The 144,179-nt window shown below is 47.2% G+C and overlaps 1 pseudogene; it reads left to right on the top strand.

The window, feature by feature from the left end:
• The first annotated feature begins 71,342 nt into the window (after nucleotides 1–71,342).
• On the top strand, nucleotides 71,343–121,677 carry LOC105069274 (uncharacterized; annotated as a pseudogene).
• Nucleotides 121,678–144,179: the final 22,502 nt, after the last annotated feature.

Raw genomic sequence — 144,179 nt, 5'->3', positions numbered from 1 at the left:
TACAAATCCAATAAAAAGAAATCCCTAGAAAAATGAAATTAAAAAATCCACACAAAATACAAGGCTAAATTTTTAAAGATTCCACAGGCATAAGTTTTTCTCGGTTTCTGTGTGTACTCGTCAAGAACCAGTAACAGACCGTTTGTGGCCAGGCATTGGCCCACAGACCACACTTCTCAGAGCACTGCTCTAAGTCAAGGGACCCTGGGTAGCGGCCACTCTTGCCTCTGTCTAAGGGCACCAGAAACCAGCAGGCTGAATCTGACCCCACAGGCTTTTTCAGTCTCTGTTTGAGCATCCCCTCCAGACACTACTGGGTGAGGGGGTCAGGCTGAAGGGGGCTTCTTTGCCCCCCAAACTCACGGAATGTGGCTACTTCTCTGGCAGGGCCACCTGCAGAGGGCAAGTGCATCTCTGGAACTGAGACGAAACCATTTTCCTGTCTTGACTCTTAGGGGCTGATGCAAAAGCCTGAGGCTGAATTGTTTCGGCTGTTGCGTCTGCTGGAGGAATTGGGACCCTACATCCAGGGCAAACGTGCTGTAGGAAGCAGGAGATGTTTGGATCTGAGGGGTTTACAGACCAGAAAGCCTGTAGTCAGTCCCCAGACAGGCAGCTGGTGAAAGGCGGCCAGGCAGAGCTGGTCAGAGCTGAAGTCCCCCTGTGATGAGGAGAGCAAACAAGAGGGAAAGGAGTTTCCCGGGATGCTTTGGGCTGTCTTAGTGGAGGTAGGAACTCCCATTTGGCCTGGGGTCAGCAGCAATTCCAGAGCTCACAATGTGCTTCCAGACATTCTACTTGGGACAGATACAGGCCTCTGAAATCATCCACATTTTTTTTTATCACCCCTATATTTTTTTATGACCCAATTTCAATTTTCTATGCTTGTCATTTCTTCTTCTCATAGTTATATTTGCAGTAGACTTAGCTTTATCCATTAGCAACTACTGGCAATTCATTTAAACTTTCTCCTTTAATGTTATAAAACGACAGAAGGAATTCAGAAGCATATAAAGTGGAAGCCTGTCTTCATTATTCCCACAGTCCCGCGCTCCTCAATCCCACTCATAAGAGTTAAGGATGTTTACCAACTGTTAACAGTGTGTCCTTCCCGATTCCTGCCTACACATTTACGGACACCTGTCTCTCTCACCACTCACCCTGGGGGAAGCAAGGTCACAAGCAACCCTGTGGAGAGATCCAAGAGGAGAGGAACTGAAACCTCCAGCCAGCGGCCATGTGAGTGAGCTCAGAAGCAGGTCCTCCAGCCCCAGACACGCCTTCAGATGAGAATGCAGCCCTGGCTGACATCTTGGCTGCAACCTCATGAGAGACTGTGAGCCAGGACCACCCTGAGGAACTCCTGATCCTAGGCAACTGAGTGAGTAATAAATGTCTGTTGTTTTAAGTTACCAAGTTTTGGAGTTATGGGTTATACAGCAATATAATTAACACAACTTTCATTTCTCTCCAGTTCCTGTATCTTTTTTTTTTTTAAGTCCCCCTGATAGCAAAGCTCTTCAAAAGAGTCGGCTACACTCATTGCCTTCTTTTCTCCTCTGCCCCTTTTACCCCACGTGATCCTATCTGTCCTAATATGTCAGCCAATATCTACTACCTGTGTGTCTGGGATGGGGTAGGGCAATGCCAAGTCCTGATTGGCTGAAATGTTCTCCTGTTTGGTACCTGTTGCGCACTCTGAGATGAGGGGTCACGTGCAAGAGACTTATTAAGGAAGTGCTCCTAAGAGGAATTGGGAAGGGAGTGGGGGGATCAGAACGGGGAAGAGGAGGAGGTGAAGTGGGACTGCAGTCTCAGACCCATCCTGGACAGCTCTGGAGAAATTACACCTGAAAGTTTGTTCTGCCTCGAGGACAGAGAGCCAGGCTTTTGTACCGCCATACTAGTAAGTCACTGTGTGGGCTGCCCCAGGGGACACGAACTCCCAGACACTTCTGGCTGCCTGCATGTACCGACAGAACAGCTCCAGTAACCCAAGGGCAATTAAGGATCCAAGGGGAGCTGGGCAGATTAGTCAATATTTGCTTCTTAAACTTTAATGCACACTTAGCTCATCAGGGGCTCTTGTTAAAGTGCAGACTCCAGCTTAGTAAGTTTGAGATGGAGATGCAATCCTGCATTTGTAACAAGCTTCCAGGTGGTCCTCAAGCTTTGAGCAGCAAGGAGCTACAGTACTATTCATGGGAACTTAATATTATGGGAACAGATCCTTCAGTGAAAGAACATCATGCGTGTTCTGGCACCCCCCAAACACGTCTCCCAAACAGTGGTTTCAGACACAATTCTTATTCTGGGGGTTGACTGGGCTCCGCTCAGTGGGGCTCACTGGGCACCCCTCAGGCACTGCAGTCAGCGGCTGGAGCTGGGGTTTTCTGTGCTGAGTGCCCGGGAGGGCTCACCCCGGTGGCTGGCAGCTGACACGGGGAGCTCAGGTGGGGCTATTGACTGCCATGCCTTTGCATGGCCTCTTCATGCGGCTTGGGCTCCTCACAGCATGGTGGCTGTTCTAAAATGTACCCAGGACTTATTTAAATCAGATATGGTGAGACATGCAGACGTGGAAAGGGTTGTCACGGTGGAAGATGTTCACACTCACAGACCCCCTAGAAACGGGAGGCAGTGCGCCCCGCACAGGGCCACACAAGGAAGCACTGGGGTCGGTCAGGAGGCAGAAATCAGGGCGAGGAGGGCATGGCCCAGAGCCTTCACTGGGGTTTTCGTGGGAAGGATGGGTGAGGCAGGGCAGGCGCAGTGACTGAGTTTCGGATTGGATATTTTGAATAATCTCCGTAGGCTCTGGCTACAGGGTGGTGCTCAGTTGTCTGGTCCTTGGCCCTGGAGTGGTTTAGGGCAGGGAGACTATTGGTTTAGTGTGTAAGAAGTTGATAACGGAGACGTTGGAAACGTAGGCTCTGGATTTGTTAGTTTAGTGGGGGGCGCATAGCTCAAGTGGCAGAGCCCATGCTTAGCACGCACGAGGTCCTAGGTTCAATCCCCAGCACCTCCTCTAAAACAAATACATGAATAACCTAATTACCCCCCCAAAACCCTAAATAAATAAATACATAGATCTGTTGGTTTGTACATTGAAGGAGCGCTCGTAAGGGACGGTCTGGAAATGAGCTACCCCTGAGAGAGGCTTTCTCTCCAGGATCAGGGCCTCAAACACCAGAGCATTAAGAATATAGAAAATAAAACATAGTCAGGACAGTAGCTGGGTTCTGAAAGTTATAATCCCAAGTGAGAGCACTCCCAGAGTTAGGAAGCAGAAGCCACGAGGCCAGTTCAAAGCTCTGCCCAGAACTGGCACAGTATCACCTCTGCTGAATTTTATTGGTTGAAGCAGGCATTGGATGACCCAGACACAAGAAGGGAAGAAACCCCACTTCTTGACAGGGGTGCGGCAGGTTTATATCACAGGAGAAGAATCTTTTTTAAAATTTTTGTGGGGGTGGGTAATTAGTTTTATTTATTTATTTATTTTCAGAGGAGGCGCTGGGGATTGAACCCAGGACCTTGTGCATGCTGAGCACGCGCTCTGCCACTGAGCTGTCCCCTCCCTGCATCACAGAAGGACATGTGGGTTGAGTGGTATTGCTGCGGTCGTCTTCGGAAAGCACAATCTGTCAGATGCATATCTTTATCATCAAAAATATCTGTAAATATCTGACAGTATCCAACTTGGTAAAATGCACCCAAACAAAAATATCTCAGTGTATGAAGACTCTGAATCCACCCCCCTCCCCCCCAATCTGAACAGCAGAGTCCAATCCTTCCGAGGGCTTCCCTCCTCGGTGTTTCCAGTCTCCAAGAACACAGAAGTCAGCCTACAAACTACTCCAGGTTCTTGCTCATCGCTGCCCCCTGCTGGTACATTAGAATTTCACACAGTCCCCACCAGCCAGGACTCCAAACCACAGCTCCCACCCTCATCCCAGCCCCCAGCGACTCCAAGTCACAGGCTTAGACTCGAGTGCCGTTAAGGCGAGCCCTTCCTAGGAGCTCTGAAATGAGACACCTCTCTGGGGCTGCCGCAGTCCATTAGATGTGTTTTTCTCTCCTCCTCTGTGGAGTCGGAGTGATAACTATTTTTCTCCAGGGCAACGTGTGGGGATAAGCAGATACTAAAGACTTGGCGGGGCTCTCCTGCCAGCAGCTTTCAGGCCCACCCCTGTGGAAAAAGCTACATTGGGTTACCTGACTTGACCGGCAGGGCAACCCCAGCTTTCCCAGGTGGAAATGGGTGGGCAAGGACTGAAGACGAGAGGAAGGATGTGGCTGCCTCCTTTCCCCAAGGCCTGAGTGAATCCAGCAACCACCCAGCTGGAATGTCCTGTGACTTTAGATTTTATGGTTCCCAGAACCTGCCCTCAGGCAGCTACAGCATGGGCATCTTTTCCTGTAAAGAGCCCTTGCTCCACTGTCTCACTTTAGTCTGTGTCTCTTTCTCCCATGGTCTGGTGAGGTCTCTGCGCATCCGGGGCCTGAGCCCACTTCTGGGTGGAACAGCCCTGGCGAGGTCTTCAGAGGGACCTCAGGGCAGCCTGGACAGGAAGGCCAGGTGGCCTCGGGAAGGTCCTGCGGTCAGAGTGACCACTAAAGCTGCCCCCTCATCCTCAGCCAGGCCCCAAACTGCGCTCCCCACAGAGTTCTGGCACTCGTTAACAAGGGCAAACGATGTCACGCAGAAAAATATCATTTATCATTCTCAGCTCCCCACTGCCTTCTAAAGAAGACGGAGCTCAAAAACTGTTGAGGGGGGTCATGGAGGGAGACTCCAAAATTGGAAGCAAGGCAGGGAAGAGTTAAACTTCTCTGCAGAAAGAGAGAGAAATACACAGGGGTGGGTGGCAGGAGTAGAGGCTGAACTGTGCGGAGACGGTCAAGCGGGAGGGGGACGTGCGTGGCCCACGAGAAACTTAGCAGGGAGAGTGGGAGGTCTGATTGGAATTTGCCGTGTGCTCTGTCATGTGACCCTCTACTGTGTCTTCCCTACTGAAACCTCAGAAGAAAGTCAGTCTCTTACTCTAATGCATCGTGCGGTCGCTTTTCTTTGGAGGAACAAAATTGGAATGTCTGTGTCTTGCTTCAAGGTTGGTGAAGGGTGGATCAGAGGCTCCCACTGGACGAGCACCAGGCCTGGGCTCAGAACTACACAGGACACTTTGTTCTCCAGACTGACCTTTCTCTTCTTCAAGGAAAAGAACATTTAAAGTAGGGCACAGCCAGGGCAAAAGGTGAGTTTGGAGAGGGAGGAAGGAACCTGTGCAGCTGGCGAACATGAGTAGGCTGAGGATCAGAGAGGCAGCAGGTGGGCTAGGGCTCTGGGGAAGACCTTCCTTGCCTTCCACATCAAGCATTCTCCCAGAGGTCCCACTAGGCAAAATCCTGGGGTAACCCAAATAAGTCTCAGTGCTCCAAGTGGCCCAGGCTGCATTCAGCATCTCATTCAAAGGGCAAATGAGTCTGGCTCCATGTGTGAGCCCTGCCAGCTCTAATCATCAGCTTCCTCCAAATAGAGGCTTTGGTTCTACAGTGAAGAAGGCTCCCACGCACACTCCATCCCTCCTGCGGGGGCAACCACTGCATCAGGGCTTGGCCAAGGTGCTGGAGAACCCGAGGCTGCGTGGGACAGTTTGTAAGGCATGTCCCAGCGGGAGGCGACCCAGCACTGGAGAAGGCAGCGTCCTGCTGGCGGAAGGGAGACGTTTCGAATACCTTACTCCTCTCTGTATGTTCCCCCAAAGGTCCCCAAAGAGCTTCCTGGCAAAGACATTTCACACTTTTTAACTACTTGGCAAGTGGCTTACAAGCCCTTCTAAATACCCGCAGATTAGTCTGTGGAAATCCAAAACTTCAGAAAAAATTAATGGAAAGAGCTATTGAATCGAGGAGGTTTTGCCCGAGTAAATATTTTCTCTCTGGAATTCTGATCTATCCATTTAGTAATCCTAATTATGGCTTTGCTAATTTGGGGATAGCTTCAGAGAAAGCGCTTTATTCCATCGGGAGCCGTCACTAGGTTAAGAGGATTTTGTCTTTCATTTGTGATGTTTCAAAGGAAATTCATTCCTGGAGCAACTTGAGCTGCTCTTTGCGGGTGTCTGCTGCTTTGATGCTCATGGGTGACAAGAAAACACCCCTGGCTTTTGTTAGTTCCCGTGGCTGGTCTCGTGTACGCTGGCCGTGCTCGCTCTCGGCCAGCCCGCCCGGGGGCTCACAGCTGATTCGGGCAGAGGCGGACGTGCTCTGTTTTCCAGGGATCCCCATTTCCTTCATTCTCTTCAACATGAAGGCTGGACAGTCAGAGCAGAGGCCAGCTCCTCTCAGGCCGTGGAGTCTTCGTGTACACAGTGCCTTCTACTGGAAACACTCTCTCCCCTTCCTCGTCGCCTGGCTCTCCAAGTCATTCTTGGGTTCTCAGCTCAGCATCCCTTCCTCTGACCCTGTGTCTGTAGCCATGGCCTGTCTCCTGACCTCCAGACCTGTGGGCCCATGAGGACTGGACGTTTCTTTGGATGTCTCAAGGCACCTCCAATTCAACATGTCTCAAACTGAATGCATCACTGCCTTTTTTTCTCCTCACCTCCATCTCTTCCCTCTGCTCTGCTCTAAACCTGTGTCTTCTGCAGTATTTTGTGTCTCCAGGTATGTGGGCCATAAAGTCACCAGTACCAGAAACCCAAGAGTTATTCCAGAATCTTCCTCTTCCCTTATCCCCATGTCTCAATTCTACTCCATCCCTGAATCCAATGGATCCCACCTCTTATGTTTCTCTTAAATCACCCGTTCTTTCTTTCCCTTCTGTTATGGATTTAATGTTTGTACCCCTTCGAAGCTCATACACTGAGATCCTGGTCCCCCATGGGATGGTATCTGGTGATGGGGCCTTCGGGACTTCCTTATAAGAAGGGACTATATAGGAGTTCTCAGAATTTTCTAGGTATCAGTTCCTATCCCCACCTTGTTTTGGACACAGCAAATGTTCTCAGCTGTCCTACCCGCTCCGGTCTGACTGAGTCTGGAGAATCGTGTTCAGTCCTGCGGGTCATATTACAAGAGACCACGACAAAGCTGGCACAGAGAAAGGAAACTTGGTTTGTGAAACTCATCAGAGAGCAGCTGTATCAGTGAGTGGAATTTGCAGGGAAACTGGTTTTAGGTACCATAAGGAAGGTATTTCCAGTGATCAGAGCCACTGGATAAAGAGACGTACCCCCCTGGAGTGGCAGTGAACACCCTAGACCCCACCAGGAGGGTTTAAACAGAAGACAGCTACTTGTCGGGGACTCTGCTGCAGGGCTTCATGTATTAGACGACTCCTTTCAACTCTGAGATTTTTCAGAATTTTTCTGAGTCACCCTCACCCTGTGCTGAAAGTCAGAGAAGGAATACGGAGAGGAGAAGGGAGAAACAATTTTACTGACTTTAGTTCTCGTCTTAGTCAGCTTGGGCTGCTGTAACAAAATGCCACAGACTCAACCAGCAAACATGTATCTCTCACGGTTCTGGATGCTGGGAAGTCCGTGATCAAGGTGCTGGCAGAGCTGGTGTGTGTTGAGAACCCTCTTCTTGGTCCACAGACGAGCATCGTCCTGCTGTGTCCTCACACGTGGAAAGGGAGAGAGTGCTCAGCGGGGTCTCTTGTTTAAGGGCACGAATCCCGTTCAGGAGGGGTCTGCTCTCGCGACCCAATCACTCCTCACAGCCCCATCTCCTAACAGCCTCTCCTTGGGGGTTAGGATTTCAACATGTGAATTTGGGCGGGGGTACAAGCTTTCGGTCCATAATCATTTTCTCCCTTATCCCTCATCTTTCAGTCAGGCACCCCTCACTCCCTTGTCCTGTATAAGAGTTGTGCACATACGTGCACACACACTCGCACCCAGTCATGTTCATACGAACACCTGGACGTTAGCAGACCCATATACGCACATACACCCCCCCCCACAGTGCAATTAACATTATGTGCTCCCCAAGCCCACATGACCGGGCACCTGCACCTCTGTCCCCACACAAAGACTCACACACACTGCATGTTCCCCCACAGTGTGGGCGAGGGGCTCTGGGCTCAGTGGGAAAGGCCACAGCCCTCGGCCTTCCTCCGCCTGTGAGGCTTCAACCCCCGCAGCGCATCTGAGGGAGGCGGGGCCCGTGTTCTTGCAGGGAGGTGAACATCCTTCCACAATCCATCTCACTCCGTGGATGCTCTGCTTCCTGAATTATCCCACCCACACGTGCTTAGATAAGCAAGTAGCCCTAAACCAGGGAGAAGAATGTGCAAGACACATTCCGTGTGGCGAGAGCGTGGAACGGGGCTCCCACCCGACTCCATGCTCGCTCTCTGCCTGCAGACACATGGCGGCCTGGCCATGTGCTCCCTCCCAGTGACCCTGGGCACAGGGGCCTAAATCCCTGAGCGCCGTGAAGGCCCAGGGCAGTGCCGCAGAAATGCCCTTGCTGGCCGCGGAGAGGAGCGAAGGGAACAGCTGTGGCTGCACATCTTGGCCGGGGAAGCCTTCCCGAACAATGTGATGGGAACCCTAGGAGGGAGCTGCCACCAGGAGCCCTGCCCTAAGTGGTCGCCCACGGAGCCTCCATCTGACCTGGGGGAGGGAGACAGGCCCCCGGGGTCTCTGGGTGATTTCAGGGCCCCTCGAGCTCCAGCTCTGACTGACTCACAGCCTCCTGGGGTCTGCAGGAGGCAGCCATGTACCCAACAGGCTGGACAGGTTGAATGCTGGTCCAGACGACACCCTGATAAACACTGGTGTGGAGAATGAAGAGGACCCAGGGCAGAGCGTGGAGGAGGGGCTTCCCCTGGGTGCCGCTGAGACCAAGGAGACCTGGGAGGAGGCACGGGCACAGGGCCTGGGGAGTGGGGACATCATGCCGGCCGGGGGGTGAGAAAGGGCCGCTGCTCTTCAGGACAAGGAAAAAGACAGCAAGATGCCATGAAAAGTATAATAAAGACTAAATGATATTTAAGCGCGATTGAGGAGATGAAAAATTCTGATCTTGTGACCCGAACAGCAGACTAAAATACACGCACCTCTAAGCTGATGCTTATTCAGGAAAAAAACGAGGACGTTCTCCAAGGACATGAAGTGCCCATGAAACTTTCATTTGCTGCTTGTAAAGGCTGGTTTCATTGACTGAAAGACTGCGCCGCCTTCCTGATGTCACAGTGAGCCGGACCGCCGTGCACGGGGCCGCGGAAGCACAGAGGGCTTTGTGAAAGGGGCAGCCGCTCCCATCACAAGGGCCCCTGCAGTGCTGACCTCGGTAAGATTCACGTGGGGACAGGACCATTAGCACAGCTTTATGTCAGACTCTGGGATTACAAGGACCAGTAAGAAAGGTTTTTTCAGAAAGGGAGGTCAACTGTTTAATTTTATTTTTTATTGAAGTGTAGTTGACTTGCAGCATTAGTTTCAGGTGTACAGCAAAGTGATTCAGTTATCCGCGTACATACACATGTACATATTTTTCCAATTCTTTTCAGTTATAGCTTATTACAAGAGATTGAATAGTTTCCTGTGCTATACAGCAGGTCCTTGTTGTTTATCTGTTTCGTGCATAGTAATGTGTATCTGTTAATCCCAAACTCCTAACTTATTCCTCCCCTTCCAAAAAAGGGAGGTCAACTTTAAATGGCATGTAACCTATAAAAATACTGAATCACTATGTTGTCCACCTGAAGCTAATATAATATTGTCAATCCACTATACTTTAATTAAAAATAAATAAATAAAAAGGGAGATAATGCTAGGTTGAAATGTTTATTTTGCCAAGTAAGGATGTGAAAAAAATATTCCATGATATCATAAAAGAGAGGAAGGACAGAACCTGAGAATGAAGGACAGCCCTTTGAATGGAGCACGTTCAGTTTAGGTGGCGCCCAGGTGTGACCGAGCGTACGCCATTGCCTGGGCCTACGCTGGGGCAGGGTTCGGCATGGGCCTTCCCTGCAAAGTCAAATAGGGCCCGCAAATCACTAGCGAGGGATGCAGATGCTGCCGATGATTTGATGAGGCAAGGGGATGGGGGGGGGCTTGCCAACCACAAAACAGAACAGAAGTCAAATACCCCTGGGTCATCTCTGTTCTACCCCGAATCTCTCTTTGGTGGCCAGTTGCCTCACCTCCGTCTCCTGTTCCCCATGCTGCTTCCACCCTTCCCCAACTCCCAGAAAGGCAGAATGCCAATGTATTGCTTTATGATAAAACTGCGACCCCGGGAGCGACACAGTTGAAATCTGTAATCCAGACTCCTCAGCACTCCAGGCCGCCCTCTTCCTGCGTGTCTAGGTAAAGGGAGGTGGGGGGCCAGGGCTGTCCCCTGGGTGTCAGGGCCCGAGGGCTCTTGGCACAGGGAGCTCCTTATGGCTGCCCTTTTCCTCAGGCCCCTAACTTTTCTCCTCTTGCTCGGGACCCCCTGGGATGGTTTGAAAATTCCTGTGAGTTTTTACTGGAGCAGTTTAGCTTCCTCTCTGTCTTATCCTCCCGTCCAGAGCGGCCCTAGGGCCTCTCTTGCATAATTAAAGGATCCATTAAGGTGTTTCCCCAAACAAAAGAGCAGCTCTCTCCCTCTGAGGAATTCCGTTGTTCTCCTAGGACCACTTCTCCAACTGCAGTTGGATTTTAAATATTTTAAATACTAATAATCTCACTCACATACAAACACACAGAAAGAGAGAGAGAGAACACCACACAGAGAGAGGTATCAGGGCTTCTCCTGTGGTCAGTGTACACGTGAGGCAAATCATAACCAGGAGCCTGGAGTGGCTTTCCCAGACAAGAAAGGAACCGGTGCCAGCTCCTTGTCTCTGTGTCCCAGGCAGAGAGGGAGTGTGGAGCCGGGAGAGCGGAGTGCCCGTGCTGCCGCCCCAGGGTTAGAGATGTCTCGCCTCCAGGACTTGAAGTCTTCCCACCCCTGTGCTCATCTTCATGCCAAACATCCCCCAGGCCACACCTTCTTCCCTGTATGGTGCGTCTGGCCCTGCCAACACCTCCCTCTGCGATGCTCCTGGTTCCTATGTTCTCTTTTGAAACCCTTTCCTAGTTCCGCTGTGGGACTGACCCAAAGCCGGTGCCTGGACACTGGTTACAGTGCAGGGCCCTGCCCTGGGTGTCATCCTTCACGTCTGAGGGACGATCCGCGTGCCTTGGAGAGCTGGCATCAGACGTGAGCTAAGTTGTTGTTGGTGCCTCATCATTGCCTCCGAGTGCCAACAACCTGACACCCCACGTTGCAGCAAGAGGCATCAGAGTGGACCTAAGGAGGGACAGAAATTTTGGGGGCAATTAAATGATCAGCACACCTTGTACACCTCCTCAGACCGCCGGGTTCTAAGATGCTCCTGCAGGGGAGGAAAAACGTCCTTCTGCCCTCCTGGGCTCTGCGGCTGGCCTAGCAACTGAACAGACACGAGAGAGTAACAGGGGATGTGCACAGCTTTATCCAGTGTTCTCTATGTGCACGCAGGTGTCTTCAGAAGGAAAATGAAGACCCGAAGAAGCCGTCAGGCCCGGAAGCTTGCATCCCTTTTTGTACAAAGAAGGATAAACTGTGGGGCTGTGAGAAGACAAAGGGGATTGGGCAGTAAGTTGTGGAACAGTGACGGGAAGATACATGGGGGGACGAATGGAAGACTAGGGTTATTTTAGTAGGTTTGCTTGTACAGGCTCGTTTAGACGTCAACTCCCAGGCTCTGCTGGTGAGAAAGTTCTTCCCTTCCTCGTGCAGGGAGGGCACCTTTCTCGGAGGAATTTTATGACCTGCTTTTAGGTAGAAAGGGGGAGGGCAGAAAGCCCTTTCTGCACCTGCTGTTTCTTCAGTGTCCTGAGCTCAGAATAATCAGGACGCCAGAGCAGTGGATTTTGAGGCGACATGTTCTGAGCCACTTCACTCCCTTCGCTGCCCCACGGGGGATCACAGCCCCGAACGGGGTCCCGTAGTCCTCAGGCCCGACTGTGAGACCCTCCTCTCACCTTGTGCCCACTAGGACACACACCCACTCTTCCAGGGCCCTCTTCTCTCCCGAGGAGCCTCTTCGGGCTGCTTGAGCCCGAGAAGCACACACTTGGGATGTTGTCGGCAGCGTCTTCGAGGAGAGTGTGGGTATTTGGGTGACGCCCAGCCAGAGGCCCGCTCCACACTCAGACTTCCCTGTAAATGCAGAAGGCAGAGGCAACGGGCTTTCCAGGGCAGAGTCCCTCAGGTCACACTGAGAGGGGAGAGGAGGTTGGGGTGCCAGCTGAGCCCTTCGGGAGGCTGGTTACTGAGGCTGCAGGTGCGTCAATCCTCAGGGCCTGTCTCAGAGCAGCAGGGTAGGGGCTGCGAGGCTGAGCCAGGGTCCTGGAGGCCAGAGATGGCGCTGTGAGGTGGGGGGAGCTCCTAGAGGAGCGCTGGTGTCTCACGTGGGTCAGTGATTTCTCCCTCCTTCTGCATCAACCATCTTTATTTTTTATGGAACAGAAGCGAGTGGGGCAAGGGATGTGGGAGTCTAGATCCTCCATCTTTGTCCACAGCACGGGGAGGGAGGCGGCGGTCAGGTCCCAGCCCTGCGCAGAGTGCCTGGCTCCACCCCGGGAGACAATGTTCGGTTGGTCCCTCGGGCAGCTTCAGGTGGAGGTGGCGGCGAGCAGCGCCAAGCCAGGCCCTTGGTTTCGACGTTGTTAGCGCGCCGTCATTGCTTCTGTGGGCTCAACGTGTGTCTGTGTGTAAAGGGCTCCTTGCTGCAGCCAAACCAATGTCCAGCCCCAGAATTCCGAGACTGGATAATTCTGGTGACTGAGGAGGTGGCATCCTCTTTCACGTAGACTGATGGGCATTTGGAAAGAGTCCTTGCCTTTGGGAAGAGGTGGCCAGGCCAGTGGAGGCATTAGGGGCAGAGTTGTTCTGTCTCCATCACCAGTCCCCATGGGCTCATGTCTGGATGCTAAGGTGTGGGAGAAAGGATGGCTGGGATGGTCGTAATTGCTAAAGTTATTTTCCTAGACTTCCATAAGGCAGTGGGGCCCAAGCAGCCCTGCTCTGGACCCCTCTGACTGAGCATGGCGAGGGAGGAGGGAGGTTTTGCCCACTCTGCCTGGCTAGGGGACAGACTGGGCTCCACAGTGGTGCCAGAGGGACGCAGAACTACCCGGCTGACATGGCAGTGTCAGGCGGACACCGTCCCCAGTGGAAGAGGAATAAATATGCAGCTGTTGTACAGCAGCTGCCCAGCTTCACTCACAAGTACACGCGGGGCCCCTCCTGGGACTCCTGGAGACACTTGGGGGGAGCTAGCAGGTGGTGGGGGTCCCCCATGAGCCAGGGATCTCATGCACCTACTGGTTTGGAGTCATGTGAGATGATAAAGAAACCAGGTTTTCTGCTTAAGAAAACTAAACCTCACTTTTGTCCACAGACAGATCCTTCCAAACATCTGCTCTCTAAAAGGCTGGCCTCCGGGTTCCGGTCCCACGAGTGCCTGGGCTGGGAGGCTGCCTGGCGGAGCTGTCGGTGGCTGCGGCTTGGGCTGTGGGGGTCCTGGGGCCTGGATGCTGTGTGGCCTGACCTTGGGCTGCTTGCAGCAGCGGGATGCCGCTGGCAGGGCCATCCCTCAAGGTCAAAGCACTCTCCAGCGGGTCGTTCCGGCTCGTCTGAGTGGTTTTCTGTTCGTGGAATCATTTATTTCTGGTGTCAGGGAGGCCCAGGGCGGCTTCTCCCACTGGCTGTAAGTGCTCCGAGCATCATCGATTCCTCTGCTCCCAGCCCTGAAATCTGCTGGAGCAGCAGGTCTGCGTCTGGGATGCCCAGTGGGGTGGGGGGGAGGGAAGGGGCCGGGGGCTTTGGAGCCCCCCCTCTCAGCAGAGGCCAGTGGTGGGGTGCTGAAGTTCCCGTGGCCCCGGGTAGTGGCTCCCTAGTTTGAACACTGAGTTGGCACTTCCTGGCCTGCAGTGGGGGGAGTGTGGCTGGCTGTGTACCCCCAGACTCACAATCCCCACACTTCTTTTGGATCCTACCCTGTTCCGGGACCACTGTGGGTGCCCCACAGCCTGGCTGAGGACTTCCTCAAAATGCACCTGCCAACCTTTCTCCATTTCCCCTCTTCTTGTCATAGGCTGCAGCCCACAGAAATAGGGGCTATGTGACAGCTCAGGCTGCAGGGAGCACCACCCAGCCCCAGGGCAGAGCCAATGTGACGCCCGTGCCCTCTGTGATCGTGAGACCTGGGTGACCTCACCCGAGCTAGTCTGCGTGCGAGCGTCTGTGTGCCGTGGCTGCAGCATGTGCATGCCTCCGTATTATTTTTGTGTGCACATGATCCTGTGTGGTGTGTGTGCGTGTATGCTTGTGTGTGTGCGTGCGTGTGCGCTCACACCTGGTGTTTGTGTCTCCAAGCTGTGCACGCGCATGGTGCGTGTGTGCCGTCTGACGGGCTGCGTGGGACTGTCAGTGTGTGCACGAGGATACCCGTGAGCCTCCACCTCTCTCCAGCCTCCCTGGCCCTTCTCAGTCCTCTTCTCCCTGTCACCCGACGAGGGATGGAAAATCCCAGGCAGGAGGCGGTGGCTGGGGAGAGGGACCACAGGTACGGGGCTCTCCGTCCTCAGAGCTGCTCTGGACGTGGAGGGGGCAGCGTTTCCCAGGCCCTAAGAGCCTCTCCTGAGAGGGAGGCATCAATCTGCTTGTCAGAGGGAAAATGGCTATTTGTCCACGTCTAGGAAGGACCCGAGGGCAGGGCTGGCTCTGAGTCATCGCTGTCTCCTGGGCCCAGCACAGAGTAGGGGCAGGGAAGGTGACTGACCAGTGAGCTCAGGGAATGGCCGGCTGTGCTCTCTGGGGGCTGAGGCAGTGGGCGGCCTGGAGGGCCAGGAGGGGTGGGGGCCGAGGGAGCGGGGCTGGTCAAGGCCGTGTCAGGGCTGCCTGAGCCGGCAGCTGGGGCAAGAGGCTGGGATGCTGGCTGGGGCCTGAGGGCTGGAGTCAGGGCAGCAACCCCTCTGATGGACCAGGAAGAACACGGCAAGCTCAGGACCTAGAGACACCCCAAGGCCTGGCCCTGCTTCACGGTGGTCCTGCTGACAGGAGGCCCCAGGTGGGGAGAGGGTTCTGCTGTGGGGGGGGGGGTCCCGGGGGAACGGACAGCCTCCTCTCCATTTCCTCACTCTATTTCCCCTGCACCCTCTCCTCTGTGCTGGAGGCAAGTCCTGGCAAGCCTTCCCATCCAGGTCAGTCTCTGCTGACGGACCCCCAGAGAGAATGAATGAGCTACTTAGGGGTCAGACCCCCAGGCCTAAGGCAGGGGTCTGCCGCGGACCACTTCCTGGAGGCTCCTCTCTGGGCCTCCATCTCTATCTGTTTAGTGGCTCAGGCCCTTCACAGTCTCTGGTTCTGTGGCAGGTGGGGCCCTTCCAGCAGCCAGAGAGCCCGCCGTGGGGGGACACCCCGGGGGTGCTCGTGCCCACCCTCCACTTTCTGCTCTTTGCCAGTGCCTGGGTCTCCGGCCCCGAGCTGCTGTGAGGGGGGCTTCGGGGCAGAGCCCGTTCCCATCACGGTAGCCCAGGCATGGTGACGGCGAGGGGCGAGTGGGCAGGAGCCTGGGCCCTGGGATCACCCTTCCAGCCAGGAGGGTGAGTGGGGAGTGCGTGGGGAGAGGAGGGAGCCGAGGCCAGAGCGCACAGGGCAGGGGTGGCTGATTCCTCCCTCCTGGTGCAGGGGACCCTCTCCACCAGCGAGGGGGGCACACTGCACACGGTCACTGGCTCATTTGTCAGCCCTGACTCAGCACTTCCACGCCAGAGCCTCTCCTTCGGTCTAGAGGGCCCCAGACCACCTCCAGTCTTTTAGGCTCCAGGTAGAGTATTAAGAGGCAAAGGTGCTGGATTCGTGCCCCTCTGTAGTTCTGTCCCACGCGGACTCTGGGCTGGGCCTGGGACTTGCTTGGGCAAAGAGAATGCAGAGAAAGGGATGTTGTGCAAGGGCTGAGCCTGGTCCTTGAGGAGCCTTTCATGTTTCCTGAGACTCCCTGTCGAGGAGCACACGATAGCCGCCTTGCAGATAAGAATCCTTGTGCAGAGACTGAGCCCAGGCCATCTTCAGCCACGTCAGTCATCCCAGCTGAGCGCAAGGCACGTAAGGGAGGCCAGAGCGGTTCCTCCATCCCCAGAGGAGGCACCAGCTGGCTGCAAATGCTTGAGAGTCAGCTGAAACCATCTGTTGCAGAGATAAAGAGTCCAACTGAGCAGTCCAGATTGCTGATTTTAGTCTACTAAGTTTTGAGGTAGTTTTTTAAAAAAAATTTTCAGAGCTTAATTGAAATGGAACTTTGTACATAGGAGTAGAGGTGCTACCGTAATCAAAATTTAAAACGGTAATAGAGTTGGGGCTGAGTGGCAGCTGGATGCTGGAAGGATGATGAGGATGTGGATTTTGGAAAGGCAGTGAGAAAACTGCCCTTGGGAGGTGGAGAAAGGGCAACCTGTGTTATGTTGTGGGGGAATGGTTAGTGTTATCTTTGAGACTGAAAATGTAGCAAATGAGCCTGTGAATCTGGCTAAGGAGGCTTGCAGGAAGAATTCTGGAAAGTGCCCACTGGTTTCCGTAGCAGCACACGATAAGGCATTGCAAGAGAAAGAGAAACTCAAGAAAGAACAATTTGGTTCGCAAGAAGAATTCAGAGGCAATACGGAGAGTCCAGGATAGTCTTGCCAGCAAAAGATTCTCAAAATAAGAAATGGTCTCAAGTAAAGAACGCATTATGATTATAAGCCTCTTTGCTTAGATCTCAGAAAGACTTAAAGTGATGCTCAGTGGATCTTCTCAGACAGACAGGTGAGCCTGTGACACAACTCTGCTCCTGACTTCTGCTGAGATGCTTAGTTGGATCAATGAGCCACACACCAAGTCTCTTGCATAGAGGACTGTCGGGCCACACCCTTGGTGGGTGTCGCCTCCAGAGTGTGCCTCAGAGTCTTGCATAGTATAGATAGGCTGAGAATTTCCAGATCATCAAGTTCTGGTTCCTTTTTGTTGAATAGTTTCTTCTCAATTTATCTCTTTCCTCTCACATGTAACTACAAGCAGCAAAGAGAAACCAGGCTACACCTTCCATGTTCTGCCCGGCAGTTACCCTCAGCTAAATATCCAAGCTCATCACTTACAAGCCCTACTTCCCACTAGAACACAGTTCATCTAGTTCTCTGCCATTTTAGAACGAGGATCACGTAACTTCCGGTTTCCAGTAACATGCTCTTCATTTTCATTTGCGATCTCACCAGAGACATCTTTAATGTTCCTACGTCTGTCAGTTTTCTGTAGATGACAGTACATTTTTTCTCCAAGCCAACAGAAGTGTTCTCTGCCATCCTCTTAACTTCCTTCTGAGCTCTCAGCAGAATCTCCTCTACTGTTCACACTTTTTGCTAGCACTCTCCTCACAGCAGGCTAGGCTGCTTCTATCTTTCATCTCAAAATTCTTCCAGCCTCTACCCCTCACCCAATTCCAAAGGTCTTCCACATTTTCAGTATTTGTTACAGCAGCACCCCTTCCAGGTGCCAAAACCCGTCTTGGTTTCCTAGGACTGTCGTAACAAATGACCACAAACTGGGCAGCTTAAAACAGAAGAAATGGACGCTCTCACAGCTCAGGAGAATTGAAGCCCCAGATCAAGGTTCCTCTGGAGGTTCTCAGGGAGAATTTGTTCCTTGCCTTTCTCTTAGCCTTGGTTGCTGGCAATCCTTGGCACTCCTTGACTTACAGCTCCATCTCTCCAATTTCTGCCTCCTTCTTCACATGGCCGTCTTCCCATGGGTGTCCTCTGTGTCTCTGCATGGACTTCTTATAAGGACACCAGTCGTTGGAATTAGGGCCCACTATAATCCAGTATGACCTCATTTTAGCTGATTACATCTGCAGAGACCCCATTTCCAATTAGGTTACATTCTGAGGACCCTGTGGATGTGAATTTTGGAGGGACACTCTTCAACTCAATACAGATGTTAATTTCTTAACTTCTATGAAGGATAGATATTGGCCCCATTCACAAATGCATAAGCAAGAGGCACAAACTGACTTCAAAAGAGACTAGAGAAAACACCAGGCTCCTGTTCTTCACCAGGCGGCGTCACCCTCCACAGCCACAGCCGCGGTCTTCCGCCTCTCCCTGGGTTCTTTCAACGCGGTGCTCTCTGGTCATTCCCGCTGAAAACTCAGCCCTTCACACATCCTGACATTTAAAATTCCACGACCCTGTTTTATTTTCTCCCTAGCATTTATCACCATTTAACAAACCTTATATTTTGCCAGTTTATCTTGTGTACTGTTTGTCTTCCCCACTAGAATAACCTCTGTGAAAGCAAAGATTTTCATTCATTTTATTCATTTCTCCATCCCCAGTGCCCAGAATAGCACCTGGCACATAGTAGGTGCTCAAGAAAATTTTGTCAAATAACCGAATGCATTCATGAGTGAAGGAATTCCTGGAAAGCGGGCATCTAGCTGCTTTGGACAGGGGCTGATTCCTTCATTGGGCAAACTTTGTCCTTTTAAGTCACTTACAGTAAATCATTAGAAGAGGCAATGTCAGGCCTCTGGAGTCCTCACTTAGAGCTCCATGGGTCTGTTTGATAATTTTAGACTTTTGGGAGACAATTGGGATGGTTGGTTAGCTGGGAGCAAGGAATATAATAGAGTTGGATGCTCCAGGACTGCCAGTGACACGCTGGGTCATCTCGCGAGCTTTGCTCCACGTCTCCCTGGGCCCCTGGCTCCCCGACCTCAGCTTCCTTCACTTGACTGTCAGGAAAGCAGTTGCCTTCTCTCCTGGCCCCTGTTTCCTCTGTCTGGGATGTGAGAATTAAAGACAAGAGGCCCCCAGATCACTTTGAACTCCACGGAGGAGGGCGCCCACTAAGCTGAGGACATTATTAGTGAAAAGACAATTCCTTTGAAAATGGAAATTGCTGTATCACACAATCTCCCAGGCACAGGATGGAATTAATGAGGAATTTGCTCAAGATGCACAACTTCAAAATGTTCTTCCAGGTGGCTAACAGAAACTCGCATTTACACTTCAATCAGAAGTTCCTTTGTAGAATGTAAGAGGGGAAGGTTTAATTTCCTGAGATCACAAATGGCCGTCCCCTTCTGGAGAAGAAGTGAGCCTGTGATAAAGACCGTCCCGGTATCTGTGAACTCTCCAGCTAATTAGAAAAGCGAACCTAATTTCACGGATTTTAGCTCCTATTAATTTATTCTGAGCTTGTTGGTAATGAAGCTGTGTGTTTGTTCCTTGAGAAGAAAACATCAGAGAGAAGAACGGGTGTGAGGCCGGGCTGTTTACTCCCCTGACTTCATTATGGTAATTGAGGAAATAACACGGGACTGAATGCGTGCGACAGGGTCAGCGCAGGCGCTTGGGTTAGCTACCAGCGGGGGCCTGTGCGGGGAGCCCGAATGGGTCGTGAGAGCACCTTCGGGCCGATCAACACGGGGCGGCTGTTTCCAGACACACAGTCCAGTCGCGATCCCCTCATTCCGCTGTCCACACCCACACTGCCCTGGAATGAACGGCAGGTTTTCCTTGGGAGCTTAAGTTCCAACCAGGGCTGATGTTGAGGAAATCTAACATTTACACGTCCCGAAACAAGTGGGTAAGGTTGGCCCCGGCACGGCAATGCCACTCGTGTGTCTTGAGCTGGGCCCCACCGCCCACTCTCGTCGGCGCTCGGGGGTTGTCCCTGGAATTGAGCCGTTCTCGTCTTTGAGGCCAAAGCCCTCATTCTGCCCTGGTTGGTTACACGTTTGTCCAGATGCTGTTGATACCAGCCTGTTACAGAGTTTCACATTTACTTAAACACTGACTGCCCTTTATTAACCTTTGTTGCTTGCCTCTGAGTAGTGAATGCGCTGAGTAACATCTGAGCATCTGGATGGGCTCTGTCCCGTAACGACCACAGAGGATTTGCGGAGGAAGGCTCAGGGAAGTCTCTGGCGCCTGATGTTCCCTGTTGGGCTGGCCGACAAGATGTACACGTGGGAACAGGACGGACGGAAGACGCTGCTTCTTTGTAAAGCCCGATTGTACGTACATAGTCATTTATAATAACTCTCTGTTTACGACTGTCTTTCACAGAGTCTAAACCCCCCATCTGTCCTGTTGAGTCTAGCTTGCCTTGGACACGGGAGATGCTCCACAAGCACCTGCTGAATGCTACAGGGAAGAGTTAAGCAGGAGAAACAGAAAAGGCCGGGCTCAGAAGCAGGCCGCGTGGGCCACTCCCCACTCACTCATTTACTCCCTCTTCCTCGTCATCAGCCGTGGCAGACCCCATAAGCCACGTCACTTACCACCTATTCCGCCCTGCTTCGGCTTACCTTCCCGTGCGACAGAGGCTGCAAAGCTACAGACAGCGTTGCCCAGACTCCCCTGCACTAGGGTTCTGCAGGGGCTCCAGGTAAGACCCGGATATGGAAGTGACCGCGGCCGGGGTGGGGAGGGCGGGCAGGGGCAGGCAGAGGCAGGTTGTGCAGAGTGGCAGGGTGACAGGATCTTCTGATGCAAGAGACTGTATTTTCTGAAAGTGGCCATAATGTGCCAGTTCTCATCTGCTCTTCCAGGCTTGTTACTGCCTCATCATGAGTTAGATTCCACAGCCCCCTCCTTCAAGCTGGGTGAGGCTTTGCGACTGTCTCCATGAACAGAATGTGGGGGAAGTGACACTGTGTGACTTCTGAGGCCAGGTCATGAAAAGAGCTGCGACTTCCACCTGGTTCTCTGTCCCCCTCTCTCCCGATGCTTGCCCTGGGAGCCCAGCCTCCGTGGTGTGGGGACGCCCGAGCCACGTGGGGACGCCTGCGCCACGTGGAGAGGCCACGGGAGACGTGAAGGAAAGTCTTTGAGGAGGCCTTTGGGAAAGGTTTCCTCACTTCTAATAAATAACCCCGGGAAGAGATGGTCTCTCTTCCTTATCTAGCTGTGATGCCTGGAAACGTCTGTGACCATCTTCCTACCAGCCAACAGGTAGAGTGGGGCAGCTCTCAGAAAATGAGAGAGTTCTGGGCTTCCTGATGTGTGGGACGGTAAACTCTCTCAGAGATACTTGTGTTCAGGCTTTCTGTCACTTGTAGCTGAAAACATCCCAACCGATTCAGAATTTGCTCCCTGGTGGCTGAGGTCGGTTCTGCCCTCTTCGTGTGTTCTGGGGACCAGGGCTCTCGCAGAAGAGCCATCCATCCACAGAAAGCCTGGGTCTGAAGGGGACAGAGCTTGTGCTCTAGAAGTCAAGTCTGAAACTTCTGGGGTTTGGATCCATTCTTAGAATCTTCATAATTTCAGCAGGACCTGCTTTGTCCTTTCTTCTGCAGTTATATGTATGAGCTGAGCTTCATTTGTACTTTAGAGACTATATCCTGGGACTGAGAACTGGAGAAGGAGGCAGGGAAGGGGCGACAGAACAAAGAAGCCTTGCTAAAAACAAAACAGACCCCACACTGCACATTCCCCAGCCCGGTTCTGGCCAGGAAGACATAAATGAAAGGTTCCCAAGAAAGACTGCCTTCCTTCCTTTCCTCCTGCTCGGATCATGATGATCAGCGCTGCAGCAGCCATCTTGTGACCACGAGGCAAAGGCCGAGAGGAGCAGAGACTGCAGACACAGCATCTCTGAACCACTGACACAACGTCACTACCTACCGCTCTGGTTGCAAGTGGGAAAAACAATAAAAAACGCTTACATGTTTAAGTTCCATCTCTGTTTTTCTTAACTAAATGCCTGTCCTAACTGATAAACTATCCTTAAACCCGGGGCCTGGGGCGGGGGCAGGAAGCTGAGGACATGTCTGTTTGGTATCTTCCTCCATCCCTCCTTTTCCCCTTTGTCTCTCCTCGCTTCCATCTATTCTTCCCCCGTTGAGCCTGCACTGCACACAGACTCTAGGCCATGTGCTGGGAGAGGGGAGTGAAATTTTGGGTGGCCCTGGGGAGAGCCTGTCCCGGGTTCCACAGGATGCGCTCATCCCCAGAGATGAGCCTGCATCTCACGCGTGCTTCCTAAGGCTCCCACCTGTGTGTGTGGATTCTTCCTCTTCTTAGAGAGACAGGAGGCAGAGAGGCAAGAGGACAAATCTCTGAGTCAGACAGACCTGGGTTGAATCCCAGCTCTGGCAGCCACTGGCTGTGAGATCTCAGGTAAGTCATTGAGCATAGGTACAAATTCTTCTGCCCAGTGAGTGTGCGTGTGGATTAAATGACACAGCAGTAGTTCAACCATAGCGGGTGTCTACTCTGAGCCAGGCGAGGTTCAGATGAGGGTGATGTTAATAAGAACAAAGGAGGAGGGGATGGACACTGGGTAGACATCCGGCAGTGTCTCCCAAGAATGGGAAAATAGGACCTACTTCCTGATTCCTTGCTGAACCAGAGCAGAGCTCCCAGATCTGGGGACAACTTGCCCACTCTCCCGGCCTCTGCTCTGCCCCGGGAATGAGAAGCTGCCCCTGCCTCTGCCCCTCCCCCCTGCCATGACCCCGGCAGGGCTAGCCTCACTCAGCAAGTGTGCTCAGGGCCCCACGATTGCAGCAAGACAGCTGGAGAGAATCCATGTGTCTGGGGACAGTTGGACCACAGCCTCCCGGCCCTGGCTGCACACCTGTTAGAAACTATAGTTAGAACAGTAAGTCTTGGGGCAAGGGAAAGAGAGAAGCCAAAGGAGAGAAGGAAAAAGGAAAGACACGGGCCAGAAAATAGGATGTTATTCTCGCGAAGCAAAGCCGCAGCGTTCCCCAGGCGCCCCTTAGGGAGAAGGAATGGCCTATGGACACCCGTGGGGAGAGCCTGGAATCAGGAACCCTGCCGCTGACATGACTTGGGAGGCGTCAACTCTGCCTGTGCTGCTCAGCATGAAGCCTTGTCCTGAGAAGCCTTGGGTGTGGCCTCCACAGCCCAGGCTCCTGAGCCTTTCGACTGTGGTACCTATAGGCAGAATTTAAAGCTTTGCGCTCTCCCTCGCCCTCGAGTTTCCACTAAGAAAAACCTCAAGGATGATACAGAAAGAGAAGAAACACAAGTTGGATTTATCATGTTACTGTAATATAAATGATTCACTTATTAGTTACTTTAGAGGAATATGAACAGACTTAATAGATTTTTGTGCAATAAAACAATTTCCTAAAAAAACCTCAATAATTTCATTTTACTTATGCCAGTAGCTGACCGACACACATGACACAGGCAACAGAGATGCGAGTGCTTCACAACTGAACATGAGACTTACAGGGTGTTGCAGTCTGTTATCGGAGAATACAGGTTAAAAACGATTAATGCAAAATCTGAATCACTGTAGATTGTGAAATTAACCCAACAACCTACAAAAAGCTAAACGGATGAATGTTTAGGCAAAAATAAAAGACACTTTTATAATAGAAACGGCACGGTCATCAATAATGGAAAAGGAATCCACAACTGGTTCAGGGCAACCCTGATTGTGCATTCTTCCCCCAAATCGTGAAATTCTACCCATCTGCAAGTGCGCACGCAAAGCAGGAAGTTTGACAACATTGCTAAGGGCTGCGTGGCAGCCAGATTTCTTAGAAAAGGACACAGAGTCCAGGGTCACTTCTGGTGATGGACAGCACACTCAGTACCGTCCATGACTCGGTCATTAGGTTACTAGTAAGTAGCCCTTAGTGGCTCGGGAGATTAGAGTGTGGAAGCATGTCACTTGGATGTAAGAACTGAAGAGAGACCTTGCACTTTGGGGTCCCATGACCCACTGGGGAGCCCCTGTGGCCTGGCAGGGAGCCTCAGGATGCCTGTGGAGACAAGCAGTCCTCTCCTGTTGGAGGCCTTTTCTCCTGCAAGCACCTCTTCTCAGTGTCACAAAAAAATGTTCTCTACCGGGTTCCTTCCATCAGCACACACAGGCTGCAATGACTCCCATCTTAAAACCCGACTTCCTTGCCCTCACAGCCCCTCCAGCTCTTCCCGCCTTTCTCTCCTTGCTGCAGCCAAAAAACTCAGAGGAGCTGACTGTACGCGGTGCCCCCAGTCCTTTTTTCCATCATCCCCCCCGAGATAGCTTCTGACGAGGTTGCCATCGACTTCCAGCCCCTATTGTTCTTGTTAGTGTCATCAGTAGGGTAACCTGCTCATCCCCACATGCCTGAGACTTTCTCAGGTTTTAAAATGGAATGTCTTTCCTTCCAGGAGCCACCTGAGTCCTGGGCAAATCCAGACAGCAAGTCACTCTGGATTGATACCCTCCATGTTGTTGAACCCATCGATGACATCCTTTTCTTCCTTGACATTTTAAGCAAACTTTAAAAAAACCCAGCTTCACTGAGATAGAACTTGCATGCAATAAACATCACATATTTAAAGTGTGTAAGTTAGTAAGGCTTGACATATGTATATGCCATGAGACCACAGCAATCAAGATAATGAGCATTTAATATTTATAAAGTAGATAAACAAGTTCATACTGTATAGCACAGGAAACTATATTCAGTATCTTGTAGTAGCTTATGGTGAAAAAGAATATGAAAACAAATATATGTATGTATGTTCATGTATGACTGAAGTATTATGCTGTACACCAGAAATTGACACACTGTAAACTATATTTCAATAAAAATATATATACATCAAAAAAAAGATAATGAGCATATCCATCACTCCCAGTGGTTTCTTCACGCCCATCTACAATCCCTCTCTCCCACCTGCTACCCTTGTCCGTAACTCCAACCTACAAATGTATTAGTTGTCTATTGCTGCATAACGAATAGCCCCAAAATGTATCAGCTTAAAACAACATTTATCATCTCTCACCTTCTGTGGGTCAGGAATCTTGGGCACACTTACCTGGGCACCTCTGCCTCCAGGTCTCTCCCAAGGTTGTAACCAAGATGTTGGCCAGGGTTGTGGTTTCCTTTCACAGCTTGGCTGGGGAAGAGCTGCACCCCAGCTCACTTATATGAATCTTACCAGGATTCAGTTCCTCATCAGCTGTTGAACTGAGGACTTTAGTTTCTCATTGGCTGTTGGTTGGAGATCTCACTCAGGTCTTTGCCATGTGGGTCTGTCCTTAGGGCAGCTTCCAACATGGCAGCTGTTTTCATGAGAGGGAGAGGGAGGGGGGGGGGGAGAGGGAGAGGGAGAGGGAGAGGGAGAGAGAGAGGGGGGGGGAGAGGGAGAGGGAGAGGGAGAGAGTCAGTCATCATTTCTTTATAACCTCATCTGAGAAGTGCAATCTCTTCACTTTTGCCATATTCTGTTCATTAGAAATGAGTAGCCAGACCCAGCCCGCTCTTGGTTCCCAGAAGTGGCAACTATAGGGAACCATTTTAGAGACTGTCTGTCACACCGGGGAACCACTGATCTGGTTTCTGTCACTATAGATTGGTTTGCATTTTCTAGAATATTATATAAAAGGAATCATTCAGTATGGACCCTTTTTTGTCTGTATTCTTTCACTCAGTATAATTATTTTGAGGCTCACTTATGTGTGGCATCCGTCTATAGTTCATTCTTTTTATTGTTGAGTAGTGTTCCCTTGCATGAACACTGAAATTACACTGAAATTTGTTTCTCTGTTCATCTGTTGATGGACAATTGAGTCATTTACAGTTTTTACCTATTACAGATAAATCGGCTGTGAATATTCATCTACAGTTCTTTGGCTGTACACGTCCATTCTCTTGGGTAAATACTCAGAAGTTGAAAGACTGAAACTTGTGATAGATCTATTTTTATCTTTTTAAAAAACTGACAACTTGTTTTCCAAAGTAGTTGCACTATTTTGCATTCTTATTGGCAGTGTATGAGAGCTCCAGTTACCCCACATCCTTGCCAATACTTAGTATGGTTAGTCTTTTTTTTTTTTTATTTCAGTCATTTTAGAAGCTGTGTAGTAATATCTCATTGTGGTTTTAATTTGCATTTCCCTAATGACTAATTATGTTGAAAATCTTCATGGGCTTGTCTGCTATCCATATGTATTCTTTGGTCTTTTAAAAAGTTTTGCCCATTTTAAATTAGGTTATTTGTTTTCTTATTTAGTTTTGAGAATTTTTGTGTATATTCTGTATTCATGTCTTTTAACAGATAAATGAGTTACAGGTATTTCCTTCCAGTCTGTGGTTTGTCTTTTATTCTCCTAACAGTATTTTTGAAAGAGCAGAACATTTTTAATTTAAAAAAATGTTTAATCCAATTTATCAATTTTTCTTTTATAGATTGTACTTTCAGTGTTATATCTAAGAAATCTTTGCTTCACCTAAGGTCATGATGATTTTCCCCTATGTTTTCTTCTAAAAATTTTATAGTTGTACTGTTTACATTTAGATCTATGATTCATCTCGAGTTAATATTTGTAAACACTGCAAGGTATGAATCAAAGTTCATTTTCTTGCATATAGAGAGTCAGTTGTTCCTGTACCATTGAAAACGCCTTTGCACCGTTGCTGAAAATCAATGGTCCACGTGTGGATCTATGTCTAGAGTCTATTTTCTGTTTTATTGATATTTTTGTCTTTACAGCGATACTTACCTTGCTAACTACAGCTTTTTAGTAAGTTCTAAAATTAGGCAGTTAGTCCTCCCACTTGTTTCTTCCTTTACAACTTTGTTTTGGCTCCTCTAAGTTTTTCATGTTTCAATATTATTTTAGAATCAGCTTATCAATTTCTACAAAAAATTCCTTCTGGTATTTTGATTGGGATTTCTTTGAATCTATACACTAATTTGGGGAGAAGTAACTTACTAAGTCTTCCAGCCCAAGAACACGGTGTATCTCTCCATTTAAGATCTTTAATTTTTCTCAGCGATGTTTTGTAGTTTCCAGTGTTTAGATCTTTCACATATTTTAAGATCTTTAATTTTTCTCAGCGATGTTTTGTAGTTTCCAGTGTTTAGATCTTTCACATATTTTGTCAGGTTTGTCCCTAAGTGTTTCATATTTGTGTTTGCTGTTGTAATAGGTATTTTAAAAATTTCAGCTTCTATGCAGAATGTATATAAACAAGATTATACTGTATAGCACAGGGAAATATATACAAGACCTTGTGGTAGCTCACAGCAAAAAAAAAAATGTGACAATGAATATGTGTATGTTCATGTATAACTGAAAAATTGTGCTCTACACTGGAATTTGACACAACATTGTAAAATAACTATAACTCAATAAAAAAATGTTAAAAAAATTCAGCTTCTGATTGTTCATTGCTGATCTCTAGAAACGTAATTGATTTTTTTTGGTATATTGATCTTGTATCTTGCAATTGGGCAAACTTGCTTATTAATTCTAGCAGCTTTTTGGGTAAATTTTATTAGATTTTCTACATAGGTGATAGTCCTCTGCAAATAATGAAATGCCTTTCATTTCTTTTTCTTGCCTAATTGCACTGGCTAGGACCTCCAACATAGTGTTGACTAAAGTAAGTAGAAAGGCAGGCATCCTTGCCTTGTTCCTGATCTTAGGTGGGGGGAACGCTTTCTGCCCATCATCGTTACATGATATTAGCTGTAGGTTTTTCATAGATTTTCTTCATCAAGTTGAAGAACTCTCTTCTATTCCTATTTTGCTGAGAGATCTTTTTTTTTTTTTTTTTTTTTTTAAGCATAAAAGGATACTGGGTCTTGTCAAATGCTTTTCTGGGGCATCTATTGAGATGATGATATGGTTTTTCTTTTCTTTTTGTCAATATGACTCATATGACCTTTAAAAAAAGGACAGTATGAGATGGAAAGTATAGGTCAAAAAAGCAGAAATCCTCAACAAAACAGTAGTAAACAGACTCCCACACTGGGTTAAAAAAGATAATGCATTATTATCAGATTGTATTCATCCCAGGAATGCAAGGTTGACTTAATATCAGAAATCTTTTTAATAGAGCAGAGGCTTATTTTGTTTTGTTTCATTTTAGTTTTCATTTCTAGAGATTAAAATAAAATTTTATTTTATAATTGTGGGAAACATTTACATGGCTCCACAGTCAAATCTACAAAACAAGGGACATCTGAAGAAGTCCAGTTTCTACCCATGTCCCCGCTACTATTTCCCTCCCTCTCTTTTTAGGTGATCATTTTTTAAATGAAAAAGCTATGATTTATATTTACATGAAAAATACAATTGTTTCCCACCCCCTTTATATAAATGGTAACACACTATACACACTTTTTACCATCTTGCTTTATTTACTTAAAATATATCTTGGAAACCACTCCTTGGTAGTGTATAGAAATGGTTCTTATTCCTTTTATAGCTGCGTATAATTCCATAATGTAAATAAATCATGGTCTATTGAACAATCTCCTATTGTGGGGGGCTTTTGTGCTTACAGATAGGTCTGTTAATGAACAGGTTTGCACGCATATCTTTTTGTATTCTTACTATTTTATCCTTGGAATGTATTCCTAGAAATGGGATTGCTGGGTTGAAGAGTGAATGTATAGATAATTTTGCCAAATTCATAGGGGTTGTACAATTTTGCATTCCCACCACCAAATTATGAAAGTGTCCATTTCCCAGAGCTTCACTAACAGAGTATGTCGTCAAAATTTGAATTTTTGCCGTCATAATGGGCGAGGATGAAATCTCAGTTTGCGTTCCTCTTACTACGGGCAAGGCTGACCGTCTTTTCACACAGCAAAGAGCCACTCACCTGCGCTTCTTTTCTGTTAGTGGTCTGTTCACGTCTCCTACTTACTTTCCTAAACAGTTGTTGATTTCTCTATTTTAGAAACTCTATTAAATATTAGGGATATTAACTCTTTGTGATATAAATTGAAAATGTTTTTCTGCAGTGTGTTGGTTCAGACTTTTTTTTTCGCTTTTTTTGTTTGTTTTGTTTTGGGGGAGGTAATTAGGTTTATTTATTTATTTTTAAATTATTATTATTATTTTTTAATGGAGGAACTGGGGATTGGATCCAGGACCTTGTGCATGCTAAGCAGGCACTCTATCCCTCGGCTGTCCCCTCCCCCTAGACATTTTTGCTAATACAAGAAGAAGTCCAGAGGTAGGTGGTTGTCAGCATTGCTAGACAGCCCAATAACGTCAAGGCCAGTCTCTCTGAGATGCTCTAGGCATTTCTCTTAGAGTCACATTATGACCGTGTTAAAGGCAGACAGGACCAGGAAGGGGTGGCTCCAAGACACCTGTCCCTTTTATTAGGAAGGTAAAAGCTTTCTCAGAAGCTCCCAACAGATTTGCATTCATATTTTTTTAATTGAAGTACAGTCAGTTTACAATGTTGTGTCAATTTCTGGTGTACAGCATAATAGTTCAATCATACATACACATACACATATTAGTATTCATATTCTTTTTTCATTATAGGTCACTACAAGATATTGAATATAGTTCCCTCTGCTATACACTATAAACTCGCTGTTCATCTATTTTATATATAGTAATTAGTACCTGCAAATCTCGAACTTCCAATTTATCCCTTCTTACCTCCTTCCCTATCTGGTAATCATACATTTGTTTTCTATGTCTGTGAGTCTGTTTATGTTTTGTAAATAAGTTCACATGGTATATTTATACAATGGAATACTACTAAGCCATAAAAAAGAATACAATAATGCCATTTGCAGCAACATGGATGGACCTAGAGATCATCATTCTATGTGAAGTAAGCCAGAAAGAGAAAGAAAAATACCATATGATATCACTTATAGGTGAAATCTAAAAACTAAGAAGACAAATGAACTTATCTGCATTCATATTTAATTGGTCAGATCCAGGTTCAGAGAAAGCTAGGAAAGAAAGTATTTCATTTTTTCAGCCTCTAGAGCGGAGGTGGTCAAGGAGGAGATTGGAATGCATGTTGAGCTATTCAACCAACTACTATGGACAGAAATGGGAAAGTTTAGCTCAAATGGAAGACTTCTTCTGTCTCCTGTTCCGTGGCATGTCTGCAAATCCACTATGAGCCAGAAGCTGGGCTCACAGCTCCAAACAGGAATTCAGTCTTGGGTGCATCAGTAGCGGGTTAGTGTCTGCAGCAAGGAAGGTGAGAGGACCTGTGTTCCACCCTAGAGGCCTGTCTTCAAGGACACTGCTAAATGGGAGCATGTCCAGAGGAGAGCAAGCAGGTCAGGAGGGTGAGGGCCCCAAAAAACTTCCCCGTCAAGAGTACGTGGAAAGATTTGGAGACATCATAGTAAAGAAGATATAGAAGGAAGCAGGGTATATCTCACTGAAAACTGGCAGGACTGGCCGGTGGAAAAAATTAGATTTGATCTACGGTGACAGTTGGTGCTTGTTAAAGCGAGGCAGATTTCAATGAATTTTAAACAAGTATTTTTCACTAATTTGGGATGGGTTGCTTCATGCATGGTGAGCTTCCTATCAGCTATGTAATCCGTCTCGCTGTTCTCATGGTTTTATCCTCCACCACTACGTCAGTGACTCTCCAAGACGGGTCTCTAATCCAGTTCTCTCCCCTGTGCTCCCAAGGCTCCAGACTCCTGTCTCCACCCGACAGCGAAGCTCTTCCTCATTCAGGGCTGGATCAGTGATGATCTAACCAGGAAACAGAACCCACTTGAATATTTGAAAGGAGGGACGCCAACGAAGGGGATTTCTTAACCAGGTGATAGAAGGGCCAAGAAGTCAAACCCGACACAGAGACAATCCAAAGAGTAACAGACGCAGAAAGTACTGCCATCCCTGGGCTGGACGGTGCCCAGTAAGAGTCTGAACCAAGTGGGCTTGTCTGCCAGGAACCGGGGGGATGGACGAGACACAGCAACTGCCAGGATGCAGTTAAAGCAGAGGCGGGGGGAGAAACAGACTGGCTCCCCAGCCTCGACTCAGTTTCCTGCCAGCGCTCCTCAGTGGCCAAACGTCAGGAACCAGATGACACACGAATCTGGGAAACACAGCCCATGAAGCAGAGAAAGGTGAGGGAAGACGGGTGCAGGACAGGTACCCAGGTGAAGGAGGGGCAGAAGGTCTTCTAGATTTGCGTTATCTCCTCCCCCTTCTCTGGGCCTGAGGCTGCAGAGAGAGCTGGGAGAGCCAGGGAAGGTAAGCATGTGGGCCAGAGTCCAGCAGCTGATGCCCAGTGTTTCAAAGAAGCAGGAAATCTGCTGCGGATGATGGAAGATGCTTCCCAGGAAGGACGATACTGGGTTGGGTTTTGGAGGATGAATATGAGCTCTTTAGGTGGATGAGGTAGGAAGAAGCACTCCAAAGAGAGGTTAGGAATGTGTACTAAAGCCCAGAGTTGGGGGGGGAAACCCTGGTTTATCTTAGGAACTACAAATGATTCAGTGTGACTAGAGCCCTGGGTGTGAAGATATTAGATTTATTAAATGTGAAATAAAATAATCTGTTAATGGATTTTATGTGGGGTGAGGAAGATGGAGGGTCTGAGGATACTTTAGCTGTCTGCTTAAGAATTGGGGAAGATGGAGGTCTCATTAAGTGTAAGGATGACAGGGACCATCAGAGCTGTAGGTCTGTGGTGGTTGTGAAGGTGGGGTGGGGTGGGGAACATTAATTACATTTTAGACATGTCAAATTTGAGATTCCTGTGGTCATGTACTTACTGGCATATGAATCATGTTCCCCCAAATCAATGTATTGAAGCCCAAACCCCCAGTGTGATGGTATTTGGAGACGGGATGTTTAGAAGATAAGGTCGTGAGGGTGGGGTCCTCAGGATGGGATTCGTGCCCTTATAACAGACTCCAGAGAATTTGCTCTGTCTGCCATGGGAGGACACAGTGAGAAATCGGCTGTCTACAAGCCAGGAGGAAGGCTATGACCAGGAACCAAATCAGCCAGCACCTTGATCTTAGACTCCCCACCTTCCAGAGCAGTGAGAAACAAACGTCTGTTGTTTAAGCCGCTCCATCTGTGATGCTTTGCTGTGACAGCCCAAGCTGACTCTACACTAAGGAGCTTCCTAAGACAGGCAGGAACCACTGTCCAACCCAAGGTTGAGGAAATTAACTCCTATGTATTCTTCTAAGAGTTTTATAGTTTTAGCTCTTACATTTAAAATGGTTATCCATTTTGGGAATTCAATGGGCTCTGTGTGGATTAGGAAGCAACCTGATTGAATTAGCTGTGGCCAGGGAGGTGAAGTCCTGTGGTATGCAGCGTTGCCTTTCCTGGGGCTGCGGGCAGAGCTGGGCGCTGGGAAGAGGATTCTCTGAGAAGCAGTTTCTCAGGCAAGGATCCAAGAGCAAGGGGTTTGTTAGGAAAGTGCTCCAAGGAGAAATCAGTAAGGGGGTGTGGGAAGCAGCATCAGAAGGGCAAGAGGTCAGTGAAAGGAAGGATTTCAGTTGAAGTCCATATCTGGGAAGCTCCGGAATACAAATCGCAAGTGAGAGTTTGCATCTGCTCAGGCAAGAGAGGTGGGCTTTTTAACCCTGTACCAGGCAGTCATTGCTGGAGGGTGGGGAGGGGTGGGGAGGGGGGAGGGGGTGGGGAGGCACTCCCAGACCTGTAGCTCTGATTGTGTGATGTCTGGGGCAGCTCCAGGAGCCCAAGGGCAAGCCTCTGAAGAAGGTCACAGCTGCAAACAATTGGTAGCAAAGGACACCGAAACTGGGGAACGGGCAGTGCAAAAGGGAATCTGAGGGGCAATGGTGAGGGGCTGGGGGTGTCCTCCAGAGGGCTTGCAGGTGGAAGTGCACATGCTATGGCATGAGATAGAAAGTGATACATGGCAGCAGAGAGATACAGATAAAGTGCTGGGGGGCAAGGGCGTCTGTGGGAAGGAGAGATTTTCTCTTCTTTGCTGTTGTGTAATGAAACATTAATTACGGTGACTGTCACAGATGTAGAAGTGCCCTTAGGATGCTGCAAGAGTCTCATGAGGGTAGGTAAAAGTCATCCTGTTGAGACAGCACCAGAACTCTTCTTCTGATCACTGACTGAGCTCTCAGCTCCCTGGGGACTTCTCACCAGGCGCACTGTGTCCGTGTTATCTCCTGGCTCTGGAGCCAGATTCTGAAACCATGCAGACTGAACCTGCTGCCTGCTGGGGATGTCCAGGGTAGACCCTGCAGACCCCTGGGGTCTGTCTCTGCCCAGCCCCAGGTATTCTGGGTACATCTCACCTTTCTAGATGGTATCCCCTCTTCACCTTGCCCCAAATAACAGGGCTCTCTGTTCTGTCTCTTTAAGAAGCTCATTTCTAAATACGCTCTGGTGTATTACGAGTAGATGTAGTGATACAGTTAATGAGTCTCTAACGTGGACAATTATAACCTAGAATGCAGCTTGGCTGAGTTCTCTCCCACTCATGTGCACAGGCTGATTTGGTAACACACACCCACTCACAATTATACTCTTGTCTCTGAGAACATACTGAAGCCGGGAGTCACAGGCGGCAGACCAGCGCTGGGCACACGCACGCACACACAGGCACACAAACGCCCACAGTCTCTCACACCCTCTCAGAGAAGTCTCCTGCGGCGTATGTGTTTGGACACATCCCTTCTTAGAAAGGACCTGCTACCGTACCAGTCGAAGAGGTGGGTCAAGGTGGCTGTGTCTGTAGCAGGCGGTCCTGCCCCCTCTCCCTCCAGCTATGGCTAATGGGACCAGATGGTCACATGCCCTTGGGCTCCATACGCACAGATGCTTTTAGGAATTCGTTGGTAGCAAGAAACAGAAACCAACTTGGGGCATCTTAGAAATCAAAGGTATCCACAAAATACAAGGACGAGAAAGGCAGAAGGGCCTTCCAAGCAACTGGAACAGAAAAAGGAAGCCATCGTCAACCAAAGCAGCTCTTTTCCTCCTTTTTCCCCCCTCCCTCTGGGGGCAGCTAAGGCCTCTCATGGCTTATCTGCTTCCCTTTCCTCTCGCTGAAATACCTGCATTCAAATCATTTGGAGCATTTGTTAAAAATTCAGAGCCCTGCATCCCTGGGGATGGAGCCAAGGAAATGGCATTTTTAACAGACGCCCCGTGTGATCCTTTGGCATGCAAAAGTTTGAGAACCACCGTGCTAAGGTGCTACACAATTCAAACACTGACCCGTGTCTCTGAGACGCGTCCTCCTGGTATACCTCCACCAAGACCTGCTTCACACGTCTGCGTCCCAAATCAAATTTCTGGGATTAAGAAGCCAACCGATGCTGCATGGGTCAGATGTCCTGGTCCAGTGGGCTGTGGCTGTCAGTGAGGGGGTGTTCTGGTCCAATCGGAAGGTGCAGACTCTGCCAGGGGAGGGAAAACTGACCGCCTTGTCTGCTACAGTGAGTTGTTCCCAATTCCTAAAAATAAGCTCCCTTTTACTTAAGCTGGCGTAGGTGGGCTTTTGTAGTAGATGCCTTCTTAGCCACAAGTTCTCAGAAACACTCAGGCACACACGTTCCCTTGCACACACACACATATGCATGTATCAGCCCACAAGCACACACTGTGGGGCACTGTGGGAGAAGTCTGTCCTGGTAATGATCTCTTTGCAGCTCATCTAAGACTATAAAAAAGGTGGGGGCCCTTTATTAATTATATATCTTACATTCAATGAAACTTAATATTTAATTTAAATAATTGCAGGAGGCGGCTTTGATATTTTGATTCACTCCCCAGGACAGATGGCTTCTCCCCCTCCCTGGCCTGCTGAGCTGATCTCCTATGATGAAAGACTAGCCTGGTTTGTCCCTTTCATAGGATTTTTGTCCTAGAAAATGATGAAATGCTTTCCCGACTGAGTGTAAAGCAGGGGTTGCAGCCACTCTGCCAGCTTTGAAAGGGAAACGCCAGGGAAATAGATCCACTTTATCTTTTCTAAACAACAGGTTGGGGGAGATGATGCTTAGAACAGGGTGCCTCTGAGTCCCAGCCCGAGAGGCTGATTGCAGGAGGCAGGTGTTCTGTGCAGATGGCCCCACAAGTACGGTGATGCTGGGCACTGCCTCTCAATCTCCCTCCCCACGGATGGGCCATGTGCTCTGATCCCTGCCACACCTTCCTTTGTGCTGGGCACTGTCCATCTCTGTGGGTTCTCAGCAGTCAGAGGAGAAACCTTCTCCTTGAAGGTCTCCGGAGGTGAAAGGTTGATGCCTCGCTGACAATTCCAGACAACCCCAGAACACCACAATACTACCATGCTGCCCCCCAGAACAAGAACCCAGACAAAACAGGCTAGGAATTTCTGTTTTGACCAAAGCTTTCAGAGTTCAGGTGGCCAGAGGGCTCGTGCCAAGATCTCATTGGAAGAAGGAATCGCAGGATCCTTCCTTTGCTGGGAGCTTCCCAAACAACGCATCTGGCCAAGCCCGGGTCAGCTGGCTGAGCGATTCCCTAGAACTGCCCCTCTTCCCTTCCTGAGAGACAAGAGACTTGGCCCTGAATGTGGGTCAAGTTTGTGTCCAAGATTCTTTTCTCTTTATTTTCCAAGACCAAGTCTGGGAAGTAGCTGGGCTGCGAGTGGCTTGGGACAGGGAGGAGGGAACCTCACATTCACGGATTGTCTCTGGTGTGTCAGAGACAGTGGCTGGTGCACGAACATCGATCCTCCCCAGTCTCGTGAACTAGGGCGGCTTAGCCCCACTTTACAGGCAAGGAAACTGAGACTCTGAGTAGCTACTTGCTAAGGTCACACAGTTACTAAGAGGCAGAGCCAGAATTTTAAGCTACACTGTCTGGTTCCAGAGGGCCTCCCTCTTCCACGGCACCTGCTGGAGGAGGCGGGGTCCCCCCGTGGGGGCTGGTTTCCCCACCTTCCAGAGGCTCACAGCTCACAGTGGTGGAGGGGGCCCAGGCAGGGCCTCCAACACGAGACCCGCGGGGCCGGGACGCTATTCCATCCTTGTCTACCCTCTCTCCTGTGTCTTCACTCGCTCCCTTTGCCAATCAAACACCCTCTGATCAATCTGATGTTAAAACAAACGAACGACAATGACCGACCCCGCCGCCCTCCCTCCACTTCCAGCCGCCACTTTTCCTCCCTGGGCTGACGCGGGGCCCTTGCCCCTGAGCTTCCTGAGGAAGTTATCCTCTTACCCAGCTCCGACGGCCCCGCCGTCCTCTCTTCGTCCCACTCCAGCCTGGCCTCCCCTCCCTCTCTCTGTTCCCCCGAAATCGAGCCCCGACCGCACCGACGACTGCCCGTTGCCTTCTCGCGCTGAACGCATTGGGCACTTCGTATTCTCGCGATATCTGACTTCTAGCCGCACTGACCTTTTGACCTCTCGGTCTATCCGCGTTTCCTTTTCTTCATGACAACACAGACTCTGGATCTTCCCTCGGCCTCGTGGCTCCTGCTTCTCCATGTCCTTTCCAGCCTCCTCCTTCTCCATCCCACCCTCAGCCGAGTTTCTCGGAGGCCGGCCTCAGCCCCTCCCCGCCTCGCTGACCGCTTGCCCTCCGATCCCGCGGCTCCCGCGGCTCGATCACCGCTGGTCGCTGAGGCGCCCGCCTTTGCGTCATCAGCTGGGACGGGCCCCCGGGCCCCAGACCCGTAGATGCCATCGTCTCTGCAAGGGCTCAGCTATGTTTTTGTGTGTATGTAACAGGCCGGGTAGTAAATACTTGAGGATTTGTGGGCGAAACGGTGTCCGTTCTGACGGCGCAGCTCTGCTGTCACAGTGCAGACTCAGCCGTGGACAGTGTGACAGTGAGTGGGCCTGGCTGTGTTCCAGTCAAATGTTGCTTAGGGATTCTGAAATTAGAATTTTATATAATTCTCATGTGTTAGGAAATATTATTCTCCTTTTGACTTTATCTGACCATTAAAAAATTAGAATTTAACATAATTTTCATAGGTTAGGAAACATTTTCTTTTGGATTTTTTTCAGTTGTTTTAAAAATGTAAAAACCAGGATTTCCAGGCAAGATGATGGAGAGGTAGGACCCGGAGCTCACCTCTTCTCACGATTACAACGAAACCACAACTGACTGCTAAACAACCATTGAAAAAAAGACCAGAACCTAGCAAAAAGGATCTTCTTCAACTGGAAACATAAAGAGGGAACCACAGCAGGACAGTAGGAGGGGAGTGTTTGAGATATAATCGGGCCCCACACTTCCCAGGTGGGCGTCCCAGGAGCTGGAGAATAATGAAGTCGCAGAGGCCCTCCCACGGGAGTGAGCGCTCTGAGCCCCACGTCACTCCCCAGCCCCGGGTTCTGGCACTGGCAGGAGGAGACCCCAGAACATCTGGTTCTGAAGGCCAGTGGGGCTTAATTGCAGGAGCTCCACAGGACTGGGGGAAACAGACTTCACTCTCTTGGGAAGTGTACACAGAATCTCATGTGTGCCAGGTCCAAGGGCAGAGGTAGTGATTTCACAGGAGCCTGGGCCAGACCTGCCTGCTGGATTTGGAAATTCTTCTGGGGATGTGGGGGGTGGCTGTGGCTCACTCTGGGGACATAAAAGCTGGTAGTGGACATTCTGGGAGTGTTCATCCACATGAGCTTTCCTGGAGGCTGACATCTTGTTTGGGTCATTAGCACCAAGACCCAGCCTTACCCAACGGGTGCTGGGACACCTCAGGCCAAACAGCGTACTGGTTGGGAACACAGCCCCACCCATCAGCAGACTTACTGAGCCCACAGCTACCCCTAGACACAGCCCTGCCCACCAGAGTCAGGACTAAGCTCCACCCAGCAGTGGGCAGACACTGACTCCTCCTGCCAGAAAACCTGCACAAACCTCTAGCCCAGCCTCACTCACCAGGGGGCAGACACCAGAAGTAAGACAACAACAATCCCACTGCCTGTGGAAGGGGTCTGCAAACACAGGCCGGACTCTGCCCTGGCCCTTGGATGACAAGAGGGGTGTGCAGTGCTGGGACACATAGGATGTCTCAGACAGAGGGCAGTCAGAGAAGAAAAGAAATAAAAGGAATTCAAATTAGAAAAGAAGAAGTGTAACTGTCACTGTTTGCAGATGACATGACTCTATACACAGAAAACCCTGAAGATGCTCCCAGAAAACGACTAGAGCCCATCAGTGAGTCTGGTAAAGCTGCAGGACACAAAATTAATAGACTGAAATCTGTTGTATTTCTGTACACTAACAATGAAATAGCAGAAAAAAGAAATTAAGGAAACAATCTTATTTACCATTGCATCAGAAAGAATAAAATACCTAGGAATAAACCTACGTAAGGAGGCAAAGGATGTGTACTCTGAAAACTCTAAGACACTGATGAAAGAAATTGAAGATGACACAAACAGATGGAAAGATATACATGCTTTTGGATTGGAAGAATCAATATTGTTGAAACGGCCTTACTACCCAAGGCAGTATACAGATTCAGTGCAATCCCTATCGAATTACTGATGACATTTTTCACAGAGCTGGAACAAAAACTGTTAAAATTTGTATGGAAAAGCAAAAAACCCTGAATATCCAAAACAGTCTTGAAAGAGAAGAACGGGAGTCATGCTCCCTGACTTCAGACTATGCTACAAAGCTACAGTAATCAAAACAGTACAGTAGTGGCACAAAGACAGACACAGATCAGTGAAATAGGATAGAAAGTCCAGAAATGAACCCACGTACTTATCAGTTAATCTATGACTAAGGAGGCAAGAATATACGATGAAGAAAAGACAGTCTCTTCAATAAGTGGTGCTGGGAAAACTGGACAGCTACCTGCAAAAGAATGAAATTAGGACATTCTCTTACAGCATAACAAAAATAAACTTAAAATAGATTAAAGACCTAAATGTAAGTCTAGATACTATAAAACTCTTAGAGGAGAACATAGGCAGAACACCCTTTGACATAAATTGCAGCAGTATTTTTTTTCGAACCAGCTCCAAAAGTAATGGAAATAAAAGCAAAATAAGCAAGTGGGACCTAATTAAATTTAAAAGCTTTTGCACATCATCAACAAAACAAAAAGGTAACCTAGAGAATAGGAGAAAATATTTGCAAATAATGTGACAGCCAAGGGACTAATATACAAATGGCTCATACAACTTAATATTTTTAAAAAAAGCAACTGAATCAAAAAATGAGCAGAAGACCTAAATTATCATCTCCCCAAAGAAGACATCCAGATGGGCAACGGGCACGTGAAAAGACGCTCAACATCGCTAACTGTTAGAGAAATGCAAATCAAAGCTACAGTGAGATATCACCTCACACCTGTCAGAATGGTTCCTTAAGAAGTCTACAAATAATAAATGCTGGAGAGGGTGTGGAGAAAAGGAACCCTCCTACCCTGTTGGTGGGAATGTGAATTGATGCAGCCACTATGGAGGACAGTATGGGGGTTCCTTAAAAAACTGAAAATAAACTTAGCATATGATCCAGCAATCCCACTCCTGGGCATGTATCTATAGAAAAATATAATTCAAAAAGACACAAGCACCCCAGTGTTCACAGCAGCACTATTCACAATAGCCAAGACATGGAGACAACCCAAATGTCCATCAACAGATGACTAGATAAAGGAGATGTGGTATATTTATATAATGAAATAGTACTCAGCCATGAAAAGGATAAAATAATACCTTTTGCAGCAACATGGACGTACCTGCAGATCATCATTCTAAGTGAAGTAAGCAAGAAAGAGAAAGAAAAATACTATATGATATAGCTTACATGTGGAATCTACAAAAAAAGACACAAATGAACTTATTTACAAAACAGAAACAGAAACAGACTTATAGACATAGAGAACAAATTTATGGTTACCAGTGGGAAAGGGGGTGGGAAGGGATAAATTGGGAGTTTGAAATTTGCAGATACTAACTACTATATATAAAATAGATAAACAGCAAGTTTATCCTGTATAGCACAGGGAAAGTATATTCAATATCTTATAGTAACCTATAATGAAAAAGAATATGGAAATGAATATATATATATATGTGTATGTATGGCTGAAACATTATGCTGTACACCAGAAATTGACATAGCATTGTAAACTGACTATAGTAAAAAAAAGAATGCAAAAAAAATGTGAAAACCAGATGGCAAGCCAGATGTGGTCCACGGGCTGCGGTCAGTCATCTCCAGGTCTGTTTGTCATTTCCTTAGATGTCCTATAGGCGCCTCGCTCCAGCGTGTCCACACACAGTTCTGGACTTCCACCTCCAGCGTCCCCAGCTCAGTAAAGGACACTGGCGCCAGAAATCTGAGAGTCGTCCCCAATGGATCCCTTTTTCTCACTCCTCTCTGATCCCAACATTCAATCACCAAGTTCTGCTGCTTTTCCCCCTAAATCCAGGTAGCAGGGTAATACTGCGGAACAGCCCCCATGGTTCTTATTCTGAGAACTTGCGTGGGCTCACTCTCATCTCCTCCAAGTCTTTCCTCATATCACTGCTTCCATCAGGTCTAGCTTGGTTGATGACCTTTCGCCATCCCTGATCCCCTTACCCTGTTTTTGTGCCCCCCGAGCACTTTGCACCTGCCAATGTACCATAAAATTGACTACATGTTATTGCTGTGGTTTCTAGCCCGTCTCTCCTGGGTAGAATGTCACCTCTCCAAGGGCAGGGATTTTTGTCTGTTTTGTTCTCTGCTGTGTCCCCTGCATCTAGAACAGCGCACATAGAAGGGGCTCAGCTAACACCTGTTGAATCAGCGAATGATGCCAAGGCTTGGATTTCTTCACGGGGTGGACAGGATTAGCCGAGACAAAAGACTCATTGCTATTCATAAATGGGACTCTTTGACGCGGTGGTTCCTGACCCTAGCTGCACACTAGAATTGTCCGGGAGCTTTAAGAATCCTGCCGCCCAGGCTAAGCCCCAGACCAATTAAATCAGAAGTTCCCGGAATGAAAACTTTTCAGGTCCCTACAAAGTGCAGCCAAGGTTAAGAACCACTGCTTTAAAGCGACAGAAATTATAATGGTCATAAAAGCAAGATTATCATTTGTGAAAGTCAGGCTTTGTGGTGGAGAAAAAAGCATTTGTGAGCTCTGAAGATCCTGAGCCCAGAGGACTGGGGGTTTGAGCAGGGAAGAAAGTAGAACAGGACACAGAGGAGATAAAAGTCCAGGCTGGGGGCAGGGAGAACGTGGTGAGGCTGGTACCTTGGTCCCCATGTCACGGCTCAGGCTGTGGATGGGTTCGGGGATGTAAAGATGGAAGAGACTTTGTCTCATTTCTTCTGGGCTATAAATGGTAGAATGTTTAGCCAGGGAGAAATTTAGCCTCTCATTCCGTTTCACCCAGAGAAGTATTCATTTCTAGTGGTTTGCGAAAGGGATAGGAAAATGCTCCTGGGCTCTGGAGAGGGGCCAAGACGAAGGCTGACTATGGGGAGCTCCCGTGGTTGCCAGGGGACCACTGTGTCGTGGGCCAAGGGGATCCGGAGCAGAGACAGTGGGAAGGGCAGCCCCAGGCCAGCGCAGTATAGAGGTGGGTCAGTCTCAGAGGAGGGACGGGCCAGCCGTTGTTATAACGGGTGTGGCTCAGAAGCGGGCAGACCATTGTACTCTTAATCTGCTGAGAAAACGGACCACCAGCAGTGGACACTATTGCAGGAATGTAGTGGGGGCCAAGGCTGACACCTGGACAGACCAGGTCGCCTCTGGAGGGCTCAGCAAGGACCAAAGGACAACATACAGACTGGAGCCCCTTCTCCGACTCCTTGTCTTCCAAACCAGGCCAGTTCTTGCTTGTGTTTTGCCTTCATGCCACTTTCACAATTGCCATTACATGGGGAGTGAATAGTCGTTCAACGAAGATCCAATGAATTCCACGTAAGAAGAATCTGTGAGGGCAGGAGCCACCTCTGTGTCCCCAGAGCCTAATACAGTGCCTGGCACAGAGGAGTGGATATTTACTGAATGAACGAAGACACGAGTGAATGGGAGTCACACCCTTGGGGCTGAGCTGAGGGGTTAGGGCCAGATTCCAAACACAGGGACCGCTCGCACAGCCCACCAAGGTGCTGCTGGAAAGAGAGATGTCTTCCTCGGGTGCCTTGAGGACAGGGGTCATGCAGGCTTTTGCTCAGTTCTGCCAATTTGTGAAGGTCTGCGCTGGTCTCCAGGTGACCACGTGGTGCATGGATCCATCAGCCTCAAACACAGGTGTGTGGGGCTGGACCACATGTCACATTGCATCCTGCCTCAGCCCCAGCCTCCTCCACATGTGGCTCCCTTAACACCCAGAGGGATCCTGTCCTGACCAGGGCCTCTCCCAACTCCCTTCCCACCCCTGTCCAGTCCTTCCCACTGGCTGCCAAACTTCCCCCACCTCCCTCCTACAGGGTCCCCTGCCTTCCTGTCTCTGGACCCATAAAAAGTCACTTTGGCCTCAATCAATAGGCTGTCTCTTTAACAAGGGAGATGCTGGTTGCAGAGTGGAGCCGCCCCGCTGGGGCAGGGGCAGAGCTGGCTTCCGCAGACAGCTTTGCTTTCCACGATGATGCATTAGGCTGCATCAGCAGATTTTTGCATTTTATGAGGACATATATGACTCCCCAAAGAAACCTTACAGAGAGGGTACGGGGAGGGTGGGTGGGCGGGGAGCAGAGTGAAGAAACTCAATTCTGAAAGTTCAGAGAGAGTGCTGCTCCAATGCTGTCCTCTCTGCCACCTTCCGGCCCCTTCCTTAGAGTCCAGAATTCACGTTTGCTGGCAGTAGCATGAGTATTCTTTGTTGGTTGGCAAGAAGAGGTCCAGAAAGCCCGCATCTCCTGCTCATGTCTCCTTATCATTCTGCCGTCAGCTCAGAGGCACCTGCCTTGCTCTGGGTCTAACGAAGTTATCTGGAGTCCGGCGCCGATTTCTCTGGGAAGGATGGTTGAGAAGAACCTGCAGGCGTTAGCATCGCGCTTTCTCAGATCCTATTCTCTCCCTGGCCCTGGTTTCTTTGGGCAAAACGTGGGACCAACCAGAGCTCTTCCATCAGGGAGAGCACAGGCAGGCTGAGGAGCAGAGTCATCTGGATGGATGGGCTGTGTGGACCCGCAGGGGCTGCCCTGCTTGGCTCAGTCCTCAGGCGGTGGGCGAGGCCAGCTGCCAGGGCCAGGGCTGTCTGACCTTGCCTGTCCCCTCTGTGGAGCCTGCTGCATCTGTCCCTGAGCGCGGGCGGCAGGCTTCCAGCCTGAGAGGCTCTTACTGGCACCAGCCAGGCGTCTGCACTGACTGAGAGGGCGGCTCGGGGCTGCGGAGGTCTTGGTTGAAACACACAGTTGAGCTGGCTTTAGCGTTATCAGAGGTCAGTCCTTGCGCTGGCCTCAGTGCATGTGTCCCCAGGGCCTGCACTCTGCACACTGCGGATCGCCAGGTCTGTGATGACTGTGTGACGGTGATAAAGGCGAGGCCTCCCACCTGGCAAGTCCTCATGGGTAAAGGAATCGAAAATTTTCCCTGATGCAAATCAATCACTTACTCACTCACTCAGTCTGTCAGTCACCCATCATCTATCTATCATCATCTGTCGTCAATGGCCAAGTAGCCCTGCGTATCAAGGAACTCATAATGTAGTTCAGGAGACCAAAATCACAGTGGGAAGGCAGAGGGGGGCGGTGCTCTCTGGCTGCACGAGGGTCCGGGCCCAGTCACGCCCTCCACACCTGTTCTCCAGCCTCCCTAGGACTTCCAGGTCCTCGACCTTCCGCTTTGAGCCTGTCTCAGCCTCCTCCGGTTTTCCCTTCCCTTCCCTCCTTATCCAGCTTCCCAAGAGCCTCTCCTCCGTTGTCCTACAGTCCTGTAACACTCAGCCCCGTCCGGGCCCGATCATTTGCCTGTGATGGCACTGCTAACCATGGCTCCAAAGCCTCGCACAGCCACATGACCTGAGGCCACTGTCCACTCCCGGTCTGCGTCACCTGGTTCCTCCACGCGTCAGGGCATCCCTTCTGGTTTCTTCAGGGACTCTGTTTCCTGTTCTCCACACTGGCCATTCCAATGCTTCTCCTCAAACCTCCGACCTGACCACTCCCTGGCCCCTTGCCTCTCAGCCCTGTGCCACCATCAGCAGTTACCTTGCTGCTCCTTCACAGATGAATTCCCCCAATTTTCTGCCATCAAACCTCAAACCTGTCTGAAGTTGCACCTATATTCCCCCCGGCCCTCTGGTCACCACGCTGCCGTCCTAACCTGCAGCACATGTGACGTGGCCTTACTTGGAAATAGGATCTTTGCAGATGCAACTTGTTAAGAGGAAGCTTTACTGGATTAGGGTGGGTCTTAAATCCAATATGCTTGGGGTCCTTATTAGAAAAGGAAAGGACACACAGAGATGGGGACACAGAGGGGAGCTGGCCTGTGAAGGTCGAGACAGAGATTGGAGTGATGCTTCCACAAACCAAGGAGCACCTGGGGCCCCCACGTGAGGAAGAGGCAAGGGAGGGGTCTCTCCCGGAGCCTTGGAAGCAGCACAGCCTAGTCCACACCTTGATTTCAGACTTCAAAGTCAGGACTTCACCCAGTGCCATCTGGAGGCCAGATTCCTCCCTGTAGGGGGTTGAATTGTGCCCCCCCAATAGTCCAAGACCCAATTCATCATACCTGTGAATGTGACCTTATGGTAAAGGGTCTTTGCAGAGGTAACTGAGTTAGGGATGTAGAGAGGAGGTCATCCAGGACTAACTGAATCCAATGACAAGTGTCCTTACAAGAAGAGGAGGAGACACACACAGAGGAGGAGAAACACAGTGGGGAAGGCCATGTGAAGACGGAGGCAGAGACTGGAGTCATGCAGCCACCAGCCAAGGACGACTGATAGCCTCAGAGGCTAGAAGAAAGGCATGGACCAAATGCTCCCTCAGAGCCTCCAGAAAGAACCAGCCCTGCTGACACCTCGATTTTACCCTTCTGATCTCCAGAGCTGTGAGAAAGTGAATTTCTGTTGTTTTACGTTGGTGACAGGTTGTTATGGCAGCAAGAGCACCATCAGCGTGTGTCGCTGGAATCCGGAGAGGGGCTCTAACGAGTGTTTGATTCCAGGTTGACCTTCTACGTATTTAGCACAGAGGAAACCACGGCCACAACAGACATGTGCTTGTGAACAGGCAACCAGCTGGCTGCCCAAAGTGGGCAACCTTTTCAGAAGTTAGAAAGGGCTGTCATTCTGGCTGGGCAGAGTCTTCTAAAATCTCTTTGTCAGTCCGCTCTCCTTATTCTGATGACTGGGTGAGATCCTGGGGGTTTGGCAGCATTTCCTCCATGAATTTGGAGACCAGCAAGTCCCCTTATAAACACAAGCATTTACCTGAGTGGTTTCCAGGATCTCGTCAGCAGGGAGAGAGCAGTAGGTGTCACTGGTGATGTTTTATGCTAAGAATTAAAGCTATATTTCTCCTATTTAGCAATCTTCCTGCCCAAAGCAAGTTTGGGGAAACTCCCATGATTGACCCTTTTTCCCCTTCTTGAAACATAGGATTTGTTTAATCCTTGTAATTAACCAGACATATGTGTTTTTTTTTCCCCTCTGTGTATGTGGTGGGGGAGGGGGTGGTAGGCAGAATAACAGCTCCCCAAAGATGTCTTTGCCTGAATCCCTGGAACCTGTGAGTATGTTAGGTGATATGGAGGAACAGAATTAAGGATGCAGACGGAATTTAAGTTGCTCATCAGTTGACCTTAAAATAGAGAGATTGTGCTGGGTTTTCCAGGTGAGCCCAGGGTAGTCACAAGGGTCACTGTTAGAGAAAGAGAGGCAGAGGAGTCAGCATCGGAGTGAAGCGATGTGAGAAAGGTGTTTCATTCAGCAAAATGCTGGCTTTGAACATGGAAGGGGCACGAGCCAAGGAATGTGGGTGGCCTCTAGGAGCTGGAAGAGGCAAAAAAGTGTATTTGCCCCTAGAGCCGCCAGACAGGAGAGCAGCCTTGATTGTAGCCCAGCGAGAGCCATTTCAGACTTCCGACCGCAGACTGTAGGATGGTACATTTTTGTTGCTGTAAGTCACTAAGTTTGTGGTAATTGTTACAACAGCCAGAGGAAACTGACATGGTTGGTAGGGGGAGACTGGAAAGGGGTGGGGGGCTGGTAGGGATTCCCTTCCATTTTTACAATGCAGCTACCCTGCGGGAATGGTTGATGAAATACAGGTCTGAGTTACTGCCAGGACAGAGGGGGAGGTGGTCACAATCCCCTGTCCCAGTCAAGGAAACTGACAGGACGCCCTCGCCGGCTTCCCTGGAACGTGACTGTCTCAGGATTTTTAACGGCAGTGGAGCCCCGTAGTGTCGCAGGCTGGGAAGCTGGCCAGTGGTTGCGAAGTGCAGGGATAGGTGGGGTTCTCCTCTCAGGACCCGGAGAGCCAGCTCTGGAGGAGGGCGTGGCCCTGCCAGCCACTCTGACCTGATGAGACCTTCGGCTTTCTGTGCTGTCTGGTTCCTCTGGCAAAAACCCTTGAGGCTTCCGTGTGTCTGCTGCTCTCTCTTCTGGTTCTTCCAAGGCCCTCCCAGGCCGAATGAGGCATCCTAGCGCACCTGCCGTGACTAGCCCCTGTGCCCCCCACCACTCCCCCCGCCCCGGGAGGATTCGGGGAAGTGGCTAAGCCGGCAGCTATTCCAGGCTTGCCCTCGTGCGTCACTTTCCCCCACGGCTTTCGTCTTCATCTTCTCGAATGTCTCTTGGAGCACTGGCTCCCAGCCTCCTGGCTTGGAATTCATGAGACCAGTGCTGCCGGAATTGAAGCTCGTCAGGGTGGCTTTGCCTGCCTGGCCTCAGAGCATCCAGAGCCCAAACAGCGGGGGAAGGGCTCGTGGGCTGGGCAGCTCTGAGTCTGCCCGGGAGCCTGCCTGGCCCAGCAGAGTCAGGGGGCTGGAGGCCGCTCCGGCCGGACTTGTGCTAGCACTTCCCACACGCTGGAGGAAACCCGGGGCTCCCTGTGGTCTCCTCTGCAAGCTCCCCAGTGACCTGGTTAGGTGTGTGGGCTCTGGATCCAAGCCACTACCCCTCCACTCACTGGCTCTGTGACCTTGGACAAGTTGCTTAGCTTTTCTGAGCTTCAGTTTCCCCATGTGTGTAAATACAAAACAGTAAGCAGACAATGAGCGTTAACTATAATCCTTGTCGTCATCATAGTCATCATCACTGTTATTATCAGCTGGGTCCTTCATCCTCAAGAGTCACGAATCCCAGAGCCCTCTCCAGTGACAGGCCCCAGACACCTCCGGCCCTCCTTTCCCCTTGTCTGTCCTTCTAACAGTGTCGTGAAGTATACCAGACTTTGTATTAAAGTGTACAATGCAATGTGTTTAGATACACCTGCACACCCAGGAAGCCATCACTGCAGTCAGACGATAAAACTACTCATTGTGCTCAAAAGTACTCCCTTGGAAACCCTCATCCCCACGCCTCCCTGCCCTGCGCCCCCTGCTCTCGGTCCTCAGACAACCACTGATTTATTTTCTGTCACTATAGGTTAGTTGGTATTTTGGAGAATTTTATGTGAATAGAATCATACAGTAAGTGCTATTTCTGGCCTGGCTTATTTCACTTAGCATAATTCTTTTTGAGATCCATCCACGCCTTTGCATGTATCATTCCTTTTTTGTTGCTGAGAACTGTTGTGTGCTGAGAACTACAGGTATATCATAGTTTGTTTAGCAATCCGGCTCTTGGTGGACATTTGGGTTGCTTCCAGTTTCTGGCTAGTCTGAATAAAGCTGCTGTGAACAGCATGTGTAAGTCTTTGTGTGAACACATGCTTTCACTTATTTTGGTTAAACATGTAAGAATGAAATGGGCAGGTCACATGGTGGGTGCAAGTCTAATGTTTTAAGGAACTGCCAGGCTGTTTTCCACAGCGGTTGCACGGTTTACATGCCTAGTACCGGTGTATGAGGCTTCCAGTTGCTTTACTTCCTCGCTAATGCTGCAATGATCAGTCTGTTTAATTTCAGACTTCCAATGGGATATGGTGGTTTTAATTTGAATTTCCCACATAATTGATGATTAATGACGTCAAGCATGTTTTCGTGTGCCATCTGTATATCTTCTTTGGTGAAATGTCTCTTCAAATCTTTTGCCTATTTTAATAATTGGGCTATGTATTTTCTTATTCCGGAGTTTTGAGAGTTCTTCATATATTGCAGATATGAATCCTGATCAGATATGTTTCTTTAAACATTTTCCGAGTCTGTGGCTTATTTTTTCTTTCTCTTAACGATGTTTATCAAAGAACAGAAGTTCTTAGTTTTGATCATGTCCAATTAATCAATTCATCAGAAGAAAAAACATTTTTTCGTAAGTATGTATGACAGACGTTAACTAGACTTATTGTGGTGATCATTTCTCAATGTATACAAACATCAAATCATTATGTTGTAAATCTGAAAATAATATAATATTATATGTCAATTATACTTCAAATAAAAAAAGAAATAGATTTTTGTTTGCTGATTTTTATCCTGCAACATTGCTAAATTAATTTGTTCTAGTAACTGTGGTAGATTGCACAGAACATTCTACACAGATGATTTGCAGATGTTGTCTGCAAATAAAGAGAGTTTTATCTTTTCCCTTTCAATCTGTATGCCTTTTATTTCTTTTTATTGCCTTATTTCACTGGCTGACATCTCCAGTACAATGTTGAATGTAAGTGGTAAGAGCTGACATTTTCGCCTTTTCTGAGTTAGAAGGAAAGCATGCAGCGTTCACCACTGCATGTGACACTGCCTGTAGGTTTCTGATACTCCCTGTTGGGTTGAGAAATTCCTCTTTAATTCCTGGTTTCCTGAAAGCTTTTTTTTTTTTTAGCAGAAATGGATGTTGGGCTTTGTGAAATATTTTTATGCATCTACAGAATCAAATATAACGATTTTCAACCAGTATTACGTTCTTGGAATAATCCCCACGGCACTGTGATGTTGTACACTGTTTATATATTTTAGATCCAATTTCCTATAATTTTGTTTTTGTCAGAGTTTACTAGGGATGTGGGCTGGTAGTTCTCTGTTCTTTGTCTCTGTCTGATTTTGGCATCAGTGTCATAACGTCCTCATAGAATGAGTCAGAACGCATTCCCTCCTCTTCAACATTCTGGAAGACTTTGTGTAGAACCGGTATTATTTCCTTTTGTTACAGTTTGATGGGATTTACCAGTAAAGCTGTATAGGCCTGCAGTTTGTTTTTTCATGTGTGGGGATGTTTTTAACTACGAATTAAATTTCCTTAATAGTTATTGGGCTACCCAGATTAATGGTCCTCTATTCTTTTAATATTTTTATAATCTGCAGTGATGTCATGCTTTCATCCTTGCTAATGGCCATTTGTGTATTCTGGTGCTTTTCTTCATCAGTCTGGTTGGAGGGTTATCAACTTTACTGATCTTATCAGTACAGATTGAGTTTTTGGTTTCACTGATTTTTCTCTATTGTTTTTTCTGTTACCAATTTAATTATCTCTGCCTTCTTTGGGTTCATCTTGCTCTTCTTTCTCTAGTTTCTTAAGATGGAAGCTCAGGCCATTGACTTGAGATCCTTCTTTCCTCATACAGCATTTAGTAGTACAAATTTCCCTCTGTGTAGAGCTTTTAATTGTACCCCACAAATTTTGGTATGTTGTGTTTTCATTTTCATTCAGTTCAAAATACTTTCCAATTCCCTTTGACTTCTTCTTTGGATTTGAGTTATTTAGAAGTGTGTTATTTAGTTATCAAATATTTGGAGATTTTTCCAGAGATCCTTCTGTTATTGCTGTGTATATAATTCAATTCCATTGCAATCAGACAACATACTTTGCATGAAATGACTCCTTTTAAAGAGGTTCAAACTTGTTTTGTGGCCCAGAATATGGTCTATCTTGGTAAATATTCTGTGTGCACTTGAGAATAATGTACCTGCTGCTGCTGTGTGAAATGTTCTATAAATATCAAGTAAGTCAATTTTTTGGGTAGTGCTTTTAGGTCTTCTATGTTTTACAGATTATTTTCCCACTCATTTCTATTGATTATTGAGACGAGGGGTTGAAGTCTTCAGCTATCATTGTGAATTTGTCCATTTATCATTGTAGTTCTACCAGTTTTTGCTTCATATATTTTGAAGTTCTGTTATTAGCTGCATAAACATTTAAAATGATTATGTCTCTTGAGTAATTGATCTCTTTATCAATATGAAATGATATTATTATTCCTGGATATATTTTTGCTCTGAAATCTGCTTTGTCTGGTATTTCTATAGTTGCCCCAGGTTTCTTTTGATTAGTGTTAGAATGTGTAGTGGGCTGAATAGTGTTCCCCCCAAATTCATGTCTAAGTGGAACCTCAGAAATGTGACCTTATTTGGAAATAGGGTCTTTGCAGATGCAATTAAGGTAAGGATCAAGATGCGATCATACTGGATTAGGGTGGGCCAATGAGAATGTGCTTATAAGAGATAGAAAAGGACACACGGAGATAACGGGGAAGCCACGTGAAGATCTAGGCAGATATTGGAGCGATGCTGCCACAAGCCAGGGAACACCAGGAGCCACCAGAAACTGAAAGAGGTGAGGAACAATTCTCATTAAAGCCTCCAGAAGGATCAGGGTCCTGACAACACCCTGATTTCAGATTTCTGTTCTCCAGAACTGTGAGAGAACAAATTTATGTTGTTTTCAGTCACCAAGTGTGATAATTTGGCAGCCCTAGGAACCTAATGCAGTACGGCATATCTTTTATCACCCCTTTCCTTTAAATCTATTTGTATCTTGATATTTAAAGTGGGTTTATTGTTCCTATAGTTGGAGTGTGCTTTACTTACCCGATCTTACAATCTCTGACTTTTTTTCTGGGGGAGTTTAGACCACATACATTAATTTTTTAAAAAAAATTGGTTTGGTTTAAATCTAACATTTTCTAGTTGTTTTCTGTATTCTTTTCCTGCCTTCTTTAGAATTAATTGTGTATTTTTAAGATTATTTCACTTTATGTTCTTTGCAGGGTCACTGGCTATACTGTTTTAAGCAACTGGTTGTGCTGTTTCTTGCACTTGGAGTTTGTTGAGCTTTTTGGATATGAGACTATATGGTTTTCATCAAGTCTGGAAAACTTAAACAGCCACTATTTCTTCCACATTATTTTTCGGTCCTCTCCTCCTCTGGGGATTACAGGTCTTCGCGTCCCGGGCTTACTGAAGTTGCCCCGCCGCTCACTGACGCTGCTTATTCTTCTCAGGCTTTCCCTCTGTATTTGATTTTGGACACGTTATATTCCTGTGCCATCAAGTTCACTGTTCTTTTCTCTGTGCCGTCTAATCCCATCCAGCTGATTTTTCATCTCAGACATCACAGGTTTTTTTTTTCCTCTGGTCATATGATTTGGGTCTTTTAAAAATAATCTTTTATGTCTCAACTAAACATGCTCAATCTTCCCTTTAACTTCTTGAACATACGGAATGCAGTTATTGCAATTTTTAATGTCCTTGTCTGTTAATTCCGTCATCCGTGTCACTTCTGGGTTCGTTGCAATTGGTTGGTTTCCTCCTCATTATATGCCTTATTCTCCTACTGTTTTTCAGTCGTAATTTTTTATTAGCTGTCAGGCACTGTGGACTTCACCTCGTTGGGTGCTGGATGTATATTTTTGTTCCTGCAAGATTCTTCAGTTTTATTCTGAGACTCAGCTAAATTACTTGGAAACAGTTTGATTTTGTTTTTCAAATCTTTTAAGCCTTATTAAAGGCTGGTTTCTATGAACCAGAACAGAATTTATTCCAGGGATAATTCTGCCTCAGAAATTAGGCAAAATCCTTCTTGATACTTTTCCCACTATCCTATGAATTCCGAGGCTTTCCAACCTGGTTGTTGAGAACAAGAACCATTTCCAGTCTTGTGTGAGCCCCAGGAATCTTTCCTTCTAATCTTTTCTCTTCCCATAGTCTTGGATTATTCCTTCACATGTATGTGCTGATGAGAACTTAGCTGAAGACTCAAAGAGGACTCTGCAGATCTCCAGAGCTCTCCCTCCATGGACAGCCCTCTATTTCCCAGCTGCCGGCCAATGAATTCTAGCCTTGTTGCCCACCCACCTCCATCTCAACTCAGGAGGCTGCTGGGTTCTGCCTGGGCTCCCCTTTCCTGCGATGTGGCCTGGAACCTCTCTGGGCAGTTCAGTGGGGCAATCATAGGACTTATTTGTTTCCCATCTCCCAAGGATCACCGTCTTTCTCTTTCTGATGTGCAGTGTCTTGAAAAATATTGTTTCAAATATTTGTTGTTTTAGACCAGATGTTAGCAGGCAGCAGATGTCACACCCTTGCCTCGTTCTTTTTCCATCCTCCACTCCCTCCCATGCCCCCTCAAACTCAGCTATTGCCAGATATGTCATCTTCATAGAACCCTCCTTTAGATCAGCAGCAGGCAATGTGGCAGTGATCAGGGACATGCCCTGGGAGTCCAACATACTGTGCTTCAGACCTCAGCTCTGCCAGTTCCCTGTGTAATGTTGGCCAAATTATTCCACCAACTTGAGCATTAGTTTCCTTATTTGAACAAGGGGAAATGAGACCTAGCTGCAGGGTGGTTCTGAGGATTAAAAAGGTAATGCATAGAAAGTGACCAGCTCCGGGTAAGGGCTCAGTAATATCCTTCAATGACTGTATGGCCAACTGAACACAGGCAGGATTCGTGTTTAAAATTGCCTCGGATTTCTTCATTGTCTGCTCCAGCTCTGTTCCTGGGGACAGTCCTACCATTACTCTAGAGCTCACAGAAAGGGCGATACAGCCAGCTTTGAATTTCTTGCACCAACAGAGGGGAGCAGTCATGTGGAGAACTTCCAACAGCACATACTAGAAATATCACAGACATTTGGCCGCATGAAGTATTATAATGATCTTTTCTATGCGGCAGATTGATTTTACTAATTAGGTTGGGTTTGAGCCAGTGTTAAATACAGTTTGCATGTACAGAACACAACCAATTGGCAGAATCGGGGGAACAAGGCAACGTTTTAGGTATCAGGGCAAGCCAGCTATGATTGAAGCTCTGCTTCAGAGAATCCTTTCTCTCCTCCCCGCCTCCATTTTTATGAGCTCTTTAAATATTAAGGATGTTAACCCTTTATCACAGTTGCTACAAACATATCCTTCCCATTTGTTATTCAGTTCTGGTTTTAAATTCAAATCTGTTGTACGCAGAATTTAAACAACCTGTATGCAGTTAAACTACGGATCTCTCCTTTCATAATTTCTTCTACCACTTTTAGACCTTGGAAAAACCCCATCCAGGGGTCAAATAAACACTCATCTTTATTTTCTTCTGGTTTTTAATGTTTAATTTCTTATTCTATCTAGAATTTATTTCGATTTTCATGTGTGGCGTAAGGTGTGAAGGCGTCCTATTTGAGATAATTAACGCTGGCTGCTACAGCTGTGAAGCCCTGAAAGCTCAATGCTTTAACATGACTAAGCCTTAATTCTCGCGGATGTCAAGCCCAGTGATGGCCGGGTGGCTCTCCTGAGTGTGTGCCTCCACGTGGTGACTTGGGGACCCAGGCTGCGTCTGCCTGCAATCCTACCATCTCAGTCTTTTGCTTCCAACTGGGGACCCTGTCGAATACTGGGTAAGAACTGACTGCTGCTGCCTGAAGACCTAATTCAGTTGTTCAGATAGCTAACCAATCACATGGCGCCACTTACTGATCACACATGGGCTTATGTGTGCACCGTGGTCTGGGCTCCTTTTTCGGTTCTGTCGGGCACTGTACTAGATTTTTTTCCCCCCGAACTACCTTTACAATATGTTTTAGTATCCTCTGAGGTGAGCTCCTCCTTCATTATTTTCCTTTCTCAAAGTTTTTTTGGCTATTAAACAATAGATAATATTATATATTACCTATGACCTACTGGCTCTGTGAGCATCTCAGAGCCTGCACCCACCCCCTGGGGTTCAATGAACAGCTCAGGTAGAGGATGTCTGCTTCGCTCTGAATGCTTGTGTTTCTCTCAGATTTGTACGTTGAAACCCCAAGGTGATGTATTTGGAGGTGGGGCTTTGGAAGGTCCTTAGGTCATGAGGTTGGAGCCTGCGTTGGGATTAGTGTCATAAGAGGAGGAAGAGAGCCAGCCCCAACCCTCCCTTTGCCATGCGAGGACACAGAGAGAAAGTGGCTGTCTACAGGCCAGGAAGAGGGCCCTCCCCAGACACTGGGTCTGCCAGTTCCTTGAGCTTGGACCTCCCAGCCTCCAGGAATGTGAGAAATAAATGACTTGTTTTAGCTACCCAGTCTATGGCCCTTCGGTTATAGCAGCCTGAAGTGACTAAGACAATGTCTAAACTCATGTCTCCATCTTTTAACCCTTTCCCAAGCTCCAGGTCCACATTTCCAGTGCCTGACATACAGCTGGAAATCCCTGGAAATCTGGCCAGCACCTCCAGGGAGAGCTAGATCCTGCAGCCGACAAAGTTTGTTCCAAGTCAGAGGTACAGGCAAGTTGGGAGAAGGAAAAGAGCCGGTGCTTCAAAATAATCCCCCATCTCTGCACAAAACTCGGCGGAATAACAAGTAAGGAATGATAATTCAGGGGTCCTTACTCGGGAGGTCCTACCCCACCTTGGGGAACCTCGAGAGAGTCATGTCAGCCCCTCAGGGGTCTGCACTGTCCTCCCAGCAGCTGGGGTCAAGTGGCAGCAGGGGCTCAGGGAACGGGTCAGAGGCTGGCCCCCCGCTGTCGGCAAGAGGGCCTTCAAGATTTGGGTGCTTTTCCTCAATCTGCGACGAAGAACAGACGTCACTAAGAAAGTAATAGCAGTTGCTCCCAGTCTTTGATCACCTGCTACGGGCTGGGCGCTGTTAAATGTTAAATCACTTGACCTTCACAAGCACCCAACAAGCAGGCCGCATCACCCCGGTACACAGACGAGGGAGCTGCAGTTCAGGACTGTCGAGCAACTGACCCGAGGCCACAGAGCCGATGAGGAGCAGAGCCAGGACCCACGCTCGGTCGGCTGGCCCCAGACGCCCCGCTCCAGCTGCTCTGTGATGCTGTGTCTACCGTCTTTCCAAACAGTGGGGAGAACAGAATGTTCAAAAGCTGGCAAACAGAATTGAAAATTGTCTTGAAAATGTGCTGCAGTTGTGTGGTGGGGGCGCTGGTTCATGTTGCGGGGGTGGCGGAGGGCGAATTTAATTGAATTTTTCACACTGAAGAAGAATGAGGTGTGTGGTGAAGTGGGAGTCAACTAACCAGAATAAAACCAGAATGACCCAAACTGAGTTTCTGGACATCAGACAACTGCTTGGATTTGCCCTTTGCTTCAGCAGGTAGAGCAGCTATTGAAGAAGAGGGGCCATCACCTCTGATGTACAGCAGAGAGGACCTGGTTCAGCCTTGAGCTAAACGTGGGCTAGGAGAGAGCTGGAGTGTGGACCTGGGTAGAGACCAGCCGGCCCTCTGGGTGACTGATGGCCACAGAAGAAGCGAAAATGTTTGAGTCAGAAGAAGTTACCTGTGTTCTGAGGAGACCCCCTTTCCACAGCATTTAACCTTCAGAGTGTTAGGGCTTAAATGCAGAAAACCAGTTGTCCTAAGTGGCCCACGATGGTCATGAAACTGGACGACCACACGCTTTTAGCTTAAAGGCTCTGATTCTGTGCTGGGTTAATCTGACTAGTTTGGATCAGGAAGCAGAAAGAACCCATATTCACAGAGCTTACTGCGAGAGAAATGGCTGGAAGACAGGTGGAATGGGTTAGCTCGGCCCAGGCTCCTTCTAACGCCCTTTGACAACCTCAGTCACCTACATAGTCAAAGAGAGTCTCAGACAAAGGGAAATCTCTAGCACGTTTGGGGTTTGCTGGGCATGAGACTTTCTGCAGCGTTCAGGGCACAAGGAATAATGATGCATTTTGCCTCGTCTGCCTGTCCCCTTGATGATTGCATCCGTGTGTATTTTAGGGGGACTTCAGTCTTCTGTTTCCTATTCATTTACACTTCAAAAGATTGTTTCGTAAGAGCCACTCAATGCACAAGAAGTCTCATGAGCCTTTCTTCTAAATGAGCCAGCAACTTTCCAAGAACCAGGAAGCTGCAAGTTGCCAAGAAAAAATAAATGAACTCCAGAAGGTTCAAGTTTGGTTTAAAACTCTGTGAGGTTTTAAGTAGGTTCTATGTCTGGCTTAACTCCATGTCCTTGTCTAAGACATAAACCACAGGAGGGAAGACAGTTCCTGGCATGCAACTTTCCCCCAAGCGTTGAATATAATGATCATTTCCAATAATGATTAATTAGAAAATCTTAGCAAAATAAGTCATAAAGCACTGACGTGAGGAGAAGGGGTACGGCACAACAGCTCTTGTTTGAAAGTTAGGCAGCCTCAGGCTTGGTTCTGCTACAAAATTTGTTGGACAAAGTAAATCTTGTCTATCTGTGCCTTAGTTTTTGCATCTAAGAAGTGAAGAAATGACAGCAGGCGGTCTCCAAGTTTCTGTGATGTAAATTCAAAATGACCCCTTGTCCAGTCTGCGGAAGCAAGTAGTCTGGGGCTTCAGTAATGCTGATCAAGATTAGAGTCAGTTGATTGCGTTCATGTCCAACTAGGAAGGTTTTAAAAAAGCAAAAGTGACAGGCCCATCAAAAGAAAATTTGGGAGGAAGAGAAAAAGTAAGGGGGGTGTCTTAGTCAGGGCAGCTCGAACGAGAGATCGTAGACTGGATGGCTTTAGCAACAGGCATTTCTAACCATTCTGGAGGCCGGAAGCCCTAGGTCCAGGAGCCGGTGTGGTCAGGTGATGGTGCGGACTAGCTTCCTGGCTTGTAGACACCTGTGTTCTCACCGTGTTCTCGCGTGGCTGAGACAGAGCTCAGCCATCTTCATCCCCTTTGAAGGGCGCTGATGCCATCATGGGGACCCTACCCCCACGACCTCATCCAAACTCATTGCCTCCCCAAGGTTCCATCTTCAAACACTGCTACATTGGGGATTAGGGCCTTAACATATGACTTGGTGGGGAGGAGGAGACACAAATACTCCGCCCACAGCCGGGGGTGTAACAGACGATGGTGTCTCAGCCAGATCCCCGTACCAGGCTGGTGCACCCAGTCTCTGGCTGCCGTGGGTGTTGGCTGCTGGCAGCTCACACCTGCGCTCTTGCCTGGAGGCATGTCCTTGGCTGACAGAAGCTGGAGGTGTGGGAGGTTACAAGTCTCGCCCCCCAGGAGGCAGCTGGGTCAACAGCTGACCAATGGGCAAGTCTGGTAGCCCAGCCCTCTTGCTTCTGGGCACTTGATGGCCCAGGGCTCCCCAGGGATCAGGCTGGGCTAGACTTCTCCTGATATCTTTGCTAATGTCCTGATGTCTCACTCATCCACGGGTTTCTCATCTCCCTCAATACATCTCCTGCCCAGGAATCCATATCTCAAGCTCTGCTTCTGGGAACCTGACCTACCGTGAGGGGAAGAAGGAAAATGAGCTGGGTGAGAACCCATTAGTGATATGCGAACCGTGCTGGGCTCACATGCCCTGGGCCCGGCACTGACCAGGTCATGATGGAGACAGAAGGGGCGCAGGGCACTAGAGAGCTCTGTGGTCGGGGTAGGAGTTTTATGCACCCAGCCAGCCAGCAGCCGTTCACCGAGAATGATGACTGTGATGGCTCTGGGCCTGCCAGCAACTTTGCTCAGGTCAATTCAGCTCATGCTGTGACTTGACCAAGCTGGGCCCTGCGTGTGTGGAGGCCACAGCAGAAGGCTGAGGAAGGGAGGGGGCGGCGGCGTAGCAGGGGGTGGGCAGCATCTGCTCCGATCAGGAGACACACGAACGTGGGACAAGGGGGTGTGAGAAGGAGGAAGGATCACACTCATCTGGAAGATCAGAGAAGACTTTCTAACGGAGACGGCATTTATTCCAGACCCCGAGGGATGTGTCTGATTTTAAAATGTGGAGACATGTGGGGGAGAGCTTCCTAGGTGGAAAAAGTCTCATCTAAATGAATAAGTTTTTTTAAAAAATATTTTTCTTTTTCTCCATGAAACTGTGCCAAAGTAAAATTTCAACCTTGGGCGTGATTCACAGGCCTGGGACTCCATATGGGGAATGGAAACTGAGGTCCCCCGGGACTTAGAGCCCCAGGATCTGTTTTCTTCCTGCTGGAAGCTATATGTCCCTTGTGCGCAGTCTCCGAGACTTTTGAGGACGCTCTCCCTTTTCTGCAGTCCCATGTGATGGCGTATGTAAGAGTGGGGGACCCAGTCGGGGAGGGCTACAGACCTCAGTCCCCACGGGGAAATCAGGGCGATGCTAAGTGGAGGGGAGAGACTGTGAAAGCTCCCTAAAGATAAGGACCCAGGCCGAGCAAGGGCAGGAGCGAGCCCTGTGTGCCTGAAACAGGGAACTCTCGGGGGAGACGAGAAAGCTAAGATGAGCCGGCAGCTGGTGGTAGGCACCAGCAGATGGTCGGCCTCGCTGCCGGAGAAGGAACAGCAGTCGTAGACACAGACGCCATCCTGCAGGGAGGAGGGCGGCCACTCTGGCCCTCCTGCAGGAGTCCTGGGCCAAGCTGGAGACACAGCCTCCCGCCTTCTGCCAGGAAGTGGGCTACAGGAGGGAGGAAGGCGTCCTCCAGCTTTCACCTCTAGGAGAGTCAGGACCCAAAGAGATGGAGGGAGAGTGCTAAGAATCGTAATCGCTTTACGTCACAGTCCAGAAGGGCGCCCATGGCACTAGAACCTTCAGGTTGTCCCACAGGAGAGGTGGGGGTGGAAGTGAGTAAACAGGGGCCCATCAGAGCCTCCAAGGAGGGGGGCGGAGGGAGATCATGGCAGACGGGCTGAGGGGTTCGGAAGCCTTATGTCAGCGTTTCTTTCTGCATGAAGTTACATCCTTGGGACTTGAGCTACACTCTGACATTAGGTGTTAGAGAATTTCAGTACAGCAAATCCCTTTCTTTGCGATTTCTCCCAGTGTTCATAAGTTTAGAAAATTACTGCCTTCGAGAGGTTTGATTTCACATTCTCCAAGTTTTGTACAATTTGAAAAATTAACTCTTCAGAATCCCTGGAATTGTTCTTGGTGCAAAGAGTGAGGGTGGGACTCTTTGAAAAAAATAATCTGTAACTCTCTCGTTGACGAAAAAGGAGAATCAGTGTTTTGTTATGATGGCAGTAATTATGAAAATAGGGAAGGGTTGAAAGAAGATAAAAAATCGTGTTCTCACCACCCAGAAGTAATCATTTTTGGTACATTCTCTTTTATTTTTTCGTTGTCTGTATTTTTACTGATTGCAATTATATGATATGTGCAAAATTATATAGGCTGTTTTTTTTAATTTTGATAAAATAAATGTAATGTATGCTCATTAGAGTAACTTTGGAAACTACACAAATTTATGAAGCAGAAAATGAAATTCGGTTTTGTATATTTCCGTACAGCATACTTTTTATAACCATACTTTTATGTTTTTTAAATCACTGAGACTGTGTAATATCTGCTGCACTTAAAGCATTGTGAACACATATTAGCAGGCTCTAGCTGGAAGATACTACAAAAAGGGACATGGAAATATATCTAGATATATATGTGTAACCTACGTCTTACCTATTTATCTATGGAACTTGTGATTCATTCGTCTTTCCCAAGTCATACGTCAGTATTCGGGTTGCTCAATGTAACTTTTTCAGCTGCATTAGTAGCATTTTATGTCTTAAGGTGGATACATGGTATTTATTGTATAGTTTTTTAATTAAAAATTTGGGGCATAAAAATGTGTTCTGTTTATTTTTAACTTTTTACCTGGCAACAATTTCAAATGTATAAAAACAGAGCAAGAAGCATCCATATACCCAGATTTACTGACTGTTAACATTTTAAACTTATTTCCTTTATCATGTCCTCTCTGTCTCTCTCTCCACAATTTTTTCCTGAACCATTTTATGGTAAGCTGTTTACGTCATGGTCCTTTGCCCCTAAATGTTTTGGTATTTCCTGAGAACAGAGATGGTCTGTTACGTAACTACAGTACAGTTACCAACTTGAGACGCTTACAACTCACACGGCTGTAACAGTAATTGTACCTAATCTGCTGGCTGGGTTCTAATTTTGTCAGTTGATCTAACAGCGTCCTTTCTGGCATTTCCCCTCCAGAGCACAGCTCAGTCTAGGGTCCAGTATTGCTTTCAGCTGTCACATCTCTTCAGTGTCTTTTAATGTATAACATTTCCACAGCCTTTCTCTGACTTTTATGACATTGACATTTGTGAAGAATGTAGTCCCTCCCACCTATCTTTGTAACTGAAATGGTCCTCATTTATACAAATGCTCACTTTGATTAAGTTGTGGTCATGACTTCATGACCAGAAGAGTGCACTGGAGATGTGTCCTTTCCAGGGTATCACATCGGGAAGTGCACGGTGGTCCCCTGTCCCTCCTAGCTGTTGTTAATTTTAATTACTCTGCCAAGGTGTTGCCCTATTTCTCCCGTTATAGAATTAGTTCCTTCCCACCCCTTGCAACTAACAAGCAACCTGTTGATAGATACTTTAAGACCATATAAATATCCTACTTCTCATCAAAACATCCCCTAGAATTATTATCCACTGATGATCCTTGCCCAGTTCAATCTTTATAACAATACAAAATGAAGATTTTTCTAACTTGAGAATTCCCTCCACATTCACCAAATGACCCTTGACATTCTTCAAGAGACCTTGGCATTCAAGAGCCCCTCCCACTCCTATGTATTTATTTATTATTTATCAATTTTCAGTATAGGCTCACAAACTCTTATTTTTCCCATGGTTTATAACACATTGTTGCACGTAAGTGTTTTGGGCAGACTGTCCCACATGTGTGCAGTAGGAGCCGCCTCAAGGCGGCTCCTTTGTCCTTGTGATGCCCCCCCGGGGTTCTTTAAGCACCTCCTTACTTTCTGGCCTAACGAGATGTTCTAGGCTCATCTTGTACCCACCCTGTCCTAGGCGCGGGAGCAGCCATGTCTCCAAGGAGCGAGGTGCTGTGTGCGTGCGTAAAGAGTTCTGCAAGCCTCGTTACAGACATTGCAAACTCATCACCCCTCCCCCTAATACCCTGCTTCCCAGAGGCAACTACTGTCACCTCTAACTGATTGTATTTACCACCGAATTCCTAAATAACATGCTTCTGCTGCTCCTTCTACATTTTTCACAAGCACACATATTTCCCGTTTCCCTATGCTCTCAAGTCTCTTACAAATTTGGTTATCTCTATTTTCAGTGTTTACCTTTTTATGATGGTGTAACCACTGCTCATTGTTGAACTTCGAGTGTCCTATGATTACGACCACTCTTCCCTTCCAGTATGAGGTTTTATGTGCTCTGGAGCCAACTGTCTTGATTTTTCCACTGGCTTAGTTTCTTTGTTGTATTATTATCGCTGATTCCACCCCAAATCCTCTGCTGGTTCTCTAAACCTGCTCCTGACACCTCCAGACGCATCCGATGTGCATGCAGTCTCACTTTCTGGAAGTCCCTGTCCCTGGAGCCTTCCCATCTGCTCCAGCTTGGGCCGGCTGCGACATAGCTGCCATCTTGGTTTCCTTCACCGTCATCTTGGGGAATTCCCTCATTACTTCTTGGCTCCCCGTGACCCTGATTCTCATCTCTTTCCTTACGTAATCCTTTGTTTTGATAAATCGCAACCTCTAGCAGTTTCCTAAGCAAACAAATAAACAAATATGGGAAGTACTTTTTTTGAGATCTTGCACTTCAGAAAATGTCTTTATTATACCCACACCATCAGTTGACAATTTGACTTGATGTAGAATTCTAGGTCAGGTACAATTTTCCCCCAGAATTTTGGAGGGATTATTCCTCATCCTTTAGCTTCTAGTGTTGCCATCAAGAAGCCTAAAGTAATTCTGACTCTTGATTGTTTGAATGAAAATGTTTTCTCCCTGTCTGGGAACATCTCCTCTTTGCTTTTAGTTTCTGAGATTTTATCATGACGTGACTCAGTGTGGGTTTATTTTTGCCCACTAGGTTGTCAGTGGGCTTTTTTGATCTGGAAACACCTGTCCTCCAGTTCTGAAAATTTTTTCTTGAGTCATTTCTTTGATGATTTCCTCCTCTCTGTTTTCTTTGAATAATTCACATCACAGACTCCTAACTTGGGTTTTGATTTTCTTTTCTATTTTCCATCTCTTTAGGTTTTTCCCCCTCCCACTTTCCAGAAAATTAAAAAAAAAATCTTCTAAAGGCTTAAATATAAGATATGACACCATAAAACTCCTAGAAGAGAACACAGGCAAAACATTCCCTGACATAAATTGTAGCCATGTTTCCTTTGGGCAGTCTACCCCGGCAAAAGAAGTAAAAGCAAAAATAAACAAATGGACCTAATCAAACTTATAAGCTTTTGCACAGCAAGGGAGCCATAAACAAAACATAAAGACAACCTATGGACTGCGAGAAAATATTTGCAAACTATGTGGCTGACAAGGGTTTAATTTCCAGGATTACAAACAGCTCATACAACACAATAACAACAACAACAAGACCCCGAACAACTCAATCAAAAATGTGCAGAAAACCTAGATGGACATTTCTCCAAAGAAGACATCCAGATGGCCAACAGGTACATGAAAGGTGCTCAGCATCACTAATCACCAGAGAAATGCAAATGTGAAATACAACGAGGAGTCAACTCACACCAGTCAGAGTGGCCATCATTCAAAAGTCCACAAACAACAAATGCTGGAGAGGATGTGGAGAACAGGGAACCCTCCTACACTGCTGGTGGGAATATAGTTTGGTGCAGCCACTATGGAGAACAGTATGAAGATTCCTTTGAAAACTAAAAAGAGAGTTACCATAGAATCCAGCAATCCTACTCCTGGGCATATATCTGGAGGAAACTCAAATTCAAAAAGATATGTGCACCCCATTGTTCATAACAGTACTGCTTATAATAGCCAGGACATGAAGCAACCTGAGTATCTATTGACAGATGACTAGATAAAGAAAATGTGGTGTGTGTGTGTGTATATATACATATATATATGTATATATACTTAAATATTATATATATGTATACAATTACTCAGCCGTAAAAAAGAATGAAAGATTGCCATTTTCAGCAACATGAATGGACCTAGAGATTAGTAGACTAAATGAAGTCGGACAAAGACAGATATATGGTATCACTTATATGTGGAATATAAAAAAATGATACAAATGAAATTATTTACAAAACAGAAACAGACTCACAGACATAGAAAACAAACTTATGGTTCCCAAGGGGGAAAGGGCAGGGGGGGATAAATTAGGAGTTTGGGATTAACATGTACATGCTACTATATATAAAATAGATGAACAACAAGTTCCTTTTGCAGAGCACAAAGAACTATATTCAATATCTTGTCATAACCTATAATGGAAAAGAATCTAAAAAATCTGAAAATACATATATATTCTTTTTCATCTATATGTATGTGTATATATAGACACAAAACTGAATCACTTTGCCGCACACCAGAAACTAACACAACATTGTAAATCAGCTATACTTCAATAAAAAAATCTTCCAACAGTTCTAGTCATTTAAAAAAACTTTTGCTATTGTACTTTCAACTTATAAGAGCTCTTTTTTTTTGTTTTCTGAACATTCTTTTACTATAGCAGTCTTTCTTGTTCTGTAGATGTTATGTTATTTTTTGAAAAAAAAAATCTCTGAGGATATTAATGGTTAGTTTTCGTTAAGAAATTCTTTTGGCCCACACATAGTTTCTCTTTTTTTCAGCTTACCTTTTGTTTGTTTCTCTTGGCCTCTTTCTCCCATATTAAATGCTTTCCTCACATGTTCAATGATCCTTGGCCATCTGTTGAATTTTTTAAAAAGAAGACTTTATAAGACACGATTTATATTCTCATTCCACTGGTATAATTTACATACAATAAATGTACCAACTTTAACATGTGTTTACATATATATACCCACGTAACCATCAGCACAATCAAGATACAAAATATTTCCATCACCCTGGTGCCCCTTTATAGTCGCTCTTCCCCCAGCTCCAGCCTTAGGCAACCACTAACCTGCTTTATGCCACTATAGATTAGTTCCGCTTGCTCCAGAATTCCATACAAAGGACGTCACGTGTAATGTTTCTGAGATTCATTAATGCTGTGTGAATATGCAGTTTACTTTCCTTTTTATTGCTGAATAGTATCCCACTGCACCAACACACCACAATTTGTTTATCTGTTCACTTAGTGATGGACATTTGGTTTGTTTCCAGTTTGAAGCTATGAAGCCTAAAGCTCTGTGAACATTTGTTCATACAGCTGATGGTACGGACAAATGTTTTCAATTCTCTTGGGTAAATGCCAGGTTGTGGAATTGCTGGGTTATATGGTGAGGGTGTTCTTAACTTTATAAAAAACTGTCAAACTATTTTCCCAAAGTGGTTGTACCATTTCTACATTCCCATCAGCAAAGCATGAGAGTTCTAATTGCTCTGCATCTTTACCAACACTCCGTATTAGCAGTCTTTTTAATTGTAGTCATTCTAGTGGTATGTAGTGTTCCCTTTTGACGGTTTTGATGCGCATTTCCTCGGTAATTAACCAGGCTGTCTTCATATGCTGTATGCTCGAGGAGTAGGGCACAAAGAGACGACTGGATAATCAGGCTGGTGGGAGAGGAGTGTCAACCAAGGCTTCACTGTAAAGCAGTTCTCTGGGCCATTTTGCAGAGAATTTTGTTACCAATTTCTTAGTTTTTTCCCTCTTAGACTGGTTAGATTCCTCGTAGAAGCTCCCCAGCCGCCTGCCAGAAGCCATGGGTGGCTTCTCGGATTCTAAAATCCAAGTGCGAGAAGAGAGCTGGCCACTTCAGCTTCCAGTATGTAATCCCCGCCTTCGATCGAGTCCGGTGTTTCTTAGTCCAGAGAACCTGTTCTGCACTCTCCAGGGAATAAACCTACAATGTTCTGCAGTGCGAGGCAGGGGCTATTCCCTAGCCGAGCCGAGTGGATGAGAGCCCTGGGGAGAGGGGCGGTCTGGCTGCTCTTCAGCTGACTTTCACCCACTCTCCTCTTTCCCGATCTCCTTTACTCCTACTTCTGGAGGTTTCTGGTAGTGCCCATTTCTGAGCCTTTGGGCGTTGTACTGTGTGACTGATTAGCTTGTCAGCTACTCAAGTTCCCTGGTGATGAAAATAATTGCTCTGTCACTTTATGCGGCTCTACTTTTGTCAAGGGAATGGTAAAAAACGTGTTTAGTGGTTTTTCTCAGCACAGGATGCTAACAGCATAAGGATGCAGCCCCTGTTAGTAAGTGCTGGGCCAGAGGAGAGCTGCGATTGGCAAATGGGGCAAGTAGTAGGGAAATGGCAAAACCAGAGTTCAGACATGGCTGCAGCTTAAAGAAAACAGCAAAAAACTCACCAATGAAGCACTTTAGGGGCTACTTTTGCCTTCAGCCTAGTGAATGTCCCTGAATACATGCAGGTCAACTGAATTCAGGATCCACAACGACTTGCCAATGATTTAATGTCATTACTTCCATATCGTTGTTGTCATTGTTTTAATAGACTTAAAAAATTTTAAAGCAGTTTTAGGTTTACTGAAAATTTGAGCAGAAAGTACAGAAATCCAGTTTCTCCAATCATTAGCATCTTGCACTCGTGTGATATGTTTGTTACAACTGATGAGCCAATATTGATATGTTATTATTCACTAAAGCCCACAGTTGACATTGGGTTCATTCTTTGCATTGTATACTCAGTGGGTTTAGACAAGTGTATAGGGCAACACACCCACCATTACACTATCAGGTAGAATGATTTCACTGCCCTAAAAATCCTCTGTGCTCCACCTGTTCCCCCCACTACACCCCACAAACCCTGGCAACCACTGATCTTTTTACTGTCTTCATAGTTTTGTCTTTTCTGGAATGTTACACAGTTGGAATTACACAGTATGTAGGTTTTTGATTGGCTTCTTTCACTAAGTAACATGCATTCGAGTCTCCTCCATGTCCTTTTGTGACTTGCTAGCTCCTTTTTTAGTGCTGAGTAATATTCCACTGTCTGGATATATCTCAGTCTATTCATTCACTTACAGAAGGACATTTTGGTTGCTTCCAAGCTTTGGCAATCATGAATAACACTGTTATAAACATCTATGTGCAGGTTTTTGTGTGGCATAAGTTTTCAATTCATTTGAGCAAATACCAAAGAGTGTGACTGATAGATCCTATGGTAAGGGTATTTTAGTTTTGTAAGAAACTGCCCAACTGTCTTCCAAAGTGGCAGCACCATTTTGCATTTCCACCAGCAATGAATGAGCGTCTCTGTTGTTCCACGTCCTTGCCAGAATTTGGTGTTGTCTTCTTGGAGAATTGGTCCTTTTATCGTTACGGGATGTCCTTCTTCATCTCTGATAGCTTTCCTTTCTCTGATGTCTGCTCTGTCGGAACATGGCCACTCCTGCTTTCTTTTGATTACTGTTAGCATGGTATAGTTTCCTGCATCCGTTTAAATCCATTTGTGTCTTTGTATTTATAGTGGGTTTCCTATAGACGCTATGTAGTTGGGTCTTGTTTTTGGATGCAGTCTGACAATCTGTCTTTTGATTGATGCGTTTAGACCACTGGCCTTGAAAGTGATCGTTGATACAGGTGGATTAATATCTACCACATTTGCTACTATTTTCTATTTGTTGTCCTTGTTCGTTGTTCCTAGTTTTGTTTTCCATTCTTTTTCTGCCTTTTGTGGCTTTAACTGAGCGTTTCATGTGAGTTATTAGTTATACTTCCTTTTTTTAAAACTTTTTTTTAAGTTGTAGCCCTAGAGTTTGCAATACACATTTATGAGTTTATTTTTAATAACATTTTACCGTTTCACGGGTAGTATGACTACCTTATAATAATGAAATAATCCTAATTTCTTCCTCCCATCCCTTGTACCATTTCCATCATTCATTTCACTTATATATAAACATACACGTGGAGGCTAGAGCTGACTGGAGTTGAGGATTTCCCTTCCCCCAGGTCAGTTAGGCTCTGATGATGCTCCAGTTTTATAGAGATTGTGTCTTTTTGTACCCTGTTAAGGCTAACACATGATTTTCTAATTTTTTTTCTGATTCTTATAGTAAATAATAGTCTACTAAATCTTATGTTTTCATAAAGTCTACATAAGCCCTACTCTACACCCCATTTGATGTCAGTTGATGGCAGGTGGACATGCACAGGACACCTCCGTGTCCGTCTGGATCGCATAAGATGCAGCTCCTGGACCTTCTATGATCAAGTGCGTGAAAAAGTCCAGTTCCCAATAGGCATTGTTCCCAGGACTCCTCCTGTTCCCAGTTCTGCCTGCAGAGTTTGATGGGAGCAACATCTTACAAGATAAAAAAGCACCGTCACCAGGATCCTCCCTCCCTTACCTCCTGCTCTGGTGTTTTCTGGAAATTGAAACAGGAAGAGCGTGGAAACCACCAGTGGCTGGCTCTCATGCCCACTGACTGCATTTCTCCTACTGATAGGTTTACTAGATTGAAATATAAGAAGATTTTTTAAAATGTCTTTCATGACACACTGTATTTATTTATTTAAAAGGTCCTTATTGAGCACTTCCTGTATGTAAGGTCCTGTGCTAGGAAATCAAAACAAAGCAGTGAGCAAGGTGGACATAGCCCAGCCCTCAGAGAGGGGGTGGTGAATAGGAAACAACTGAATACATAGTGAATCATTGTAATTGGAAGTGTGATTTGAGTTTCAGAGAAACATCCAGCCCGAGGGGCAGGGAAGGATCCGTGGTGGTGGTGGCTCCAGGATAGTCTTCCTGGAGAACTGGTGTTTGAGTTGGGCTCTGAAAGATCAGACTAAACTCGGAGAGAAGGAGGGTATGGGTGTTCCAGGAAAGGAGAAGAACGCGTGCCAAGGTCCTGGGGCAGGAGGGGAGCAAGGTGGGCTTGTGGGCACTGCAGTAAGTGGACGTGGCTGGAGTGTGGAGGGAGAAACAAGGAGAGGTGCAGCCGTGTCCCGTGTTGCCGGGGCAGGGCAGGGGCTCTGCGAACATCGCTGGTTAGCAGATGAAAGAAGGCAGATGTGGCTGGTCTTTAAGGAGGTTCCTGCCCTCAGCTCCTGCTTGTCCACACACTTTACCAGTGACGAGAGTGAGCGTGCGGGGGCCGCTTGGCCAGGAGTCAAGGGAACGGGTGAAAGTCAGAGAAGGGCTAAATGAGGAACGAGCAGTGTGTGGCCAAGGCCAGAAGGAAGAGAGGCCACGCTGGTGTGGGGAGGCCTGGAGGCTGCGTGGGGAGACAGCTGTAGAGGCAGGTCTTGAGCCGTGGCAGCAGCAGGCACCCCAGCAAGGAGCAGGGCAGGAGGCGAGGGCTCAGACAACAGAACAGTGTGAACAAAGGTTCCACGAAAGAGGCTTGGGGGTGGAGGGGCTGCGGGACCGGCGTGCGCAGTGACGGGAGGCTGGGTCAGGCGTGGACGAGGCAGCGTCTCGGCTGCGGTCAGAGGTGGCTATGCCCCCAGGCCACATGCGGCCCCTTCTGGGAGCCCAGCAGGACGATGCCCAGATCGGCCTTCTCCGTCCAGAGCCCTGAGATCCACTGCTTCTCATATTCAAGCATTGGGTAAAAGGACCTGCCTATAGGTTTGGTTTCTAGGAGGTGGGAGAAAACGGCCAGAGCTGGGAAAGCTCCAAATCTTCAAATGCAGACATGACATCTTATTGCTGCCCAGTGAACTCGAGAAAGAATCTGCCCCAGCTTGTCACTCAGATCTCATCAGATCTGAGACCCAGTGAAAACTCTTCCCCGAAAGTCCCACAGAATTTGAACAACGGAAAAGAGAAACCAGCACAGCCGTGACTGCAAGTCATTAGCTGTGATAAACATCGTGTCTGGGGAGCCAGGGTCATTCACTCAACAAGCATTTCCTGTGCGCCTCCTCTGAGCCACACACACGAACGGCCATCAGCTCTCTCTTTTGGTGCTGAGAGATGCCCTGAGCAGCACCGTTTGGGACATGAGACAAGCCAGAGCGACGTCTCTGAGGAAGTGGCTTGGCTTCTCTGCGCACCCCGACGTCTTTGGCACCCAATCTTAGGGGGAGAGGACGGTGTGACGCTGTCTCCAAGACCGAGAAGCCACGAGGCTGCAGCTCCCCAGGAAGAGGCGGAATTGTACAGACTCAAATGAATTAGGAGTGTCAATGGAGCGGTTCGACTTGGCTTGCACAGTACAATAAAGATCTGTAAACACTCAGCTCCGTATTGAACTCGAAGCAGGGTGATTAATTCATTATTCACTTCCCAGCCTGGAAGGGAAAGCGTGTATACCCGGGGGCCAGCGCGGACGAGCACCGTCATAAATCACGCCGCGTACAAGCCTCGCAATGAGGCACTCGGCTGGCCGGAGGGGCTGCTCCGCAGGCAGCGGCAGTGGCCAGAGAGCCGGCCTGCTGAGGTGGGTCAGCCTGCTCCCTGGAGGCGCACCAGTTGGCCAGTCACTCAGCCTTCCAGCCAAGGCGGCCAGCCTCTCGGCCACCCAGCTTGGTGCTTCCTGGCCAGACCACAGGGAAACAAACTCCACTCCACCCAGGAGAGCTTCTGTGACCTGAGGTGGCCCCTCCTGAAAGTGGACGAGATGCTAGGAGTAGCGTTAGGGTCTGTCCAAAAGGCCTGTAAGGTCCAGATGGGATAAAGCACTACCTGCTCCCCTCCCTGGGCTGTTCCTGGTCCCGGATCCTTCTGGCCCAGCCAGAGGGCCAGGCTTGTGTCTGCTCTGCATCTTCCAACTGGGGGCTCTGGAAGTCACTCCCTGCGGACCACGAGTACAGCCTTTGCCCTCCAATCTCTGCTGCCTTCAGGGCAGAGCCCTTTGCGGGATGAGAATTTCATGTAGAGTTGAAAGCAGCCAGTGCAGGACGTCCCTATCAGGGGCTGTTTAGTGCTGCTGGGTGACAATGCAGTCCTTCACATAGACGATTTTTTCTTTTCCAAGCAAGACACCCTCCATTTCCTCAACTGTCCCTCATATTTCAAGATTTCTAGACCTCCCATGTCCTGACATTCTGTCCTAGACTGGCCCCCTTTATATCTCCTTGTAAGTCTCCAACCACTGCCCCGCCCGCCTGACGGGGCGCAGCACCTCCTGTGCATTCTTATCGTCAGAGCAACAATAAGTAGGACTTACGACGTCTTAATGCTTTACATGTATCATCTCAAGTAACTCAGAATGACCTGGTGGTCTTAGTAGTTCTAGTTTACAGACGAGGCCTCAAGAGGTGAAACGGCTGGTCAGGACGCAAGCCCTGGCCAGTCTGCCCGCGGAGACGCGCCTCTGACCTTCCCGCTGTGCTGGTGCACTCGTCCGGGGCCTGGCGCATTTGCTAGCTAAAACGCCAGCGACATCTGCTTCAGGGTCTGCCAGGCTCGGGGACTTTCTTCCTCAGAGCCAAGCTGAATCTGAGAGACTGGTCGAAACCCCTGAATCTCTACTAAAGGCACCATCAAAAAATAATAATATGGTATTTTATCTAAAAAAAAAAAAAAGACAAACTTATTTACAAAACAGAAACAGACTCACAGACATAGAAAACAAACTTATGGTTACCAGGGGAGGAAGGGGGTGGGAAGGAATAAACTGGGAGTTCGAGATTTGCAGATACGAACTAAGGTATATAAAATAGGTAAACAGCAGGTTCATACTGTACAGGGAACTATATTCAATATCTTGTAGTAACTTATGTTGAAAAAGAATATGAAGACAAATATATGTGTCTTCCTATATGACTGAAGCATTATGCTGCACACCAGATTGACACAACATTGTACACTGGCTGTACCTCTGTAAAAAATATACACTACCACTACTAACACTAGACTACCACCATCACCACCACCACCACCACCACCACCACCACCACTGAAATAACAAAGGCACGACCCACACAGCTTTCTGCTCTTCCAGAAAAGGGAGATTCTTCCCTCCAGGCCAGATACTATGGCTCAGGAGGCAATCTGTTTACCTTATTTGGGACACAAAGGAGCAGATTCTCCCTAATCTGTTTACAGAACAAAAGAGCAAGCAAACAGGATTCCTTAACAGAAGGGTCTCGAACCAAGGATTAGTGGGAAATGCTCATTCTCCTCAGGCTCCCAGACAGACACCTTACAACAAAGAGCACTGGGGCCCAGCCTACCGTGCTCGAGAACAACAGGCATAGTCTATTAACACCGTCCCTTCCCCTACGAAGGAAGAAAAGTTAGACAGCCAGAACCGGTAGCCCAGGCTTCAGTGGGGGGCTTAAGCATTGCCCATAGCAGCTCTGCACATGTGTTCACCAAGCTCCCTGTGAATATCTACAGAGGGAGATTCTGATTTTGCTTACGTGTGGGCTGCATTTGACATTATGGTTAAGGAGAGAGGACTGGCATTTGGGGTGCTGCTTATACAAGGCTCTCTCATCCTAGGAGAAGTCAGGTGACCTGGAATGGGTACTCAGGGGGTGCCTGCAGAGTCTGCTCCCTGACCACACCAAGCCAGGTAGCAAATCAAGCCAAGCCGAGATGTGGTGCCAGGAGCTCCACTCCGGAACCCTCAAGGCAGCTACAGTTACTCGAAGCCTGCCCAGTGGGCTGGCCTTGCTGCAAATGGACACGAGTATGGAGGCAGGACACCAGCTGGTGCCTGCCAACCAGCCGTCAGGTCAGCATGGATGTGCATGGGTGAAAGCTGGCTGTTCTGGGCAAGGGTGTGGAGACGGAGGACAGTCTGTGGGAAACTGCTTGTGGCTCAATTGCAGATGCAAATATCCACAACTACCTGAACGCAGGACACTGTGTGCTGATGTCTGCGTCAGACCCCTCATCCAGCATGACCTCCCCAGTTAGACGTTGTGAGAGCTAAACTGTAACGGCGTCGAACGTGCTGAGAGACATAGCACATGGCTTCTATTCAAATGAAGTGAGCTCACTACAGAGGGACCAACGTGCAGCTGCGCTAATTTTCCTTCGAAATTAAAACTGTACCCCCCCAAATTATGCAAAAACTAAACTTCCAACCAGAGGTAAAAATACCCAAACTTGGTGTGCATGTGAGTGGAAACTTACATATGAAATACAAAGACATTTTAACAGTAATTTAGTGAGGTGTTAATTTACACAGAGTAAAGGCACAAATCTTCAGGGTAGACCTTGGTGACATCGTGTGTGCGTGGCCACTTCCCAAATCAAGACACAGAATGTTTCCTTGCCCCAGGAAGGAACACTCATGTGTTACGTCCTTCCCAGTGGCCCCTGCTCCCGGATAAGAACTGCACCAATCCTTTTGCCTTATTTTAACTTTTGCCTTTTCTTAAGCTTCTTATACATGGAGTCACACCTATGCGTTCCTGGCTTCTTTTGCCCCACATATTTTTCAGATTAATCCACGTTGTGGCGTTATCAGTAATTAATTCCCTTTTACTGCTGAGTAGTAATTCATTGTATGTATGTCACTGAATTTGTTTATTCTCCTGTCGATGGACATTTGTGTTATTTCCAGTGTTTGGTTATTAAGAATAAAACAGGAACGAACTTTTTTGCTCATGTGTGTTACACAAATCTTTTTAATGTAAAAATATGCTGGTTTCTCTAGGATATTTACTTAGGCATAGAATATTACTTACAATCTGTCAAGTGTTATACTGTAGGTTTAAAAATAACTTACAGCAGGGTAGGGATAGCCCAGTGGTAGAGCTCATGCTTAGCATGCACAAGGTCCTGGGTCCAATCCCCAGCACCTCCACTAAAAACAAAAAAGAAGTGGATAATGCAAAAGAAAAGTTTAGGAATACCGAGGACAGAAAAGATGTATCAACATCAACATGAAAGGAGTCCTCAAGGACAGAAAAACGTTTTGTAAATAACTTATAGAAATGTAAAGAAATCCCTTAAAATTTGCTTGCAAATTCATACGATATTTAAAAATAGGTGCAGAAGGAGGAATCACCCAACACTGAAAGTGCTTTCTAGAGACAGAGTGATTTTATTCTTAAGAGCCACAAATGTTCTCCTAAGATATAAATTTTTCAACAGTTGGAACTTGAAGCAAATTGACTTTAGGCAAATTGGTCTTAGGCAAATTGGTCCAAAGGCTCAATGTGGATTCTTGTCGAGACAAGTCTCCCCCATTCTGTACTAGCGTAATTGAATTTTTAAACAAAGCAGAGTAGACATTCACCCCTGTGAGACTTCATGCCGGTGGGAAGTACACATATATTTGTGCACATGGATATATGGGATTAGGATGTTGGAACATGTAGGTACTTGGTGGAAGGAGGGAGAGGAATTCCTGGCCCTGTTCACAGAGCTCCGGGGGGATGGATAATGGGCCATGAGCTGGCAGGATGCCCAGGGAGTTAAAACGTGGTGGGGCCAGGGCAGGGGCCTACGCCGGGAAGGTCTTGATGGAACTCATGTGCAGCCGTGGGTTTTGCCTGGCGATGTTGGGACCCGTTTGCCAGGAGGAGCTGGGGTATCATTAAATTAATGAGGAGAATAAGGTAGAGGCTGACCCTGGGGATGCTGGCATAGAGAACTAGGTAACCAAGAGAGCCCACAGCTTCAGTGGGCTATGTCAGTTAGCCTCTGCCGGAGAGGGTGAAAAGCCTGTGCTTGACCCTCAGCGGCCTGTCGTGGGTACCACTATTTCAACCTTCATTGCCAAAACGTGTCTGCAGCTATGACTGCAAATTTTAAAAAATTTACAGTCTTTCACATGTGTTCACTATCTCTTCTGCTTTATTGCCTCCCACACTTCTGATAAAATTGGCTTCTATGTCATCTTCCAAGTTATTAATAAAAATATTAACCTGGACAGAACCAGAACAAAGCCCAGTGGAATGCTGCCAGAGACCTCCCCTCCAGGGTGACGGGGATTCATTCATCAACTCTCCCGGAGAGCGACTATTCGACCGACTATAAATCCACCTTCAGTCCCCTGACGTGTCTCCATCTCTGCCCAAGACAATCAAGAGGGATTTAGTAAAAGGCCTCGCAGAAATGAGACACCGGGTCTCTGACATCCTCCTGATCCACTAATCTAATAATTCGTACAAAAAAAGAGATGAGGTTAGACTTGTTCTTAGTGGTTCCACACTCGTTCCTGGCAAGCCACACTTCCTTTTCAAAGTACTCAGAAAACCACCTGCTTAATAATCCCATCTAGGTTTTTGTTGGCACTGGCTGCATTCATTAGCCAAGTTGTAAATTTCATCTCTCACCCCTCATTTTAGAATCAGGATTCTTTCTTTCTTTCTTCCTTTTCTTTCTTCCTTTCTTTCTTTCTTCCTTTTCTTCCTTTCCTTCCTTCCTTCCTTCTCTTTCTTTCTTTCTTTATTCCTTCCTTCCTTTCTCTCTTTCTTTCTCTCTTTCTTCCTTCCTTTCTTTCTTTTTTCCTTCCTTCCTTCCTTCCTTCCTTTCTTTCTTTCTTTCTTTCTTTCTTTCTTTCTTTCTTTCTTTCTTTCTTTCTTTCTTTCTTTCTTTCTTTCTTTCTTTTCTTTCTTTTCTTTCTTTTCTTTCTTTCTCTTTCAATTTTCCAGGGCATCTTAAAGATTTTACAGGTGACTCCAGTGGCCATCTGGGAGGTCATTTGTCTGGACTGGCTGACTTAAACTCACTTAGGCGAGCTAGGTAGTGTATTTAGTCTAAGCGAACTTCTGGGGTATAGGTGGAAAGCAACTTTATTTCGTCTCCATTTTTCCTTTAACGTTAACGCAGTGAGGGCTGTTCTTCTGCCGTTTGTGGATGAACATTCACCAGTCCCATGACTTTTCTGATCACTCGTGATACAGTCACTGTAAACCACCAAATACAGGCTCCATTTAGACACAGAAATCTGGTCGTATATGGGGAGCAGGACTGTGAGCTTTGTTTAAAGCTGAACCTTCCCCGGCAGCCTGGGCCCGCTGCAGGCAGGAAGCTGCTCGGACTGTGTGCTGGTGCCTTCTTTCTCTACCCTCTCCTCCCAGCTCAGCTTGCAAACCTGCAATTCTGATGCCTCTAGGGTGGGATGGAGCTGCGAAGTCCCCAGAGCAGGCAAGCTCTTCTTTGGTGCTTCTGTAAACCAGCTCTCGACTCCCTGGGCCTGGCAAGTGTTTCGAGTCTTCTCATTCTTTAGATTTTTCAGGCAGCAATCAGGCCCCAGTTTCCTGTGTCCTGTCCTCAGCCTCTGCTCTTCAGCTGTTCTCCTCTGAAGCCTCTCTCTCTCTGTCTGTCTCCTTCTCGATGAGGGGGAAGTACCCACAGCATGCAAACCGCTCTCTCCAAAGACCTCCTCACCCGCAGTCCTCTCCCATCCCCACTCTCCTGACCCTCAGAGCTCTCAATGTGGTTTTCAGGGGTTCAAGAGAAATTCCACCAGCTTGAAGACACTTACGCAATATTTGAACAGTGGCCTCCTATGGAATGTAACTTTTCTCTTCATGTTGCAGCCAAGAGGGAGGCAGAGTCCAGTGTGTATATTTGGTTAAAGTAGTTTTCCACTATCTGCGCTCCTATCTTGGCCTTCAGTTTCCTCCAATCTGGTTTGATGGCATTTCTTTCTTGATAGGGAGACAGACGAAAACAGGAGTTAAGAACGTCTGCGTTCTGTCTGAGATCTCCCCTCATTCCCTACCATCTCATCAGGCACAGATTCTCCTCCTTTCTGAAACACGTGCTTTTAAAAACCACAACTATCAGGACATTCAATTAATAATGAATAATAATAACAGTATATAGATCTGAATACATTCTTTTTATTACTTCCTATTGGTAGAATAAGAGTCGGGGGGACACGCGGGGAAGAATTTTATATATACAAATATATATTTTAGGTAGATTTTTCATTGCAGCTTTTTTTAAAAAATTGAGGTACAGTCAGTTACAATGCATCAATTTTACAGCACAATGTCCCAGTCATGCATATACATTCATATATTCGTTTTCATAGTCTTTTTCATGAAACGTTATTAGAAGATATTGAACATAGTCCCCTATGCTCTACAGAAGAAACTTTTATTGATTGAACACTTACGACGTGCTCATTACTTTATATTCACCTTCTTAAATAATCAAAATAGTCATGGGGGGTAAATGTTATCATCCCATTAGACAGATGGAGAACATCAGGTGCAGAGCAGAGAAGTAATTTGCCACAACTCTGCAGCTAGCTGGGTGCGTGCTTTTTCTAATGGATCTCTGAATTCCAAGTTACTGCCATAAGATAAATTGGTGAGCTTGGTAAAATAATGAATAGATCCAATTATTTTTACAAACAAACAACAAAGAAGCTGTCTCTCTGGTGGGTATACAAAGAAGAAAACAAAAATCACTCTGAATACCTGAAGCGGGGATGTATTTCTTTTGAATATCTTACTTAGGAATACTGCATGTAATAATTCTGTAAAATTAAAATAATGCTGCACGCACGGCTCTGAATTCTAATTCTCAGACTTAACTGCACTACGAACATTCCCCATGGCTGGTACGATTATTTGAAAATTATCTTTAATGGCTTCATGATAGTCCAGCGAACGGGCACACCACTATGTAACCTTCTTCCCTTATTGCCAAACGTTGAGGTTGTTTTCTTTTTTTTTTAACCACTTTGGGTAACACCATAATGTACACCACTGTGCGTACATCTGTGTTTGAATTTCTGACAATTATTGGAAGAGGAGTTGCTGGATTAAAGTGTATAGACTGTTTAAAGACCCTGGATACAACTTGCCATATTACTTTCTAGAAAGGTTTGTACCAGATGGGCTTATCCTAATGGACGGTGCATTTATCAACCCCACTAGTCTAAAGACCCATGTCCACACTAGGGCTAGCCAACAAGACCAGAGCGTTCATGGGGGCTGGCCAGATCATCCCCATCTCTGGACAATATCAGAGACAGAAAAAAAGTGGGTTTGGCTCCAGTGACCATTATCTGCAAACCAGGAATCTGTTTGGAGGGAGTGGGAGGAGGGTGTACATTTGTATATTTGCGTGTTTGTAGTCAGGGTTCTCCTGGAAGGCTCTCTGCTCCTCTGATCCAGCCTGCATGTGGGTCCTTGCCCTGTAACACAGCCCTGCTTCAGCCGGTCGGCCCACAAGCCACAGGGCAGGGCAGCTTTATTTGCTCCCAGTCACATTCTGGTCACACCTTCCTGCACGGAACTCCAGGGCCCCTCCGTGGACCCAGAGCATCTCCCAAGAACCCCCAGCAACACATCTTAATAAACACGTCTGAAGGTGGGTTTGCTTTGCACCTGCCGCAGGTTGAATTGCCGGAGTTTTGCTTTCAAGTGATGCCCTTTGTCCAGAGCTCATTCTAAACCCTACCCGTTTCCCTCACCAGAACCACACTTTTAAGACAGAAAAGCAACATCCAGCAATACTAAAGACACATGACAATATTTTAATAGCTTTTCCCTCTGCTTTCAAAAGCAGCACATGCTTAAGCAGAAAACGTAGAAAATCCAGTAAAGTGGGAAGGGAAGGACGCCGGGTGACCCGCACAGATGGTGGCCGGCCCGGCAGATGGGGTGTGCACGCGTCTCGGCAGACATCTGCACGGGGTCCGGAGGGTGCTGTTCGGCTCAGCAGATGTCCGTGGACACACAACAAAGGCCGAGAATGGGTAGGAACTCTCCCCCTCGACGCTGTGTGAGTCCAAGTACTGAATTCCCACGCCAGGGAGAAGGGGAGGGAGAATCTTGTGAAATGATTGAGGGGAAAAATCATAGGAGCAGTAGAATGGTGCTTGATACAGAAATTAAGTTCGTTCGTAAGAAAACAAAGAATACCAGAGTCTAGTTTCACATTCTCTCTCTAGCTCCCTGTGGCTTCTGATCTCCAGCTTCGGGTGCACCCACCACCAGCCTCTGCCGGTACCTCGGCCAGGTTCTGTCCCAGTGCCTGAGAGGGTTTGACGGACAGACGTCTAATCTTTGGGCTCCCCATGGAAGCTGGCCCTGCAAATCGCCATGGAAACAGAGGATACTGTGATTGTTCTTGTTGGCCTTAGATGGAGGTTGCTCCCAGGTGATGGCTGGGAAAGCCACTCTTACAATGGCTGTCAATGGAACTGGGAGAACTAAATCTCTGAAAGCAGCAGGTGGATGTAAAACAAGGCAACATAATAAAGTAAACAGCCCAGTAGAGCCAAGTCCTGGCAGGAGCGCACCAAGAAGAAAGGCATCTGGTTTCCCCGAGCCATGATGCCGGCCCGGGCTCTCTGTCCCAAAGGGCTCTCAGAGCCACCTGGCACAGTTGCCTGTCTCTTGGTGTCCTTATTTTTGTACTCCTGCGCCCCTGGCAACATTTCAGGGGAGCCCCAGGGTAGGGCAACATCCTGTCAAGGCGATGCAGCGTCAGAGAGAACCACGGAGGCAGGCTCTGGAATCCCTGGAGAGCCCCCAGGCCAGAACACCTGTACCAGCATCGTCATTGCAGCGAGGTCTGTGGTCACAAAGAACTTGAAACAAAGTGTCATCCGCAGGAAACCACTTAAATAAATCAAGGTAGAGTCATACAAAGGCACACCAGGTACTCATTAGAAAACATGGATTTATGTAAATATGAATACACTTATACTATATTTTCAGTGTGAAAGGTTTAAAACAGTATGGAGAGCATGATTTTATTTTTAAATAAAACGATACATTTGTAGATGCTGTTTATAGACAATCTCTAGTTGGGTAACAGCAGTTTCCTTTTCTTTTTATATTTTTCTACCTGTTGAAAGTGAGTTTGGTATATGTGGTTTGCTTGAATTAAAAAAAAATCAGAACCTTTGTTGATGGCATTGTTGCTACAACCTGTCGTGGCAGCCACGGAGGTGTGCCACTGGGCCTCCCTTCGTGAAGAGCTCGATGTCTCGATGAGGGGTGCCGTTCACTGACGGCCTCTGGCTATACTAACAAGGGAGTTGAACCACCTGGCGCTCAACACAGGTTGCCTGAGATGGGGTGGGGTCACGATGGGGAGGAGAGGAAAAGGAAGGAGGCAAGAAAACACAGGACAAGGGAACAAAGGTGAGGCTGCAGGAGGGAGAAACTCGGCCTGCGTGATGACGCGACCTCATGTGCACATCCACACAGTCAATGTACTCACACCAGCCCTGTCCCCTCCACCAGAGAAGACATTTCCCAGGGTTATACGCATGCGTATTTTTCAGAGCATCTCAGGAGATGCTGAGGAGGAGAGAGTTGATGAATGTTCATTTACCCGTGTGACCCTGGACCACCTGCATCAGAATCAGCCAGAAGGTTATTTAAAAATTCGTGCTTCTGGACTCCACTGTGGGTCTCCCGAGTCCAAATCTGGAGTGGGGGCATATTTTCCACCGAGAGTGAGGGCGCTCAGCTTCCTATGGCCATAGGACCAAGTCCCCGGGGCCGAGAGCAACCATAGGACTCCGTGGCAGGAGGCCAGATCTGGTACAGTGGGCCTCATCCTTTCAAAGATCTCCTCTAAAAATCTTTAATGACTGTTTCACCCAGCAGCCCCACGGCTTGGAACGTATCCTAAGGAAATAACCACACAATGTGAAAGGATGTATGAGGAAGAATGTTCATCACAACTCAAGTTTATTTTAATGAGCGTTTGGAAACAACTCAAATATCAATCGATAGGGGAGTAATTAAAACAATTACGATACATGCAGACAATGGAAGGCTATGTGGCGGTTAAAACTGTGAGACAGATCTCTATGTCCAGAAGTGGAAAGATGTCCTCGATGCGTTGTGTTCAGTGGGGAGAGAGAGTCAGACGGCGAAAGAGCAGGGGTGTCTCCCGTCAACGGCTGGCATTCACATGGGTGGCAAGGTTCTATGTCATGCATAATCGTGGGGACACTTTCTTTCATCCAAAAAGACACATCTGAAGGCCATTATGGAGAGCCTTCAATGCACTCTATTTTTCGCAGACACACATATGCAGATTTACTTTCTATGATGAAAAATTTCAAACATAAATACAAAGAGAATGAGACTATGTCAAACTAAAGAGCCCCTGCGTGGCAAAGGGAAGCATCAGCAAAAGTAAAAGGCAGCCTGCGGAACGGGAGAAGATGCTTGCATATTGCACGCCTGTTAAGGGGTTAGCATCCAAAACACAGGAAGAACTCACCCAACTCATGAGCAAAAGCCAAACAATCCGACTGAAAAATGGGCAGAGGAACTGAATAGACACTTCTCCAAGGAAGACACACAAAAGGCCAACAGGCCCAGGAAAAGGTGCTCGACACCCCTCGTCAGCAGGGAAATGCAAACCAAAATCGCAGTGAGGTGTCGGACGCTGCGCATGTGCTGACCTCAAAAGTTTTGTTACGTTGTTTTATATTTTGAATGCGACTCTTTTAGAGATATAATATTTGTCTTTATGGCTTATTTTATTTGGTCTCTTTTGTACTGGGGGGTACAGCTTTTGAATGTAGGCAATTTTTGCATTTTTGTTCTGATAGTTACGTTAACACTAATCCTGAACTGTATACCCCTAAACTCTTCATCATCAGGCATTGTCGACTGGTTCCCCTCCCTCATGAGCTATGTTAAAATGTTCTGGTAACTTCCTCTTTCTCCTCCACACCATCTCCTCAGCATCTAATTTGAAGTGACATCCTTTTACTCTCAGTCAAAACCTTCAAGGCGATTTGCAAGCTTATTGACATTTTTAATATATTTTCTCTGTTCTCCTCCCATTTCTGATTTTGATTTTCTACTCTCTTTACATCAGCAGGACATAAAGCCAGTCATACTTCCCTCTCTTCTTAAGAACCATCATTTAGTCTTAATTCTACAGGAAATATATATATATTATCACTATTTATTTTTTAATTGAAGTTCAGTCAGTTACAATGTGTCAATTTCTGGTGTACAGCACAGTGTCCCAGTCATGCATATACATACACATGTTCACTCCCATTTTTCTTTTTTAGGAAATACGTATCTTTGATGCTCACCGCCAGTCTTTATGCTGGTACCTCCCCAGTCATTTTGGTTTTGTGAAACTCATTCTCTAGAAGATTCCTCAGGCAGGACCCATGGGACAACATCCCCTGAGTTTTTCATGTTCATAACAGTGCCTGTGCGTTTATACTTGAAGGTTAGTTTCCCTGCTATAAATTTCTTGCCTTGTCGTGTCTTTCCTTGAGTAGTTTTGACATGTGGCCTCATCGTCCTCTAGTGTTGGATCAAGTGTTGGGTTCAACGTCAGATGGCAAACTGAGTTTCTTTCCCCAAGTGACTTGACCTTTTTCACATTAACATTTTTCCCCTTGAAGTCCACTAGTTTTGTTAGGATATTGGCTGTTATAGGTTGATTTTTCCCAGATATGAGATGAGATGGACATTTCACTATGAAGTTTCAAGTCTGTTTTATTTCAGAAAAATTTTTCTTAAACATTTTCTGTCTTGTTTCATTCTGTTGCTTTGGTTTTCACCTTCAGGACTTCTGTGCCGCAGACCTCAGGTCTTCACTGACGAACGGCACGCGCCATTTTCTCCTGAATCGTTTTTCACTTTCTTCACGTCTTTCTCATTTAAAAATCCTTGATCGGGTGGGAAGGGATAGACTGGGATTTCAAAATTGTAGAATAGATAAACAAGATTACACTGTATAGCACAGGGAAATATACACAAAATGTTATGATAGCTCACAGAGAAAAAAATGTGACAATGAGTGTGTATATGTCCATGAATGACTGAAAAATTGTGCTGAACACTGGAATTTGACACAACATTGTAAAATGATTATAAATCAATAAAAAATGTTAAAAAAAAATCCTTGATCTTTGCAGCTGGTGTTCATTCATATTTAGATTCTGTGGTGGCTTAAAAGCATGACCACAAAGAGGCATGAGAAGACATTTTAAGGTGAGGAAACTGTTCTATCTCTTGACTGTGCTGGTGGTTACAAGACTGTACATAATAACCCAGTCATCCAACTGCACGGTGATAATGGACGGATTTTACCGGATGCAAATGACGCTTGGAAGAAAGCTGAGAAAAGTGGACAAAAATTCTTCAACACTCCTCCCAATAAGAGGTCGAGTGTCTGGCCCCTCCCTTTCAGCGTGGGTGGGTCTGTGCCAGCTTTGACTGACAGCCTCAGTGGAAGTGATGCTATGTGGCCAGAAAGTCTGCCTTGGTCTTTGGGACACTCATTCTTGGAAACGTGAGCCGCTGTGGATAAAGCGTATGTCCTCCGAGAACACCCTGCAGGTCGGCCCGCACGCCGGCACTCCAGCCGCCGGTCCTGGCCGGGCCCGCCCTCCAGCCAGCCAAGCCCAAGTGCCAGACACAGTACTGAAGAAGCCGTCTTGGAAGCAGACCTTCAACGCCCGGCCGTCTCAGCCCACAGCCGTTCACGCCCTCCCAGCGAAGGCCGGAACCCGCGAGCCTGGTTCAGTGATGGCTTTATTCCCCTAGGCGTGGGGTGATGCATTGCGCAGCAGCAGGTAGTTGGAACACGTCCCTTCCGTTTTAATCTTCACTTATGAAGTTGCTTTTTTAATTTATTCTTTTCTGAGTTTCTGTCACTTCTTTTTTCTCAATGACCTCATTTCTAAGTTTTTCTAAGTGTATTAGAATCTAATTGTATTGGGCTAGTCTTTTATAACAGCATTTTTCTTAATTTATTTTAGTTCATTAAAAATATTAGGCTACAAGGTTTATCTGTCCTGTGGGCACGTCCTCTAGTGTGCCTGCATTATCTGCCGAGACAGAACTATGTCCCTTATTTTCTTTTCTCTTAAGAGTGATTTTGTACAGGATTTTCTCATGATCGTTTGCAACTGCTTATTTTAATAAGAGAAATTCTTTTGTACTTTTAGGAGAGAAAAGTAGGCTGGGGTAACTTTCCTAGATTCACTATCTTGGAAGTTCTCCGTCTACTGTTTTCATAAGATGATTACATCTTGTGAAAATCGATTTCTCTGTCTACCCACCCACCTCACTACTCATCTCCAAGTATTTTCTGAGCTGTGTCTGCAGGGCTCTTCTCTCTCACTTTTATCTGAATCCTGTCTCTTTTTTTGTCCCTGTGATGCTCAATTTAAATTCTACTCCCAGCAGGTATTCTAGAAAAAAGTTTGGTTTGTTAGTTTAAAAATATTCAGAAAGCCTGGGCTGTTCCAGCAGCTTCCACCTCCTGGGAGCTCCCTGTGCTCGAGTGCAGCTTGGAGCCTCTGAACGTCCTCCAGCTTTCGGCTGATGTTCTCAGACGAGGCCACCAGGATCCCCAAGGCAGCGTGTGGGCTCTGGTCCTCAGGGCTAATGGGGCCGTTTCCCTTCCCACCTTCCTCCCGTGTGGCCGCCCACGTCACTTGGTCCCGCAGCTGTGAGTCGCTTGTGCCCACCTGCTCGTACTCCGGCGTCTGTTACGACACCTAGTTTTGCTGTAGATCTGCGTCTCTCAATCTTTAGAATCAGCATCGCCAGAGTTGCCTGCAGGGCTTGTTCAAACACAGACACAGAGATGGGGAGACCTGAATTTCCAAAAAACTCTCAGGTGGTTCAGATACTTCTGGTTTGGAGACGCCACTTTTAGAACCGTTGTTCTCGACGTTTGTGAGCTTTTTGTTTTGCTGATCTCACTGTTTTGTCTGTTCTCATGGAGGAAACTGAGGAGTTCAGAAATCACGCTGCTGCCACTTTGGAAAACAATCTGGCAGTTTCTCGAACTGTTAAGCAGAGAGGTACCATGCGACCCAGCAGTTCTGCTCCCAGGTACACCCCCAGGAGAAATGAAGACATGTGTGTCTGCACAAAACCTTGTACACGAATGTCTAGCAGCATTATTCACCACATCCAAAGGGTGGAAGCCACACAAGCGCCCATCAGCAGAAGGGCAGAAAGATAAACATAGTAAATACACATGATAGAACATTATTTTGCTTTGAAAAGGAAGACAGTTCAGACCCATGTTACAACGTGGATGAACTCTGAGGACGTTATGCTAAGTAGTGTAAGCCAGACACAGAAGGACAGATGCGGTGTAATCCCATTTATATAGAACGCTCAGGATAGGGACATCTACAGACAGCAAGTTGATTAGTGGCTGCCTCAGGCTAGGGAGAGTGGGGGGGAGTGGAGTGTGACAGCCACTGGGTGCCGGGTTTCATTTTGGGGCGATGAAAACGTTCTAAATCGACTGTGGTGATGGCTTACAACTCTGTGGATATACCAAAAACCTCCGAGGATGTGAGGTTCATCTCAATAAGGCTGTTGCCAGAAAATCAGCGGTGCTGTCACAACGGCCATTTCCCCAGAATCCTCTTGCTTCTCAAAAAAATCAATTATCCACATGTGTTGGTACTTCTAGCCATGGTAACAAGTTTGACAGAAAACTCCTTGCAAACAAGCGCAGTGTGGCCATCCCTGGAGGGCACGGGGGCTGAAGCCGGGGGCCGAGGGTGCCCTGAGGACGGCTTTGCGGGTGTAAGCTGTGTGATGTTAGGTGGGGTTTGCCATGATGAAGGCCCACATCTGGCCTCAGAACAAAGCCTCTGGGCTCCGGGCACCCCAGGCCCTCCCTGGCCCTCAGCGCAGCCCCCAGCTGCCTGCTGCCCTGAAAGGAAACAGACCCTTTCCCGCCGCCCGCCTTACCCCTGCAGCCCCTTCCCGGCCCTGCCCTCGGGTCACCCCCCACCACCCCCCCCCCCCCGCGCCCCGTCAAGGCGCATTCTGCTTTCCGTCTTGTCTGACAACAAAGACACTGGAGGAATTTATTTATACCTCCAGCCAGCTAATGAGACAATTCAATGGAAAGCAGCCTCAGGCCTTTGATTGCCTCTTCTGTGTTCCAATTCCCAGCATTTACTCTCCGTATAAATTCTCCACGGTGAAAAGACACCACTCTTCCGGGAAACCCACTTGCTCCCCTGGCTACTTCGCGTCAATCCCTCGCTTTGCTGTTTATTATTGTTGTTAAACTGCAATTAATTCCTCTCCTATCGGCTTCTCTTTAGTGTGCAGCGCCTAATGCGGCATGAAATGCCTCCGCTCGCCCCAGCTCCACACCTCTTCTTGAGGAAGAGGGAGCCGCTGACATCCAAGAAACACACAGGCCGCGGCGTGCTCTCCTCCCTGGGACGGGCGTCCGGGAGGAGGGAGGGCTGTGCGGGCGGAGGTGAAACCGCTGCGAATTCGAGAGAACAGGGATTTCAGCTTAGCTGAAATACTTCTGATTTTTAGCCGACACACGCGTGAAGGGTTAAGAGTCATAGCGGAGGGAGGACTGTGAGCGGAGCAGAATGCTCTTTAAAGTGTGGCCCCTGTCTTGCCACTCAGATTTGGAATCACCACCCCGCTTCCGTCTCCGGAGGATCTCTGCTGCAGTGGATGTCCTCCGCTGCTTGCAGAATCTCCTCGAAGTCAGTCTCTTTGAAAGATCTACGAGCACCGTGGACAGCTCTGGGGTGGTGTATGGTGTGGCCTGAACGGTGGTCCCCAGATATGTCCACATTCCTGATCCCCAGAACTTGCAAATGTGACCTTCTCTGGAAAAAGGGTCTTTGCAGATGTATTAAGGATCTTGAGATCAGGAGATCACCCTGGATTATTTGGGTGGGCCCTAAATCCAATGACAGGTGCTCTTACAATAGACACCCAGAGGGGAGAGACAGAAGAGGCTGTGTTGTGGAGAGAGGGGCAGAGACTGGAGTGGTGCAACGACAAGCCAAGGATTGCTGGGCAGCCAGGAAGGGATTCCAGAGGCACTGTGGTCCTGCTGACACCTGGATTTTGGACTTCTCACCTCCAGAACCATGAGAGAATACATTTCTGCTGTTTGGAGCCCCCCGGCTGGGTGGTAACTTGTTTAGCAGCCCTAGGAAACTCAGATTGCATTCACAGTTTGCCAACTCACATGAGCAGAAAACGCAGAAGAGAAAGGACTGGATAATATCAAGTCACAAAGCCTTCAAATGTCAGGCTGTTCCCGTCAGTGACAGGCTGTGTTGTCAGATCCGATGAGACTGTCCACATAGCTCAAGCCTAAAGCACTTATTGGATGCGAGAAATGAGTTCCTACAACTCAGATCTTGCCAGAACCGGCTGCCCAGAGTTTTGCTTTCCAGGAATATTTCTCTTGTGCGCATATGACATGGCATGTCCTTGCTCAGCTGTGACTTCTTGTTTATACGTAAGATTTCTCCATTCAAAAGATTTCAAAGCTCACGATTTCTGTATGTCATCCCCCCGCCCCCACCTCCATCACCCCCAATTTTCTGTATTTCTTTTAATGGAGGGAAAGAACACATTTATGAGTCATTAGGGACCTGTCCTGGAGTCACAGGTCCACGTGGCCTGAGACGTCACATCGTTTGTGAGCGGACGCCCTGCCTTCGTCTCCGAAAGGGAACTGTCCCAGCAGACGGGTGCCCCGCTCTGCCCACCTGGCTCTTCTTTGCTGATTCATTCATTCAAAAATGCTTGTTTTTTAATATTTAAAATTTTCTTCTCAGTTGATGATACCTTACAGGCATCCATTCTTCTTTCTCAGTCTGTTGGTCCAGGCCACTTCTGGACTTTCTCCCCTTGTGCTTCTCCTAAGTTCACTTGCCTCCCACCGCCAGCCTCTCATGTAATATCCAGTGCGGTCCCTTGTTCCGTCCCCAGGATTTATGCCAAGCTAGCTGGGGTCTGTGTTTTTCACCTCTCAGTAGGAGCAGTGCCTACATGGGACCTGGCATACAGTAGGTCCTAGCAAATGATCTGTTGACCAAAAAGGCCAAGTTTCCAGATGTCTAGCCACACATAGAACCATTTTGGTATACTTTGATTTTTATCTTGTGGGAAAATGTTTGAAAATTTTTATTAAAATTGTTCCTACTTCTATTATTTTAAATAACCTCTCAAGGCTTACAGAGTGAGTTTTCATCTTGAATGACCAGCCATGTGCCTCTGTTTGACTTGTTGCAGGGGTGTGTGTGTGCGCGTGCGTGCGTGCGCGCATCTGTGTGTGTATATGTGTGTGTGTGTTTACACACAAAATCACCCCGGGAACAAAAAGTTTATTTTTCCTCTTCCCATAACTCAAAGTCCACTGGATGAATTCAACTTAAATTACCTCCCCTGACCCAAATAAATAAATACAAGATCAACAGGGTAAATTATGGCCTAAAATGTTATTCCTTATTTTCAAAAAGTGAAAAGGGTGAGCGTAATTGAGTTTGCTGCTCGAATCACAGTTCTCGCTCCTGGCAACACCCTAAAGTAACACTTTCCCCCGCTCAGCTCTGTAGTCCAAACACAGCGGCCGCCAGGCCCTGCTTCTCCTCTGGTGAGAGGTTTTCGTTTCCGGCAGGGCGGGCCCGCCGTAAACCGAGGCCCACAGCAGGGACACCGAGGTGGTGTGGGATTTACAAAGCTCACAGGGGCGGTCGGCATCCATTTGTGGTGATTAATATCTCCTTCCTGCGGGTTGAATGCCAGCCTTCAGTTAGAAATAGAAACAGAACCTTGCTTTTTACAGAGCAGCCCCAGGAGCCCCAGGAGTGGGGCACTGCCCTGGGAAGAGCATCCTGGTACAACAGGCAGAGAAGAGGAGCCGAGACCCCCTGGGAGCAGAAGGCGCTGTGTTCCTGGGGCTTCCAGGCCTTCCCTGCCGGGCACCTGACAACATGGCAACCTTATGAGTGACCTCAGGAAGGTGATGGCTTCAGGAAGGAAAAAGACTTAGTGAATTTCTTCTTTAGTTTTTTTGTGACTGTTTTGATTAAGCAAAAAAAATAATCCCAGGAGTTTGTGGGAAATTTCCTAGGTCCCTCCAGCCCCAGCCTCCTCCCTCCATTGAATTCAGGACCTCAGCAGCCAGGCGTGCTCGGCGTTCTCTGCCTTCCGTCGGGCTAAGGCCAACCTCACCAACGCCAAGGCCGGGTAAGGGGAGAACAGGACCACCGTGAACATCAGTTTTCAAAGTTTTTGTGTGCTTGCTGTGGGTGTGTGGAAAATGACCAAGTTCTGACGCATCGCGACAGCCCGTCCTCGGCCCCTCAGCTTTCCTCACCGCCTGAGCTGCTCTGTGTGCTTGCAGCCCTGGCAGATGGGCCGCGTTTGCTCTTCAGACAGGCCTTGCTGGGCAGTCCCAGCCCCGCTCCGGCCAGAACTCAGGGTGGGGGCCGCTTCCTGCACTCGGGTGGTGGGTGGACATGAGCTGGTTTCTCCCACTCCTGCACATTCACCCCCCACTTTCTCACCCACATGGCATGTGCTCGGCTCTGGGGTTACAAGAGGGAGTAAGACAGGCGAACTTCCTGCCCCCATCGGGTCTGACTCCTCGTTAGGGAGACACACGCTGAATACGTCCATCAATCGTCTCAGTGGTTCTAAGTAACATGAAAAAAGTAAACGGGTTAATGTAACATCAAGTGGCTGGGAGGTGAGCGAAGTGATTTTAGGTTGATCAGGAGAGGTCTGAGAAAGTGATGCTTGGGACCTCCGTGATAACGTATATAAGGTCCCGGCAATACAGAGCCACCCTTGGAGGTCATGTGTTAGGCATAAGTCAAGAGAGTGGTCAGCTGTGTGGTCAGGAGCAAGGAAGCCAGGCAGAAGAAGAAGGCAGAGAGGCAAGTTTACATCCTGCAGCCTCGCCATCCGCGGGTCCCCCAGCTGCAGACACTGATGCCACTGACACCCAGCAGGTTGGCCAATGCCCTGCTTTAAAGCCAGGCCAGCCCTGGGCATTCAGACCACCAACCTGGCAGCCAGGGGGTCCATCGGCCGTGCTCACTCCTTCGGGCCCCACTGCATGCAGTCCTGCAGGAGGACCAGCAGTGCCGACCAGGCTTGGCCTCGGCGCTGAGCCCAGTGAGGAGGGGTGCGATCACAGCCTGGCAGGCTATTCACACACAGACAGTCATAATCCACTGTGCTAAGTGCGGATGAAGTGAGGGCCCAGGCGGGCAGGGGCAGCCCAGGGGAGGCTGTGAAGGCAGCTGGGTCACCCTGTCAGCCCTCAGCCCATCTTCTGCCTTGACTCTCTGGGCCAGCAACCATCACGGCCCCACGTGACAATGACTCCGGCTTGGCACCGGTCAGGTTGCCCTGGCGAGTTCACCACCAAATTTCCTTCTGCTCTGGAGGCTTGTCCCCTGCCTGTCACCCTGGTGCTGCTCTCCACCAGACCCTCTCTCCTAGTGTCCCCAAGCCCAAGGGGAGAGCTGGACAGTCCTCTCCATATCAGGCCCATGTCTTGGGTCCTCCCCACCAGACAGATCCAGGCCTCCCAGCCTGACCCGGTCACGCACTGGGCTTCTGCTCCTGTCTGCTGCCCAGCATCCTGCTGGGATTTATACCCTGCACTAGGCCCAGCGCCCAGGTCGGGCATCCATGGGCCTCGAGAAAATGTCCCCATTCCAGGCTGGGCTCGGCTGGGCGGGGGGACCCAGGATGGCTCAGTCCTGCGGGCTTCAGGAACACAAAGTGTCCATTTGAACTTTGTGCTCTCATCCAAGGGGCCTGAGTGCGAAGAGGAACTCTGAGGTCAGGGTGGGGGCGAGCCCCCCCCCGGGAGTCATCCTCCCAGAGGAAATTAGGAACTGCTGACCCGGGACCGCGGGCATCTGTCCTCGCTGGCAGTTTTGGTCCTGGATCTGGGACTCAAAGGCAAATAGCAGCAAAGCTCTCCAATCTGAAGGGCTCGTGGTCTTGTTTTCAGGGTCAGTGAAGAAGTAAGGGGGGGTGGGTCTGTCCTCTACTCCAGAGTCAAGCAGGAGGGGTCAGGTCTGAGTCTGAGGGGGGACACTGGGGCTCAGTGTAGAGACCGACGCAGGGGCTGTGGGTTCTGATGCAGCTCTTCCCCTGATCCCTCAGTCCCTGCTGCGGACGGCGGGGTGTCTCCCTGCCGCACGAGGTTCACGGTGCCTCGTGCCGTTGGCTTTCTCTCTGCCGATGGGCACGTAGGTGGTTTCCTAACCGAGCATTGCTGTTTCTGAAGGATGCTGGCATTGCAGGCATCTAAAATGTGGGCTGCTATCAATGGAAAAGCAACTTGCAGAACAACACGTATGTGATGAATTTACAAATAAATTCCGCACACAAATAAAAGTTATGTCCTTCCATACGTACGTAAATGCATAGACAGAAGCCTGGCAGGCAACCCCGGCACAAACCGTGATCGTCTCCCCCGGGAAGGGGGACTGCGGGAGGCGTGGGAAACGTTAAGTGAAAGTGTGGTTTGTCCATGTGGCTTTTTTTTTTTTTTTTTTACACAGCTGGGAGGTGTTCAGGTACTTCTTAGGTAAATTTTCAAAAACGGGAAATTTCAAAGTATCTCCCTGTTCTCTGTGAGGCTGGGGGGTCATCCCAGGGTGGCTGGTTGGTGGCGGGGGGCTGGTGCTACTGATTAGAACGCCCCATTGGTTCTGAGTGGGACAGTCTAAGTGGATGAAAAGTGAAACCAGACGGGGCTCGGTTACTCTGAAAAGATCATCAGTTTCACCCTGGCCATCAGGCAGAGAGAGTCTCCAAGGCTCTGGGATGGGAGAAAGGTCTAGAAGGCCCGAGGAATGGCAGATGCAGGAGCCCAGGGAAAAGGCCGGCCACTGAGACACCCCCTGACATCCCCCTGGAGGCGCTGGCCAGGCCTGTAAGACACCAGGGGTCTCAGATCCCACTGTCGGTTGCTTCCTGCTCAGTACTGTCCTATAGACCCCTTAGCGAGGCCCAGACCTTCAGGAAGAAAGTCTATAATGTCGAAAACCTCATGTTAGTGGGACTTCAGAAAATCGAAGAAAGTGTAAAACTGTTACTCACAGGCAGGCGACAAGGAGATGGGGGATTCAGAGGGATCGTGTCGGAGTTTGTTCACCAGGATGTGAAACCTCCTGGGGTCCCTCAGAGGCCCTGGAGAGGAAGTGCGTTTGCAGGGTATGGCGGACGGAGGCTGAAGCAAGTTTAATTTGCCACTAGAGTGGCGGTGATCCCACAAGACTGCAGACCTTGAGGCTGCGTGAGTTAATAGAAGTAAAACCATGCTAATTGATTTTTAAAAATCAGAAACCTATAAAGAAGTAAAAATGGCCAGCGTAGCATTTCCATCCATTTGGTGTAATACATTCATGCATTAGAAAGTAAACTCACGAGCGGCCCCCTCCAACTTTCCCCTCTGCGATTGCTTCTGATGGTCCGGCTTTTAGGGTAATGCAGTACGTGGAGCCAGAAGCCCGGGGATCCATAAACCATCCAGATGTCTGACAGTGCTTTCAAAGGGGCCCTGAACACTGGAGGGCAAGTGGCCAGTGACGGCTGAGCTGGGTGGGGTGGGGTGGGAGGGGGGCTCAGGGCTTCGGGGGGAAGTGAAGTAGCCAGTGAGAGGAGAATTTTACAGCAGCTATAAAAACAAGGCCGGTGCACACACAGCTAGATTCTGAGTTGGCCAAATGAGCTCAGGCCTCTCGCTGGTCGAGCTGCCAGCCTTGGCTTCAGTTCTGGCAGCTACTGTCTTAGAGACCCAGCACGAAACGCTTCAAGAAAGAGGCACCACCAACTCAACGTGGAGCCAGCGCAGGGATGGCTCTCAGAAGGGCTCCCTGTTACCAGGAGTTACAGGCAGCAGGCAGCCCTCCCGGTCAATAGGCTCCTGGCAGGTGATTATTACTATTCAGCACCAGCCTTGCGTTCCTGGGAACAGAACAATAGTTTGGGCTTCTGAGCGAGGGCCGCGCTTTGCAGACATGGAAGGGAATGTCTGTATTTGCAAAATGCTATGAGTTAGGGTTGCTGACCTCACAGCCCATTCCCATAGGAACTCCAAATGGAAACGCTCGGCCATCGGTACTCCCTAAACTCCCTGCTCTTAACCTGTCGCTGGTGACAAATGGACGTTTCCTGCCTCAGCGCTGCGCTGGAGAGGTCAGGGCACACTTACTGGCTTCACTGAAACCCCCAGTTTACATGTACTGGGAAAGACCAGATCCCAGGCTGACAAATGTTCAACCACCAGCTCCCGAGGGGACAAAAACTCTGGTGAGTAGCATTCACTGGTTTCCATGGAGTAAATACTCCCACCAGCTACCAGATCATTTCTCTGGCCAGAGCCGGGGAGAGGAGTCCAGGGGCGCACAGACCGCGATAGACGGAAGTAACCCCCAGAGTACAGAGGATGCTAGGATGCTGCAAGAGGAGGAGGGGATGCATTCTGAGTGTTTATTACCTTTGTCTTCGATATAATGTGTTCAATTTAATCTTATATCACTTCATTTTTAATAACCACTTTTTTAAACAATGGGCTCGCGAAACGCTGGAAAATTTAGCGTGAGCAGCTCTGGCCACCTCTGGCTGGGCCCTGGGGCCTCCTTGCCTTGGGCTCCGGATCTCATTTCCTTCTATAAATTTCCTCCACGCGTCTCTCTCTGTTCCTCTCTCCTCTCCCCCTTCCTCGCTCTGGGCTGTGCTCCCCACTTTGCCTAATTTAGTGAGCGCTCAGCCCCTGTGCTGAGCGTGTCCCGTGGGTAGCCGGATAGGCCCTCTGCAGGGCAGAGTCCCACTTGTGCTCTTCCTTGGCACCAGGAGGGCAATACTTCTCTGCCTCCCAGCAGTGAGAGCCGTCTGGCCAGCTCCAGTCACTCACTGGTTATAAGTGGAAGTGACATGTGTCTCTTCCAGACCGAAGCATTTCACTGATGGTGCGAGACGTCCAACGCTCTCTTTTCCTGCCGCAGCGATACTGGAGAGGGCCTTGTGTCAAGATGCCAGGGCCGGGCTCGGAAGGGGCTTAGGTCACTGGGTCTCCCCGCAGAGGATGGCTGCCACCCTGAAGAATCATCTGGACCCACGGTGGAGGTGGATTTGCATGAGTAAGAAGCAAGCATGTGTGCACTGAGCCACGGAGCTTCTGGTGTTGCTTGTCAATCTAGCATCACCTAGTCTGTCCTAATGAATAGCCCTCCTGATAGTTAACGGCCAGACGTATGCTTGTGTTATCAGGAAATCCAGGGAGCTGCCTTGAAGACTCCCCTCCCCTAGCAAAAATCTCTGTCTAGGAGTTTCCCCGTGCTGTAAGTGTCAGGGGCTTGTCTCAGGGTTCTTTTCACTCTTGGCTGGCACTGGGCCTTGGTCGGGGACCATCCCAGGGTCTCAGGGAGGAGCTCGGCTGTCAGTTCATTCCTCCCAGAAGGGTCTCAGGGTGCTTTCTGCAAACTGATTCTCCCGCTCCCCGAAGTTCTGCTACTCAGGGCATCATCTGGCTTTGCTGTATCAAATACAGGCCCCGTTGCACCTCTTCCCCAGGGCTGACCTGACAATCTGCATCACTAAGAGGGCAGGCGAGGTGATCCCTGCCCCTGACCCAGGGCTGAGATGCACTGGCAGCTTTTGTGAAAAACAACCCCAAATATAGCAACAACAAAACATAACATTTAGGTAAGACACCCCGTTGGACCACTTATTACATAAGTTTTATCTCATGTGCTTTCCCAGCAAACCTGAGAGGTAGGCATCCTAGAGCCAAACCCAGTTAGGTCCAAAACACTGCCTGGCTCTGGTCATTCACCGATTCAGGCAGAAGTGATACAAGGGGAATAAGACAACTTTACATCTGTCAGTGTGTATTTTTAAGGTTTTGAGAAATATTCTCAGATAGGTTCCCATAGATGCAACTCACAAACTCAGGTCCACCTGGATTAAACAAAACCTGCGCTTCACTGGTTCAGCCACGGTGCGACCCAGGGGAATCGCCCAGCGGAGCTGGACCCGGGCGCTCAGGTGTTGTCACTGAGCGACAGTGGCAGGGCTGTGCCTTTTCTTTCTTGTCTCTGCTCTCCCTGTGTCCAGGCCCACCCTCTCTTCGCAGTGGCCCCGGGAACTCCAGGCACACAGGCTACCAGCTTCCAGCCCAGGAGAAAGGGAGCTTCTCTATCCTGATAGCTTCAGAGGATGCCCGAGGTCAGCAGCCCATTGCTTCCCTGAGCCTCGCTGAGTCCCTCTGGGCCACGGACGCAGGGTAGGTCGGGAGGGAGCAGACAGAAGTGGGAAGATGGTTCCCCAAAGGAAAGTTGCTGTGCAGTTATTCGAAGGTAAAGCGAGACCCACAGGTGAACCTGTACGCGCCTACAAAGACTGGGGTGATGAGAGGGCATATTTTGACTCCGCCAACATCAAATGAATTTCTCTCATTCCCTCTGATTCAGGGGTTCTCACTCCTGCTTGCACGTTGGTCTTGAAAATCCTGAGGCTTGGACCACATCCTAGACCAGAGAAATCGGAATCTCTGGGGGGGGGGGCGGGGAGTTTGGGCATCAGAACTTTAAAGCCTTACCAGGTGATTACAGTGTGCAGCCAGGATCAAAAGCCAGTGCTCTGCTGTCCTGGTCTCCCTACCAGAACCTGTGGGTCATGAACACACTGAGCATGCCGAGTTCCGGCCCGGCAGCTCTGAGTGCGGTCGCGAGCGGGGGCCTTGAGGGGGGCGTCCGGGCCTCTTCTCTCCCAAAGGCCGCGCCGAGGGTAGGCTACCTGGGCCCCGGGGGAGTCTCTGGATGCTTACAGTTCAGCTCAGTGCCAAGAACCAGGCTTGGCTCAAGGGATGGGGGCAGCACCCCAAAGGGCTCACAGGCCAGGGAGCTGGTTGTCACCCTCTCAGCACAGCTGAGCCCTGTTAGTGCCACCCATGCCTCTGGGGGCCCCGGGAGGCCTGGTGCTGGCTGCCCCCTGGGGTGAAGTCCTGCCAGGAGGCCAAGTGGGCGGAGGAGGTGGTGTCCGTTGAGGCAGATGGGAACACCCTGCTCAGAGCAACGCGGGACTTATCCGAGGTAGAGAAGCCAGCTGCTCACCCCACTGGGACTAATGAGGCTCTTGGCAGAGAAGGGTCTGAGCTGGCAACACAGGAGCCGCCTTCCAGCATCCATGCTGGTGGACAAGTGCTGGAAAGACAGCAGGGAGACCCCTGTGTGCTGGGTGGTTGCCCGTCGGTCCTCCGCCCGGGGATGGGCGGTAGGACTCATCCGTGACCTTTGGCAGGTGCTCCAGCTCTGTAACGGAGGGAATAAATGACAAAAGGCCATCCCTGAGGTCCTTTCCCGGGGGGGCTGCAGGGTTCTACTTCGATGCTTGATGAGTGGCTTCCTTCCATGTGGCTACACCCTAGTCCAGAAGAGGGGGGGTCTCAAGGTGACCCCGGACCTGCCCTCTCCACTCAGATTCCAAGGCCCCTGCCCTGGCCTGACGGTCAGCCAGTCCCAGTTCACTCCCTCAGCTGAGCCCCCCGGACGCTCTCGGGAGCTGTCAGGTCCGGCCCACCTGCAGGACCCTGGGTTTTGAGCCGTGCAGGGATCTCCCCCACTGCCAGGCTGAGGCTGTCCCCAACGTCCAGGACGCCACAACAGGTCTTCTGAGCTAGAACTCTCCGCCCCAGAAGACTGTCACGGGCTGAGGGTGCATTTGGAGTTTCCCTTGCTCCCCCGCCCCCGCAAGGGCTGATCCTCCAGGCTCAGGCTCCTGAATAACCAGCCAGCCCCCGCCAGCCCCTTGCTGTTTCCCGCCCTTCATCCTAACCAGGAACCTGTTCTCTTTTCGGGAAGCCTGGTCGCGCAGCTCAGGACGTGACACAGGCCTTTCTTGTCCCCCTGGTACCTGGGTCACTGCAACAGCCTCTTAACCTATTTCTCTGAGGTTCTCCCCCATCGCCGTGCACTGTATTAGTGACAGGGTCCTCTTCCCAACACAGCCCTGCCTTTGGCCAGCTGGCCCTTCTGCTCAAGAACCTTCAGTGGGTCACGAATATTTCTACTCTTGGTACAAACTCTCTGCCCACCTTTCAGGGCCTTGAGGCTTTGAGCCACTCTGTGGAGACAGCCTTCTTCTGGGCGGACCCAGGGAGCCCCTTCTGCTCGGCGAGGCTGCCTCCACCCGGGGGTGCCCTGGGTCTCCTTGCTTTATGTTCTTAGCGCATGTGTGCTCCCCCAGCTCAGAAGGTCCTCCGTTTTTAAAATCTCACCATCCATTTAAGGCTCTTGCTGTCCTCACTACTTCACAGTGTCCGTTCCAGCTGTTTCAGCACATACTGGTCTCTTCATCCTCTTCTCTCTTTTCTAACGCAGAGTCAATACCATTGCTTTGGTTGCCCTTGACCGACACTGAGCTCCTGGGGGTGGAAACCACTTGCCTTGAGTCTCATCGAGACTCCCCGCCCCAGGCTTTGTGCGCAGCGGCGTGGGACTTGCTCACGGCGGCGCGCCCAGCAGCAATGCTTTCCTGCTGGCCCAGCCAGCCTCTGCGCAGCAAAGGGCCTGACACAGGGGCTGGTCCTCATCACTGGAGGCTGAAGGGAATTCCTGTGGGGAGGCGGGGGTGGGGACTGTCTGGGAAAGATTCCTTCCTGTGTGAGGCAGGAAATTCTTTCCCTCCTCCATCTGTGGGAATTAGGGTGGAACCAGCCGATTTCGGCCTCAGCTCCAGTCCCTCCCAGCCTTGCGCCAGGACCTCCGACCCGGGGCGCCCCCCAAGGCTCTTGCTCAGTCAGTGCGACCTCGGGAACAAGCTCAGAGAGAAGCGCATAAATCCATACGCTTTGTTAGTTTCATTTCTGATCATTTCATCAAGTCAGCGACCAACAATTAGTGCTTCAGGAGAAGGTAAAGGTCTTCGACAATGGACCTACTCACTCATGTAATCCTAGGAAATACGCCTTCCTGACCCCCCCAGGCAATCAGCTCATACCACGAAGTATGAAATCCAAGCATGCATAACTGCGGATGTTATTAACGATCATAAAACCATTGAATTCCTTCGAAAACCTCAGCCCTATTTCCAGCACAGTGACCCCCTGCAGCAGACTGGCTACTCGTGATGAAAAGATGTATTTCCTTTCCTTTGTTAAGATACACCAGTCATTAACTCTACTGAATGAGAGAGCGGTTTCTCATATCGTGGACAGGCTGAAACTTTCCCAGGCGGGGAGAGCAGTGGGCCGAACTCTCCCTGCCTGGGGCTGGGAACGGAGTTCTCTCTGTCGCTCCATTAACACCTGCCTGTAAGTGTAAGTTGGCGTCTTGGCCAAGCAGGATCTGGGAGCTGTGTACTCTGGGGGAGGAGAGTGAGATAACACAGCAACCTTCACCCCCAGCTCAGTACCTACTTGCATGTATTGACGAACCTGATAGGGAAATGGTTTGGTAAACTATGAACTATCAACATAGGTTGTCTGGCAACTCTGCCTGTCCCAACATTCTGGGAGCTCCCTACCCTTTGTCCCTCACCTTCCACTTCATATTTCAGTTAGAGCAGCCAGGTTCCCACCAAATGACCCTGGTCCCCTTCCCTGCTCTTGACAGGGTCAGCAGGTGATCAGAACTGGGCCAACCAAGGCTTCTCCCCAAATATTTGACACTAGAGCTGAGCGAGATCAATTTCTCTCTGGATTTCCTGGACGTGTAAATTTAGATGTGAACAGGGCCAAGTTTTCCTCAAAAGCTGATAAACAAAAGCAGAGAAAACTAAGAGACACATGCACCCCAGTGTTCACAGCAGCACTATGTACAGTAGCCAAGACATGGAAGCACCTACATGTCCACTGACAGATGGCTGGATGTATATACACACACACACACAATGGACTACTACTCAGCCATAAAAAAGAGTGAAATAATGCCATTTGCAGCAACATGGATGGACTTAGAAATTGTCATTCTAAGTGAAATAAGCCAGAAAGAAAAAGAAAAAATACTCATATGTGGAATCTTTAAAAATAACATAAATGAACTGATTTACAAAACAGAAACAGTCTCACAGACATAGACAAATTTGTGGTTACTGGGGGCGGAAGAGGGGACTGGAGGGATAAATTGGGGGTTCAGGATTTGCAGAGACTGACTACTGTATATAAAATAGATAAACAACAAAGCTCTACTGTTCAGCACAGGGAACTAGACTCAATATCTTATAATAACCTATAATGAAAAAGAATATGAAAAGAAAAATATATGTGTATATATAACAATCTCTGTGCTGTACACTAGAAATTAGTGCAGCATTGTAAACTGACTATACTTCAATTTAAAAAAAAGAAAGAAAGGAAGTAGCGGAAACCGGAGAGGGAGACAGGAAGAGGCAGGCGGGGGGGGGGGGGGGTCCTCCCCGGCTCCCCCACACTCCGGTCCAGTCTCGGTGTATAATCTAGCCCTACAGTCTGGCTGCATCTCTGCCTTTAGTTTCCAGGAAACATCCCTGATCCCCATAACAAATGTCTTTCTTTAAAAAAAATTTTATACTCACTCGAGTAGGTTTCCGTGACTTTCAATCAAAAGACTCCTAACAAATGCACGTAGCGCTGGGTATCTTATAACCATTAAAAATGTGCTTGTAAATAATTTTAAGTGGCAAGAGAGAATGCTTGTGATGCAATGGTAAGTCGTTAAAAAAGGAGCCTGTGAGATTGTGCAAATGGCCTGATCTTGATAATGTGAACCTGTGGGGGAATACAGAGCATCAAAACATTATCTGTGACTATTTCTAAGTAGTGGGATTATAGGTGAGTTTTATTTTCTTTACTGTCTTCTTTTCTCTACGTATTTTACATGCCATAAAGGGTATTCCATTTATCACAAAAGAAGATTTATTTGTTTATAAGTAAAAACACTTAAGAATTTTTACCTCCCTCCCTCCCCTCCTCGCCCTCAACTTCCCACCACCAAATTCTGCAACAGGAGACCCAGCTTGAGTCCAAATGTACTTACTAATAAAATCTAAACATGCCTAGAGACCTTCTGAGGGGTCTCTTGGCATGAGGGGTCAAAGAGCCTGCTAGGAGAGCACTTACTCAGCACAGGAGTCGGGTGCACCAAGCTGTCCTGTCAATGGAGGGGGTTTTCAGGGAGGAGGGAAAATTCCACATAAAGCTGGGTGCCCGCCACTCAGACCTGCCCCAGTCAGTCTCCCGCGGCTCAGGTCACAGCAGCAGAGTGTGACTCCAAACGGAAAGGAATCTTTTGCCAAATACTCAGAGAGCCAGAGGGTATAAGCAGCCTGTGGATCCTCTAAGTGTGATGTATCAAGGGGTGGAGATACCCTCCCCCCGTTTTGCTATAAACCACTCTACAGCTTTGACCCCCTGGGGCCTGGGGTATTGGCCGTGGTGTTGATGTTGGCGGCAGCAACACATGGCGGAGGCGGTGGCGTTTAGGAGAGGCGGCTGCCATGCACGCAAGCTATGGCAGTGCGCTGCAGGCGCAAGGCCGGTTCCCCGGTAATGCAGTGGGCTCAAGGACTCCCTCCATATCTACCGTGATGTCTAGCGAGGCCAGGGATGCCCAGTGGGTGTGGCGGGTCCAGTGATGACAGGAGTAAAGAAATCAGAACAGGAGTAAACGAACAAAAAGTTGGTAGCTGACTGGACAGCTAAATGGAAGGCTGAAAGCTACAGTGGTGCCAGAAACCCTCAGGAGACGGCTGGTGCCTTACTGAGCAGAATTTTGCCACATGGCCAGCCCCTGCTAGAGAGCAGGTTGAAAAAGCAAGTTTTCGACTTTTTTTGTTCTTAATCTAGAGCATGGCAGAGGAGAAACAGGAATGAGTACCTACTTGATGAAAGTGCGTTAAAAACAGTATCAAGTTAAATACAGGCGAGCATTATAGGGAAAAAGCTGTAAGACTTCTGCATTCAGATTGTAGTTTTACAACACATAAAAAGAAAATGTCTTATCCTTATATCAAGAAACAGTGAATGATGGAACCCTTCCACGCTGCTGGTGGGAATGCAAATTGGTGCAGGCACTGTGGAAAACAGAAAGCAGTTTCCTTAAAAAACTGAAAATAGACTTACCATATGACCTAGCAATCCCACTCCTGGGCACATATCCGGAAAAGACAAAAGCCCTACTTTGAAAAGATACATGTAGCCTAATGTTCACAGCAGCACTGTTCACAACAGCCAAGGCATGCAAGCAGCCTAAATGCCCATCAACAGATGACTGGAAAAGAAGGCGTGGTATATATAATCACACAGAATGGAATGCTACTCAGCCATAAAAAATGAAATAATGCCATTTGCAGCCACATGGATGGACCTAGAGATTACCTCTAAGTGAAGCAAGTCAGACAGAGAGAGAGACAAATATCATATGATATCACTTAGATGTGGAATCTAAAAAAATGATACAAGTGAACTTATTTACAAAACGGAAATAGACTGACAGACAAAGAAAACAAACTAATGGTTACTAAAGGGGAAATGGGGTGGTGGGTAGGGGTAAATTATGAGTTTGGGATCAACAGATACACACTATTATATATAAAATAACAAGGTCCTACTGTACAGCACGGGGAACTGTATTCGATATCTTGTAGTAACTTATAATGGGAAAGAATCTGAGGTGGGGGAGGGAGGGATAAATAGGGAATTTGGGATTTGCAGGTACTAACTACTTTATCTAAAATAGGTAAACAACAAGGCCCTACTGTATAGCACAGGGAACTATATTCAATACCTGGGAATAGCCTATAATGAAAAAGAATATGAAAAGGAATACATATACATGCATAACCGAATCACTATGCTGTACACCAGAAATTAACACATTATAAACAGACTATACCTCAATTTAAAAAAGGAATCTGAAAAAGAGTATATATGTATGTATGTATGTATAACTGAATCACTTTGCTGTACACCTGAAACACTATAAGTCAACTATACTTCAATACATAAATTTTAAAAAGACACCCACAGGAAAAAAAAAAAAGCAGTGAATGGGTGGATGTTCATGTATGTGTTTTAAACTGAATTAAAATGTTTAACATATGCCGATGTCATTTTTTATGATTCCCCACAGTAACTGACATTTTCCAGCTTGTCATCCACGGGTCTCATCACATCCAGCAGATCGAGTGGACTTCCATCACATTTTTTTTCTCCCTTTATTTTGAAACTAGCTTTATTCTGTTAAAGTTTCATGCTCATCATAAATGCTGAAGTAATACAGAAATATGCAAAGAATAGAGTAAAAATCAACTGTTAAGGTAAACATCCTTCCAGACATCTATGTGTACTTATTAAAATATTTTACAAGTGGGACCATGCTGTTCTGTTTTCCTCTTTTCTGTATCAGTTACACATGTCATAGGCAAATTTCCATGTCATCAGATAAAGAGCTACACCATCATTTATAAATCATCGATATGGACGTGCTAGAATTTCTTTAACCAATGATTGAAGCCCACGATGACTATTTATTTAGGGAAACATCCTTTTTTTTTTTTTTTTTTACTATGATAAACAAAGCTGAGGTGGAAATCCTTGTCTTTCGAGCATTGTAGACTTTGGTAATTATTGTCTTGGGGAAAATTACAAGAAGTGGGATTGCTGGGTCAAAGGGACCCTCATTTAAAACGTTCCTTCCATCCTCATGCACTCGGGAAAGGCTGGGCCAATTTATGTCGCCACCAGCAGAGCATGAAACGGCTGAGCTCCTGCCTCTCACCCGTCCAAGGTTTTGTCATTCTTCTGCTTCCTAGAGTAAAATTTCAGACGAACTCTCTTCATTCATCCTTTGTCTCCTGCAGCCTTTTATTGTAGGTGCTTTTTTGCATAGGTTCCATGCTGAGTTTTTCTCTGCTTCCTTATCTTTAATTGACAGCAGTTCTATTAGGGTTTGCCATTTGCTTAGAAATAGTAGGAGTGAAATCTCCTTGACTCCACTCCCTATTGGTTTGGTTGCTGTTTGAGTCTTCTAGGATTTGAGTTGAAAGGCTGGAATCTAGTCAGGATTTTCCTCCGCTAATTTATTAATTTACCAGAAAGACTTGGTGAAAGGACAGAGCCCTGATTTCCCTCCTAAATCATCGCTACTCCTGCCACCTAGACAACTTGGGCCAGTTGGGGATGTTTGAATTCCTGGAAAGGCTGGCCACTACCCAGGGAAGCTGGGTAACTTCTCATGGTTCATTGGATGAATCTACTCTGTTTTGATAAGGAGAAAAGGCCAACGGAGACAAATACAGGTAAAAACCCAGCTGCACCGACATGCTCTGCCTAACTGGACCCAAACAGAGGAAGATCACCTTCTAGATCACTTGTGTCCGGGCACTGTCCCCAGGGGGCCTCTCATGAAGGTGTAGGCCTACCCTTGGCTGATCCCACAGCTCCGAGTTGACATAATTCTATCTGACCTCGTCTGCAGAAGGACTGAAAGATTGCTCAGCTGAGATGTCCGTCCTCAGGGTCTAGAACCACACTCATAAGACAGGATACTACTTTTGATCCACAAAACTCTCTCCTTTTGGGGCATAGAGCATGCTGTCCCTGGCTGCCCTAGCCTGACCTACCCCCTGCCATTCTTTCTGCTTGGAGGGCCTCAGGGCAACCGTGGGGTCTCCTCACTCAGAAAGCCATCTATCAGAAGGCGAATGGGACCAGGACTGACACAGAAGGGCCCAGGTATCGTCCATGACAACAGTGTTTGTGCAAGAGGCAGAGTTCACTGCTCAGAACCACAGCCCCAAGACGCTGGTAGAGCACCCGAGTGAGAATCAGTTTGTGTTTTAGGAATCCCATGTCCCAGCTCTTGAAGACAGTGCAGATGGCCAAGTGCACTGCAAGACCAAGGTCATGGACTGATTCTGAAATACCGCTCAGCCTTCCACTTCTGTATTTACTTTCTATTGCTGCCATGACAATCACCACAAACACAGGAGCTTAAAACAACACCCACTTACAATCTCCTAGTTTGCAGGTCTGGAGATTGACATGGGTCTCACCAGGCTACAACCAAGGTTTCAGCAGGGCTGGGCTCGTTAAGAGGCTCTGGGGGAGGATGACTTCCAGGCTCGTGCAGGTAGTTGGCAGAAGCCAGTTGCAAGTGGCTGTAGGCCTGATGGCCGTCGGCCCGGGGTCATTCTTGGTTTTTAGAAGCCACTCACATTCCTTGGCTCACGGACCCTTCATCTTCAAAGCCAGTGACAGAGGTTCAAGCCTTCTTGGGCCTCATCTTTCCTGCCGTGTCTTCCGCCACTCCCTCCCTCTCCAGCTGGGAAAGGGTCTTCCACTTTAAGGGCTTATGGGGTCACATTGAGCCCACCTGGCTAACCCAGAAGACTGTCCCATTTTAAGATCTATAACCTTAATTACATCTTAATTAATTAGAAACTATTAAAATAATAACTGTAACTACATAAAAGTCCCCTTTGCCCCATAACGTATTCACAGGTCCCAGGGGTGAGGCGTGGGCACCTCTGGGGGGACCATCCTTTGGCCTACCACGACCTTTTTGGCCAGGATTCACCCAGGAGTAGTAGTCCCCTCAGAGCTCAGTGCAAGGAAGACTCGCATGGTTCCTGCCCCTCATCCCCCTCTCCACACACCCCCGCCTCCCAGGGACCAGCTGGCTCAGGCCTCCCAGCGGAAAACCCTGCCAGACTCATGCCACAAAGCATCACGCTGCCGGAGAGACTGGGCACCTGGCGCTGCCCCTGGAGGTGGGGGGTGAGGCGGTACTCTCACCCCCGGCTCTGAGCCCCCCAGCCTGTCTGCTTCCTGCTGTTTCCTGAAGCTGAGCCAGTAAGCCTGGGAGGCTCCCAAGGCCTCTGGGCTTTGGTCCAAGGTGCCCACGAGCAAAGGCTCTGCCTTCCCTTTACCCTTCGAGGCTGGGGTTAAGGTTTCAGTGGAATTGTAAGTATTATAATGGCATTACAACCAGGGACCCAGGAATGCTAAAGCATGACCCTGCCAGTCAGCCTGCTCCTTTGGATCCCAAGTAAGGAAGAGCAGCAGGATAAGAACTAAAACATGCCATTTAATAAAGTAGCCTTGTTAGTGGCGGACACGCAAATGAAGGAGCTGGCGCAAGGATGACGGCGTCGGGGGGCTGAGGTCTATGCAAGACCCCCCACTTCCCCTCCTCTTGACTCTCAATCTGGGGGAGCAAATGCAGGTACGTGTGCCAAAAAGTCAGTGTGCCGAATCTGACTTACTCACCTACATATTCAGGGCAGAGGCGTGGCCAGGTTGTCCTGGGTCTGCCCACAGCATCCAGGCAGGAAGCTCAGGCACAGTGGGCCCCACAGTCCAGGAGCTTCCTAGGGCCAAGCAGGAAGAAAAAGACAAAGTGGAACCCGTGTGGGCGCCTTTAAAGATCAGTATCCCTGCTCGCCAATAAAACACGGCCCAGTGAGTGTTCTGGACTTCGATCTGTCAGGCCAGCCGTCAAGATTTTCCTCCTGTTCTTCCTTCGGGGCAGGCGGGGAGCCAGGAAGGGGCTGGAGGCTGGGCTGGAGAGTGGGGTGTGGACAATGGGCTATTTCATTCTGGTCTCAACCCAGTGGCTGCCCCCAGATTTCTGGGGATGGAGGGTGACCCACGTGTTTGTGAGCCCAATTTCCTTGAAAATCAGGTGCCCAGCCACCATGAACTGGAGCTGCCAATACGTCAGCGGAGGGGCGCACCCCCAGAGTGGGCCGCTCGGCCGGGGACCCGCAGTGGTCTCGCCGCTATGAGACCTCCCGGCCTGTACTGCTGGGGTGAGCTGCTCCCTGAAATGTCAAGGACATCTTAAATTCCTAAAATTCAAAGGCACATGGAGCGTTTTGGTGCCAAATTTCTGTGCTGAGAAATTTCTGGCCTGGGTTTGGGGAACACAGATGGTTTCCTGTATTCAAGAAATGATCAAGATTCTCTCCGGGAAGTTTTCACCAATCCCCAGGTTGGAGTTAGGTGTCCCACCTGACACGTCCCTGCCTGCCTCACGCTGTACTGAAACCACTTCTTGTTGGTCTCTCTCCCCTAATAAACTGAATTTCTTGAGGCCAGGGCTGTGCTTTTTCTCCATTATTTCCCTAGATTGGGGTAGGATGCAGCACAGCAGGAGCTCAGCTAAACGCTGTTGACGAGTGTAAATGATTGAAATACCTGTCCTCCCCCCACCTCGGGGGACAGCCCCCCCACCCGCCGTCCCTACAGCCCTTGCCCACCTCGAGCTGCCCAGGCCTGGCGTTTTTCAGGACAGCCTTCGTCATGGTCGGCACCGAGTCTCATACAAGCTCTCGTTGCCTCACATAATCTGACCCAGTCATAGTCCGTATTGGGTGCTCCGTACGGGAACTCCCTAGGACCTTCTCAACCAAAGGAGGAAGGTTTCTCGCCATCTCTTCAAACTGTTGAGGACACTGGAGCTGTGGGACTGGTGGTCTGAGAAGCCGGGCTGCCTGGCCAGCCTGCTGGGCAGCTCTCCCCCTGGCACTCTGCTGCCTTTCCACTCCTTACCCTCTTTGCCCTGCTCTGCTGATACCACCACACAGTCCTTTCCTCCAGGAGAGAGTGAGGATGGGATCAGGGGCTTTGTAGCTACCACTTAGGAAAAGAGGGGGAAGCGCATGTAAAGATTGCCTGGAGGGAGCCCAGCCCGACGCCCCAAGCGGTGAGCCTCACCCACCCTCACTGCTGCACGGAGCATCGCCGGCCCCACTCGCCCCCCAGGCCCCGGGCTCCACCGCGGGCAGCTGCCTGCACCTGTGACCGCACCCTCTGCCCTTGGTCTCTGTGGCCTTGGACCCAGCTGTGGGGTCTGCGCTCCTCACCCTCTGCTCTGCCTCTCTGGCACCGATCTTCCTCCAACCACCGGCTAGACCCGGGTGTACACTGCAGCTTGGCAGAGGGGAGAGTCGTAGTTACAGCTGCGGGAGCCATCTGCATAAGGGATCGTTGAAAACAGAACAGAAAGAAGGCTGAGAGGGAAAAGCACTCAGACCGTCCCTTTGCCTGGAAGCTCTTTCTCCTACACCTGGTGTCCCAGTTACCTATTGTTAGGCTACAAGTGACCTCAAAACTTAGTGGCCTAAAACAACAACAGTCACTCTATTGTTAACTCTTACGGTTCCGTGGACTGATTGCGTGGTTCCTGCTCAGGATGTCTCACGGACAGTTAACCCTTGAACAACGCAAGTTTGAACTGCGCAGGTCACTTATACGCAAATTTTTTCCAGCAGTACACAACGCCTGACTTATGGTTGGTTCAGTGGCAGGTATGGAGGAACCCTGAACACGGAGGACCTACTATAAGTTACAGGCAGGCTTTTGATTCCACTCCCCTAACCCCCTGCGTTGTTCAGGGGTCAACTGTAGTTATCAGACTGTGATTAGCAATGAAACAATCTGAAGGCTCTTCTCCTTCACACGTCAGGAGCCCAGGCTGGGAAGATCCCACGGGTGCGGACTGGAACAGCCGGGGCTCCTAAGATACCTCTCTCCCCCTTCCTCTCTGTCATCTCTCCAGCATGGTGGCTCAGGTGTCAGGGGTAGCCAGGCTTCTCACACGGTGGCTCCAAAGATATTCGTGCGTCAGGTGAGACAGAGCCAGGAGGAAGCCACATCACCTTTTATGACAGCAAAATACCAGAAAATGTCCACTGGGTCATCAGAGGTTGGTTAAATAGATCATGGCTAATTCACTTGCTGAAATGTCACACAGCTGTTAGAAAATACTGGTTTTGAAAATTATTTGACAGCTCAAGAGCACGCTCACAATACGACGTTCTCTAGAAACAAAACAGAATATAAGCTGCCGTTATAGGCAGTAGTGTGATCCCAATATTTTTTTTAAAAATTATGTTGAATATAGAGAAAAGACTGGAAGCCAATTCCACACAATGTTAACGGTAGTTATGTCTGAGTGATGGAATTATAGGTAGTTAAAATTCTTTTATCTATGCCCGTCTGTCTTTTTTTTTTTAAATAAACATATAACATTGCAGCAATCAACGGGGAAAATGTACTTTTCAAAGGGAACCACCCCCCCAGCAGTTGTTTCTGTGACTAGGTAGGTGATTAACAAAATGCAGAGCGGAGAAATGTGTTTTCTGGAAAAGAAATTAAATAATCTATGACAAAGCTCTTGGTATAGAATAACTCACACTTATTAAAAACCTAACATGCAGGAAAGCAGCCCGGACACACACAGAAGTGCTGTCTCCGAGGTGTGAAATTTCACACATGCCACAGCCTGTGCAGCCCCGCTGAGTCGTTCCTCTAGTGGCACGTGGGCACTTGGAGTCCTCCAGCGGCAACCACGACTCTGATGGGCGGCAGGAGCTGTGCTGTTCTGGCTCCACCTTGGACTTCCTGGGTAGCAAGGGACAAGTCCATTAACCTCTGGAGCTCCTCAAGTCCCTCTCGGATATGGAAATCCACTGGCATCAATAGGGCTTCTCTGGGCAAAAGTGGAGGAGGAAAAAAAAAGCCACCAACAAGGTGACTTTAGACAGAAGCCCAGGCCAGCGGGATGGGGACACTACACATCTGTCTCCAATCTAACTACCAAAGGTCCTTGGATGGAGGTCTTCCAGTGTCCCATGTCACAGCCTCTCACTGCCACACTGCCAGAAGCGCCCAGAGAATGGCTGAGTGTTCTGCACAGGGATGAGGCTGCCGGGGACTCATCACACCTCCTCTGAGAAGAGGAGCCTCTGCTGCAGAAACTAGTTACCATGATGCCATAAAGCTGCCTGCCCGTGGCAATGCGTCATGCAGTGGTGACAGGCTCATGAAACCGGACTTCCCTGTGGACACTGAGTGCTAGCCCTAAGGGCATATACGGTCAGTAGTCAGGCCATTCCCAACTTGCAGACGAGCCAGGATCCTAAACCTTGTTTGTAAAGCTGCCCTGAAGGGCCCGGAGTGCCAGGGAAAGCATGTTATAAATACAGCATAGTACATGGCGCATAGCAGATACTGAACAAATATTTGATGACCAGTGACGGCCAAGTGGAGGTCAAGGTCCAGTTCTAGCTCTTAGAAGCATAATGTAGCCAAAAGCTGCACATTTTTTCAATGCAGGAAACAATTTTGCTTAACACTAGCAATTAAAGTAACAGAAGGCCGAGCACAGCATTAAATAACTGAATAATTAGTCTTAAACATATTTATCTTAATGTGTTTGAGGAGAAAGCGGTCTTAACCAGAGGAAGTCGAGAATGTACGTTCCAGCAGAGACTAAGGAGGAGGGTAGGCAGTTTCCAGGAGTTTTAGGTATGAGAAGCACGGGGTTTTTATCATTTTACTTTTCGTATCCTTTACGTAAATGAAACAGCACTTCTCTTGGTTGACAGCCAAGATGGGGTCATCTTACAAAAAATTCAAGAGAAAAGAGGCGGAAGTAGAGAAAAAGAGGCAGTGTTAATCCACCCTAAGACATCACAGAGCCGCGGGGGCCTCCCACCACACACCTGGGAAGGAGCTGGGACCAGCGCACGAATCTAAGAGTTAGGACCTGGTTCAGCCTCTCACCAGCTCCGTGCCTTGGGCTTCGTGCCATCCCTCCCAGAGCTCCGAGTGTGGAAGCATAAGCGTACCCATTTCCGAGGGCTGGTGGGAGGATTAAGGTCCTGCATGTAAGCACGGTCACACTGACCCATGACAAATGTTAAGTAACAGTTGTCTTTATGAATATTGGGCTCTCCTGACCTTTTCCTCTGAACTCGAAGTTTCCTGAGAGTGGGCACCATGTGCTCATCCTGCTCACTGCTGTATTCCCAGCAGGTAGCAAACCCGCCACGTGGCAGGGGTTTAGCAAGTATTTGCAGGGGAGAATTTGTTCTCATTGTTTCCTATGGTCAGTGGCAAGGTTTGTTTGTTATTTTTTAAATTGAGTTATAGTTAGTTTACAATATTGTGTCAATTTCTGGTGTACAGCACTATTTTTCAGTCATACATGAATATACGTATATTCATTTTCATATTCTTTTTCTCTGTGAGCTACTAAAAGATCTTGAATATATTTCCCTGTGCTCTACAGTATAAACTTGTTTATCTATTCTATATATACCTGTCAGTATCTATAAATCTCGAAAAATTTTTTTGGTTTTGCTTGTCTTTTTTTTTCTCAAGGATTTTGTACTACAGTATAAAAATCATGACACTTCATCCTTAAATACTACATGGAGATGCATCTCTAGAAAGGACGTTTTCCTCCATAACCATGGTATCATTATCGATCTAACCACATTAACAGTAATTCCTAAAAATCATATCATACATACCTAGTCTGTATTCAGAGTTCTTCCTTATTCCCAAAAATACCCTTTGCAGCTGATCAGCTCACTCCAGGACTAAAGGATCAAAACTGCATTTGGTAATTAGCTCTTTTAAGTCTCTTCTGACCCAGAACTCGCACCTCACTCCTTTTTCCTACGACAATGACTTGGTGAAGATACTGTGGAATACCCCATCTTCTGGATTTGCCCGATTACTTTCCTGAGGGGACACCTAACATACTCCCGCCTCCCCTGTTTTTCTCCTGGGATGGAAGTTAAATCTGAAGTCCTGATGTCATTCAGGTGAAACCTTTTTATCTGGAAACCCTCGCAGAAGACGCTTAGCAGATGTAGATGTACTTAGCACTGCATCACATCAGGAGGCAGAAGGAGCTGACACTTGAACAACATGGGTCTGAATTGCATGGGTCCATTTATACGCAGGGTTTTTTCAATAAACATATTTGAACACTTTCTGGAGATTTGTGACCACTTAAAAAAACTCACAAATGAACCATGTAGCCTAGAGATTTCAAAAAAATTAAGAAAAAAAAAAATGAATGAATAAAATACATGTGGATATACATATAACATACAAAATATGTGTTAGTTGCCTATGCGATCTGTACAGCTTCCAGTCAACAGTAGGTTATTGATAGTTAAGTTCTGGGGGAGTCAAAAGCTGTCTATCTATTTTCCACTGCACTGGGGAGTCAAGTGTAATGCCAGGTTGGCCTACTGTTAGTAATTGATCACTGGGTTTAGTGGTTATGGCTTGATCCCTTCATTGCAAAGTAAGGTCCCCCCCTGCTTGGAACTAGCAAGTAAACTTTGGGGTGATAACTGGTACCTTGTAAATATGTAATTCACTCTCAAACTTCGGATGGTTTCAGCACCCACTGATGATCCTTGTCTGAAACAATTATCCCAATAGGAGCTGCAAAATGGTAACTTTCCAATTCTATCATTCCTTCTCCGTTTATTAGCTTGCATTCTTCTGTTGGGGTGGGGGGGAATCTTTCCCTCTCAACAGGGGCAATTTGGTTATTCTAAGTATAGCTCTTAATGGGAAGACAAGATATGTATGTGTAAGTCTTTCCCTTTAATAACCAATTTTCAAAAAAACGTTATTGGTAAATAGCAAATTTTTAAATACTGAGAGTCAAAGCAAAGCATGTAAAGGGGGTTTCCTCTATCCTGTGGCCCCAGTGATTGTCTTGGCAGGAGCCTGGGGAGGGGTTTTGGTTACTCAGTCTGCTTAGGTGGAAATCATACCTCTGATCTCAGATTTTCTCCGGTTGGCCGACTGTAAATCCAAGATAAAATGTGGCTATTGTGTTACAGCCGGTCTTGGTTGTGTAATTTGTGAATTAGGCACTAACCTCCCCTCTCTAACTGGAAGTATCTCATAACATGATATTTTCCAACACTTCCCCCCGAAGAGTATTTCTCAAGCTGATAGAATTCGGTGTCACTAATTTTTGATCATTGGCTGAAATTTTTACTTTAAGCATTCCAAGGAGAACTCTTAATTCCGAAACCTCAAATCAGAGTAAATAACCCCTGCTTTCCCCGCGGACTGTGCCGTACATGTGGCTGGGCTGGTCACTAGCTTAAAACCTCGACTCTCTGCCCAGCCAAGCAATGCAAGCTGCATTGAGCCCTTGAACATGGCCTCATAAATCCAGCCCCGCTCAGCGCTTCTCCACCCGGCCCTCGGATCCCGCGGCCCTGGGACTGAGCTCTGTGGGGAGGTGGCGAGGTTCCCCTTCCTGAAATCAGATGCAGACCGTCCTACCCTCTGTCTGACCCCTGGCTGCCACGCTGCAACTTAAGCCCCCATCTGATTGCTGCCCTGCCTCTCTCAGCAGAACTTGACCTCTTTCTGGGCTCCTCTCTTAAAGCAACTGTCTGTGTTTTTCATTACGTTTGCCAAGATGCATTAGCTTGAACTTTTCCCGGGTGAGATTCGTTCTGCTACATTTTCTTCAAACTTCTTCAAGAATGCAGCCTGCGGCGGTCGAGTTTTTAGTCTCAGAGCCCCCAGCCAAGACAGCTGAGTCCATCAGAGTGTCCCCTTGGTGCTGTGTGAGATCTGGCCCTTTAAGAAGTGGACACTTTCGGGTTCCAACTCCAAACCTCAGCTGGAAGTTCAAGCCACAATTGGGACACACACGTCCTGCCCAGAAAGCTGCCCCAGCCTTGCGCTGACTTTCTCCTACAAGGCTGTCCTCCGATCCATCCCACGCAAACACAAACATCTCCTTTTAAACACTGAAGTCTCAGAGCCTCCGCCCTGAAAAGGAAGTTGAAAGCCAAGTTCCGGGCACCCTCAGCTTCTCTGGTCGGACTAGCCAGCTGGCCAGAAGCGGTGGCGGGCAGCGTGGGCTTGCCCAGCACAATGCTAGTGAGAAATCCGTTATGATCATTGCGAAGATGTCATCTCTGTGCCTCAGCTACTCCTTCCCTTAAAAATAAAAGTGCTCCTGAGACGAGAGAGAAGAGGGGAAATGCAGTGATAAGAATGCTAATCAGAAGGGGGTTTTCCAGTGTTTGCTTTGCTAGCACCAAAAAAAAAAAAAAAAAAAAAAAAAGTCATCTATAAAAAGTGCTGGAAGGCTGCTGCTTGCAGGCTAGGGCCTTTGCCAGGGGACAGATTTCTCTCCCTCATCTCAGTTTCTTCCAGGCCCTTCCCTTGTGTGTTCTCCTTTTTTCTGGCTTCCTTTCTTCTTTCCTCTTTTAACGGAGTCCTCTCTGTCTGGGATGCACTCTGTAGGGAGTCAGAGGGGCCAGCACTGTGCAGGCCCTGGAAACAGATGAGGCTGATTCCCTGCTGATGAGGACACCGGACCATTTGGGGCTGCAGTAGGGAGACCCCAGTCCTCAGCCTGGCGGGGGTCCTGGTCATACCCAGAGACCCCTGCTGCTTTTTTCATTACCTTCCCTGCTGTTTCTTTCCCATTTCCTTCTTCTCCTGGACTTTCCTCCAGGGCAAGCCCTTTCCTTTGGCAGCAAGAAGACCAAGGGGGTCAGCGGCTGCCTCCTCACCGTCCCTCCCTAGACTTGACTTTTGACAAGGCTGATCTGTGCAGCTCAGCACATCTGAAGGATGGCCTTCTCCCTGACTCTACTGTCCAGATGCACGACCCCCAGTGTCTTGTAAATTAAAAAGAGGCTTGCCGCTGTAGAGAGAAGAATAAATCAGTATGTAAATAAATCCACAGGGTGCGGGTGGGGGCGGGGAACGCAGGAGGACTTTGCAAAACTGTGATAAAGCATTTTAGAGAAAGGCTGTTGCTGTGTTCCTGGCGAGCTCTGATTGAAGGGCTAGGATTCCAGCCATGGGCTGTGCGAAAGAAAGTGAGCCGTGACTAAAATTCCCTGGTGGACTGACTTAACTTAAATATATTCCAGGAGCTGGGCTAATTGCTGGCTCAGTCTCAGGCTTTGATTTTCTTTCTCTCAATTCCCTGTATTTCAAATGGTTTTTATCAAGGGGCCCCGAGCTGCCCTCAGTCCCACTGAGAATCTTTCTGGATTCCTGGCTGGCTCTTCAGAGCACATAGCACTGCAAATTCTGCCCCTTGCCAAAGGAGCAACAAGACGTTCTCTGCCTGGGGGAAGCATGCTGGTAATTTCCAGGCAAAAAGGTAGCTAATTCTCACTTTGAACCAGAAGTGCAGGTGTCAGGCTCCTCCTGTTCACACAGACGCAGAGCTACTGGGGTGGAGTCCAGGAGAAGGTGGGAGGAGAGCTCCCAGCCTGTGGGTCCTCTGGCACCGCCCAGCCAGCACAGGAGGTCACAGACATTGACCTCTGGAGCCTGACCCCATGATCCTCTTGCCAATTCACTGTCCCCGACCCATCCCTGCTGCCAGTCTCCTCTGCTTGACTCCCTGCCCTACTATCTGATTCATCTTCCTCCCCCTCCTTCCTTTCTTTCCTTCCTCCTCCTCCTCCTCTTCTTCCTCCCCGCCTCCTTTTCCTCCTCCTCCTCCTTCTCGAAAATTTCAAACATTTACAAAAGTAGAGAGAACAGTGAAATGATCCCCGTAAACCATGAACCCATCACCCAGCTCCAACAGCTACCAGCTCACAGCCAATCTTGCTTCAGTTTTATGCTTCTTTTTCACCATCACTCCTCACTTCTTATTTTACTGGGATGATTTTTGTTGTTGTTGTTGCTGCTGCTGAAGTATTTAGAAATTTTATTTGGATTTTTTTTTTATAAGTGAAGTATAGTCGGTTACAATGTGTCAGTTTCTGGTGTCCAGCATCATGTTCCATCATACATATACATATATATTTGTTTTCATATTTTTTTCATTATAGGTTATTACAAGAAATTGAATATAGTTCCCTGCGCTATACAGAAATTTGTTTTTTATCTGTTTTATATATAGTAGTTAATATTTGCACATCTTGAACTCCCAATTTACCCCTTCCCACCCTCTTTCCTGCTGGTATGTGACTGAAGTCTTTTTCTTATGTAGCTTCCCTTTTTCTCTCTTCAGACTTACTTATTGAAGAAACTGAGCCATTTGACCTGCAGGGTCTCCCGCAGCCTGGACCCTGCTGGTCGCAGCCCTGTGGTGTTGTTTAGCATGTTCCTCTGTCCCGTGTATTTTCTTTAAACTGGTAGTTAGATGAACAGCTTCATCGAATTCACATTTGATTTTTTTTTTTTTAAACAAGAATACTTTACAAACGGTGTTGTGTTCTTCCATCCAGGAACACATAATTCTTTTTGTGATATTAACAGCCATTGAGTGTCATTCTCTGATCTACTAGTTCGTCTGTTTCATAAAGGGTTGCAAAATGGTCACATTCTAATTTTATCGTTCTGTTTTCCTTTATTTTCTAAAATGCCTCTATGAAGAGAGTCCCCCCATCAACCAGCTGATTGCCCTCAGCTCACGCATCCCTTGGAAATACTAATCTACAGCCAGAATATGACAGTGCTTTGTGGCCAGTGTCCCCTAGAACCCGGAGTAGATTCCACAGGAGGAAACTGACCTTTTTCCCTGAGCCACCTACGTCCATTTTTTCCCAAAGGTATTTCAAAATCCATGTGCCAGCCTCTTGGACTGCTTCAGTACCTGTAAGTTCTGCATTTAGATTCGTTTTAGAAAATACAGATTCATTTTAATAATTCAGAAAAAGATCTCCTCCACTCATTTTTTCCAGCCTCAAGCTCACCCTTCCAGAGTTCAGAGCTGGAGCCCGTGCAGGGTGTACTGCAGCTCACCATAAATGACAGAGCCACGAATCCACCCTGTCCTGTTGGCTGCATGGTAAGGACCATCTATCCTTGGGTTTGAAGACACTTGTTATTGGCTCCGAGGAGGAGGAAACCATAAACTCCTCCATATGCAGAGGCCTTCTCCAGCTGAGGACAAGGGGGAGGCCAGGGCCCAGCTGCCTAACTTGTGACACCAGCCTTGCCCACTGACCACAGCGGCTCCAATCTCAGAGCCCTGGCTGCTCTGTGCTCTACTACCCAGGTTTCTTTGCAAGTCTGGAGACTTGTAGGCTGCTGCTGGGTCATTTCCCATCAGATCACACCAACAGAGGCTTGCCTGCCACACCTGATGGGGGAACCAAGAGGCAGGTCTCCTCGCACAAGCTGTCAGCAGCCCACTCAAGGAGGGCTCCTGGGATGCCCAAGAGATCCACCCAAGTAGATATTATTCAGGACCCAGGGCCCTCTGTTAGGGCCAGGCCAGCAGGCTGCACCAACAGGATCTCTGAGGCGTGACCCTTAGTGAACTGGCCTGGGCTGCGGCCACTGGCTCAAAATGCTACTGGGCACTGGCTGTGTTTGCTGGGACCAGGGCTGTGTTGCCAGGGGTCTGAGGAGAAGCAGTGGCAGGAGTGCAGCAGGTTTTCTATTCTTAGCCCAAGCAGTCAGCTGTAGAGAGAAAGCAACATGGATGCAGAGCCGGGTACCGCCCACCCAGACTACTGTGAAGTTTGGTGCTCGGGGACCCAGGTGGGTGGGCCCTGTGTCCACTTGGAAGAAATGTTGGAACAGAAATTAACCAGCTGTGCTTAAGCTTGCCATCTAGCACCTCAAGTTCCTCTCTGAACCAGAGAGTGTTTTGACTTCTCTTCAAAACGCAAGGAGATTTTTGGTCAAAATCCATCCATTCCAAATGTGTAAGCTGGACTCTGGTTCAAAAGGACCCATCAGCCACCTGGTGCAAGCTGGTCCCAGTCCAGGTAGTTATATCTTCCTTTGAGCATCCACAACTGGGGCAGAGCAGCAGGGAGTGGAACTTCTCACCTATAAGATGCTTTGAGTCTAACCTATACAGTTGGAGGTGGGAGGCTGGAGTTGGAGGGGAGGGATACAAGAGAGGACCGTATTGTTGTTTATCTTATGTTCAGGTTTTTATTTCCAGCTAACGATCAGATGTAGCTGTCATGAGTCCCCTGGTCCTGCCAGTTTCACTCCAATGTCCTGATATCAACAGCTTTCTTGAAGTTCCAGGGTCTGATATAAGCTCCTACATGATCTCCTGGACCAGGAGTGATTATCAATTTAATGACATATCCACAGACTTCCTGCTGCCTAACTTCAGATACCCAGAATAGTGCCCAGGGCTTCTGAGCACAGGGCATCATGAAAGATGCAAGGCCTACCTAGAGGGCGTGAGCCAAATGACAGGCCCAGGAAACCCAAGGTATATCAGGCAGAGTAATGGCCCCCAGAGATGTCCATATCCTTATTACCAGGACCTGCAAATATGTCTCCTTACATGGCAAAAGGGACTTTACAGGTGTGATTAACATAAGGATCTTGAGATGAGGAGATTATCCTGGATTATCTGGATGGACCCAATGTAATCACAAGTGTTCTTAGAAGTGGAAGAGGGCAGCAAGAGTGTTAGAGTCAGAGAGAGAGCTGAAGACGCTATGCTAGGAGCTTTGAAGATGGAGAAAGGGGACGATACGGCAAGGAGCGCAGATGGCTTGTAGAAACTGGAAAAGGCCAGGAAACAGACTCTTCCCTAGAGTTTCCAGAAGGAACAAAATCCTGCCAACACATTGATTTTAGCCCAGTGACACCCATTTCAGATGTCTGACCTCCAGCATTGGAAAGTAATGTATTTGGGTTGTTTCAGGCAACAAAGTTTATAGCCATTTGTTACAGCAGCAGCAAGAAACTAACACACAAGGGAAAATGTACTTCTGCTCCCGAGCATCCTCGGGAGCCCATCGCCCAAACTTGCCAGAGCCACAGCATGACCCGTGCTGGATGCAGCACCTGGAGCCCCCAGCAACTCTGCCATGACTACGTGCCTGTCAACAGACCCTAATTCCTGTAGTGATAGTGGTGGATATTCCTCAAGAGCCTCCAAGTTTGAGTTCTGTCCACTGCCCATCAAATTGCTAAGTGCCCTTGAACCAAAGCACTGCAGCTCCCTCCTTCACTGTTACATGTTAAGCGTGGAGGAAGCATCAGTAGATATTAGGTAAATGGAAGAATGAATGAGTGAATAAATGTTGTGAGGAACTATCTGATTATATATGTAGTTCTTGATGATTTATTGAAAATCTCCGGCAAGAAACACATCAAGCTGAGTTACTCACAGTAAAAAAAAATTCAAACAAAAAAGGGAATGAATACAAAGAAGAAAGGAATGCTCTGCCCACTGGCAGTTTTGTCAGGTGCAGACACAATCTGTATGATTCTCCTTAGTTGGCTGATTCTTTTCATTCCTTCTGCCGTGCATGTTTTATCTGCGTGTGTGCTGGCAGAGGGGTTTTCTGACAGTGCAACAGATCCATCCTCCCCTGGGCACCTGCTTCCTCCAGCTTATTAAAGTTTCAGTCATTTTTTAGAGGAGTAGCATGGTTTTGTAAGCAAGGATGTTCAGTGGGACTAAAACGAAGCAAATAAACTCGTATTCGAGGGACCTGAATACAGTCTCTTCCATTCTTATTTATTCTGACCCTGCTTTTGAATAATAATTATGAGAAGGAGAGTTTGTGCTGCCGTCAAATAAGAGAGCTGGAGGTACAATTCCATTTCAACGAAAACAAGCGTGTCTCACTTAACATCAATAATGTGTTCCAGAATAACATAACTTCTGCCCCCAAACACTGATCATTTTTTTAAATCAGGATAATGCATTCTGTAACAACCCAAAACTCTAAGATAATTTCCTAAAACATTAATTGAAACATAGCAAAATGCCTGTATATGTAACAACTATCATCTTGGCTTGTAAAATGCTTAAGAGATCCTTCTCTGTCAAAATTACAACATCTAAATCACAATGGATCTAACTAACACGTAAATGAAAAATCTAAACCTAGAAAACCTCTAGAAGAAAATGCTTGTGACTTTGAATTAGGTAAAGATTTCTCAAATATGACATCAAAAACACAATCTATAAAAGAAAAAAGATTGCTAACTTGGGTAGCGTCAAAATCGAGAACTTCCACTCTTCCAAAAACACTGTTAAAAGGATGAAAAGACTAGCCACAGACAGGAAAAAAAATATGCTCACGTTACACATCTCATAAAAGACTTGATTCAGGAATCTATACAGAACTTTCAATATTAGAAAATATAAAGAATCCAATCTTAAAATGGGCAAAAAATTGAAACAGATTTCCTCAAAGAAGACATATGGATGACAAAAAAGCTCATTGAAAAGTTCCTCGTCCTCATTCGTCACTAGGGAAATGCACCTATTAGAACAGCTAACATTAAAAATGAAAGCTGACAATACCAAGTGCTGATGAGTACACGGAGCAACAGGAATCCTCATTCATTGCTGGTGGAAATGTAAAATGGCTCAGTCACTTTGGAAGACGGTTTGCCAGTCTCTTATCAAGAGAAACATACAATAGTCACATGACCCAGCAGTCCCTCTCTTAGATACTTAGCCAAAAGAAACGAAAATTGATGTTCTAACAAAAACCTGCATGTGAATTTATAGCATTTATCCATAAGAATCAAAATCTGGAAACAACTCAGTGTTTGTCAGTTGCGGATGGAGAAATGGACTGGTCTATCCATACAGTGGACTGTTATTGGCAATGGGAAGAATTATGAGACACACGTCAACACAAATGCATTGCAAGTTCATCACGCTAAGTGAAAGAAGCCAGACTCGGAAGGCCACCTGCTGCACGATTCCATGTAAGCGTCATTGTGAAAAGGCAAAACTGTAGGGTCAGAAAATAGATCAGAGGTGACCAGGGTGGCAGGGGTGGTGGGGGGAGTTGACTACAAAGGGTAGACGGGAACTTGGGAGTGATTGACATGTATTTTGATTGTAGGGGTGGTTATGTTAGCCGAAACTGCCGAAATGTACACTTTTTAAAAGAACATATTTTTAATTATATAAATTATACCTTAACAAACAAAACCAACAAAGGCCAGTGACTTGGTGGCAGCAGTACATGCAGTTCCCACAAGCCCTGTGCACACCCAGCCTGCTTTTCAAAACATCTGCACATGATTCTGATAAACTGCCATTTGCACTTGGAAATTAAGTTCAGACTTTTCTGCATGTTGTTGTTTTGTTAAAATGTTGAACTGAGGTTTTGGGATGTAAATACAATTTTTTCCTATGTAAACATCAGCCAAAAACATATTGACAAATACATGTGTTCAATATAGTTTGGGTATTAACAAGCCAGAGGGATTCTACTGGGAAAACAAACTGAGGAGATACTCTGCAGGGCCTGCCAGTCTCATGTTCCTGCTTAGCTCTACTTTTATACCCTGACTGACAGCCTGTACCATCGCTGATAAACTAGCACATATACAACAAATCCTGCTGAATAAAAGAAGGCTCCGTATTTAGCATACCCTTTTCAGTTACTGTCTGTTAAACTGGCAAAATATAGAGAAATCCAAAGGAGCTGAATAATTGAAAGAATAAAGATGCTCTTATATCAATTAATATTAATACTAATGTTGATTTCCAGATCTGGCAACTAGGGAATACACAGGATTTTCATGTCCGTGAAATATTTACAAAACTTGATCTCTTGATCTATGAGACATTCTAAAATGTACAGATAGAATAAACTATATTCTCTGATTATGATTCAGTGCTGCTATAAACAGATAAAGGGAGAATAACCCAAAACTTCTTGGAACAAAAATTGCAATTACAGAATGTTTGGTAAATATTAATATTGCAAACACTACATTATGAAAATTTCAGGATGTAGCCAAAGCTGCACTTGGAAGGAAATGTATAGACCTAAATTCATCAATTACCAAATTAGAAAAGATGAAAATGAGTCGAGGACGCAACTGAATGTGTCTGGCACATATTTAGCAGCCAATAAACATTTAGTGAGTGAAGAAACCAGAGAAAAACAACAGAGCACACTTAGGGCAAATAGGATAAAAGAAAACATTTTAAAACCTTAATTACTGATTTGAAAACAGAAAAATTAAGTCTGATAGCTGGTGGAGAAAGAGAGGGCAATAAAATAGATTTATTGAAAAGAAGATCTGCTATATATTCATACATGTACACAGTGGAATACTACTCGGCCATAAAAAAGAGTGAAATCATGCCACTTACAGCAACATGTATGGACCTAGAGATTATCACACTAAGTGGAGTCAGATAAAGACAAATATCATACGATATCACTTATATGTGGAATCTAAAAAATGACACAAGTGAACTTATTTACAAAACAGAAATAGACTCACATAGAAAACAAACGTGGTTACCAAAGGGGAAAGGGGGGAGGGATAAATTAAGAATTTAGGATTAGCAGATACACACTACTATATATAAAATAGATAAACAACAAGATCTACTACATAGCAGGGAGAACTACATTCAGTATCTAGTAACCTATAATGAAAAAGAATATATGTGTGTATAACAAACACTATGCTGTACACCAGAAAGTAACACAACACTGTGAATCAACTGTACTTAAATTTTAAAAAAAGAGCTAATAAACTGCACAAAAATAGATGATCTATAAAGTAGTCAAGGAGAAAGACAACAAGCATAGCTCTGCAAAATTTAGAGTAAGAAAGGAGAGGCAGCCGCAAATACAGATGAAATTTAAAGAACTGAGAGACGATTTTCTATGTTATGCTATAGATTTAGTAACGTAAGTGCAATGAGAGGTTTTTCTAAGAAAATATAGATTACTAAAAGTAGGCAAGAAGTTTGAAACTGGGAGACATTACTAAAGCAAAGGTTAAAAAGTGTGGTGCTTGGAGCCAGACTCTCCTCATTTCAGGTCTGAGCTCTGTAACCTGAACAAATCACTTCCCCTCTTTCATCCTCAGTTTCCCTTAACGCAACACAAACATTTAGAAACTACCCCATGGAGATATTGTGTGGGGGTTTTAAAAAGATGTGCGTAAACAGCTTGCCTGAGGCACTGCTGTGATTATTAAAATTTAAAAAGACTGTGGAAGAAATTAAGAATGTTGGCAAGAGCTAGCTCTCATTGGAACGCCGCAGCAAGGCGTTCTATGGTTTCCACCGCTCTTTAAGCTGTTTTAGAACTTAGAAAAAGTAGAAAGACTTCTCATTTCTTTTTAAGAGACTGGCACAACCTGACACCAAAACCTGATGAAGATAGTGCATAAAGGAAAAGTACAGACCAACCCTCTCAGGAATACTGATATAAACTTTCCAAATACAATATTAGAACTCAGCCTCTGTGGGATTTAGATACAGCGTGTGTGTCAAGTTAATACTGCTGTGTTACCTTCTGATCACATGGTGCATTAGTTTCCCATTGCTGCTGTAACAGATCACCACAAACTTGGTGACTTAAAAACACACATATTTAGCTCTCGCCAGGCGACCTCACATGAGCGACATCCTCTTTAAACCCTGAGTGGCAATCTCTGACACATCGCCGTGATGCCCAGGGAAGGCAGGCGACCCGGAAGTCCAATGACTTCCTAAAGATCATCCAACGTCCGGATGATTATCCAAGTGCTTCATTGTGGGAGAGGCGATGTGGACCAGGCAGATGCAGCAGGTCTGCATGTCCCTTGTGGGAGGCCGTGGGGCTGATGGGCAAGGACCCAGCGAGGCACAAGGCCATCAGGGGACCTGGACAACAACCCAGCTCTGGAGAAATTGTTGCCACACATCTTGGGGAACGTGGGCTTTGTGTTCACCAAGGAGGACCTTACTGGGATCCACAACATCTGACTGGCAGCCATGCTGGTGCCACAGCCCTGTGTGAAGTCACTGTGCCCACCCAGAACACTGGTCTGGGGCCCGAGAAGATCTCCTTCTTCCAGGCTTTAGGCATCACTGTGAAAATCTCCAGGGGCACCACTGAAATCCTGAGTGTTTTGCAGCTGATTAAGACTGGGGACAAAGTGGGAGCCAGCGAAGCCACATCGCTGAACACGCTGAGCATCCCCCCTTCTCCTTTGGGCTGATGGTCCAGCAGGTGTTTGACAGTGACAGCCCCAAAGTGCTGGACATCAGAGGAGAGTGCATTCTCGCTTCCCGGAGGGTGCCCGCCATGTTGCCAGACTGGTTACCCAGCTGCTGCATCCGAACCTCATTCTACCATCAGTAGGTACAAGCGGGCCTGGCTTTGTCTGTGGAGGCTGATCACGCCGTCCCACCTGCTGAAAAGGTCAAGGCCTTCTTGGCTGGTCCATTTGCCCCGTGGCTGCAGCCCCAGTCGAGGCTGGATCAAAGGAAGAGTTGGAGGAGTCAGGCGAGGACATGGGACTTGGTCTTGTTGACTAATCACCAAAAACCAACCAACTCAGCCAGCTTTACTTGTGAAACAAGGAAATAAAGGCTTCCTTCTCTTAAAAACAAAACACACACACACAGACTTATCCTCTCACAGTTTTGGAGGCAAGATGTTTGAGTTTGTTTGGCCCTGTCTGCAGGACTGGGCTTCTCCCAGAGACTCGACGAGAGACTCCATTTTCTTGCCTTTCCCAATTTCTAAAGCTACATCCCTTGCCTTTTTCAGCTTCTCGCTTCTGCCTGTGTTCTTTGGCTCATGGCCCGTTTCTCCGTCTTCAAAACCCAAGTGTCTTCCAATCTCTCCTCTGAGCTGATTTCATCTCATTGCCTTTTCTCTGTGTGTAAAACTCCCCCCTCTGCCGCCCTCTTATAAGAATTGCATTAGGGCCCACATGCATAATCCACGGTAGTCTTCCCATCGCGAGATCTTTAACTTAATCACATCTGCAAAGACCTTTCCCCCGCCCCCCTCTGCCCCATAAAGTAAGTTAGGAAACGGGTATCTTTGAAGGGATCTTTTTTTTTTTCAGTGTACCGCAGTTTGCCTTTTGGCCTCAAAGATTCATGTCTGCCATGCGTGCAGAATACAGTCACCCCATCTCAACATCCCCAGAGTTTTGACCCATTACAGCATCAACTTAAGTCCAAGGTCTAAGCTGCTCAAAAGTCCAAAATCTCACCATCTAGGTCAGGCACAGGTGAGACCAAGTATCACTCATCATGGGGCAAAATTCCTCACTGTCTGTGCTCTTGTGAAACTAGCAAACAAGTTCTCCGATCCCAAAATACAGCGGCGGTGCAGGCGCAGGGCAGTAGTAGCAGTTACTCCCGTTCCAAAGGGAGAAAAACGGGAGGAATAAAGGTCGCTGCTTCCAAGCCATTCCCAAAGCCAGCAGGGGAAATTCCATCAGGTTTCAGGGCCTGGGAGCGACCCTCCGTGGTTGGAGAGTCTGCCCTCTGAGCCCAGAGCCCTGGCTTCTGCCTCTTGATCTCTGGGCCCGAAGCCCAAAGAATTATTCTTCCTCTTGCTTGTCCGCAGCTGAGTCGTTCTTCTACCTGTAGCATTTTGGGAGCCTAACAGCTTTCCTTTAACTCACCCTTCCAGTGCAAGTTAGCAGTTCTGCTGGCATAACGCGTTCAGAAACTTTGTAAGTCTCCTATGTCTTTCACAGGGACTCATACCGTTAGACAGGCGGGTCCTCCACAGATCACTCCTGGCCCATCCTGCATCTATTCCTATCTTCAGCTGAGATGATTAAGTGGATCCGTAAATCACATCTTTAATGCTTCAGCACTGGCAAAGGGTTGCCCAGCCGTAAACTTGGCTTTTTCTCCAGAGCACAATTTCCTAACCGTGAATCTCTCAGTGTTAGCAGTTTTGCAATGTGGATAGGCTGAGAATTTCCCCGATCATCAAGCGTTGGTTCTTTTTTGCTTAACATTTCTTTCCCTACTTTATGTCTTTCCTCTCACATTTTACGTAAGTGGCAAGAAGATACCAGGCTGCATCTTCAACGCTTTATTTGGAAAGCTCTTCAGCTAAATATTCAAGCTCATTGCTAACAAGTTGGGCTTTCTACCTAACCATAGGATCCAATTCAGCGAGGCTCCCTGCCACTGTATGAGATGGATCTCCTTTCCAAGTTCCAATAACGGGTTTTCATTTCCTCCTGCGCTCTCACCAGCAGCGCCTTTAACATGCACATTCCCTTCTGTTTAAGATATGTGTCTACTCTGAGACGACACCAGCCTTCTCTACTATGCTCCTTCCTTTCTCCTGAGCCCTTACTGGCAGAGTCTGTAACATCCATATTTCTACCAAGAGTCCATTCTGTTCAAGGCAATCTAGGCTTTTCCTATGATGTGCCCCCCAATTCTACCAGCCTCTACCCATTATCCAATTCCAAAGTCACACCCACATTTTTAGGTACAGTTGACTCTTAAACAACATGGGTTTTAACTGCCCAGATCCAGTTACATGCAGATTTTTTCCCACTAACTGCACACAACAGTACTGCACAAGCTGAGGGTGGCTGAATCCATGACATGGAACCATGGATACGGAGGAACCCCAGAAATGGAGGGCTGACTAGAAACTAGACCCAGATTTTTGACTGTGCAGAGTCAGCACCCCAACCCCTTCATCATTCAACGGTCAACTGTATTTGTCACAGCAGCACTCTACTTCAGAGTGTCAGTCTGCATCAGTCAGGGATGCACCGGAGAAACAGAACCCGTTAAAAAATTATATATATGTGTTTGTGTGTGTGTGTGTGTGTGTGTGTGTGTGTGTGTATATATATATATATATATAGAGAGAGAGAGAGAGAGAGAGAGAGAGAAGAGATGCTGACCAGTTTCAAGGAACTGGCTTATGTAATTGTGGGGCTGGCGGGGCGAGTCTGAAAGCCATCCAGTAGGCCACCAGGAAGGGCGGGCAGGAACTCTCAGACACAAGCTGAAGCTGCAGGTCACAGATGGAATTTCTTCAGGGAAACTTCAGCTCAGCTCTTAAAACCCTTCAACTGATTGGATCAGGCCCACCCATATTTAGTATAATCTCCTTCACTTAAAGACAAATGATCATAGGCATTAATCATAGCTTTAAAACACCTTCACAGCAGCACCTGTATTAGCGTCTGATTGAAAACCTGGGGACTGTGGCCTACCCAGACACACACAAAATTGACCATCACACGTTGTACATAGATAATTAATGCCAAATAGTTAGACTACCCCAAAATAGAAAGTAACATAATGAAAACTGCCAGGAGGCCTACAGCCGGAGGCACCACTGCCAACTTCTCAGCGAGTATCCTTCCAGACATTATTCTATGCAAACACACATACACACACATTTTAAAATGAGATGATATAAAATCTGTTAATTTTCACAAAAGAAAATAGCTACATATATATTTTTCACTTTAGAAGTAATACATATTCACTAGGCAACATTCAGAAAGATATGAAGGAGGAAGTAAATATATTGAAAGTCTCATCACTCAGAGATAAATCACCATGAACACTTTGGTGGGTTTTAAAGATTATTTTCATATATATATATATATGAAAATATATATATTTTATATATATATATATAGTTATACACATTTAATTTTAATAGATGTATGCATCTTATTTTAAGGATGTACTAGAATTTATTTAACCAATCTTTTCCTGGGGAACTTTGCATTATTCAGAACTCTTTCTACTGCGAATGACAAACTCAAATTAGCTTGTAAGAAACAAAGGAATGTATTGGTGTAACTTGGAGGTTAAAGCACAGCTGGAACAAGGAGTCAAATGATGTCTGACTTCTGTCTCTCCAGCTCTTGGTAGGCTCTCTCCGTATGCTGTGCACGATGGCAACCAGCTGCTCTAGACTCACTTTTCATAGGCTTAACAATCTGATGCAGAGGCTGCTATGAGTTTATCCAGTATCCTAATAGAACCCCAATTTTATCTGGGGGCCCAGTATACCAGGTAGAAACTATATATCTGAGACTCCTCTGCAGGTAGGATTCACTTCTGACCAAAAATAAAAGTCATAGGACAGGACTACAGGCACAGCTTTTTGAAGGGTGTAGATTCATGCATCCTTCTGCCCTTATCCCTTCTTTTCCCATATTGGACCATGGATGTGATTGTTGGAGTTGCAGCAGCCATCCTGTGACATGAGGTATCTTTGAGGTGGGAAGCTACATGCTAAGAGAGTTAGAACTGAAAGACAGAAGGATACTAGGTAATTGATGATAACATGGAACTGCTGTACTATTCTGAATTGCCTATCTCAAACTTGTTTTATGTGAGAAAATAAGCACCCTATCTTGTTTATTCTACTGTTGAATTTTCTGTGATTTGTAGCGGACTCATCCCTAACTGATTTATAACCCCAGACCTAACAAGTAGGTCTGTCCAAATAACCCTGGCGTAAGAGCTCCAGGGAAGAATGAACCCAGCCTGATTTCGATCTGTGCCTGCCTCTCCTTGAATCCAGGGAAACAGTACATCCGTTAGGACACATGTTTTCTCAAGAAACAGAAAAGCCCAACTTGAAATACCAGCTCAGTTGGAATCTTTGTGCATTGCTGGTGGGAATGTAAAATGGTGTAGCTGCTATAGAAAACAGTTTGGTGGTTCCTCAAAAAGTTAAAAACAGAGTTACTACATGATCCAGCAAATCCACTTCTTCCAAAAGAATTGAAAGTAGGGACTCAAAGAGATATTTGTACACCCATGTTCATAGCACAAAATAGACAAAAGATGGAAGAAACGCAAATGTCCACAGGCAGGTGGTGTACACGTACAACTGAGCGTTACTCAGCCTTAAAAAGGAAGGAAATTTTGAAACATGCTGTGACACAGGTGAACCTTGAACATTACGCTAAGTGAAATAAACCAGTCCCAGATGGAAAAATATCGTATGAGGCCACTCGCACCAAGTGCTTAATCACATTCACACGGATAGGAAGTGGAACGGTGGTTTCCAGGGCCCGAGGCAGCAGGGTGGCAAAGGGGAGAGTTGTTATTTAAAGGATACAGAGTTTCAGTTTGTAAGATGACAAGAGTTCTGAAGATGAACGTTTTCTTTAGCAGCTATGCCACTTTTACGTTCCCACCAGTACTGCCATGAACATTCATTTAGGTTGTCCCTAATTTCTTTAAAAAATGTTTTGTCATTTTCAGAGTACAGATTTTGCAGGTCTATTAATTCATTCCTATGCACTTTATTCTTTCTTGATGCGATTGCAGATGGAATTCTTAATTTTATCTTCACAATTTTCATTGCTAGTATAAAGAAATACAATTCCTTATTATATATTGACCCTATAACCAGCAGTTTTGCTGAACTTGTTTATTTGTTTCAGCAGATTTAGTGGCTTCTTTAGGACTTTCTGTCTATAAGAACATGTCATCTAAATGAAGATGGTTGCATTTCTTCCTTTACAGTCTGGGCACCTTTTATTTCTTTTTGTTGCTTATTTGCCCTGGCTAGAACTTCCAGCACAATGCCCACAAGAGCAGACAGTCGTGTTTCATTCCCGATCTTAGGGAAACATTATCTTTCACCAGAAAGTATGAGGTTAGCTACAGGCTTTCTGCAGACGTATTTAATCAGGTTGAAGGAGTTCCCTTCTGTGGCAGGCGTAGTAGTGGCTCCCCAAAGTTGCTGACACCCCTGGAACTTGTGGATATGTTAGGTTACATGGCAAAGGGAAATTCAGTTAGCAGGTGCAATTAATGTTGCCAATCAGCTGGCTTTTAAAATAGGGAAAGTCACGGGGGTTATCCAGGTGGGCCCAATATAACCATGAGAGCCCTTACATATGGGAGCAGGAGGACAGCAAAGTAAAAGATTTGACAGTGGAAGCAGGGTCAGAGAAACGCTGTGGTTGGCTTTAAATGTGGAGGAAAAGGGCTAGTAGCCAAGGCCCGCAGGCAGCTTCTAGCACGGATTCATTCCTGGAGCGTCCACGTGGAACACAGCCCCGCTGACACCTTGAATTTTGTCCCAGTAGTTTGACCCACAGTGTCAGATTTCTGACCTCAGAACAGTAAGATAATACATTTGTATTATTTTAGCCACTAAGTTTGTGTAATTTGTTACTGCAGCATTATAAAAAATGAATACACTATTTCTAATTTGAGTATTTTTTTATCACGAGTTGATTTAAAAAAAAAAAAAACAACACATCTCATACCTTATGAATTCCAGGGAACAAAGAGAACAACGTAACAGCATCCAGTCAGAAAGCAGTGCATTTCGCACCATGAGAAGTGAACCAGGGACTGTCCTTCCAGAATACGCACTGTGGAAAGATGGCCGGCGGCGTTAACAGTCTGTGGCAAACGAGGGCTGTTCCCGTGTGCGGACAGAAAAGAGCACAATCAGGTGTGCAGAGGCTTGGAAGGATGCCACTCATGTATCCTTTCAAAATTTTTTCTCCAAGAAGAATTTCATCCAAATGAAAAATAAGATTAAAGGAATCAAGAGAGGATGAAAACCTGCAAAGCAGAGTTAAATCCAAACGCGGATGCTCTGGGCGTAAATGGCAATGCAAATGTTTTCACAAGTTTCTTCAAGGAGAAGGATAAATGATGTCAAACAGAATGAAATTCTTGAACAAGACCGTCAGTCAGGTCGCAGAGGGGTAAGAACTGACAGCTGCCGACAGTCATTTTTTGCTGAGCAGAGACTTCTTAGACTAACGTAGGCTCAAATGTTTGTTACAAATTGTAAGATAATGATAACTATCGATAAATCAGAGAAAGAATATGTGGTTTTCACAATCCTAAAAGGAAAAAAAAAAGGGAAGAAAACACAGCCATTATGGGAGGTCAGAGGTGACAGAAAAGGAAGAAAGGGAACAAAAATAATACATTAGGGAGGCAAATTATCATAAAAAACGCATACAAGGACTGAATCTCTCTATTAAAAGATAAAGATTGAGATTATTTTTAAAGGTGAAATGAGCCGTCAGCTACATTCTAGAGCTCTGGCCAAACAAAATGAGAGAGCCAGCTTGAAAACAGAAGGATGGACAAATGTATTCCAAAATACATTTGGGTCCCAAAACTAATTTTAGACAAAGAAGAATTGGGGGCTAAAAGAACAAAGTAATTTGAGATAATCTTGGTCAGATAATCTAACACCAACTGCCAACCCCTTCATCTTTTCCTTCCTTAAATACAGAAGCTAGAAAAGCTAAATACTCACTTCACCTTTCCAAGACACACAGCGCCAGGTGGCTATGTGAACAGGGTTGCCAGATTAAGTAAATAAAAACACGGGATGCCCAGGTCGATTTGTATTTCAGATAAACCATGAATAATTCTTAGTGTAAGTATGTCTTAGCCAATATTGGGGACATACTTATGACACAAAATTATTTGCTGTTTATCTGAAATTCAAATTGGACTGAGAATTCTGTGTTTTATGTGGCAAACCCACATGTAACCAGCTCTGGCCAATGAGACACAAGCGGGAGCGGTTAAGATGGTCGTGAGCCTCACGCTGACCTACAGATGCAATACGACCTCTGTTCAAAATCCTAGCTGCCTTTTTCTTTTCAGAAATGGACAAACTGATTCAAAAATATACATGGAAAAGCAAGGGACCCTGAATTACAAAACAATCTTGGATAAGAAGAATCAAGCTGGAGGATTCACACTTCCCAATTTCAAAATTTACCACAAAGTACAATAATCGAAACAGTGTAGCTGGTCCTGGCAGAGAGGCGGATCAATGAAACAGAACTGGGAATCCAGAAATAAATTCTTATGTTTATAGTCAATTGATTTTCCAACAGGGTTCCAAGACAACTCAGGGGGGGAAAGAGTCATTTTTATAACAGGCAGTGCTGGGACACCCGGAGAGCCACGCGTAAAACAATCGTATCATCGGACTCCCACCTCACAGCATATTCACAAATAATAATTATGTCGAAATGGGTGATAGGCCTAAAGAGCTAGAACTATAAAACTCTTAGAAGAAAACAAGGGAGGACATTGCTGTGACCTGGGGTTAGACAAAGCCTTCTTTGGTGTGATACCAAAAGCACAAATGACTAAAACAAATAAGTAAATTGGACTTAAGCAAGCGTCAACTTGAGAAAAGCGATTTTCACATATTGAGATGTAGGGAAGTCATTCTGGCTTGTATGTGAGTTAACTTGAATTTTATGCTAATTAAAATAGCCTGTTTGTGGCCTATCAAACATACATTGTACAACTGCTTCAATTATTAAAGAAAAGGGCACAATGACCAGAAATAAGGAATGTCCATGTTAAAAGTAAAGATTAAGTGGCCCTCGTCCTGAAACGGCAAAGCTGCTGCTCCTGAAACGATGCCTCCCTTCCCAGACGCCAAGGCGGTTCTGACTCGCCGCTTATGTGCTGGTCTGTCCTTTTTTTCTGAAACCTGGAAGAAATGTAACCCTGACTTGTTTAATGTTCTTTGTTCTGACAAGACATAAAACTGTGCTGGAAACCCTGCTTCTCTGGAGCTGCTTCTCAGTGTAATCTGGGAGGCAGGCTTCCCAGCTAGTCCTCAGGTTGGCTCCAATAAAACTCTTGTTTCTATTCTTGATTGTTTATTATTTTTGTTGACAAACTTTTGTACTTCACACTATTAAGACAATTAAAAAACAACCCACAGAAAGGGAGAAAATATTTGCAGGTCATATACCTGCAAAGGGTCTAGGATCTAGAATATATAAAAAACACTTAACTCAACAATGAAAGACAAACCGATTAAAAAATGGGTGAATAACTTGAATAGACATTTCTCCAAAGAAGGTATACAAGTAGCCAATAAGCTCATGAAAAGATGCTAAACATTATTAGCCATCAAGGAAATGCAGATCAAAACCACAGTGAAGTATCATTTCACGTCCACTAAGATGGTTAAATCAAAGGACAGGAAATAAGTGTTGATGAGGATGTGGGGAAATTGAAACGCTCATATATTGCTGATGGAATTGTAGCATGGTACAGCCGCTTTGGAAAACAGTTTGGTAATTCCTCAAAATGCTAAACATCAAGGCACCCTGTGATGGGGAAATTTCACTCCTAGGTATACGCCCAGGAGAAAAGAAAACATACAACTACACAAAAACTTGTACACAAATATTCACAGCAGCATTATTCACAACAGCCAAACATGGAAACAATCCAAATTTCCATCAAGTAATGCACAGATTAATAAAATGTGGTATATCTCTGCAATGGATTATTATTCAGCCATATAAAGAAATGAAATACTGAAACATACTACAATGTGGATGGACCTTGAAAACGAGCTACGTGCAAGCAGCAGTCACAAAAGACCAATATGGTATGACTCCATTTACACGAAATGCCCAGAATAGGCAACTAGAGAAAGTAGGTTAGTGGTTGCCTAAGTCCAGGACGAGGGGTGGGACAGTGGGAGGTGGAGAATGAGAAATGACTTCTGATCAGCACAGGGTTTCTTTCTGAGGTTATGAAAATGTTCTGTCATTAATAGTTACATAGCTGTGAATACACTAAAAGCCACTGAATTGCACTTTAAATGAGTGAACTGTAGGCTCCGTGAATTACATCTCAATAAAGTCACTAAAAACATAGAGCTAGCCTCTCATTTGGCATCTGTCTCATCTGTCAAATAATAGGTCATTCGTTTGATAGTTTCATCTGCACTTGCTCATTTTATCTACTTCTGGAGCTTCTTTTACATAGAGAGAATTTCCAACATCCATCCTCCACTCAAGACCACGATAGTACGCAACCCAGAAGCCACCACGCACGTGTGGTTAGAGGTGCGCTATTAACCCACCGTCCGTCCCAGCCCCTGCCTCAGTGGAGTTTGGCAAAATTATAGCCCTTCTGTGCCTCTTATTTATTGTTGTTTCTCTGAATTTTCCTCTTTCGTAAGGGTTTTGGGAGAATCCCTTAGGCCTGTCGTCTGACCGAGTGGTTCCAGAATCTGGTTGCCCATCAAAATCACCTCCAGAAGCTGATTAAAGATATGGATTCCCAGCCCCCGCTTAATGATTCTGATTCTTTAAGTCTAGGGTAATGGCCAGAGACGGTGTTTTATTAAAGTGCCCTGGAAGATCGGTAACTTGAATTTAGCTAGTTGGGCATTTCGAAACCACTCTTATAACTAATTTCTCATTCTATAATATCCATTCTGCTATTTACTGCTCTGTGGAGCATTTCATTTTAACAGTGTTTTTCATCTCTAAGAACTTTGCGTTGTTCTCAGATTGCTCTTTTTTCATGACAGTTTCTTTTTCTATTTTAGCACTGCAGTGTCCTCTCTGATCTCACTGAGCATGCTAATTAGAGAGTCTTTTTTATTTATTTTTTTTTAAGCTCTCCTCTTCTTTTTTTTATTAGTTTCTGTGTGTGCCCAGAGTACTCACATTTTTCAGAACTTTTCTTCCGCCTTGTCCGGTCGTATCAGGGCTGTGAATGCTCGGGGTGGCAGGGCTCCCGATTGGCAAATAGGCAACTCAGCAGGGGGAAGACCCGAGTTAATGTAAAGCTATCTTCCCAGCGTTGCTGGAAATTTCCAGCAATCACCCAACATCTCCTTCAGCAGTGGTTCTCCATCTTGGCTGCATATTAGAATCACCTGGAGAGATTTTATAACTCCCGCTCCTGGGCTGCACCCGGAACAATGAAACTGGAACTCTCCAGAGCTGGGTACTGGCTATCAGTTTGTTCTAAAAGTTTCCCAGGTGATTCTAATGTGTGCATAAGGTTGCGAACTGCTGCTACAGTAGAAATCAACACGTCTCAAACTTTCATGGGCTGTGAATCACGTAGGGAACTTAGTAAAAAGCCAATCCTAACTCACGAAGTGTGACATGGAGCTTCAGAGCCTGCATTTCTAACAAGCTTCCGTGTGATGCTAGTGCTGCTGGCTTCTAGGAACCATATTCTGAATATTAAGGGTCTAAAGCAGTGGGTCGCACAGTGTGATGTCCTGACTAGCAGTGGCAGAATCACCGGGGAACTTGTTAGAAATTCAGGTTCTCCATGGGTTTCTCCTGAATTGGAAACTCGGGGGTGAGGCCTGGCATCTGAGTTTAAAGAACCCCCTCCCGGTGACTCTGATGCTTGTTCAAGTCTGAAAACCTACAGTGTACGTCTCCGCGCACGGGCCTCTGGCCGCCGTAACGGAATAACCCTGGCTTTATGACGTGCAGATTCCTGGAACCCAGGGCAGCCTAATCAGACTCTCAGAGGGTGAAGCCTCAGTTCCGCCTGTTTCACGGGCTTCCCGGGTGATGCAATGCACGCTAACTTTGAGAGTGACTGTGCCTCACCCTTGCTAGGCTTCTGAAGATATTTCAATGCCCCAACACGGAAGCAGTTTTGGTTATTTCAATGCCCCAGGCTATTTCTACCCAGTTAATTACCTGTGTAGAAGCTTAACATGATTAATTCATGTGGATAGCATCTTGGAAGTCCCACAGAACCCTATAATTATGTGTGAAATACACATTTAATTTAAACACAGGGGCAAAGATTACCCTGATGATGGTCAGGGGCCTAAGGGTGTGAAGAGAAGGTTTTGAACAGGGCATGGGAGTTGTTTCTTCCTGGGCTTACGCTGTGGCCATCTGGTGCTGGTAGAATTCTCCAGATTTGGGCTTTTCTGATTCCCAAGTAGGGCCTTACAGCACCCAATTAAGTCTTAATGCCGCCAGTGTGCCCAAGCTCAGAAAAAAAATGGCTAGGTCCCACAGATAACACCCAGCAGAGATCTAGGTGTCATTATTTGGATAACTTGGCTGCAAAACATGCCAAATGAAAATGCAGCTTCCGCCCGCCCGCCCCTTCCCCCAGATATATTTTGGGGCCTGAGTGATCAAAATCTCCTTAGTCCCTTGCTTTGGCTCTTGCAGTAACTGGGTCTCTTAAGTGTTTGTTTCTGCAAAGAATACATTTTCACGTGCTGTGCTATGAGTGTGTTCAACAAACAGAGAGATTTTGGGTTCAGAAATTCTTTTTTTCCTCTGTATGGGCCAAGCATTTCAAATGATTTGGCTTTGGTTTCAGTGTTCCTTTGGAGAGTTGATTTTTTTTTTTTGGTAATGCTTTAGGCCAAAAAGAAAAAAAAAAAATCAACTCGAAAGTGCCAAAGGAACAGCCAAAGCAGCTCCATAACTGTCACCCCACCCCTGGGCAGAAATACGAGAATCCAAATAACGCAAAATAGCTCAACAGACCATCCCCTAACTGAAAGCAGTCCTCAGGGGAGTGCTTCCTGCCCACGGCTGCCTCCCCCCTGCTGGGTCCTGGCTGAGGCTGGAAAGGGGCCAGGCTTCGGCACCTCCTAGCTTTGATTGCTGTTTACCCCCCGAAACGTGATTGTCTGTAATTATATATAATCTCTCCCTTGTTTACTCTTTTCCACCGAACCTTGAACATGGTTCAGTCTCTCTCTGCTCTGCTCGGGCCCAGCGAAGAAACATTTCCCGTATTTTCAGATTTTCTTTCTTTTTTGTTTTTTAAGAGATGAAAGCATGAGGTCTCCCTTTGTCCCTTCGTTCTCTAAAACCTGACATTCTGGCCATTCCTGAATTGACTCATTCAACATCAGTCGAGTGCCAAGCACAGAGCTAAGTGCCTTAGAGGAGTTGGAAGTGAAACCAAAACGGCCCCGGCTCCTGAGGACTGACCAGAGTCGGTGCTTTTTGTATAAAATGTGTGATAACTCATAGGAAGAGCAAGCAATTGAGATAATAACGGGAAGAAATGAAGCCACACATCTTTTCTTAACTGACAACATAGCGCTCGTCAATATAGTCCCCCTCCCAGTCACTTGGGTTTAATCCTGTCCCTGAATTCATCATTAACAGCCGAGTTTGTCAGAGGCAGGGGCCCGTGAGTGTCCAATTTGCCTTATTCCCCTGCAGGCCGCCTCTACTGCCCTGTTTTAAAGAAAGAGAAGTTGTGTTCTCTACATGCAGAGCAGATCCCCCGGATCAGAACAGGCACATGGATGCACGCTTTCGAGAAGATAATCACATGGGCAGCCTCCACGGGCATGCAGCCGGCGCTGTCACTCAGGACCCCATGCTCAGACAGCCCTGTGCTTGGTTTAAGGTCCTGCCGTCAGCACTGTGACATTCTTCACACTTTTTGAACAAAGGGCGGCCCAGCTTCATTTTGCGTTGTGTCCCACAAATTAGGTACCTGTTCCTACAGACAATCCAGAACCCACCTTCCTAAGGCATTCTCATCCAACTTTGAGCAAACACCAATGGAAGCTCATCCAGAATCTGATGGCCCCGGCAGCCAGGAAAGAGAAAAGTTTGCGTGTGCTCATGGGCTAATGACTTTCGTGGCGCTCCTCCAGCCAGTGTTTGGATTTCTTTAACATGCCTATTAATCTTGTCAAGTTTCAGCTTCGCTCCTCTGAAACAGAACTGACCCCAGAAATATTCTGGCAATGGGCTGTTCGGGCCCTGCCGCCTCTCTGGGGGCGCCCTGCTCCCTGAAGGTGCTGTTAAAGGGGCATCTGTCTCTCTTGGAGGGAAGCCGCTAAGTCCCAGGTTTGAGCTTGGAGGACAGACTGAGGATAAATAAGGCCTCCTGGTTGGGGGGGTCGGGGGGTGGGGATGAACCATGTCCAGAGGGAACGGAGGAGGAGCCTGTTGGCTAAATCACCAGAGAATTACATACAGGGAAACCAGGGTCCACTCCCGAAAGCCTTCATTTGTAGGTTCCAGAAGGAGAGAGGGGAGAAGATTACCTCCCAAGCTGTGAAGCGGTTCAGCGCAGGCTCTGGGAAGGGCTGTGGGAGAGAACGGGGCCCCAGGGCTGTCTGCAGGGCCCAGTGTTGAATGAGAAGAGTGCTTTTCCTTTGACGCACCCCTCTTAAAAGGTTTGCTTTGTATTTGGTGAGGCAAATATTGGCAAGGGGATCCATTTCTTATTAAAAAAAAAAAAAGAGCAAAATCTTGAAAACCAAAGCTTTAAAAAGCCTGGAAGAAAATACAACAAAATGTTACAGCACTTGATTCTGGGTGGTAGGGTGATGATTCGGAGCTTTCCCCCCTTCTTTTTCCCCCTGGCTTTTCCAAAAGTTTTACAGAGATAACCTCATGATGTCCATGTTATTAAAAAATGGGCTTCTTTAACAACTATTTTTTAAAAAATGAGAGGGTTAGAATTTTTAAATATAGAGACATAGGCACCCATTTAAGCAGGCCTGGGTCATCTCCTGAAGCTGAGAGCGTCTCTCCTGTCAGTTTCCAGCACCAAGCCTTAACGAAGAAGGTAGAAAATCATTGACTTAGACTTCCCGCTTCAATATTTTTAAATCTTAGGGGATATTTGTATGCAAACAGCAACTCCTGTGAGCTCATGGCTGGCAGAATTCATTTGTACCTGCTGAACGTTCCCACCTGAATCTCCCAGTCGTTCCTTTGCAGTTCCCAAAGTGGAGGGAATCAAAGTCATGGAAAGCTGGCTGTGGCGTGAGGCTGTGGCGAGGCACAGATGTCCCACAGGGAAGCCGGGGACTCGCTTTGACACAAGCAAGTCAGGTGTGAGGACTATCACTGTAAATTACCTGGCATGTGTAAGTACCGATTTTTGCAAGAAAGCCTGTCAAACTTTTTTTTTCTGAGATGTTTTTTGGTGGCTCTTTCAAGTACCAATTATAAAATTTCCAAACCCCAGACATTTGGGTGCCAGTCTGAAACAGGGACTGCTCGTGCTAAGACTCGTAGTAAATTGCAACAGTTTGGAGAGTGGGCGGTTTGCTTCCCAGAGTTCAAGCAGGGACTGCAGCTGCCAGTGGCATCTCTTGGAGATGCTACTACACAGAACTTGTCGCTATTCCAAGATGGGAAATAGCTTTCACAGGCTCCCGAAAGGGACTGGCTGGAGGAGGGACGGGCAGGAGACAGAAGTCTCCAGCCCGCGGGCTCTAGGCTCATCAATAAAAAAGTAACTGCTTAATGCGGCTTCCAGCTATGAGAAGAATATAAATGAACACTGTGTTCTTCTAAACGCCTCTAATCTGCGGTGCCCAGGGATGATACATATGTATGTGTTAAATTTATCTATAAAGAGTCAGGACTTGTGGATGCCCCTTTATGGCTTACAAGTCAAAATGCATGCAGCAGCGGAAGTTAACTTTACAGATTATGGCCTTGTTTCGGAGAAAAGGTCACTGGGCTGTCACTGAGAGATTCAGTGAGGAAAAAATGGCGTGTGATGCCTCAGGATGGCAGGACATTAACTTGGGCAAACACCAGCGTGCGGTGTGTCTTACACGTGTACATACACGTATGTTTATACCTCGGTCGGATGAACGGCACCGCAGAACTGGTCTTTAAGGGATTAAGTGTATCTGAAATTTTGGTTCTAGAAGAGGTGGCATATGAAAGGAGGGCTGCGCGGGCAGAGAGCAGTATGTAGGTTGCAAACAAGAGAAGGATGTGCTGCCTCTATGGGTGGCTGGGAGGTCCTGGGCCGGGAGGGAAATACGTGAATTAGCCACTACCATCCGGGACCAGATCCAGTGTGGCGGCTGGCGTCTCTGAACAGAGAGATTCCAAAGGTCTAAAGGCAAATATCTGGCCATACAACCAGGCACCTCAAGGGTTGGCATCAGGACGCATGACCTAGTGAAGAGGAGATGAAGTTAGAAAGAACTTGTACCTCAAGATAAAGCCTCTAAACCAAAGGGAAGGCACAGGCTTCTTCCCACCTCCTCAGAGAGCGCCCTGGAGCGGTGCGCAAGAGGCCAGTCCGCGGGAGGGGCGGTGGGGATGCCTGGACTCCGCCTGCGCTGCTAGGCATGAGAGGAGAACTTGAATTTTCACCTGAGGTGGTACCAGTCCACAGAAGCAGAGCAAGTTCCTCAAGGGAAAAAGCTCTGAAAACAAACAAAACCCTTGAGAGAGTGTGGCATCTTCTCAACGGGCATCTACAAGGGTCGTAACACTGAGTGTACAGGAGGCCTGGGCCGGGCAGAGAGAGATCAAGGACCAGCAGGAAAAATGCAGAAGGTGCGACCTTGGGAGCTCTGGCAGTCCCGGGGCAGGTCTTGGAAGGCTTCAAAGCATCCTGTTGGTGGCAGCTGGGGCTGGGGACACCAGGAGAGAAGGGCTATTTGGAAAAGGTGACAGTGGCTGACAGAGCTTGGTGCCAAATATGAACTTGAAAGTCACCGTGCAGAACGTATGGACTGCGGCGACACGGGGCTCTGACCTCATGGCTTACAACCTTCCCAAGTTTGGCTCAGTCAATCCATTTGAGCCTCAGTTTCCTCATCTTTAAAATACGGATAACAAAACCTACCTCACGGGGCTGTCGGGAAGGTTTAATGACGAAATACTGGCATGCAGTAGGCACTCAGAAAACATCAGTTCCCTTCTTCCTCTCTCCCTATTGAGCCTTCTTGATTCAGGTCACTTTTTCTTAATTGAAGCATAGTTGGTTTACAATATTGTGTTAGTTTCCAGCGTACAACATTGTGGTTCAAGATTTTTATAGATTATACTCCATTTAAAATTATTATAAAATATTGGCTGCATTCCCTGTGCTGTCTAATACATCCTTGTAGCTTATTTATTTTCTGCACAGTAGTTTTTAACCTCTTAATCCCCTGCCTCTCTCTTGTCCCTCCCCCTTCCCTCTCCCCATATAGTAACTCCTATAGATTGTTCACTATATCTGTGAGTTTGTTTTTGCTTTGTTATATTCATTTGTTTGTTTTATTTATTAGATTCCACATGTAAGTGATAAAACACAGTATTTGTCTTTCTTTAATTTATTTTACTGAACATAATAATAGCCTCCTGGTCCCATGTTGTTGCAAATGGCAAAATTTCATTCCTTTTTTTGGCTGATTAATATTTCACTATATATATATATGTGGTATATATATACACCACGTCTTCTTTATCCATTCATCTGTTGATGGACACTTAAGTTGCTTCCATATTGTGACTATTGTAAATAGTGCTGCTGTGAACACTGAGCGCACCGATCTTTTTGAATTAGTGTTTTCATTTTTCTCGGATATAGACCTGGGAGTGGAATTGCTGGATCATATGGCAGTTTTAGTTGTAGTTTTCTTTTTGAGGAACTTTCATATTATTTCCCATAGTGGCTGCACCAATTTACGTTTTCACCGACAGTGAAATGTAGGGTTCTAGGGTTCTCTTTACTCCACATCCTTGCCAACACTTTCTGTTTGTGGGCTTTTTGATGCTAGCCATTCTGAGAGGTGTACGGTGGTATCTCACCGTGGTTTTGATTTGCATTTTTCTTATGATTAGTGATGTAGAGCATCTTTTTTTGTGCCTGTTATGGCCATCTGTATGTCTCCTTTAGTGAAATGTCTTTTGAGGTCTTCTGCCTACAGATCACTTCTTCTTCTTCAGTAGTGCCCTTTCTCAGTTTCAACTCCCTCTGCTATCTTTCAGAGAATGATGGTGGCTAAAGGTACGCACCAGCCTTCCTTGTCCCTGGCCATACCTCCAGCCCTGAGACCTACTTCCCCCTATTGTCAGACGGGTTATCCATGCAGGGGGCTCCCAAACACCCCAGAGCTGACAGTAGAGCCCCAAGTTGCCTTTGACCTGTGCCTCAATTCTAGAATACTCTGGAGAGCTGCATAAGCTACTGATAGATTTAAGCTGGGTTACTGTCATTCTTTGACCTAATACTATTTGGTTATAAGGTTCTTCCAAAATCTTTAAGAAATTGTCCTGCTTAGCCTGCACTGCCTGCACTCTTGGACCAAATACAGCTGACCTTGTCCTCATTTGCACAGCCAGCAACTTTGGGATCAGCTCACTGTTTCGAAGACAGACCAGAACTAGGTCAGCTTCTGCTGTCCATGGCTGAGATCGGCACACAGTGTTGTGGGAAGCGGCCAACACACATAAATACACAGACATTTGGTTTTTTGAGTTCTTTTTTTATTAGATTATGCATTCTCGTCTTAAAAATCAAAACACTATACAAAGTTGTGGAATAAAATTTTTCTCCCACATCCCGCTGCCTTGATCTACAGCTCTCTGCCCCAAGAGGCAACCAGTTTAACTATTTCACTTTTCTCTCTATCTCTTTATGCCAATGTGAACATGGTTTTCTATTTTTTCCTTTTCATACACAGGAGGTAACAAACCATATACCTTCTTTTGTGCCTTGTTTTTTTTTCCCATTCAGCAACATGCCCTATACACTTTAACAAAGTGACATACAGAGAGATCCCTATGCAATTTTCCTCTCATTTTACAAATGCACAGTATTTCATTTTGTGTCTTTAGCCTAGTTTAATCAGATCCCAAGTGATGGACACTTGGCTTATTTCCAAACTTCCAAGACAAGCGCCGCCATGACTTAACTTAGGCACCTGTCATTTTGCACATGTGCAAATGGACCCGCAGGACAGACTCCCAGAGACAGACTTCCTGGGTTAGAAGGTCAGTGCATTTGTGTTTCAGTAGATACTGTCATCTTGCCTCTGCAAGGTTGTGGCGCTGGGAACTCCCACCAACGGTGTATGGAGGAGAAGGCTTGTTTTCCTGTAGCTTTTTCAACAGAGTTATATTGTCAAGTGTTTCAATTTTTGCCAACGAGAATGAAAAATGGTATCTCATCATCATTTCAAATGCCATCTCATGGCGTTTCTCTTATTATGAGTTAGGATGAGAACGCATATTAAGCAGAAACCTGTGGCTCTAAGGAAGGAATGAGTCCTAAGGGGTTGAAGAGAGAGGCCACTTGTGATTCCAAAAAACATTGCGAAGGCAGGATGCAGAAGTGAGTCAGGAACCCACTCTTCAGACACTTGACCATCTACCCCTGTTCAAGGTGTCTCACGGTATGGACCACAACTAGATTTTGTGGAGGACAGCAAAAGAAAGTGGAACTCCAGATTTTTATTTTGACTTTTTTAATCTTGAAGGGGTCTCCAGCTTATCATGTATGCAAAAACTACACAGACACACAGCAAGCAAAAGAGGAGCAAGTGTCCAGCAGCAGCTGGCCCGTGGTACACACAGCCCGGGTCTGGGCACGTTTCCTTCAGTAGTGGCCACGTGATTGGAAATCCATATTGAACAGGACCCATTACTTCTCAGTTGGTAATAATGGTAAAGTATACTCTAAAAGTCCAAAAAATACCAAAGTCGTTAAAAAACAAATGGCCGAATCAACTTTATACATAGAAGCGCATGGTTAAGGCCTCCTGTGAATCGCTGCTCAGCCTGGGCCAAGTCAATGAGAACAGAGCCATTTAACAGACCAAGCACATAAAACGCAGGTAAACATTTACTTTATGTCTTAATCCCTCGGCTCCGTCTCACGGGCTCTCCCCAGTTTTCGCCACTCAGCAACTTCAAGGACACAACACAGTCACTGAAAATGCAGAGTCCAGATGGTTCCTATGAAGCGTTTGGGGGCAGGATGGGGGTAAGTGATTCTCTTCTCGTCGGGAGTCCAGCGTGGCCCCTGAGCTTTGTGATGCGATTTGGGGTGAAACACCAGGGCTGTAGCAGCAGCATTTAGTGCTAGTTAAGCCCTTGCCGTGCGCCAAGCGCCGTGCTGATGCGCTGAATGTGTGACCCGGGTTTTCATTTAACCCTAACAGCAGCTCTCTGAAGCAAGCACTATTATTAGTTCCTGTTCACGATGGAGAAAATTGACATCTAGACGGTTTAGGTGGCTTTCCCAAGGTCTTAGAGCTACTAAGTGGCAGAGCTTGAACTCAGGGCTGTCACAGTCCATGCTCTTAGCCTCTTCATCAATGAACTAATCACGTTTGACCTTCAGTTACACGGACTGACAGCACCTGGAGGCATCAGTTATACAGCAGGGCCGGGGCAGGTGCTTCCACCCTATTCTGTTTCAGTTCATGTGGGTGAGCTCATTGTTAAATACTCCCTTTGCCTAAAAATACCAGGCGGTCCACACCCCGGAGCCCCGCCGTGGCCACGGCTGACGCCCTGGAACTAGAACGCGCTCCGTAGAGCTTTCCAAAAGGCTTCTTGACCATGGCGATGGTGCTGGGCGTGACAGGAAACGGAGGGAAGTGAAAGCAAGAAAGGCGGAGAGAGACGATGGGGGTCCTGCCAACAAGGCAGAGACCACGTCTGCTCCCCCCGCCGAGGCGGGCCGCGTGCCCAGGCCCCTCCCGCAGGGGTCCGCTAGGCCAGCTCGGTGCCCCACCGTTACCTGTCCCTGCTCTTCACGGATCCTTCCTGAGTTCCAAGGGACCGCTAAGGGGGGCTGGGTAACCGGCCAATCATTCAATCCCTTCAACAAATCTACTAAACATTGTTACAGATTCTGGGGCTAGAGCAGCAAACAACCCATCCCCCCCAAAAAATCCCTCCATGGGCCTCAGGCCCCTTCTAGAGGGGAAGGAGGAGCTGCAGAAGGCAGACAAGCAGTAATAATGCAAAGTGCATATCGAAGGTCTGATGGTGACAAGGACTATGTAGAGAAACAGAGCAGGCAAGGAGCTGGGGCGTGGGGGGAGGGGAAGGCGGAGGAGGACGGGGAGGGGTGGGGGGAGGAGGAGGAGGATGGAGCTGCTGTTTCTCTGAGGGTGAGGAGGGCAGGCCTCCTCCGACAGGCCTCCTCCGACAGGCCTCCTGTGACCCGTGCTGCTCTCCAGGTGAGAGTGTTCCAGCCCAAGGGAGCAGCTAGGGCAGAGCCCCAGAGGCAGGGACAGGCCCCCTTATTTAATGAGCCACATGGAGGTCAGTGTGTCTGGAACAAAGTGAGACAAAGGAAAAGTGAGAGGAGATAAAGTAAGTGAAGTAAGTGATGGCCTTGCAGGCCCCATAAGCACTTTAGCCTTTGTTCTCAGTCGACAGGGTGGCAATTGGAGACCTTTGGCTTTTGGGCTTTTTTTTTTTTTTTTTTTTGTATATATATATATATTTTATTGAAGTATAGTTAGTTTACAATGCTGTGTCAGTTTCTGGTGCACAGCATAATGCTTCAGTCATACATGAACACACATATATGTGTTTTCATATTCTTTTTCACCATAAGTTACTGCAAGATATTGAACATAGTTCCCTGTGCTGTGCAGTAGGAAAGTTTCCCAAAGGAGAGGGTATTTGAACTAAAGCACCAAAGAGGGAGGATATACAAATGAAGGGTGTTTCAAAGAAAAGGGAAAACACGAGTGCAGGCAGACTTCTGGACTCTGACTGGTCCAGAGAGGCTGGAAAGCGGGGCGATTGGTGGAAGGGTGTGAAGCTGCAGCAGAACAGAAAGCCCGGCTGCGAAGGCCCTGAGCACCCCGCTAAGGAGACGAGGCTTCTGTACGAGATAAGGAGCCATCAAAGGTTATGGGGGGAAGTGAATATTCCTGACTACTTGGGGAAGATAATATTATACAGGAAAGAGACTGAAGGTGAGGAGACAGTGGAGAGGCTGGGCCAGGGATGGTACGTGCATGGGAGACATACTGGCCCTCCTTCCCCCACATCCACAGGGACATCACTAAATGATCTTGACACTTTTTCCCTGTGTACCTGGATGATGCCTCGGAATCCTTTCCACTACAGCACCCCAGCCCATTTGCAATGGCACAGGAGTTAAATATATAGTCTATCTCTGGTCTAGACAAGAGGTGTTGAGAGTCCGAGCTGGGGCAGATCTGAGATACATCGTGTTAATCATACAAAAAAGAATGGAAAGAGATGGACAAGGGAGAAAAAGGTGTTTGGGATGGGTGGCCCGTCTCTAGCCTTGCAGAAATTCTGTCATAAAGTGGGTTATGAAAGCGTCACCCCCGGGGGCTTTGATTCTATGCCGTGAATGGATTGGGCTGTGCTGATGCAAAGAGAATTGTGTTCAATAGCAAATATGCAGATCAACAAACCAGCAACTCATTTTGAAATTAATTGGTACGAAAATGCAATGTGAAAAAAAAAGTTAAATTATTTTTATGTCTTTTCCAGTCTGTAATTGATTCTCTCATTGAGTGTTTTATGTTAAGTGCTTTATGACATGGATATTAAGGATACTGCATAAAAATAGAATGGACTACACAAGGTAGACCTCATGTACATAACCCAAACTCAGCTCCATTTGTCACTGCCTTAAATTATCTTCAGCTATTACAATTTTTTTTTCTGTCTTTTGCAGCTCTTCATTGATTTTTTCTTCCATCTCCTCTCAGTGACCTTTATTACACGATGCTTTCTGGTGCTGGTCCCTCCTACTCCATTTCATCTTTTCAATTTCTCCCTGATGAGATACCTTATCTTGCTGGTCCGGTTTCAGACGGAGCCTGAATCATATAGATTCCCCAGAGAGCCTGCATCGAACCAAGGAAGTGACTGATATTTCCACAATAATACATCTGAGTTTGTAAAACTGTCCTTCCACCCTATCACTGAAAACTGGCTATTAATTAATTTATTAACTTAAATAATTATCTGGCGCCTTCTATGTTCTAGGCACCACCCAAAGCACTAGAAATACAGATGTCTGCCTACAAGCTCAGTGCCACAATTGTTATCCTACTGACATTTGTAATGGAGTCAGAAATTTATTGGTGCTCCAACTCAGCTGTGCCAAAAGAATGTTGCTGCTCTAGGCTGCCCATAACAGATCTTCTTTGATGAGATCTCACCTGCTGGGAAGCCAGCGAAATCTTCTAAATTTTAGTCCAATCTGATTACCTGATGCAGTGGTACAATCGTTTAAAAGGTATCCTTATGAAAACGCTCAGTCCCTTTAGGTAAAAATGCTCTTCCTCTCAGATACCCAGCCGTCCTCCCTGCTCACCTGCAAGCGTGTGACAAAGGGTGTGGCTCAGTGCCCTTGGCAACAGGAAGGTCTTAGATCCAGATCTATGCTCCTGGTGGCTCTCCACATCCTCGCTGGCCTCTGCGACAGTGGTGTCTCTTTCTGACTCACCTCCGTTTGTTCTGCGAGCCTCCTCTGCCGTTGGCAGGGGCCACAGTGGTGCTCCCTGGCTGACTGGCTCCTCAGCTCCTGAGGGCATCGCCTACCCCTGTGGGGTTCTGTCTTGTCTCCCACCCAAGCTGTTCATAGGTCTGACTCTTTGCCCGTCACCGTCACAGGCCTTACTGCAGGCCCACCAGCCATCACATCTGCTGCATCTTGAACGTGCATCCTCTCAGCAGCATGTAGAAACTTCCAGGCCCCCCAACACCACACCCAAACCAGCAGCTACT

This window comes from Camelus bactrianus, chromosome 27, assembly GCF_048773025.1.
Source record: "Camelus bactrianus isolate YW-2024 breed Bactrian camel chromosome 27, ASM4877302v1, whole genome shotgun sequence".
Taxonomy (NCBI): domain Eukaryota; kingdom Metazoa; phylum Chordata; class Mammalia; order Artiodactyla; family Camelidae; genus Camelus; species Camelus bactrianus.
This window is presented reverse-complemented; position numbering and strand designations above follow the sequence as displayed.